This window comes from Microtus oregoni, unplaced genomic scaffold (genome assembly GCF_018167655.1).
Source record: "Microtus oregoni isolate MIOR12 unplaced genomic scaffold, Mior012 000138F_ref0000102, whole genome shotgun sequence".
In the NCBI taxonomy this organism is placed as follows: Eukaryota; Metazoa; Chordata; class Mammalia; order Rodentia; family Cricetidae; genus Microtus; species Microtus oregoni.
This window is the reverse complement of record NW_024544788.1, coordinates 573,723-717,901: the sequence shown is the minus strand read 5'-3', so window position 1 is coordinate 717,901 and position 144,179 is coordinate 573,723. Positions and strand designations below refer to the sequence as shown.

At 45.2% G+C, this 144,179-nt stretch overlaps 1 protein-coding gene across 1 annotated transcript; it reads left to right on the top strand.

Moving 5' to 3' along the window:
- Positions 1-79,189: 79,189 nt before the first annotated feature.
- Positions 79,190-141,198, top strand: LOC121444719 (septin-6). The gene is made up of 8 exons (XM_041646622.1): positions 79,190-79,385; positions 99,282-99,468; positions 104,002-104,163; positions 122,382-122,478; positions 126,677-126,845; positions 129,704-129,836; positions 132,528-132,718; positions 141,071-141,198. The coding sequence occupies exons 1-8, from the start codon at positions 79,219-79,221 to the stop codon at positions 141,093-141,095; spliced, it is 1,131 nt and encodes a 376-aa protein (XP_041502556.1). The 5' UTR covers positions 79,190-79,218; the 3' UTR covers positions 141,096-141,198.
- The last annotated feature ends 2,981 nt before the right edge of the window (positions 141,199-144,179 follow it).

Here is a 144,179-nt window from a genome sequence, read left to right as displayed (position 1 = left end):
TGATCTTGCCGCCTCAGCCACCCATGTGCTGAGATTAGAAGCTTGCCCCACTGATTCTAGCTAATTTAGACACATTTGCTCAGGAACACTGGTCCTAGGGGAAAGGAAAAGGTATGTGCGTCCTAGGATGTAAGTGAAATTTAGCAGCTGACTTTATAGATGAAGAGAAACCTATTAGAGCCCAATGGGCAAGAGGAAGGATATGCAGAATCTGATAAGTAAATCTGTCAGACTCCTTGAGTGCTTTTTCCAAGAGGGAATGGGGAACATTTTAGAGAATGTAGGTGTAGTTTCCTTCCAAAGATTTATGCTGATATCAAAATATTTGGAGGCAGGGAGGGACAGGGTCTCACTAATGTTGTCCTGTCTGACCTGGAACTCGCAGAGATCCATCTGTCTCTGCTTCCCAAGTGCTGGAACTAAAAGCACGCACCATGAAGCCTGTATATAATGTCATATGATTCTTAGTGAGGTAGAAATTTGTTTTCCCCACTACGTGGGTGTGAGTGTGTGCTGGTTTGAATGAAAATGCCTTCCATAGGCTCACATGTGTGACTACTTGTTCCCCAGTTGGTGAAACTGCTTAGGAAGGATTAAGAGGCACGGCCTTGTTGGAGGAGGCATTTCATCAGGGGCAGGAGTTGAGGTTTTCATGCCCCCCCCACCTCCTGTGTGTATATCAAGATGTACACTCAGAGCTGTTCCTGCTGCCACAACTTTGCGTCACTGCACGGACTCTAAGCCACGGAAACCCTAAGCCCCAATTAAGCTCCCCCTTTGGTTTTTTGAGCTAGGATTTCTCTGTGTAACAACAGCTCTGGCTGTCCTGGAACTCACTCTGTAGACCAGGCTGGTCTCAAACTCACAGAGATCCGCCTGCCTCTGCCTCCCGAGTGCTGGGATTAAAGGCGTGCGCCACCACAGTCCGGCTAAACCCTTTCTTGTATAAGTTGTCTTGGTTACAGTGTTTCATCACAGCAATGGAAAAGCAACTGACACAGAGTGTGTGGTCAAGAATGGATGTTTGAGTGGTGTGGTGGTGGTGGTGGTGGTGGTGTGTGTGTGTGTGCATGTGTGTGTGTGCATATGTGTGTGTGCATGTGTGTGTGTGCATATGTGTGTGTGCATGTGTGTGTGTGCATATGTGTGTGTGTGTGCATATGTGTGCGTGCATGTGTGTGTGTGCATATGTGTGTGTGCATATGTGTGTGTGCATATGTGTGTGTGCATATGTGTGTGCATGTGTGTGTGCATATGTGTGCGTGCATGTGTGTGTGTGCATATGTGTGTGTGCATATGCGTGTGTGCATATGTGTGTATGCATATGTGTGTGTGCATATGTGTGTGTGCATATGTGTGTGCATATGTGTGTGTTCATGTGTGTGCATGTGTGTTCATGTGTGTGTGCATATGTGTGCGTTCATGTGTGTGTTCATATGTGTGTGCATATGTGTGTGCGCATATGTGTGTGTGCATATGTGTGTGCGTATGTGTGTGTGCATATGTGTGTGCATGTGTGTGTGCATATGTGTGTGTGCATGTGTGTGTGCATATGTGTGTGTGTATGTGTGTGTGCATATGTGTGTGTGCATATGTGTGTGTGCATATGTGTGTGCATATGTGTGTGTGTGCATATGTGTGTGCATATGTGTGTGTGTGCATATGTGTGTGTGCATATGTGTGTGTGCATATGTGTGTGTGCATATGTGTGTGCATATGTGTGTGTGCATATGTGTGTGTGTGCACTGTCAAGTGTGCTCTCTGGTTGTCATTTTCCTTCTTGAGGTTTTTTTTTAACACTAGGAGACATCATTAAAATTTATTTTTTTTGTTTTATTTTTGTGCATATGTGATTCGTGTGTGTGTGTGTGTGTACATGTGCTATAGTACACGTGGGAGCAAGCACCTTTGCCCCCTGAGCCTTCTGGTCAACCTAGGATAACATTTTCAATTTTTTTCCTCTAGGCTATGAACAAGCCATACTTAGTACTTCCCAGTACTTTGAGATTATTTCCCTCCATTCCTTCACTGGAAAAGAAGAGTTCCAGTCTTTTTGTGAGCTGGGGCTGTTCACAATAGAAGGTGGTAGAATCAAGTTGAAGCGTACTTGAATCACGTGCCTACAACTGCTCAAAATGACCTGGCAGTGGACAGGGAGCAGAAAGAAACCTTTCGGCCTCAGTGGAAGCAAGAAACCTGCCTTACCACTAGGGTTCGAACAGCCCAACTGGAGTCCAAGAATCCAGCTTCGGGTCTGAAGTGTGAGAAGGAAAAATATCCCATATTTCATCAATTCTGGGACAAAACCCAATGCTTTCTCCAGGAAAACTCTGGAAGTATTACCATGTGCCGACACACGGGGGCGCTCTAGCGAACGAATGAGTGAGAAGAAAACCTGAAAGGCAGGGTTCAAGCCCAGGAAGAGGCTTTGCAGGTGATGGGAATTCAGGCATTCAGGCTTGCTGTACGCTGCGGGAGAGGGGCGCTGCTCACCCTTGGCTTTTAGGTAGTTTCAAGGAAGGAGGTACTGGTGCCAGGACTTCTGGCAAGACATAGATGTCACCCTGAAGAGGAGGGGACCCATCTGGAGAGACTGGGGAGGGTAGTGAGTGGCACAGTGGTTTATCACTTTGTTCAAGAGCCAAGAGTTAAATCATTGGTAGAACACTTGCCTAGCATGTGCAAGGCCTTGGGTTCCATCCCCATCACTGAAAGAAAAAAAAATCTGTAATATTTAAGACTTGGAATAGTGCTGTTTTATGATTATTTTTGGTCATTCTTTCTTTTGTCTTTCTCTGTGTGTGTAGGACTGAAGGTTGAACTTGGGTCCTCACAAGGCAAGTGTGTTCTACTACTGAGCTTCATTCTCAGCTCTCTCTCCTCCATTTTAGACAAAGAATCGTTGTGTTATTTGGGTTGGTCTTCAACTCCTCAACTCAAGTGATTCTCCCACATCATGCCCCACCCTTACATATAGGCTCAAGATCCTGGTACTTATAAAATTATTCATTATATGTGCAGATGCATTTTGCCTGCATGTATGCATATGTAGCGCACGCATTCAGGGCTAACAGTGTCCAGAACGCACCAGGTGCCCGGGAACTGAAGTTGCAGGTAGATGTGAGCCACGCAAAGTGGCTGCCAAGAACTGAACTCTGGTTCCCTGCAAAAGCAGCGAGTGCTCTTAATCGCCAGACTATCTATCCTGTCCATGTCCTGGCTCTTTTTTTACTTTTAATTATCTCTTTCCCCTAGGCAACAAGCCAATGAGGTTGGTATAGAAATAGCGTTTATGTCCAGTTTATGCATATAATTGAGGGAGGTTAATTGACCTGCCCAAAGTTACCTGGCTCAAAAGCCGTAGAGCATTCTGGGTGTGGTGATGTGTGCCTGTGAGCCTAACATTGAGGAAGCAGAGGATAAGACGTCCAGGGGGATCCTTGGTTTCAAAAGCTCAGTCCCGGCCCAGTCTTTTTCTCTCTCCTCTGAAGGATCAGGCTGTATCTCTCAGCTGCTAGTTGATACCTGCGTGTTGCCGCGCTCCTCATCGTGATGAGGTTATACGCATGCATCATTATATTTGAAAAAGTCTTAATTTTCTACAATGAACAATATTGACAAATTCTACAACACATCACACATTTCGGTTTTCAACGTCTTTGTTTCTTGGGGGTGGAGGTTCCTATCAGAACAAACCTTCAGCTGTATAAAAAATTCTGTATTTTGAGGTTCAGGATTTTTGTGGTTTTTTTGCTTGTTTTTTCGAGACAGGATTTCTCTGTGTATCTTTGGCTCTCCTGAAACTCACTCTGTAGACCAGGCTGACCTCGAACTCACAACTATCTTCCTGCCTCCACCCCCCAATGTGTGTGCCACTGCCGCCCAGCAAGTTTTATTACAAGTTTTATTTGTGTGTTTGTGGTGGGGGCACATGTACCACAATGTGTGTGTGTGTGTGTGTGTGTGTGTGTGTGTTTGTGCACACGTGCGCCCATGTGGAGGTGGGGGTGGTCAAGGGAGCAGAGGGCAACTTTCAGAAGTCAGTTTTCTCTTTCTGCTATGTGGGTCCGTGGGATCAAACTTGAGTTGTCAAGCTTAGTGTCAAGCACCCTTAAGCCTGGGTCATCTGGCCAGGCCTGGTTTTTCCGTCTCTGTGTATCTTTGGTTTTTTTAATCTTTGTTTTTTTTTTCATTGATTTTTGAATGCTGCTAGTCAGAAAAACATTCCCTGTTCAGTGTTTCTATGTTTTAAAAAATAATTTTTGATAACATAACTTCTTATTTTCTCCTCAGTAACCCAGAAAAGGAGCGTGTTGAAGATTTCATTTTTATAGATTCTAACAAATACAAAGCTGGAATTTTAGAGATATTTTTCTTAACTGCAGATAACACTTCCTGTGCTATGTCTTTTAGTGTAATACTGATTGTTCAAGTTGTCATCCATGATTCTAGATGCCTCCCAGTCGTGTTTTCTGACAAAGGCATGCATTTCAGTTTGTCACTACAGTGTTTCTTGGACATTATTTTGACTATTTTAACAATGATACACACAATATATGTATCCCCAAAGGGCTAGATGAATGATGTTTGTCTTTTTGTTACTAAGCTAGAATCCTCAGGACTCAGTAGGGGCTGCTAAGTAGTAGAGCACATACCTCCAGCGTTACTTACCAGACCTGAGTTCCATCTCTAGCTCTAGAGGAATAAAGAAGCTTCTAAACAAGCATATTTATTGGGAAAAAAAATCATATTTTTTTCTGTTTTTTTTTTTTTTTTGAGGCAGGGTCTGATGTAAACCAGGCAGGTTTCCAACTCATATATAGCTGAAGATGGCCTTAAATTGTTTTTGTAAATATTGTTTGGCAGCACTGACGATGCTATTATTCTATTTCTCTGCTTCATCTACATCTGCTGATAGAAGTTTCTGTCCTGCCTGGTCTCACAGCCATTCAGTCCCAAAGAAAGGCACAGAGGCTTATATTTAAAAAAAAATTGTTTATTATGTATATAGTGTTCTGGCTGCATGTATGCATGCCTGCTATCCAGAAGAGGGCACCAGATCTCAGTACAGATGGTTGTCTGCCACCATGTGGTTGCTGGGAATTGAACTCAGGACCTTTGGAAGAGCAGACAATGCTCTTAACCGCTGAGCCATCTCTTTAGCCCCCTACACAGACTTATATTAACTATAAACTGGTTGGCCTATTAACTCAGGATTATTATTAACTATCTCTTACAACTTAAATTAACCCATAATTGTTGTCAATGTTTAACCACGTGGCTTGGTACCTTTTCCCAGTGCAGCATTCTTATCTTGTTTCCTCAGTGTCTGGGTGGTGACTACATCTCTGTCTTTCTTTGCCCAGGATCCTCCTCATCTTGTTGCCCTACCTATACTTCCTGCCTGGCTTCTTGCCAATCAGCATTTTATTAAACCAATACGAGTGACAAATCTTTACGGTGCACAAAACATTATCCCACATCATTTCCCCTCCTTGTCTTTTCAAAATAAGACCCTGAATCTAATCTCCTTTAACTTTTTTCCTGACCACTGTCCATAACATCTTGTAACCAACACACTAAACAAAGACAAACATCCATAATCCATTTTTTTTTGGAATGTGGGCAAAGTTTTCTAGGCTACTTCCTGCTAATTGGGGGTTCTGGTAATGTTATGGGAACCCAAAGAAAATTTAGGACTATGGTCAAATTCTGACTAGAGTATTCTGTGAGGCTGGATCATCTTAGCCAGCAGTCTTAAAGCTGTTCTGGATGTAGAACTCAGAGGAACCTGCAACAGAGGTGCTCTAAAACATTGCATCATCTGAGCCATCCTCTCCTATTAGAGATTTTTCAGGGGGTCTTCCTCAGTGAAACCTGATTTTTCTTAACTTATAATGAATCCACAGCTTCTCATTTCCTGTGGAACAAAAGCAAGACCTCTTCTCCAAAGTAACATATCTTTTGACTTAAATTTTGAAGTCAAGTCATTTTCAAAATATATGGGTTGGGTTAATCCAGCAGCATTTATAAACAACTGTCTTTTAGCATCTGTTGCTCCTTCCTCAGCCATCAAACAAGTCAAAGACAACACAACAGCATACAGTATCCAAACTCTGTTTATTTTACATCTTTACATAAACTTTTTAACTCTACTTCTTTCATTTTTATTTTTAATTTTTTGTTTTTTGAGACAGGGATTTTTGCTTTCCTTGTCTGTTCTGGATCTCACTCTGTAGACCAGGATGGCCTTAAATTCACAGAAATCTGCCTGCTCTGCCTCCCAAGGGCTGGGCCTAAAGGCATGTGTTACCACACCTGACTATATTTCTTTTTTAACGGACTTTCTATACCTTTTCCTCTCCCAAGCCTATGTATATTTTTAAATACACTCTACACCATTTAGATGTTTTTGTTTTTTATTCCCTCTGAATCTGTCTTTACTGTATATCTCTATCTTTTTCTGATCACATGAGTCTTTAGTCTGCTAAGTGACATGACTAGGATTAAAGCTGTGGCTTTGGCAGCTGAATCCGCCCCACTTGTTGGCTTCCTGAGAATCCAGATTCATGTCAGAGATACATTCTTTTTATTGAGCTCTACATTTTTCCCATGCCTCTCCCCTTCCTCTTTAGCCCTCCCTCAAGGTCCCAATGCTCCCAATTTACTCAGGAGATCTTGTCTTTTTCTATTTCCCATTTACTTCTCTGGGATTGTGCTTTGTAGGCTGGTTTTCTTTGCTTTGTGTTTAAAAACCACCTATGAGTGAGTACATATGATAATTGTCTTTCTGTGTCTGGGTTACTGCACTCAAAATATGTTTTCTAGCTCCATCCATTTTCCTGCAAAATTAAAGATGTCGTTATTTTTCTCTGCTGTGTAGTACTCCATTGTGTAAATGTACCACATTTTCCTTATCCATGGCTCACATAGGCTCACAAAATATTTGAGTGCTTACTTCCTAGTTGATGAAGGATTAGGAGGTGTGGCCTTGTTGAAGTAGGTGTGTCACTGGGGGGTGGGCTTTGAAGTTTCAAAACCCTAGGCCAGGCCCAGTGTCCTCTCTTCCTGCTGCCTGTTGATTCAGACATAGGACTCTCAGCTTCTTCAGCACCATGTCTGCCAGTATGCTGCCATGTCCTACCATTATGATAATGGAGTGATCCTCTGAAACTGTAAGCTAGCCCCAATTGTTGCTTTCCTTTATGAATTGCCTTGGTCATGGTGTCTCTTCACAGCAATAGAACAATGACTAAGACAGACAGTATTTGATGTAGATCATCATGAAGTAGTATGCAGATGTTGAAAGATTCTAATTCAAGATAGTTTTTCTTTTTCTTTTATAATGTGAAACAGTATTCTGAAGTTTTTCAAAAGCTATTAGAGAGCTGAAGGAGTCTTGTATCTTTATTTCTATCTGTTTCTGTTTAAAAAAAAACAGCATTACTCTGTTTCATAGGTGTTCTGCATCTGAGGTGTAGTGAAAGCATTGCCAGTTAACAGATGCGATATTTTAGTACCTTACACATGGGGTATGCATGCATGTGTATGTGTCTATATTAATGTATTGTACACGTATGTGGAAGTGCCCATGGAGGTCAGAAGAGGCTGTTGAATCCCTGGAGCTGGAGTTACAGGTGGTTGTGAGCCACCCAACATAGGTGCTGGGAACCGAACTCAGGTCCTCTGGAATAACAGCAAGTGCTCCTAACTGTTAAACTATCTCTCCAGCCCTTTTATATTTTTGTTACCGAATGCATTTAATAAATGCCTCAATAAATCCTTTCTTGTCTACTCCATTCTGGAGACTATGGGTTTATTACATCAAGCCATTTTTCAGATAATATGGATGGACATGGTGGCACATGCCTGTAATCTCAACACTTGGGAGTTTGAACCAGTCTGGGCTACATAGTAAGTTTCAGCCTTGCCTGGGGTATCCAGCCATACTCTGCCTCATGCAATAAAACAAGAACAGATAAGGTAACTGGGTGCTGACAGATGAGAAAACTTAATACATAAGTCATGAATGGACTTATACAAGGCGGTGATGCCAACACTTCTGTCTGGCCTCAGTGCTTCTGCTCCTTCGACGACACTACACATTTCTGGTTGATTCAGTCACATGTTTCTGGTTTCTGAAGCTAGAATGGAGGAAGATTTCTTAACTGTATTGACTCATTGGGAAGTGCCTTTCCCTCTGGGTAGAGTATTGCAGAGCAGGGATTAGGATTAGAGCAAGGACTGGGGCAATGCCCTCGCTGTGTGCGTGACACTGTGCTAAGCATTCAGTCCCCTCATGTGTCCAGGAGACATCTATTAGTGGAGCCTCTGGGAAGTGGCTTACCCACAGGCCCCACATGGAATGTCTCCTAAGGCACACATGGAGCTGCCTGTCATCCCTCTGCCGCAGAAGCAGTAGCGTTAGGATTAGTCAGTTCTACACCAGGTGCTGTGCTGTCTTCCTTGTGTCTCTCACACTGAATTCCCAGAGCAGCGTTATAGGGACAGCGCTGTAGTGTTGGAGAGATGATGACTCAGCTGTGAAGAGCATGTACTGCTCTCGCAGGCAACCTGCGTTCGGTTCCCACCCAGCACCTAGACTGGGTAGCTCACAGCTACCTGTAACTCCAGCTCTAGGAGACACAACAGCTTTTTCTGGATGCTAAAGATGCTCATGTGCACACACACATACACATGCACACACACACACACTCACAGACTTCTTGTATATTGTCCCCATTTTATAGATGCAGAACTGAGGTTTTGAGAGGGTAACTTGTCCTAGGCCACTGATAACAAGGGGCAGGTTGTCTACTAACAGATCTGGTAGCCTTCAATCATTGCTCAAGATGGAGAAGAGCAGAATTGCCTTTTTTAGGGACATGGACTCCAGACACATATGGAACGGGACAGACTGGGAGTTGGTGTTTGATTAACGAGCTAAGAGGGCACTGGGTTTGGTGGGATGGCTCAGGCGGTAAAAGCAGAGCCTGAGGACCTGAGTTCAACACTTGGGACACACATGGTGGAAGGAGAGAACCAAATCCCACAAGTTGTCTTGTGACTTCACACACACACACACACACACACACACACACACACACACACACACACTGTGGCACTGCCCCCATACAAATGTAAGTTTTAAAAGAAACTAGATGGCTCAGTGGTTAAGAGCACTGCCTGCTCTTCCAAAGGTCCTGAGTTCAATTCCCGGCAACCACATGGTGGCTCACAACCATCTGTAATGAGGTCTGGTGCCCTCTTCTGGCCTGCAGGGATACACACAGATAGAATACTGTATACATAATAAATAAATAAATTTTAAAAAAAAGACTCCCAACAATAGCCTTGGGCCCCTACATGTGTGTCACATATGTGAATGGCACACCCACACATATGCATGTACCTACACATGGGAACACACATACACATACAATGAGTGTGTGTGCATGTGTGCACACATATACACACGCACATGGTTATGCACAAAAGAAAAAAAAAGAAACTAGAATTCTGGGTATTATATGACATACACAATTTCAAAAAGAAAGGAGAGTAACTGGTTTTCAAACTTAGGATGTAAAAAATAGACATAACACTTTGAGTTCTAGCTCCCTACAGGAAATAACATGCTTGCAATGAAAAAAGTCTACTCACAGAAGCCCTGACTCCAGGTGCCAAGCCTAAGACTTATCTGTCAACTCCCAACTGGAGCATGAAGCCAAACCTGCCTTGAGGATTTCCTGGCTTTTGTTTGGTTCTTTTGGGGACTTGTGATGCTCTTCGGATGTGCTAACACTTGTGCCATCCAAGCATCACCAATTTCTTTCAAGGATTTTTAAAATCTTGCTGTTTCTGAGATAGAGTCTCTCTCCAGTCACGGCTGGCCTGACATTCACTACATAGTCTAGGCTAGGCCAGACTCAAACTCTTGGCAATCCTCCTGCCTCAGCTGAGATCACAGGTGTGAGCTGCTACACAGGGCTTGTGGCTTTTAAAAATTATTTGCTAAAGGTATCTGTTGCTGACAGTGGAACTTTAGGAGATGAAGCAAAAACTCTGTCTTCTACTACTCAAGTAGAGAAGCATTGGCATCGGCAAATCCCAGCTGCTCTCAGTGGCCCTGGCCTGTCACTCAGAACAAGAGCAGTTAGTGCCAAGTAAGGGAAGTAGCAAGCTGCCTGAGAGTGTCCCCCAAAGAGTTTGTGAGTAATTTGTTCTCCCATGGGTTGAACCTGAAATGGGTTTGTGAAAGGCAGGGAGATCTGGCCTTGAGAGATTTCTAAGAACAGAGTTCTTGGCTTTTACTGACCAAAGATTGAAGTCTGTGTTTCGAGAGGTCCTTCTGTAGCACCCCAGCCGGCTACCATCAACAAGGGGCACCAGGGTGCTGCCTTCCAAATCAGTCATGCCCCCCAGTGTCAGCTGGGCATTACCATCTCTCTGGATATGGCTAGACACAATGCCGCTGTTGGCCACACGACGGGACAGACAATACACTTCTAGGAGGTGGAATTTAAGGTTTAGTGAGCTAAGGGTCTGAGCAGGTGCCCAGACTGCCAATGTCTCCCTTTTACTTTCTGCCATGCACATACTGGCACTCCAGCCCTGCCCCGCCCCGTCCCCCTGCAGCTTGGCTTGACCACTCTTACCCTAACTCCGTTTCTCCTCATAGTGCCCCAGAGTCTGAACGCTCGGCCTCACATGTTATCGCTTCCCATCTCAAGTGGGTCTCAAATGACGTCTGTCTCAATCCTACATCTAGTGTTACAAAGGGAGTACGGGGGGAAAGGCAAGGGTTGGGCAACCAGAACTGGAGCGGATAGGGGAGTGGGACTTACAGATGGGGTGGGAGCTGCCAGTCCAGTCTGAAAGCGTGGCCAGTCCACAGTAAGAACGGAGTGAGACAGTGCGGGAGGCTGGCTTGTTGGAGCTGCTCATCTCCCTCTGGGCTAGAGCCTGGGCCAGGACGGAGTCTTCAATGAAGAGTTGCTTGATTAGCAAAAGCAGCTTCAGAGTGGAACGCAGAGGGGAGGGCGTCTTCCTTCTTAGCCTGGTAGTCCAATTTTTTTAAGACCTGCCTCCACTGTACTGATAAAAGTTAACACCCGGGTTGCCAAGATGGCTCAGTGGGTAAAGGTGCTTGCTGCCAAGTTTGATGACCTCAGTTTAATCCCTAGGACAACATAGTGAAAGGAGAGAACCAACTGGCACAAGCTGGCCTCAGATGGTCACATGTGTGCCACGGCAAGCAGGAGTGCACCCATGGACTTGTGTAAGCACAAAATAAAGAAATGTAACAAAAAAAATTTTAAAAAGCTTGCACCTGGCTGGGCAGTGGTGGTGCTGTCTGTGATCCCAGCACTAGGGAGGCAGAGGCAGGCGGATCTCTGTGAGTTCGGGGTTCCAACCTGTCACCCCTCCAACTTTACCAGCTGTTTCCATTATCACCTCCATTTCCCAGGGAAGGAAACTGAGTTACAGAGTAGTTAAGCCCGAGACAATATAGATGCAGAGGAACTGGATAGGGAGAGTGTTCTGGTCACTTATATCTTTCTTGGCAGCAAAGGCCACTGTGGATCCAGGCCTTGGGTTTCTGGACACTTCCCTGGGAGACCGCAGCTACCTCATGTAGAAGCCAGCTGAGCTGAGGCTGCCAGCAGGTGCCTTGGTGTTTGCGGGGGTTTTTGTTTGTTTGTTCCTTTGTCGTTGTTTATTTGTTTTTAAACAAAGCATTTCTGTGTAGCTCTGACTGTTCGGGAATTCACTAAGTAGACCAGGTTGGTCTCTTACTCACACAGATCCCCCTGTCTCTGCCCCCTGAGTGTGACAGCACACCCGGCATGGTGGCATTTGTTGATGGCAGTTGGCATGTGTATGGGTTGATTTCACCTAAACCAGTCTGACTTCAGATGGGAGGAATTCGCTGAAATCTCCACTTGAAGTGTGGCTGGTAGTGTTTTGTTATCATCTAGAGATAAAAAAAATTAGGGCCTGTGTCTGTACTGGCACTGAGTCTGTTATTGATATCTATCTTTTGTGATCTTAGAGAGCTGTATCAGGGGATGGAGAGATGGCTCGGTGCTAAAGAGCACTTCCTGTTCTTCCAGAGAACCCGGGTTCAATTCCCAGCACCCACATCAGGTGCCTCAAACCTCCTATAACTCCAGCTCCAGCGCTGTGCCCTCTTCTAGCCTTTAGAGGCACAGAGGCACACACTACACAAAATAAAAACAATAATCAAAAAGTTGGAATGATGGTTCAGTGGTTAAGAGCATGCAGTTCAATCACTCATGTCAGGCAGTTCACAATCACCAGTGGGAACAGAAACCCTCTTCTGGACCCCTCAGGCACCCACACATATGTGCACACACCCGCACTCACACAAATTCATAAAATAAAAAAAAGATACATCTTTTTTCAACAGAGAAGAAACGTGAGAAAACAAATCCAGTCTGCCTGGCCTTGCTGGGCTAGCGAGCAGTCAGGGTCAACAGCCTGCTGGGCGCTCTAAGACCCAGAAGCCTGCAGTTGTTCCCCACCTGGTGTGAGGTGGTTCCAGCTCTTTTGCAAGTTCAGTTTCTCCCTGAGGAATCGTGCCCAGCTCAGACACCCATTTTGGTTGCCAGCTGGCATCATGCAGACTTCTGTTCCTATGGCCCCCTGGCAGCCAGTTTGGCAAGAGCGGTCTGGGAAGACTAGTCACTTGATTTGTTTTCTGTCTTCTGGAAATACGTGCAGATGCAGTACCTTGACATGGTTTCACTCACCCAGACCCAGGCGGAGGACACACTCCTTCCAGGGCAGACAGTGCCTGCACGTCTGACCCAGCAAGCTGGGCAGGTTTCACAACACCTGTCCACACTTTACAGAGCCTAATTAAATGCTAGTGTTGCCTCCTGTATCTCCTTCTGAGCTCATGGAACACTCATTTCCCAGGGCTCCTGGGAGATCTTTTGCAAAGGAACAAAACAGATGCAAACATACGTGCAAATTATTCATATGCATGGGTGAAAAATGAGTAAAGCCTGCTGATGGGTGAGACTTTGATACTCAAGCTGCAGGAATGACAGGGGGTGGGGGGCCTCTGGGTGGAGGCTCAGGAGACCTGTACTCTGTTAGAGTCAAGGACTGGAGTTCATCTGTAGGAGGGACCAGGAAGGGAAGGGCCTTGATAAGAAGGGACAGAAGACATTGAACATGTTTATCTGAAGGAGAAGATGCATTACCAACATGACAGCAGCCTTTTTGAAACAGAGCTGCTAGCCTGTGGGAGAGACGGCCAGAGTGGTAGGTGGGAGCAGAGTGTGTGTGTGTGGGGGGGGGGGGCAGCCTGCAAAAAGCATGAGCTTTGGACTCAGGGGTCTGGCTGAATTCATGGCTCTGCAACTTATTAGGCCTCCTCTCTTCACTCAGTCACTTGGGCTCTCCTAGCCTCAGTTTCCCCATTGGTGTGGTGGGTAGGATGATACTTTCTTTGCTGAACTGTTGTGAAAGAGTACTTGGAATCTGAAAAGAGGTTAGCGATTGGTATTGTTGGATCCTAGATTCCAAACACCGAGGAGGAGTCGCCCCCAGCGACCATCTCTTACCACCACGGCTGATGTAAAAGCATGAGGATTTTATTAATTCTGTCATGACAGGGTCTTCCAGCAGTCGGGAGGCTGGAAGACCCTGAATGTCTGGTACAGGCTATTTTTAAAGGGAAAAACCACAGAAGGAATGGTGTGGGAGTGTCATATATCAATCTGTTGATTTCATTGGTTAAGTAATAAAGAAACTGCTTGGCTGGCCCTCATAGGTTAAAACATAGGTGAGAGGAGTAAACAGAACAGAATGCTGGGAGGAAGAGGAAGGGAGCTCAGACTCGACAGCTCTCCTCTCGGGGGCAGACGCCTCAGAGAGACACCATGCTCCCTGCTCCCAGGAAGATGCACGCGATGAAGCTCCGACCCAGGATGGACATAGGCTAGAATCTTCCTGGTAAGCGCACCTAGCGGTGCTATGCTGATGATTAGAAATGGGCTAGTCCAGGTGCGAGAGTTAGCCTAGAAGAGGCTAGATAGAAATGGGCCAAGCAGTGTTTAAATGAATACAGTTTGTGTGTTGTTATTTCGGGCATAAGCTAGCAGGCGGCCGGGGTGCTGGGGACGCAGCCCCGCTGCTCGTATTACTATAAAGGAAGGGGTGTCTGGGGTTGTTCTTTATGATTGGCTTATTCAAAAGGGTTATTACCAATAATTGGCTGGAGAGTGGTTGCCAGATCAGATGAGGTAAAGGAAAACATCTGAGGGTCACTTTGCCCCTTTCCCAGGGTCTGAGTCAGAACATCAGTCAGTGAGTCAACACCTAAGGGTTATCTTGCCCCTATTCAATAACTGAGTTCTATTTGGAGAACATTCACAAGGACTCAGGGAGATGACGGAAAGTTCCCAACATTTCAGTACGTGTGTGGGCAATTGTTAGGTCCTTGGTTCCCAGGGGGGAAAGGGGGAGCATTACTGCTGAGACTGAGAGGGCTCAGAATTGTGAGAAATGGCTTCAGAATTGTCTTAAAGTTTTATATTATTATTTAAGTCTCAGAGTACAGAGCGTGGTCCAGTGGGCAAAAGTAATGAAGAGGCAGATTTCGGTCAGTGCCATTAAGAAGAGCTACCTAATCTGGTAGGGGTCATGTCAATCAGTTTCTCAACTCTGTGACCTGTCATGGGAAACTGAAAGGAGAAAGGATGTACTTGGGCTTTTTGTTCCAGATGCTATCAGTAGTCGGGGACTGGGTGTTTCCAGGTTCTTGGAGTCCTGGTTTGCTTTCTATTGCTTTGATAAAACATAGACCAAAAACACTTGGAGAGGAAAGGGTTGATTGATTCTTTTTTTTTTTAACTTATCAGATGATAGCCCTCTGGAAGAGTAGCAAGCGCTCTCTTTTTGTAAAAAAAAAAAAATCTTTATTCATTTATTATGTATACAGTGTTCTGCCTGCATGTATGCTTGGACGTCAGAAGAGGGCAGCAGATATCATTATAGATGGTTGTGAGCCATCCTATGGTTGCTGTAGGACCACTGGGCTCTTTTTTTTTATTTATTATGTATACAATATTCTGTCTGTGTGTATGCCTGCAGGCTGGAAGAGGGCACCAGACCTCTTTACAGATGGTTGTGAGCCACCATGTGGTTGCCGGGAATTGAACTCAGGACCTTTGGAAGAGCAGGCAATGCTCTTAACCACTGAGCCATCTCTCCAGCCCGGTAGCAAGCACTCTTCACCATGTGACTATGTCTGTGAATGCCAGAAGAGGGTGCTGGAGCTGCTGGCTAGAGCTGCAGGAGATTATGTGGATGCTAGGAACCAAACTCTGGTCCTCCAAAAGAGCAGCAGATGCTCTTAGCTACTGAGCAACTGAGCTATCGTTGCAGTCCCCAAACTACAGCATGAGTTTTCTGAAGGAAGTGGCTGTCATAGAAACTGCAGGTTCATCTTGCTGCAGATGTTCCAGCAGCTGCTCGGCCAGTATTTTCTAGGAAGTTTCATGGAGGGATTCCTATATACAGAAGAATGCTGGGACATGGATCGAGGGTTTGTTTTGTTGCTATGACAAAATACCTGAGCAAAGCTACTTATGAAAGGGAGCCAGGCGGTGGTGGCACAGCCTTTGATCCCAGCACTCAGGAGGCAGAGGCAGAGGCAGAGGCAGAGTCAGATGGATCTCTCAGAGTTTGAGGCCAACCAGAGAAACCCTGTCTTAAGAAACCACTAAAAAAGAGTGAAAAGAAAGAGCTAAGTTAGCTCACAGTTTGATGGCACAGACCACTATGGCGGGGAAGGTGAGACAATAGGAGCTTGAGGCAGTTGTGCCCACAGTCAGGAAGCAGAAAGAGAGGAATGCTGGCTGGTGTTTGGGCCCCTTTTTCTTTTTCTTTAGTCCAGGAGGCAAGCCATAGGATGGTGTTGTACACAATAAGGATGGGTGTTCCCATCTCAATTAACCAAATATAGGACCTCCCTTGTAACATGCCCAGAGCTTTGGCTCCTAGGTGATTCGAGACTCTGTCACATGGACAATCACTATGAACCATCATAGAGTGTCACTTCTAAGAGCTCCTCCAGCTGCTAGGGTCGGAGAGTCTAAACCGTGTTTCAGTGAAGTTCAGTCACTATAATGAACCATTCATCCTCCACTTCTGGTTTTGATTGTATTGATTATGACCTACACAAAGACTTGCCCAATAGCCTACTTAAAAAAGAAGTGTTTGTGTGTGCATGTGTGTGTGTGTGTGTGTGTGTGTGTGTGTAAGCATAAGCCACATGTGTGTGAGTGCCCATGTCGGCCATAAGAGGGCATCAAAAACTTCTAGATCTGGAGTTACAGGAAGTTGGGAGCCTCTTGACATGGGTGCTGGGACCTGAACTCGGGCCCTCTGGAAGAGCAGCCCATGTTCCTAACTACTGAGCCATACCCCCAGCCCCAAAGTTGTTCCTTCATGGTTTGAGAATTTCATACATGCATAAGTGTTTTGATCAACTCTACCCCCCTAATCCTGCCCTCTAATTGATTCCACTCAATGTTTTCTTAAGGACATCTCTCCAATCGGCTCACTGTGACAATGCTGTAGTTTTGCCAGCTCTTAGCTTGCCCTCCTACCCATGCCCACCACTCTGCCCAGCTCATTGGCAGTAGTGCCTCTAACTAGCATCCTGATGCAGCTTCAAGCAGACAGCTGCTGCCCTTGGCCATGCCCCACCTGCCAACTTTGTCTACTCTGCCAGTCGCTGGACAGATGGTCCTAGTTCTTCTCAGGAGAGCCCTTGCCAGTGACTCCTGGCACCTCTGACTTAGAATTTTCTCCCAGTGGGGAGCAAGAATCGACTAAGCGAGATCTATCTCCCTCTTTCTAAGATCCCAATGACAGACTACAATTTTATCCCCCAGAAGTTCTCCCTAAGAACCAAAGGCTTTACTAAGCTCATTCATAGAACATGGGTGAGGGGTTATGGGCGAGCCAGTGGGCGAACCTAAAGTAGCCTCACTGAAGATCTGAACCCAGGAAGGATGATGACTTCCCCATGGCTGCTTAGGTGGAACTTCCTGTCCCTAGTCCTACCCAGCCTATACACTCTATCTCTTCTTGAGAACTCCCCAGGCCACGAGCATACAGCTGATTTGGAGGAATGGCAGGATATTCAGGTGAGGGGCCCATGACTCTCCCACTCCTCCCCCTCTGTGGGACCGTCAATGCCCATCAAGCCCAGCCGTGATGATCTTTTGTAAGCAGAGCTGGCCTTATGAAGATGCCGGCAGTTTGGCTCAGAGGATGGTACCGGGGTATAACAACCCAAAGATGGTGCCCATTGTTCTCTGGGGCAGAAGCAGGCAGCTTGTCCACCACAGTGCCCTGTGGAACCCCTCACGGAATACTTGGCTCCAAGTAAGGCCTCTCCATGAACATACCGCCTGCCAGCTGGCCAGCTCAGCAAGGACTATGGAGGAGCGCTGCCAAGGGCTGGCCCGAACCACCGGCCATGAAGCGCAATACCACCCCACAGGGGAGACACCGATTTCCACCCTTGGAAGTGGTCACCCCTCAGGAATTGCTTACTCCTTGCGGGTTAAAAAGCTGGCTAGAATGGGTGGCTGGGGGTGATCTTGTGTTTGGAGTCCAGGGTCTGGCATTCATCCATCAGTGGGACCTTAGGCAACGATTTCATCTTTCTGGGCCTCCATTTTCCTGTCTGAAAAATGGACATGAAAAATGATACCGTCCGTGCTTCACAGACTTCTAGGGAGGAGTAGTTTCGATCCCGGCGAACAGTGACGAGGACTGTCGCCACTTCTTGGAGTTGGGGGTGGGTGGCAGTGTTTCAACTGAGTCCTAAACCACAGACTTCCTTTTGTGGGAGCAGATAGCGTTCACGATTGATTCTTCTCTGAAGTGTTCAAGTTCACACCAAGAAGTGTCCCTCCTGTTCCAGCACCCGCCCCCCCCCCCTTCTACCCACAGAACACTGCTGTTCTTCCTTCCCTCCTCTCTCTGCTGGGAATCAAAGCCAGGCCCGCCCTCAGGCTTAGCAAGTGCACTGCCACTGAGATATATATCCGGAGCCCTATTCTCCTCCATAAAAGCCGTGTCTCCATTAGGCATGCGTACTCAGGCGCGGCCGATGGACGGCGGTCCGGAGTTTAAAGTCAGCCTCAACTACGTCAGGGCCTTTGTACCAGAAGTTTCCTTTCCATGACAGTCTCCATTCTCTTGTGAGGTTTGCTTTCTCAATTTGTTTTGTCCTGATCAAATGCTGCCAGGTCAGGAGGACCCTGTAGAAAATAGCCTTGTCTACTGCCCCTCCAGTCCCATGAATGGTGTTGTTTGTATTCACAGATGTCCTCCCCACATCCTAACACGGCACATAACATATCCATGTGACAAGAAAGAAAGAAAGAATTGAGGCTATTTTTTTTCCTGGAAAAAAAAATAATTATAACACGAAAGATAATTTTTTGTTTTGTTTCTAATGAATGGGAACCTGGAGGTAGGTGCATAGTTTAGCCACAAGGGGGCAGCAAAGCTCTCGTTAGAAAGCTAGGAAGCCTTGGGTTGAAAGCTAGTGAGGGCATCTTAACCATTGCAGCAAATGGAGAACAACCACACATGCCAGGGCCAGCGTATGAAATGGAGTATTTTAAATCTTAGCTCAACTATTTACTATATGATTTTGGTTCAGTCATGACCTATTTGATCCTTAATTTCTTCATTCATAAATTAGGACAGTGTACCTGCTTCCTTAGCACCTTCCTTTGTTTGGCTGTCTTGACAAGGAAACGGAATGATTAAAATAATAGGAGATGGTGGCAGGATGGTTCAGTGGTTAACGGCACTTGCTGCCAAGCCTGACGACATCAGTTCAAGTCCCATGATGCTCATGATGGAAGGGAGAGAATGACTCCTGGAAATTATCCTCTGACCTCCATGTTTGCACTATGGTGCGCTGTGTGTGTGTGTGTGGGGGGGCATGAGCGCATTCACACACACACACACACACAATCCATCCATCAAAGTGTAATAAAAATAAAATGATAGGTAAAATTCTGATTCGTAACTGTTATTGAATACTTGTTATACACCAGAGACCTTGAGTCACTAAAGTGATCAAGTGAAGAATGACTAAAGGTTAAATGAGAGGCGGGATGACAGGTGAGAAAGTAGATGACATACCCAAGGCCACGTGGTTTTGGGCAATAACAGTAGCCAATACCGGCAAACGCTTATCACACACCAGGCACTCTTTGCTGTAAGTACTGTGCACGGCATTTCTCACTTCTTCCAATGATCCCACATTGTAGGCTTTCTTATTCTACCCATTTCACGGAGCAAAAAAAAACCATCGGACAACAACCTGGTTGAATGAGAGCTGAGGCAGGGATGGGGATATACTAAGTGATAGAACACATGCAAGAAAAGAAGGAAGAGGAGGAGGAGGAGGAGGAGGAGGAGGAGGAGGAGGAAAACGAAGAGAGGGAAGTAGAAAAAGGGCAAGGAAAACAAAAGCTGAAGCAGAGGCAGATGTAATTGTGCGCACCTGTAACCCCACCACTCAGGAAGCAGAGGCAGGAGGATATGGAATTCAAATACAAGACTGAGCTCCAAGAGTGAATCAAAAACAAGCAGAACAAGAAAAGCTCTGATGGTCCAGTACATATAAGTGCCATTCCATCTAGCAGAGATGAGATTTAAATCAAGATCCAGCTGACTGGGTGGTGGTGGTGGCACGCACCTTTAATCCCAGCACTTGAGAGGCAGGTGGATCTCTGTGAGTTCAAGACCAGCCTGGTCTATAGAGCGAGTTCCAGGACAAGCAGAGCTACACAGAGAAGCCCTGTCTTGAAAATAATAAGCAAATAAAATTCTATGTATCAATGGTATGCCATATAATTGTACTAACTTCCTCATATTTTATTAACATATATTAATTATATATACTAATGAATTTTATTATGATTTTTTTTTATTTTTTTCAGACAGTGTTTCTCTGTATAGCCCTGGATGTCCAGGAGCTCACTAGGAAGTCCAGGCTATCCTCAAATTCACAGAGGTCTGCCTGCCTCTACCTTCCAAGTGCTGGGATTAAAGGTGTGTGCCACCACTGCCCAGCTCATTATGACAGCTTGAAACACATGTACTTAAGTATTTTGACAACAGTAACCCCCAGATTATCTTCTCTTGATCCTTTCCCTTTCCAACCAGTCCCCTTTCTTCCTGTCTTGTGTGCGATGTAGTGAGTTTAATTACAGTTGCTTACCTGAGCATGCGGGAGGGGCTATTTACCAGAGTCACTTACTAACAGTGACACCACTGAGGAAGCCCCCTCCCCCAGCCACTCTTAATTGTCCTTAGATCCTCATGGAAAAGGTGTGACCTCGTGATTCTCTCTCCCCGTGGGATGTGTTGAAATATACATACACTGCATAATTTTAAAGATTTTTTGCATTTGTTTATTTGCGTACGTGTGTCTGTGTGTGTGCAGGCATGTAGGCCAGAGGCAAACCTTCAGAAGTTAGCTCTTTCTTTTTATTATTAATTTGTTTGTTTTTCCAGATAGGGTTTCTCTGTGTGACAGCTCTGACTGTCCTGGAACTCGCGCTGTAGACCAGGTTGGCCTCGAACTCACAGAGATCCGCCTGCCTCTGCCTCCCAAGTGCTGGGATTAAAGGTGTGTGCCGCCACCACCTGGCTATTTCTTCCTTTCTACCACGGGGGTTCCAGGAATAAAATCCCGTTTGTCAGGTTGGCAGTAAGACCCCCTTACATTCTGAACCATTTTGCCCTCCCAACATAGTGCAATTTTGTTTTGTTTTGTTCTTTTTGAGGCAAGTTCTTATGACTTAGCCCTGGCTGGCCTAGCTCTCGCTATGTCTTAAGCTCACGACTGTTAGGATTAGGGAATATGTTGCCATATCTTGAATATGAATTTTTGGGGGGATATCCTTTTTGCTATCTCTGATAGCTCAGGACCTAAGCACTAAAATAAACTGAGAGCCACATCTATAAATAATGTGAGCTCAACGTTGTGTTTTGTGCTAAAATTTTGCTTTATAGGTTTTGTGTGTTGTGTATGAGTGTTTTGCTTGCATGCAAGTATTTATGTCACATTTATGCCTGGTACCCTCAGATGTCAGAAGAGGGGGGTCAGATCATCCAGAACTGGAATTATGGATGGTTGTGAGCTACCTTGTGGGTGCTCGGAACCAACCCAGGTCCTCTGCGAGAGCAACAGGTGCTCTTAGGCGCCGAGGCATCTCTTCAGCCCTTATCTTGTGTTTTTGAGGCAGGATTTCACCAGGTAGCTACCCTCCCAAGTGCTGGGATTATAGGTATGCGATGCCATACCCAGTCTGTGTAATGTTTAAATCAGGTTAGACAAATTCATCTCACATGTTTGTCACTTCTCTATGGTGACACTATTCACTGTTCTTCCTAACTTCTCCAGGGGTACCACATGCTGTTGTTGCTGACAGTCACCCTACTGTGGAATAGCCCGTCAGAATGTCCTCTTCTTCTCTGTGACCTTTTCGCTTTTGAGACCGTTTCATAGCTCAGGCTGGCCTGGAACTCATTCTGTAGCTCAGGCTGCTCTCTAATTTTCCATCCCATCTGCCTGCTTCTTCAGTGCAGCCCTCCCAGTGCTGGAATTGACGCAGGCCACCAAGCCAGCCAGTTCACTTGTTACGGATCATCCATTGATGTACCCCTTTTTCCCCACTCTAGTCGATGCCATTGCCACCTGCTTTTTGAGACAGGACATCCCTTTGTAGGGATTACAGGCCTGAAGCACCATACCTGACTCACTGGTCAGTTTTCTCCCATCTGCCTCTCCCTACTCTCCCTGGCTTCCGGTAACCACCCGTCTCCTCTCAGCTTCTCTGAGATCAGCTGGTCCATATTCGGTATGGGATGGGTGAGATGATCCACCGCTGAATGATCTCCAGCTCTATTCTTGATGTCGTGATTGGCAGGCTTTCCTTCTTATGGGTGAATAGTATTCCGCTGTACATTTTCCTTATCAGCTCATCGGCTGACGCACACGGGCGCTTTCTGTCTCTCCACTCCTGCGGCCAGTGCTGAGATGGACGTGCAAGTGTAGCTGTCTCTCAGGCATACTGATTTGAATTTCCTCTTCGTATATCCCCACCCAGGAGATTGCAGAACCATCTGGGAGTTCTACTTTTATTTGTTGGTTTTTTTGGGGAACCCCCGTACTGTTTTCCATAAAGGCTATACTAATTTACATTCCCAGCAGTGTGTGACTTTCCTCCTGCTCTGCTTCCTGACCTTGGTTACAGTTGTGACTTCATGTATCTGCATGACCTTAATCATAACTGACTTCTGCTAATCTGCAAGCTCTCTGAGGCCAAGATTATGCCAGTGTTTCCCACAGCTCCTTCCCCCAGTTCCTAGTGCGGTGCTGGCTATCCATCACCTTTTCATTGACTACTTGTGAGACAAGAGATTTCGAAAGGACAAAGGGATATTGTTTTCCTTATTTTATGTGTGTGGGTAGTTTGACTATGTGTAGGTCTGTGTACCACATGAATGCCTTAGTGCCCATGGAGGTTAGAAGGTTTCAAGCCACCATGTTAGTTCTGGGAATCAAGCCTGAGTTCTCTGAAAAAGCAGTAAGTGGTCTTACCCCTGAGTCACCTTTCCAGCTCCAGACACCATTTTCTTTTGCCTGAACTTCTACCGTTGTCTATGGCACCTCACCTAATATCCAGGAAACTGGCTATTCTGGCCCACTTCTGCCAGGAGGAGGAATGGCTTGAGAGAGGGGCCAAGGAGAAGCGCTAGTTAGATATGTTACCACTTCCAGTTCTGTCTGTATTAGAAAACTGGAAACAGCCATATAGGGTGTTGTGGGTCTTTATTCTCAGCACTTGGAAAGCTAAGACAGGAGGAGCTTGACTTTGGGACTAGTCTGAGATACATGGCCAGTTGCGAGCCAAGCTAGAGGATATAGCGAGATTTTGTTTCTAAAAGCAAGATGTGTGTGTGTGTGTGTGTGTGAGAGAGAGAGAGAGAGAGAGAGAGAGAGAGAGAGAGAGAGAGAAGAGGGAAAAGAAGGGGGGAGAAGCTGGGGGGAAAAGTGGGTGAAGGAGAGTGACCCACACTTTAGCCATGTCACGAAATAGGAACAATTTGGAGCTGGGAGACTCTTAGATATCACTGAAATCATACCTCAAGTCCCCAGTTCTCCTTTCTAGGAGTTGGGGATACAATGATAATCAGGATTGCCATGACCTCAGCCCTTGAATAGGGTGGAACAGATAAGCAGACAACATGATAAGTCTTTGGAGATGTACAAGCATAGTGTACTCTGGAGTCCAGAAGAGGGGGTAATCTAGCCAGGAGGCGAGGGTGTCCTCAAACCTCATTTCTTTTGTTTGTCTTTTGAAGCCTGGTTTAGTTACTTTTCTACTGCTGTGAAGAGACACCCTGAACAAGGCAACTCATAAGATAAAGCATTTACCGGCCTGGGGGGGGTTGCTTGCAGTTTCAGAGGGTGAGTTCATGACCAACATGATGGGGAGCATGGCAGCAGGCACGCAGGCATGGTGCTGGAGCAGGGGCTGACGGCTTACATATTATCTTCAAGTTGGAGGAGGTAGAGGGGGCTGGGGCGGGCATGGATTTTTGAAACCTCAAAGCCTGCTCCCCAGTGACACACCTCCTGCAACAAAGTCACACACCTCCTTATCCTTCCCAACACAGTTCCACCGACTAGGGACGGAGCATCCAACTATACAAGCCTGTGGAGGCCGTTCTCATTCACACCACCACAAGGGCTCCATCCCGCTACATAGCAAGATTGTCCTCATATACTAGATAGTCTAGACTGCTCTTGAATTCTCAATCCTCCTGCTTTAGCCTCCTGAACAGCTGGAATAGTAGGACTGATGTACTATGTCCCCTGAATGCAATTGAGCCCAACCAGGTCATGGATGGGATTGGGGGGAGGGGAAGGGGAGAAGGAGGTGGAACGGGACTGTGGAAGGTGTGTTTTTGAAGGAATTTGAATTAGGCAGTCTGACAGGAAATCACATGAGTGTGGAGCCCCCAAGGGTGGCTCTGCTTTGATGGGCAAGGCTGGCCTCATCGGGAGAGGAGGTTGCAGGGCCGAGGCATGGGCCTGTCACTCGGGGGCCCGCACACTATAAAAAAGGCCGTGGAGAGGGCTTAGTGCGGGTCTGTTCAAGGCAAGGGGTGAATTCATGGTTTGGAAAAGGCGCTGCTCCAGATGCGCACAGAGGGTGCACATTAGTCAGGCACTGTGAGTGGAGACAGTTCAGAGGGTAGGTGCTTCTGGGAGAGCAGTTGCATATCTGAGAGCTGTTTACCCTAGCAACAGGTCATTGTCAGAGATACCCAATAAAGGATATATTTATTTAGCGGGTGAGTACTGGGTTTCTCTAAAACTCCCATAGTACATAGATAACTCAGTAACAGTGAAGAAAATGGAGGCCTCACGTTTCCAAGGAGCACCTCCTCACATTCATCTGTCACAGAGAAGCCCCACAAAAGGAAGTTTCTAGAAGGCAGATGTATAAATGATCAAAGATGCCAACAAAGCATCACAAATCTGGAAGAGGTGAGGATAGATTTCAGAGCGAGCATGGATGTGCCATAGCCTTTCTTTTGGACTTTTAGCTTCCAGAACTGTAAGACAATAAACTCCTATTCTTTTCCATTCCCGTATTTCAGGGGGTCTGTATTATTACCGCTACCGCAGCCCCAGCAAATGCATGTAGGGACTGCTTCCCAGGGAATGGCGAGGGTGACTCCAGAAGAGGCAGATGCCCCAAACAGGGACCACTGTGCTCAGCAAGCCCCCTTCGCTGTCAGTCACTCTCCTTTCGGAATGAACCCATAATGCTTAGTGACACAGTATCCTCCGCAAGTGGCCCTTAAGGGGACTCGATAGAAGAAAGCTATTTCCAGAAATGTCACAGCCACTTGAAATCTCCTGCCAAGTGTTTATTTAGTACCTCCAGCTCCTTGATCCTGCACTAGGCTCGGGAGTTTAAGACAAGGGAGTGTGGGCACCAGGGCGGTGGCTCCGCAGTTGAGAGCACTTGCTGTGTAAAGCCAATGACTTCAGTTCAGTCCCCAGAACCCACAGCAGGAGAGTAGCGATGTCTGAACCTCATCCTTTGCCCCCACACTCACACTATGGCACACGTGTGTCCGTACTAGCACAGACCATTAAATGCATGCACACACAGAGTAATAACACATATACATTTTTAAAGGCCAAAAGAAACCTGCAATCCCAGAACTCAGGAAGCAGATGCAAAAGGATCTCTGTGAGTTCAGGGCCAGCTTGGTCTACATAGTGAGTTTCATTGGCAGGCAGAGCTACGTAGTGAAATATTGTCTCTCTATCTCCAGTTCCCAAGTGTATACTTATCAAATAATCGTCAACAATGATTTATTGTCTGTTTATTGCATAAATACACTATATTAGGGGGCTGGGGAGGTGGCTCAGGGGGTAAAGTGCTGCCTCAGAGGCATGAGGGCCTGAGTTTGGATCCCAGAATGGAGAAAAGTTAGACATTGGTGGTGGGTGTCCGTAACAGGGCACGGCTCAGGGGAACAGACAAGTTGTTAGCCAGTCAGTCTGGCAAGCAAACAAACAAACAAACAAAAACAAAGAAGAGTTCCATGTTCAGTGTGAAACCCCAGTTAAATTAAGGCAGAGCTGGGTGATGGTGGTGCACACCTTTAATTCCGGCTCTGGGGAGGCCAGCCTGGTCTACAGAGTAAGATCTAGGACAGCCAGAGCTACACAGAGAAATATTGTCTCCAAAAAAAAAAAGACACTATGTTAAGGGAAATGAAAACCTGGCTTTGGAGGGACACTGTGTCCAAGAGCAGAAACAAGTACTTGTCGTTAGAGCTGTTGTTGAGTCATACAGAACTCCGTGTCGTGGACCAGGGAGATGGCTCAGCTGGGAAAGCAGCTGCTGTGTAAGCATGAGGACCTCAGTTCAAATCCCCAGGACCCATGTGAAAGGGAAGCTGTGGCGTCGGGCACCTGGCACCCCAGTGCAGGAAGCAGTGACAGTGGAGCCCCAGAGCTCGCTAGCCAGCCAGTCTAGTGTCAACTCCTGCTTCCCTGACAGAGCATCTCCTACAAAAGTAAGGTGGAGGACAAAAGAAGAAAACATTCAGCGTCAGCATCTGCTTTCCATACACATCTGTGCGGGTACATGCGAGAGAACATGGCAACATACTCAAGACTTGCACAGGTATGCACACTAAACACACAAAAACATCCAAGAAAATCTGGTTTTCTTTTCTCTTTTCTTCATTTTTCTTTCCTGAGGCGGGGTTTTATTATATAGGACAACTGGCCTTGGGCTTGCTATGTAGTTCAAGCTGGCCATTTGTTTACTTGCTGTGCATACATAAGCTCAGATGCTAATACACGCCACAGCATGTATGCGAAGGTCAGAGGACAATTTACAGGATTTGCTTCTGTCCTTTTACCAAGTGGCTTCCAAGGCCGTGCCTGTTTTTTTTTTAAATATATATTTATTTATTTTATATGAATGGGTGTTTTATCTGCAAGCGTGTGTGTATACGTCATGGACGCCCACAGAGGCCAGAAGAGGGCATTGGGTCCCCCTGGAACTGGACTAACATATAGTTTGGGTTTTTTGTTTGTTTTCATTTTGTTTTTATTTATGCTTTGTTTTGTTTACAAAGAACTGAACACCAAAGACAAGGCTGATCTAGAACTCGTAGGTGGTCTTTATGTCTCATCTCCTGAACGTTTGAGATTTCAAGCATGTACCACCACGCCGAGAAAAGTTTGAACATCAGTAGAAGCTGTTTGAGGTCTCCATGGGCTGCGTACCCTTCTCCTGTGCATTCATTTGATTCTTGTTGTAGTTCATTATTATTTTTATGTGCATGAGTGTTTTGCTTACATGTACATATGTGTACCACATGTGTGCCTGGTGTTTACAGAGGCCAAAAGAGGGCATCAGATACCTTGGAAACGGAGTTACAGAGGGTTGCGAGCTGCTATGTGGGTGCTGGGAACTGAGCCCTGGTCCTCTGCCAGAGCAGCCAGTGCTCTTAACTGCTGAGCCATCTCTCCAGCCCCCTGGTTGTTTATTATTGCACCCGGACTATATACATGGCCTTGTGTTAGATTCAGTGAGTATATGGAGAATTTAAATATGGTTTGCTTTTATGGGCCTTCATTTGCTTTTTATAGGAGGCTGAGGCAGGAGAATCACAAGTTCAAAGTGTGTCTCCTCTATCCCCATGCCTGTCTCTACCACGGGAATTGGCCATGGAGAGGCAGGAGAGGGAAGACTCGGGTTTTACATGAGCCAAGTGATCAGCGAGAGCCTGCAAATTAAGTCTCGGGGACATCCAGGGCAGATGCTGGACAAGAGGTCCGGAAACCAGACCACAAATGGCCGTGCAGCTTCACTGTGGAGCCAAAGGTTTGTAGTTAGTTAGCTAGAGATGATGATGGCTGAGTGAAATCAAATTGCATTCAAGCAAGTAGAGTCCAGAGTAATGCATCAAACACACTGGGCGTGGCTTCCCAGGGCAATAGATGTTGGGTTGTCTTAAATGCTATGATTGAGCTGGGGGTGTAGCTCAGTGGTAGAGCACTTGCATCGCATGCTGGAAACCCCGGGTTGCACAAACAGCCCCACAGTGATAACAAGAGTGATGATAATGAAGGAAATAAAAGAAAGGCTGAATTATTCAAGACAGGTAGCTTGTCGGTCCAGTAGGGATGATGTATCAGTTTCTCTTTCCAAGTCTTCAGTCTCTGGAGCCATCCAGCTAGGCTCTCTGCTCTGCTTCTGTGGTCACTAAGCAACCTCCTGATGAACTGTGGTCCCCTGCATGGATCTCCCTCTCAGAAATACTAGGCTGAGTTCTTCTTCTCTCTTGACCTTTATTTCTCTACGTGTTTTCCTCACAGTGAAATGTATTTGATCATCCCCTTATTACAACATTAATATATGCTGCTTATAGAGGAAACAGATATGTAAATAATCCTTCAACACAGAACAGCTACTATCAAGAGTTTCATGCGAGTCCAGGTCCTCTTCATGCGGCTATGCCCCTACAACACATATGTATATCTGCCTTTTGTGGTCAGTACTTATTTTTCTGTTGTATTAGGTAATTTATTTAGTTATATAAATTATATGAGTTAATTTTCATTTGTTTTTGGTGGGCACTGAACCTCATTTACTTATTTTTCTTAAAGTATTGCTATGTGGCTCAGGTTGTCATGAGTAGCTCATGATGGCCTAAAACTCATGCTAATCTTCCTGCCTCAGCCTCCTGGGTGCTGGGATTGTAGGTGTGGGTCACTGGGCCATGCTTTGTGTTCTTTCTCATCATTTGGATATTAAGGGCTGATGAGATGGCTCAGTGGGTAACGACACTTACTGACAAGCCTGAGGCCCTGAGTTCGATCCCCAGAACTCTCAGGTAGAAGGAGAACACTAACTTCCCTAAGTTGTCTTCTGAGCTCTACCTATTCTCTGACAAATAGAGCCCCAACTCCACACACATTATGAATGCAGACACCTTAGGGTTCTTTCATCATCTTTGGTAGCTATTTCTTCTCATAATTTTTCCTCAATGTATTATGATAACCATGATTCCAAATGATTTATTTATTTCTAGTTATTGTTTTATTGCTACTGATCTTGTGTGAGCATGAGTGTGGACACACATATTGTTAGGGGGAGCATACCTTGGGTGTCAATTCTCACCAAAGGAACACTGCAATTGCAGACACATGCTACCATGGCCAGATTTCTGGGGTTTCTGGGGATTCAAAATCAGGTCCTCATGCTGTCGAGGTAAGTACTGTGTTCACTGAACCATCGCTCCAGCCCTGCATGCCCATTTTTAATGGCCACACAGTATTGTGTTCCGTGAACACTCTGTGACTTATTTAAGTAGGGCCTTATTGTGGAACAGTAAGATTGTTACTGGTGTTTTCCTCTTGCAAATAGCGTCTCAGCCAGCTTCCGTCCAAGTGTACATAAGTGCTCATTCACTTGGGCTAAATTCGCCTGGGCAGAATAGTGAGCGCAAGCCGTGTGAGCATTTGAAGGACCAATTGGCCTCCATGCAGAAGCCGTCAATCTGCACCCACCACCTGGAGGAGGAGAGTTCTCATTCGCTGCCGTCCTTGCCCAGGGTGGATATTTTCCGTCTTTTTAGTCTTTGCCAATCCGTGGGTACAATGATTGGTTCTTGTTGCTTTAATTAGCATTTAAAATTGTTCCCGAGGTTTTCTCATTTATTTAACAAATATCATTCAGAGCATGTTGTGTGTCAAACACTGTGTTAGGCATCACTGATACAATGGGGAAGACAAAGGGCCACAGATGTTGATCTTACACAGGTTTTTAATCTAATGAAAGAGACAGACAGTAGCGAAATGATCCCATAAACAAAGGTCAGACCAAACACACACACACACACACACACACACACGCACACATGCACGCACGCACGCACGCACACACACAAATGCGCATATGTATGTGCGCACGCGCGCGTGCACACACACGGCATGAAGGACAAACACTAACTGCTCTCTGAGCATAAAATAGGGGGACTTAGGCTTTGTGGGAAGGCTTCCCTGAGGAAGTGGTAATCAAGTTGGTAAGTAAAGGCAGAATAGGCATTATCAGGCAAAGCAAGTTAGGAAACATTTTTGCATGAGCAACATGCAAAGGCCCAGAGGTTGGAGGGAACATGGTGTGCTCAGCTCAGTGAGTTGGGGGTGAGTTCAGAGATATGTGCAGGGCCAGGACTTCTAAACCTTAGGGCTAGTCAGCCATGCTAAGAATTTCTGTGTTTATGCTAAATGTAAAAGAAAATCAGGAGTAATATCGCGATCAGACTTGGTATGAAATTCTTGCTATGGCTGTAGCATGCAGGGCAGGGAGGGGAGAGACTACATAAGGGGATGAGGCAGAAGGAGTATTCAAGAGGGAGGGGGTGAGCCTGAGCGATAAGGCTTGAACTGGTGTGGTAGTCTTACAAACACGGAAACCTGTTTACAGGCACAGATTCTAGCAGTATTAGGACAGATAAAATGGAAGCGGGAACTGTGTTAAAAAGTCTTCCCTAAGGAGCTAATGGTAGTTAATGGTTGCTGGAGAAGGGGAAATGGCTTTCTTCAGTGGTATAGACATTGGTAGGTTACCCATGCTCCAGGAAATAACTCTTACACACGCTTCTGCAAGCAGCCCCAATTAACCTCAGGGAGGAGCTGGGTACGGTGGCACACACCTTGAATTTCAGCCCCAGTGAAACAGAGGCAGGAGGATCTCTGTGAGTTCGAGGACAGCCAGGGTATTACAGTAAGATGCTCTTTCCAGATAGAGAGACAATAATAAGCCAAATTCAGACAGTTAACAAACCAAACAGACATGAAGGTATGAGGTGGAGTTGAGAAGAAGCTCAGTTGGAGGGACATGAAAAAGTGATAGGGTGAAATTGACACACACACATTCACATGCACACACATTTTTTCAAAGAATAAAAATACATTAGGAGCCAGGCGGTGGTGGTGCACGCCTTTAATCCCAGCACTTGGGAGGCAGAGGCAGGCAGATCTCTGGGAGTTTGAGACCAGCCTGGCCTACAAGAGTTAGTTCCAGGACAGGCTCCAAAACCACAGAGAAACCTTGTCTCGAAAAACCAAAAAAAAATACATTGGGGACCCGTAAGATGACTCAGTAGGTAAATGTGTTTGCTGTGCAAGCCTGGTGCCCTGAGTTCAATCCCCAAAACCCATGTAGAAGGAAAAGGGAGGAACTGATCCCATGAAGTTATCTTGACCTCCACATTCCCAGCCCCACCACCATCATCAATTCAATTTAATAAAAAGTTAGAAAATTAAACCATTATTTTTGGATTTTAAAAAGCTTATTTATATGCCTGCCTGTGAGTCTGTACACCATGTGTGCAGTGCCCCAGAGGTCAGAAAAGGGTGATGGATTCCCTGGATCCAGAGTTATAGATGGTCATGAACCCCCAACATAAGTACTGGGCATCAAACCTGGGTCCTCTGGAAAAGTAGTACTCTTAACCACTGAGTCATCTCTCCAACCCTAAATGAAATTTTTTTTCCTAGATGAAATTTTAAAAAAAGTAAATGTAAAACAAAACCCCATTAATTTTCAGTTGGCTGTGGTAGCATGTACCTGTATTCCCAATATTTGGGAGGTTGAAGATGGAAGAGCATAAGTTCAAGACCAGACTGGGTTAATGTAGTAAGGCAGTCTCTCACCATAATCCCTACCCAACCCCCCACTGCCCCAAACCCCAAACATTAATTGCCAGCAAGTCTTGACCTATCTCTAGTCTGATTCTCTCTCGCTAGCTAACAAACCCTGTCCCAGGCAGTCTGCCTTCTGCTTAGACGGTGCCCTGTCCACTCCTGGGACCTCCAGTCTGCCCTCCACGGGACTTTTATAAAATAGCAATTTGACTAAGCTATAATTCACATACCACACAACCAATACAGCTCAGGGCTGGAGAAATGACTCAGCAGATAAGGAGGACAAACTGCTCTTGTGTGGACCCAGGTTCAACTTCTGGCACCCCACGTGATGACTCACAACCTTCTGTAACTCCGGTTCCAGGGCATCTGAAGCCCTCCCTGTTCTGGCCTCTGTGAGCAATAGGCACATACGTGACGCACAGACATACACACAAGCAAAACACTCATGCACATGAAATAAAATCCAACTAAAAATGCACACGCAGCTCAGTGGCGTTTAGTATTTAACAAGGTGTGTATGGCTTTCGCGGTGCGTATTTTTAGAACATTTTCATCACTCCCAGAAACCCCATACCCATCAGTAGTCACTCCCCGTTCCCTTCCTGCCATCCAGCTCTTGGCTGTAATTACCAATTACTACTACTAATTTGTAATTAGTGGTTACTAATCCACTGTCTATCTCTGTAGAATTCTCTATTCTAGGCATTTCACAAAATTAGAATCATACGGTATGTGGGTTCCTATTTGTTTCTTTTTCGGTTTCTTCATTTAGAATGTGTTCAAGGTTCACCAGAGTTGGAGTGTATATTAGAACTCCATTCATGGTTTGTTGAGGAACATACTGTAATGTATGGACATTCTACATTTTATTGAAGCTATCCATCCATCGATGGAATATGTTATTTCCATCTTGGCTATCATGATCAGGGGGCTGGAGAGATGGCTCAGTGGTTAAAAGCATTGCCTGCTCTTCCAAAGGTCCTGAGTTCAATTCCCAGCAACCACATGGTGGCTCACAACCATCTGTAAAGAGGTTTGGTGCCCTCTTCTGGCCTTCAGGCATACAGACAGAATATTGTATACATAAAAAATAAATATCATGATCAATGCTGCTGCCACAAGCATTCAAGTATAAATTTTTGGATGAAAATATGGTATTGTGAATAGTGTCTATTTGTTGGCTATACCAATGGGTTATACTTTCATACATGAATATCTTGTACTTTGCTCATGCAGTCCCTCACTATCTTTTCCAGTCCCAACATTTTCTGCTGGTCACTGTCTTCTTCTCAAGTAGTCATTCTATGTTCATGTGGTGTGTGTGTGTGTGTGTGTGTGTGTGTGTGTGTGTGTAGATTCTGCATATGATAAAAAACAGCCTTAGTCTGGCTTATTTTTTTGAGACAGAGTTTATCTGTGTAGCCTTGACTGTCCTGGAACTCGCTCTGTAGACCAGGCTGGCCTCGAACTCACAGCGATCCGCCTGTCTCTGCCTCCCGAGTGCTGGGATTAAAGGCGTGTGCCACCACGGCCCAGTAGTCTGGTTTATTTACACTTTTCCTGAAAATGACAATTGTATTATTTATGTCCCAGTAAAACAACATTGGGTGTATAACACATAACCTATTTTCTTTCTTTATATCCTCTGTTGATGAGCATCTAGAATAATCTCATATCTTGGCTAATGCGAATGGTTCTATGATAAAATGAGTGAGCATATTGTCTATGTAGTGTGCTTACAATCTTTGTGGTATGGCTTAGCTCTTTTTCTGTTGCTGTGCTAAAATACTCTGGCACAAGACAAAAACTTAAGGAAGGGATGGTTCATTTTCGCTCACAGTTCACAGTGCAGTCCAGCATTGTCGGGAAGTCAAGACAGCAGGAACTTTGAAGTGCTGGTCGTATTTTACCCACAGTCGGGAAGAAAAGAGCAATGAACGCTTGTGGTCACCTCATTTTCTCCTTTTCATACAGCCCAAAACCCAGTCCAGGCAATAGTGCCACCCACAATAGGCACGTTAACTTCACCTAAGTTCAGTTAACCTAATCAAGACAGTCTCTTAGAGGCATTCCCAGAGCCTCATCTCCCAGATTATTTTAGATCTCATTGAGTTGAAAATTGAGATTAACCATCACAATGTATATGACTAGGCAGCCATAGCTCCTTCTCATGGTAGAATTTTTAGAGTTTTGAGGAACCTTCATTCTGATTTCCATAGTGGTTCCACTAATTTACCTAACGGTGAAGATTAACTATTATAGAAATATATCTAAGTGTAGAAATTATGTGATTTGATGATGGTGTTAAAGTTTGAATAACTGACAAACGGTTTTCCTGGCATGAGCATTTCAATGTCTCCTAATTCTTGGCAACACTTGTTATTGTGTCTTTTTTATTATAAACATCCAATTAGATGTGAAGTGACATTCCATTGTGTTTTTAAAAGTAGCATTTGTGTGGGGTGTGTGTGTGTGTGCACGCGCACACACCATGGCCTGGCATGCATGTAGAAATCAGAGGATAAGTTTTGGGAGTCAGTTGTCTTCCTCCATCTTATGAGTCCTAGGGATCAGGTTGAGGCCAAGGTTTAGTGACAAGTGCCTTTACTGACTAACTACTTGCTGGCTCTCACCGTGGTTTTGATTTGCATTTCCTGTCATGATGTGGTTCATAGACATCACAACAGTCCGTAAACATTCGTCTTTATAGCCACAGATAGATGTAGCCTTTACCCCTTATCAAGGAAACTTATCTTTGCAACAGATGAAGACCACTACAAAAAAATCACAACCAATAACAATGAAGAGTGGTGGAGCCCAGTCCCAATGGATACATTCACAAGACACTCCCACACTAAACACTCAGGGAACAATTGTAGAAGAAGGGACCAAACAGACCATACGAGCCGGAGGATCAGGGTGTTTGTTGTGAGAGTGTCCTGTAGTAACTGCACCCATAAAGTCTCATCAACATGACCGCCTAAACGTGAGCTTAGTTTAGCTCAAGGCTGACACCAAAGAAAATGCCAAGCTGGATGGGAAAGAGCCCACAAGGCCCCAGCCCTCCACATCCAAGCACGAGAGGTGGTCTTGCCTAGGGAAGAATACAGCAGTTGATTGTCCAGTGCCAAACAGTCAGCCATGAAATCAAACATACAATTAATATTATACAGACTAAGCAGGTTATATTTATTAATATAGATATATATGAATATATGCATATGTATATAACACATATATGCATATAATAACAATGAAATAAGAGACCATGACTTTGAAGAAGAGTGGGGAGGGTTATATGAGAGGGTTTAGAGGGAAGAAAGGGAAGGGATAGGCATATAACTATAATGCCAAACATTAAAAAAACATTAAAAGTATGTGTAGGACTGACAAAGATATGAAAATCAGGTTACTTTTACTCAGGCATAGCAGCAATCACGTTTAATGTAAATAAAGACATATTGTCAGAGCAAATAAGAAGACATGCCCCCAACAGCTCTGTAAAATATCATTTTTGTGAGGGTCATGCTTTATACTGCCATGAGTGATACGAAAGAGAATGGAGGGAAACGATGGCCACAGGAAAGCTGGCATGACTGGGTGAGAAATGCCAAGACAAAGAATAACAATAGTAGAGGCAAAGGCACATAGTTAATAAACCATTTTAAATATGTCTGCCTGATAAAAGAGTTTCAAAGTTCATGAGGCAAAATTTGACAGGGCTAAATGGAAAAATGTCCTGTTAGGCTTTGTTTCAGTTTTCAGTACTATGGATACAATCAAGACCTTGGCACACATAGGCAGCTCTCCTACAATGGAGACACCACCTTGTTTTGTTTAGTTTAGTTTTTGTTTTTTTGAAACAGAGTTTCTCTGTGTAGCCTGGACTGTTAGGGAACTCGCTCTGTAGACCAGGCTGGCCTTGAACTCACAGAGAGCTACCTACCTCTGCCTGCCAGCTGCTAGGATTAAAGGTGTGGGCCACCAAGGCCGGGCTAGTTTACTCTTTTGTTATATTTCTTTTATGCGTGCCATTTCTTGAGCCTGCGCCACAGTTCATGTATGGAGGGCAGAGGACAACTTGTGGGAGTCACTTCTCCCCTTCCACTGTCTGGATTGAGGTCAGGTTTAAGACTTCTATGTTTTGCCTGCATGTATGTCCATGTAAGGGTGTCAGATCTTAGAGTTACAGACAATTGTGAGCTGCCATTTGGGTGCTGGGAATTGAACCTGGATCCTCGGGAAGAGCAGTCGGTGCTCCTAATCACTGAGCCATCTCTCCGGCCCCAAAATTGATTGTTTAAGTATTGAATAAATCAGCCTTGCCTTCCTGGAGTATATATCACTTGGTTATATTTTTTTCTATATATTTACAAGTTGATGTGCTAATATTTTGTTAAATACTATCTATGCTTTTAGTGTCATATCAAAGAACCTGTCACCTAATACATGGTCACAAAGATCTACATTTTTAAAAAGATTTTATTTGGCCGGGCAGTGGTGGTGCACGCCTTTAATCCCAGCACTCAGGAGGCAGAGGCAGGCGGATCTCTGTGAGTTCGAGGCCAGCCTGGTCTACAAGAGCTAGTTCCAGGACAGGAACCAAAAAAAGCTACGGAGAAACCCTGTCTCGAAAACTCCAAAAAAAAAATAGATTTTATTTGTTTATTACATATACAGTTTTCTGCCTCCATGTATGCCTGCAGGCCAGAAGAGGGCGCCAGATTACAGATGGTTGTGAGCCATCATGTGGGTACTGGGAATTGAACTCAGGACCTTTGGAAGAACAGTCAATGCTCTTAGCCTCTGAGCCATCTTTCCAGCCCCACAAAGATGTCCATTTAAGAGTTTCATATCATTAGTACTTATGGTTTTTGATTCGTGCATGTGTATGGCATGCACATAGGTAGGTGTGTGAGTGTGTGCCCCTGTGCCTTAAATGCAAACTTAAGAGAGGGATATCAGATGTGTTCTTTACCATTCTACCTAATTCCTTTAAGACAGAGTCTCTCCTCTGAGTTGGAGGCTAGTTCCAGGACAGCCAAAGCTACACAGAGAAACCCTGTCTTGATACTGCCCGCCCCCACACACCAACTTTTTAAATCTAGGGTCTGGAGAGACGACTCAGCAGTTAAGACTAGTGGTTGCTCATGCAGAGAATCTGGGTTTGATTCCCAGCACCCGAATAGTAGCTTACACCTGTCTGTAACTCCAGTTCCAGGGGATCTGACATCCTCTTCTGACCTCCCTGGGCACTAGTCCTTCATGTGGTGTGTATACATACATGTAAGCAAAACACTCACACACAGAAAGTAAAATAAGCATAAAATTTAAAAATATTTTATCTTTTTGTGTATAAAACACACCACTGTTTGCCTGTGCATATGTGACCTCAGCCAACAGAGGCCAAAAGAGGGCATTTGATGCTGTCAAACTGGAGTTACAGATGGTTGTGAGCCACCTTGTAGATGCTGGGATTCAAACCCAGGGGTTCTGCAAGAGCAGCAAGTACTCTTAACTGTTGAGACATCTCTCCAGACTTCTTTGTTTTGGAGATGGGATCTCACTGTGTGGCCCACGATGGACTCAAACTCACAGCTATCTGAGTCTGTCTCAGTCTTATGAGTACTGTGAATACAAGCACATAACACCATGCGAAGTTTGCTTTTTCGTATATGGGATGTAGTAGGAGTCCAGCAAGTCTTTTGTGAAGGCGTAAGTTGCAAACAATGCCACACCAGTTTGGAATTATGATTAATAGGGTGATATTTATTTAAAGGGGAAAAAACTTACAGATAACCGCCCCAGACAACAGCCCTCTGCGCAATCAGGAAGGAGTCTAGTCGCCGGAAACGGAGCAGGAAGCGAAAAGGGGCGAGAAGGGAAGTAGCTTCCTTATAAAAGAGCCCCATCTGCTGTGTGAGGACATAGTACCAAGGTGCCAGCTATGAATCAGAGAGAATCTACCAGCACCTTGACTGTGGCTTCCCCAGCCTCTTGAACCAAGAAGAATAAATTTCTGTTGTTTATAAGCTGCCTGGTGTGTGATATTTTGTCAATAGCAACCTGAATGTACAAGACAACACTCTTGCTGAAAATCAATCGACTATAAACCACAGGGTTTATTTCTGTACTCAAATCTATTCAATTGATCTTTATGTCTATTCTTAAGCTAAGACCTTTCTGTCTTTTTCCCATTGTGTGTCTGCATTGTGTGCATGGGGAGGGGCACGGTTTGCATGTGTGCATGTGAGGGCCCAAGGTTGATGGCAGGAATTATCTGTGATGCTTACTCACCAAGGCAGAATCTCTCAGTCAAACCCAGAGCTCACACATATGGCTAGTTTTGCTAGCCAGCTTGCTCTGGGGATCCTCTCCCTGGGCTATCTTCCTAGTCTCTCACTGTCTTGATTAATGTAACTTTGTGATGAATCTCTCTCTCTCCCTCCCTCCCTCCCTCCCTTCCCTTTCCATGGTGTGTGTGTGTGTGTGTGTGTGTGTGTGTGTGTGTGTGTTTAGGACATCTCTGTGTAGTCAAAACTGCTATAGTAGCCTAAGCTGGCCTCAAACGTATAATCTTCTTGCCTTTGATCTGTTGAATGTTTCTCCTCTTGGACTTTTTGTTTGTTTGTTTGTTGTTTGTTTGAGATGGAGTCTAGCTGTCTAGCCCTGGTTGGCCTGCTCCTACCTAACCCAGGTTGGCCTTTCTTATCTCAACAGTGCTGGGGGACAGATCTGCACAACCACACTTGGCTACCATTTTCATTTCCTTTTCATATTTTGCACTTCTGGGAATCAGATCCAGGGTCCCACACATGCTCAGCAAGTGCTCCTCCACTATTCTGGACCTTAAATCCCCCTTTCCAAACTATTTTGACCATTCTGCATCCTTTAAATTTCCATATAAATTTTAAGATCAGTTCTCCAATTTCCAGAATTACAGATAGTTTTGATTTTGATATAGATTGTTTTAAATCTACAGGTTGATCCGGGAATGATTGCCTTTTAAACAACTTTAAACCTTAGTACAAAAATCATTAACGATAAATTTAACAAAAGAAATGCAAGCGGTTGGGGAGAGGGCGCAGCTGGGGAAGTGTGTGCCACACAAGCAGAAGGTCTTGAATTCTGATCCCCAGCACCCACATAAGCTGGGATGGTTGTGGTTCTGTACATTTATAAGCCCTGCATTCAGGGAAGTGAATGACAGGGAGGAACAGAGACAGGCAGATCCCTGGAACTCATTCAACAACCAGCCTAGCCAAATCAATGACCCTCAGGTCCCATGAGAGACCCTGTTGCAAATGTAAGAAAGGTGAGGAGCGATTGAAGGAAGGCACCCAGCATTGACCTCAGGCCTCCATACTCTTCCATACCTGCATGGACACACATGCACAGCACACACACACACACACACACACACACACACACACACACACACACACCCCAAAATCAATGCAAGATTGATACACTGAAAAACAAGGCCTAGGATGTCATTCTGTTGGCAGAGTGCTTGCTTAGCATGAAGGAGGCCCCCTCTATTTGATTCCTGAGCACAGAATACAGCTGGGGAATGGTGGTCTAAGCTTGTAATTCCAGCTAGGAGGAGACAAAGGCAGAAAGAGCAGAAATCCAAGGTTATCCTTGACTACAAAGTCAGTTTGAGGCCAGCCTGGACTACTTGAAACCTGCCTCAAAAATAAAGCGAAATCAAACAAAAGCAACTCATAGAACATTACCTAATGGATGAACTCTGATTGGTGATTACTGACTGCCAAATTCACTTGGTATCCATCGCTTTCGATTCCCGTCTCTTCTAGAGTTAATGTCTAGTATTTGGTCCTTTCTAGGATTTCTTTTCATTTGATCAGAGTTGTTAAGCAGTTCACGTTCAGTCGTTCATACATGGTTGTTTAGCATATTTCCCTATAATCCTTTTCACTTCCGTCCAAATTTTCTCTTTTCCTTTTTTCTCTCCGGTTCTTTCACTTTTGCTCTGTAATCTTTGTACTCTTTCCTGTGCTGTTGTGGGTTTTCAAAAATTATTATTATTTTCTATTTTTAAAAAAATATTTATTTTTTACGTATATGCGTGTTCTGCCCGGGTGCGTACATGTACATCCCATGTGTCCATGGTCCCTGAGATCAGAACAGTGTTGAATCATGGAGAACTGCTATTGCAGGTGGTTGTGGGACACCATGCAGCTGGTGGGCACTGGACTCGGGCCCTCTGTAAGAGCAGCGGAATCGTCTCTTCGACCTCCCCTTATTTTACTCTTGATGGTGTGTATCCGAGTGGGCTGCTGGAGGGTATGGACACTTGAGCCTCGTGCCCATGGCAGAGACCAGAAAAAGGCTGTTAGATCCCCTGGCACTCGACTTGCACGTGCTTGTGAGGCACCTGTCATGGATCCTTACCAAGAGCAGTGTGTGCTCTTAACTGCAGAACCATCTCTCCAGCCTCCACTGTGGGTTTTGTTTGACCTTGCTCTGGTAGTTCCCTGCAGTGGGAGGCTAGGCTATAGATCTGAGTGCTTTCTTTCCCTTCTTAATGTAGGTGTTTGTAGCTACGCATTGCCCTCTGTGTACCGCTCTGGCTTTACCCCTTAGCTAGCAGTGTAGTATGCTACCATTTCCATTCACCATATAAGGACTCTTCCTCATCTGCCTTCTCCTCTCATCTTTGGCCCACTGCTGCTAATAAAACTATGCTGCTGACCTCTTTCTTGGTTCTAGACTCCTGGCTTCTGGTTTCTTCTTACAAGGGCATTAGACCTCTTCAGGACGGCCCCACCCTCACGAGCTGATTACCTCCCAAACATCCCAGCTCCAAATATTGTCGCATTAAAGACTGGGGTTCAGCATATTAATGTATATTGGTAACTCACTAATTTACTTAATAGATAATAGACATAGGGCTGGGGATGTAGGTCAGTTGGTAAAGTTCTTGCCTAGGCTCTGTGAAGCTCTGTGTTGGATCCCCAGCACCACATACACTGGGCACAGTAGTACACACCTGTAATGGCAGCATCTGGGAGAGGGAAGCAGGTGGATGATAAGTTCAAAGTCATCTTTGGCTGCGTTGAAAGTTTGAGGCCAGCCTGGGCTGCTTGAAAGCCTGTCTTAAAATACAAAGAAAAAATAATAATTGATTTATTATAAGATAATGTTCTTCTGCGCATCCTACAGATTTGGAGGTATTTAATATTCCTATGACCCTATATTATAGATTATCTTCTTATCCTTATTATAATGATGTAAGAAAACAAACTATGGAACAAAGAGGTTTAGTATATTGCTTAAGGCCACGTAGCTAGCAAGAAGCTCTGTGAGGCTTAAACATAAGGGGTCTGGCTTCAGATTCCATTTTTTTTTTTATACCAAGCCACATGGATGAATAAGTTTGAACAGCTTGAAGAGAAACCATTAAAAATTTTAAAATGTTCATTTGCTATTTGTGGGGTATGTGCCTCAAACGGCGAACAAGATTTAAACAATGTATTTAAGCCCAGAGAAACTGGGTGAGTCCAGCTGTTGTAGCTTCATACCATGAACTTTGCAAATCCGATTTCCCATCCAGTGTGAGAGAGGAAGCAGCGGAGGGTGTGAGTTTTCTCTACCCTCAGGCCTTAGCCACTACCAGCTTCTGGGTGGTTTGGAAGAGACTGATACCAGATCTGAAAATGTCCTGAGCTACCGCTACTAACCGAGGACTTTAGGGAATGAATCTTCAAATTCAACTTGGTAGAGCTCAGCGATTCCTAAGACTGTGTTTTCTCATGGAGGAGACAATGCATCCGAACACACTGAACCGGAAACAACGGGAGGCGAAGCAAGGCTCTGCTGATTTGGTCAAGGAAATGCAGACTCCACTTGGTCATGTGGATTAGGCAGATGGCGACTGGAAGCGTCTCATCTCCTATTGCAGAGCTGACTTGAGCCCAGGAGACGCATAGATTCTGAAGACTGCTATGGCCTATTTGGTGGGGAATAAGTCAGGATGGCATGAGGACTCCCTTCCCTGGGTACAGGAGTAGAGGGAAGGATGCAAAAGAGGGTTTAGAGCACAGGGTCCTGAGAGCTCAGACCTGGAAGGAGGTCTCTCTCATCTTAGGCTAGATGCATAGAGTCAGGAACTCAGAAGCCCAAAATGACCAGGGTCAAAACAACAGGGACAGAGCCAGCCTCCAGATGCCCCATACCTAGCAGAGGTCTGGGATGTGTGACTGTTCTGTCTTTTGTGTGGCAGCCATGGTAGGGTGCAGAGGCGCAGCTGACTATGATGAGAGGCAGGTGAAGGCTCATAGACTTTTGTTTTGAGACAGGGTTTCTCTGTGTGTCCCTGGAACTGTCCTGGAACTCGCTCTGTAGACCAGGCTGACCTCGAAATCACAGAGATCTGCCTGCCTCTGCCTATGGAGTTCTGGAATTAAAGACATGAGCCACCACTACCCAGTCTCAGACATTTTAAAAGTATTTATTTTTATTTTTTTATGTATGTGAATGTTTTCCTTTTACACACACACACATACACACACATACATATACATACACACATGTGTGTGAATGTTTTCCTTTTACACACACATATATATACCATGTACACGCAGTATCTGAGGAGGTCAGAGAAGGACATATATCCCTGGACATAGAGTTATATAGACAGTTGTGAGTCACCCAGTGTGGGTGCTGGGAACCGAACCTGGGTCCTCTGGAAGAGCAGCATGTGCTCTTAACTGCTGTGTCATCTCCTCAGCCCAGGTATTTATAGAAATGTAATATAACTGCCTATCGTGGTAGAAGTCATAGTCCACACAAGCAATTTTGTTCGTTGTTTTTGTTTGCTGGGAGGTTTTGTGTTGCTGGGGATCTAGACAAAACTCTAGCACTGAGCTATATCCCTAGCCTTTGGCTTTTGGAGACTAGTTCCTGCTATATACAGCCCAGGCTAACTTAGAACTTACTATCAAGTTCTGGGATTCCAGGCATGGATTAATTCACATGTTTTGATACATATAAACAATTGTTTAACAAATGAACAAAATACAAGTTTTAAAGGCATTTTTTAAAGATTTATTTATTTATTATGTATACAGTGTTCTGTCTGTCTGCTTGCTGGCCAGAAGAGGGCACCAGATCTCATTACAGATGGCTGAGAGCCACCATGTGGTTGCTGGGAATTGAACTCAGGACCTCTGGAAGAGCAGTCAGTGCTCTTAACCTCTGAGCCATCTCTCCAGCCCTTAAAGGCATTTTTATGATCGCATTAGGACTATAGAAATTTTATGTATTTCTTTCCTGACTAAATTATCAAAAGCTGTGTCAGAATTTTACATATAAAGTCAGGCATGGTACATACCACCATCTCTGCACTTGGAAGGTACAGGTAAGGAGGATCAGAGTTCAAGTCCAGCCTCAGCTACACAGCAAGTTGAAGGCCAGCCTGAGCTACCTGAGACCCTGTCTAACTCTCCCTTACCCCCACTGAAGAATTTTACAGATGAATGTGGTCTAAGCTTCTCAAGATGAATGGCCAACTGCTAAGCAAAGTGGGGGTCCTCCTAACATCCCTGAATGATATCATCCTTCCATTCCCTTACTTTCTTCTCCCATTTCTTCCCCTTTCTTCCCTTCCCCTTCCTTTCTGGTTTTATTGAGACAGGATCTTGCTATATAGCCCTAGCTGGCTTGTAACTTACTATGTAGAGCAACATGGCTTCATGCTAGTGGCCATCCTCCTGTGTCTGCCTCCTAAGTGCTGGGTTTATAAGCATATAACACCAAGATCAACTCTGAGATTAAAAGTAAACTTTTATGAATTGGTGGAGGCGGCAGGGTGATGGGGCCCAAACCTAAGCCTTGGGCATCTAGGGTAAGTATTGCTAGCCCTTCTTGTGGAATAATCTTTTTGTACACTCTGAAGATGTGTCACTCTGGTTGGCTTAATCAAGAACTGAATAGCCAATAACTAGATAGGATTTCCCAACAGAGATGATGCTGGGAAGAAGAAGGCAGAGATGCCAAGAGACAGAGCAAACAGGATAGGCAGTGTGGAGATGAAGTAATAAGGCCATGAGTCAGAAAGTAAATGAATAGAAATGGGCTAAATTAGGTTATAAGAACTAGTTAGAAACAAGCCTAAGATAAGGCCCAGCTTGCATAATTGGTATGTCTCTGTGTCCTCATTGGGGAGCCAACGGTCCTGATGAAAATGTCTGACTATAAGCCCCCTTTCTTTGTTTTCCTTTTAAAATGTTATTTAATGTGGATATGTGTTTTGCCTGTGTGTAGATCTCTGGCAACACATGTGTGGAATGGCCACAGAGGCCAGAAGAGGGAGTTAGATCCTCTGGAACTGCAGTTACAAATAGTTGTGCGTGCCGACATGGGTCCTCTGCAACAGAAGCAAGTGCGCTTAACTGCGAAGCCATCTCTCTAGCAACCCCTGCTTTTTAAAAAAGTAGTCTTAGCTTCCTTAGACCTCATTATGTAGACCAAGCTGTCCTTGAATGCATAGCTCTGCCTGCCTCTGCCTTCTGAGTGCTGGAATTAGAAGTGAGTGCCACCAAGCTCCTATCACAAATCTCTAAATGGAACCAGAATAAATAGCTCCTACTGGCCTAGTTCATTTTTTTAAACACCAGTGTTCTATTCTTATTATTGGGTCGATCAATACTGATCAATGACCAACAATGAGTCTGGAAATGTGCCCTTTTGAGTTCATACAGTTGATTAAACGCTTGGGGAATGCTTTTGCTTTATTGCTCTTACAATGCACTTTCATTGACAATTTATTCCATATGTATTTACCTGTATTTTTTATTAGGTGATCTGCAAAGGCAAAAATATGAGTAGTCTGTCTAAACAAACTCTCCTAGAATTCCAGGTATCTTGTTTGGATTTGTGATCAGACCCATGGCAATTAATTATTTTTTTTCTTTTAAAAATATATTTGCATTAGTTCTTTGGGAATTTTGCACAGTGTATTTTGATACTACTTACCCCTCTTCCCCCATATCCACTCCACATTGCCTCCCAGCCAACTTTACTCCATGACAGTTTAATTAAATCCCTAATGTCTGACCCGGGATTTGGGAACTAACATTTTTATTGTTATCACTGCCGAAAGCTGCTGCATTTTCTTTGGAAACCGGAAGTGTCCTGTTTTGAATGTTGAGAAGCTTGGCCCCTAATGTCACCTGAATGGACAGTCACAGGACCTTCCCTTGAGGTGAGCTAGGAAGCCATCTGTAGTGAAGACCATATCAAGCTCAGAAAACATCCTTGGCTCTTTGCCAACTTGTCACAAAGTGAGCACGTCAAGTCCCTAAGTTTCACAATAAGGATTGTATTCTCAGGGAACTTGCATGGTGGCAGATGAACCTCCATGTCAAACAGTGACACAAAGGCCGCCTGAGGATCCCTTCATGGAGCTGGGCCCTTGCATACTGCGTGCAAACATGGAGGGTGTTTGTCTCGTCTGTGGTGCTCACAAGCTAGAGCTTACGGTCTGGACAGGAGAAAATCACATCAGTAAAGCCTTATTCAGTGGCTTGAGTCTGACTTAAGATCTCCATTCCCAAAGGCCCGGGGCACGGTCTCTTTATTGCTCTGGACTGTAACAGCTAGACTGTCTTTCTGTCCCCTTTCCTGCCCAGACTGTAAGCTCCATAATTTGAGTAAGATGCGCGGCACACAGAAGGTGATCTGTAAGCCCTTATGAAATAAATGAGTATACATCAATCAATTCCACTCACCGTCTCCCCCTTTGAATCCTGACTATGTCTCTGTCTTCTTCCCTCAGCTAGAGATTGACCTTACAGATGGCTTAAAATGGAACGACTTCCTTAGGAGCAGGCTTCACCAATTAGCTGCAAGTCAATATGCCCCCAGATGATGTGACCCTACTTTACAAAGTTATTTAATGTTGGGCAGTCAGGTTACAAAAGAAAATGCCGTCAAACTCAATGGTTACAATTTCACCTTAATTGTTTCCAACAAGAACACAGCATGACTGGTTCCTCTGAGGTCCTTTCTGACCAGGAGGTGACACAACCTTGGGGTCCAGCTTGCTTTTCTGTTGCCATGATAAACACCACAACTAAAAGAAACTTAGGGCAGGAAAGGGTTGGCTTCGGTTCACACTTCCAGGTCACACAATCCATCACTGATGGAAGTCAGGACAGGAACTCTAAGAAGGAACTGAGACAGGAACCATGAGCACTGCCATCCACTGGCTCACTCCCTGACCAGTTTTCTCATGCAGCTCAGCCAAGGGGTACTGCCCATAGGGGGTTTGGACCTCCTACATCAGTTAGCCATCACATGACAGTACAGCACAGCCAACTCTTCAGCTAAGATTCCTTTTTCCCAGGTGACTCTAGATCAGGCCACGCTGACCATAAAAACAAACCAGGACACCAGCCACCAGTTTACCCAAGGTGCTTAAACTGTATTTGCTAGGGTTCGTGAAATATCTGAGGGAAAGGTAGATTGAACTTTGGAAAGAAGGAAGAGGGCTAGTTAGAAGTGTTTTCTGCACCACCGTGATATTTGTAGTCCTTAGCTGGGGGACCAGGGATGCAGGGCGCTTGCTTTAGTGCTTGCCCAGTTTACACAAAGACCTGAGTTCAATCCGGCACAGGATATTTTGATACACGCTTGTGTGGTCCCAGTGCTTAGAAGATACAGGCAGGAAAATTCAGTGTGCACAATCATCTTCAGCTACATAGGGAGTTCAGAGCCAGCTGGGGAAACCCGAGATTCTGAGGTGAGGGTAGGGGGCTGAAATGTTTTAGGATGTAATAATGTAAAAGTAAAAGGATGAGGTTAAGGGTATTAGCTGGCTAGCATGATACTTCATAGAATGCTATCCTGGTGGGTTTTGCTAAGACTCATAGCCAGTTCTTCACCTTTGCAATTTAAACCACTCAGTCTCAGAAGGTTTGCTTATGCTAGGCAAGTACATACTAATCAAAGCAGCATACCAACTTAATAATTTACAAAAAAAATGCGCAACACCAGGGGCAAAATGAGAAAAAAAAACAGTGACAGATTTGGGCATATAAATATTTCGACTTCTTTACACAGAATTAACTATCAATAAAATTACTGGCAAAGGATGACTATCCATAGGGAAAAGCTTCATAGGAGCTAACAAGAGAAAGGACATGTGTTTCCATGTAAAAGTAGTGCAAGGCACATACAGGGAATTCACGAAAACAAGAACTACAGCTGGCCAGTAACTGAACATCTCAGTCCTCCCGCTGCTTGCCAAACTCGGGATGTCATATTGATAACTGGAAATCAGTCGTGGTGAGAGTATTTACACCATGGAAACCAGCAAGTGACGTGGAGCAGCCCTGTCGTTTGTTGCTTGGAGAGCTAGCTATTAAATATTTACTGGCTCAACGCTGTGTGCAGTCAATCACTGCCGATCACCTGGACCTTTCCCAAGTACACTGACGCGGGCCCATATCTTCTGTCTCCTCGGCGTCTTTAGAGAAACTCTGACCCCTACCTACATACTTCTGTTTTCCTTCACAGTCAATTGTACGTGCTGAATCCCGTCCGTCATGTCTTAGTCATTCTTCAACACATGTAAGTGGTTTGGAGGCCACCAGTCCTCCAGACCTTGTCTCTGCAATAGCTGTTGCTGAACTGGAAGAGCTCCAAGAAGCGGGCATTTTATTTTATGGCTATGTTTTATCTTCCTTGACTGCCTTCCCATCCACCCCTGTGTGTGAGTGAGTGTGTGTGTGTATTTCTTGGAGTGAAACCCAAGGAGTCTCTCATGCTCGGCAAGCACTGAGCCACAATTCAAACCTGCCAGGTTTTTCACCATATTCACTTCTGTTGATTATTCCTTTCTTCTTGACATTCCCTCATCCTTGAGTGCCAATGACACAGAACCTTGGCTGGCCCTCCAGTTTCTGTCTTTTCAGATTCTTCCATGTCCACTTCTATTTCCCTTCCTTCCTGGTGGCACGGGAGACAGACCCCAAAGCCTCACACCTGCAATGCAGCGCTGTACCAGCTCAGCTCTAGCTTCTGCCCCTGTTCCACTTGGAAGTAATGGTATTTTCTGGAATTTAGTCTGCAGTCTTCCCTACTCTCCCCCTAGGTAATTTCCCTCATTCATGCTGGGTTCAATACCATGTATACACCAATGCTTTGCATATTTCTACCCCCTGGGAACTGTAGCTTCCTACTCGCTCCAGCGGAACAGGAGTCCCTAGGTTGGCATCTGTCTTCCTTACTCTCCGAATCACCAAACCTGGGCCAATTTTACTTCCTAAGTGTTTTCCAAATGCGTTCTCCATGCCGACCACGCTGTACAGGCCTCCATGATCACTCAGCTAGACTGCCGCAGTAGCCTTCAAACCCACCTTCCTGCTTGTAGTCCTCTTCTCTTTAGCCCTCCCCACCTGGAAGCCAAGGTTGTTCAAAACATGGCTGCTGTCACATCATGCTCCAGATGTAGGTCCTCCTCACCCTAGTAGGCTTCCTGTTGCTTTCAGAGAGGTTTTTTTTTTGGGGGGGGGTTCAGTTGTAGGAATTGGACCCAAGATCTCAGGAGCACATGGCAAGAACTTTCTCACCATTGAGTATAGCCTCAGCTCCCTCCAGCCTTCCAGGATGGAAACAATGCAATGGCTTCCAGCCCTGTATGGCCTTGTTCCGCGCTACAGCCGCTCAAGGCCCTGTGAACACCAGCAACTCTACCTTTCAGTCCCAGCCCAACTCCAATTCTTTGTTTTCTTTTTTTTCTTCCCTCCCTCCCTCCCTCTCTTTCTTTTTTCCTTTCTGGTTGGTGGTAGTTCAAGACAGGGTTTCTCTTTGTAGCCCTGGCTGTCCTGCAACTCACTCTGTAGACCAGCCTGTGCTTGAACTCACAGAGATACGCCTACCTCTGCCTCCCAAGTGCTGGCTTCTTTCTGTTTTCTTGAGCACAGACTTCACACATACATTGCTTTTACCTGGACTGTCCTCACCGCTCTTCTCTCAGACTCCTATGGAATTTTCAGATCTCAGCTCAGACAGCACTTCTTTCATGGAGCCTTATACGCAGATAACTAAACTGCTGGCCAAGTTCTGTCAGTACCTAACCCCTTCCTCCAGCATTCTCTACTCCCAAGAGATGCAAAATAGCTCCTTTTTTGCTTGTTTGTTCATGCTTTTGTCCCTTTATTTACTTATGTGAAATTTTTATTTATTTACTTGGGGGAAGTGGGCATGAGCATGCCACGGTGCCTATGTGGACGTCAAAGGACAACTGGCAGGAATCTGATCTCTCCTTAGCCATGTGGGTTCTGGGGATTGACGTTGTAGTCCGTGATCAGTTGATCCTATTGTTTTAAGGCCCGTGCAAGATACAGAAAAATTGCTCACCTAATAGAGAGCCGGGGGGTGGGGGGTGGGAAACGAGTAAAAGGTGATACCTCAATCCTACAATCCCCTTAGAGAGAATGCCTCTAGAACATAATGATTTCTAAAGAGGCTCTGATTCTTGAATTTTCCACCACTTCTCAATGGAACCCAGTTGGGAACCAAGTCTTTAACAATGGAACCCAGTTGGGAACCCAAGTCTTTGGCCTTTGGGGGCAGGCAAGATTTAACTATAATAATGGGGTGCTATGATGTTTTGATACATGTATACATTGTTTAAATTCAGGTAAACATTATATATATAAATTTATACATATATAAAATATAAAACATGTATATATATCAACTATCATTCAATTATGGTGAGAAAATCCAAAACAATTTTTTTATCTTTGTGAAATTATAGTACATTATTATTATTATTATTATTTATAATAACTCTGCTATATAATGACACACCATAACTTTTGGGGAGCAGTGTTGGAGATTGAACCCACAGCCTATGTTCATGTTAGGCAAAAGCTCTACTACTGAAGTGTACTCCTAGATCTAGAATTTTTTTTCTTTCTAGAATTTTGTACCTTTTCTTTATTTTTTTAAGACAAGATCTCATGTAGCTAAAGTTGGCATCCGACTTGCTGTCTAATTGAGGATGATCTTGAACTCCTGATTTTCCTGCCTCCACTCCCAAGTGCGGGGATTCCAGGTATGTACCCCATGCCTGGCTTTAGAACATCTTACTTCTATCTAACTGTAACTTAGTACCCAGGTTATTGGCCTTTCCCCATCCCTGCTCCCACTTCTAATGCACATGAAGTATCACCCATTAAGAAACAAGGATAGTCAGGCTGTGGTGGCACACGCCTTTAATCCCAGCACTCAAGAGGCAGAGGCAGGCGGATCTCTATGACTTTGAGGCCAATCTGGTCTACAAGAACTAGTTCCAGGACACGGTTCAAAGCTACAGAGAAGGGGCTGGAGAGATGGCTCAGCGGTTAGGAGCACTGTCTATTCTTTCAGAAGACCCAAGTTCAATTCCCAGCACCCACATGACAGCTAACAACTGTCTGTAACTCCAGTTTCTGGGGATCTGATATCTTCACACCAATCCACATAAAATAAAGTTAAATAAGTTATTAAAAAAACAAAGTTACAGAGAAACCCTGTCTCAAAAAAAAAAGAAAGAAGGAAGGAAAGAAGGAAGGAAAGAAAGAAAGATGGGTAGGCTAGGCAAGGTGGTTCATGCCCATAACTCCAGCACTCAAGTAGAGACAGGAGGGTCAGAATGTCATGGTCAGGATGGAGAGATGGCTCAACAGTAAAGAGCACTCGCTGCTCCTCAGAGGGCCTGAGTTCAGTTTCCAGTATTCACTTTTACAGCCTGTAACTCCAGTTCCAGGGGATCCAACACTCTTCTGGCCTCTGAGGACATCTGTACCCATGTGGCATACCCTCACACAGTTACATACACATACATAAAAATAAAGATTTAAAAAATTCAATGTTATAATTATATTACATTCTTAAAATGTTCATGGTCGTAGGTGCTTCGCATTCATGATCTCATCTAATCCTAATCCCTTCCTCAAGGCCCCACCTCTAAACACTGTGCTGGGATTGCATTTACGCCTACCTTCTCAATACCTCCCAAACGGGACAGCATTTCAGCGGAAGGTTTTGGATGACACCAACCACAGCAAATAGCATCCTGAGACCTGTCACTCTACTCAGGAGCACTAAGTGCTTCCATCACTCTCTGCTCCAAATTCCTTCTCCCTAGCTGAAGGCAGAGTGACCTTTTCAAATTGCAAATGGGTTCCTGTCACTTCCGCGCTCTGAGCACGTGAACAACTCCTCACCATCTAAGGGACCATGTCTCTAACAGACTCCGGTGACACAGCATTGGGATACCATGGTGTCTTTTCCAGAACTGTTGGGGACTTCTGTGAGCGGGAAATAGGCCTACATCATGTGTGTGTGCAGTATGAAATCATAGCCACAAGCCCAGATGCCCATCAAAAGATAAACTGTTGAATTAAGCATGATCGGTGGTGGAATTGCCTCTTTAATATTCATTAGCTACTCATTCGTTCATTTTGTTGCTTGCTGACTGATGAGCAGGAACATCTGTCAAAGATTTAGGACAAAGATTTACAGTTTAAAAAATTAAAAAAAAGAGAGAAAATGCTACCCATTAACTTTTTTTTTTCATTTGCTCAATGAGCATCCCATTTGTGCTAGCCACAATTTTGGACACTGACTGGGCGGTGTCCTTAGACAGTGCAGCCTGAGCAAAAAGCCCAAGCAATTTGCTGCCACTAACCCAGCTCTTCCAGACCTGGTCCCATCTCATCTTGCAGTCTCTGTAGTCAGTGGCTCCTTGTCCCACCCTTTCTGCCTGAGATCTGCAGTTTCTTAAATGCGCTCTTCCTCTTTTTATCTATTTATTTATTTTCTTTGCAGCACTGAGAATAAAGCCCAGGGCCTCCTGCGTGCCAACACCGAGCTATACCCACTATCTGGACTCCTTCCTTCTGTTCTTTTTATATTAGCGCATGTGCAGATACGCTTGTGCTACAGCACACCTGTGGAGGTCAGAGGGCAACTCTCAGGAATCTGTTCTCTCTTAGGAGTTCATGGAATTCAGGAATCAAACTTGGGTCATTAGTGCCTCTACCTGTGAGGCCATCGATCTGACTTCCTTATTTATAGTATCCTTCTTGAAAAGGGATGTGTGTGTGTGTGTGTGTGTGTGTGTGTGTGTGTGTGTGTGTGGTAGTCTCTTCATGCTGTGGTGTGTGTGTGTGTAGAGATCAGAGGACAAAATTCTGCACTTGGTTCCCTCCTTCTACTATGTGGATCCTAGGATTGGACTCAGAATTCAAGGAGCCTTCCTTTATCTGCCAAGCCATCTTTGCAAGCCCTCTTATTCTTATGATCTGGGATAGGGTGCGCTGTAACACAGGCTGGCCTTGAACTCAGTATGTAGCTGAGGGTGATCTTGAACTTCTGATCCTCCTGCCTCCACCTTCCAAGTGTTGGGACTTACAAGCACAAGCCACCATACCTGTTTTTTTGCAGTGCTGGGGACTAGAACCCAGGGCTTTGTGTTTGCTGTGCAAGCGCTCTACCAGCTGACCTACATTCTAAGTCCCAGACTGCATTCCTTCTGACTTACCAGACAGCTCGGAGGCTGACGGACAAAGGTCACATATTGAGAGCCAGTGATCTAAAGTAAAACCAGGAGTAGCAGGCGAAAATGCACAAAGGAATCCTTAGTTCATCCTGACTCAGCCTCTTAACTTCTACCCCCCCCCCCAATCTCTCTTTCTTTCTTTCATTCAAAAGAGACAGAATCTTAGGCTGGCCTCAAACACATATTCACCTATCTCTGTCTCCTGAGTGCTGGAATTAAAGGTGTGTGCCACCATTCCTAACTTCTTTGTTTTTGCTTTTACAAATAGGCTCTCTCTGTGTAACCCTGGCTGTCCTAGAACTTACTATGTAGACCAGGCGGGCCTTGAACTCATAAGAGACCTGACTGCCTCTGCCTCCTGATTGCTGGGATCGAAGGCATGCACCACCACTGCTTGGCTTCCAGCTTTTAACTGATTTTCTAATGCAATTGGTGCTGTCTTGATCACTTTGTTTTTGCTTCCTTCTCCAACTTCCTGATCTTAGATCATTCTGAATGCTTTTCTACTTACCTGAGACCAATTCCGCTGGCTTTCATTTTCTCCTCTCATAAAGCCTCAGTTTCGGGATAATGGCGTTTCCTGAGCTTTTGGCTGCATGGCACGGTTATGCGCTCCCCCCACCCCCACATCTTATCCGGTATTAGCACCCCACCTCATCCGTCACAGTGATCTCTGTAAAGCTTGACTGTAAATGTTGGCTCCAATTAGGAGCCATTCCTACCTAACAGGCGAGCCATTTCCCCTCTCAGGCAGAAGACTGTGGCTTCACAGACATTAACAGTCACCTGCTGACCCTAAGGAAGTTGTGGCTTGCTCCAGCTTCCTTCAGGAAAGTAGAAATGTGAGAATAACTCATTTACACGTCTCTGTTAATTTCTTCACTCAGCAACCATTGACTAAGCACCTGCCAGAAACTGTCCTGTGCAGGGCCTTGGTAGCCAGGGTGCCACAAAGATGCCCCATTAGATATGCACATATGTTCGTGGTAGTGCTTACGAGTCCAGAAATTCCTCTTCATAAAGTCTCCCCCTCTTCCTCTTTCTCCTCCTCCTCCTTCTTCTTTTAAAAAATTAAGACAGAAACTCACTTAGGCCAAGCTAGCCTTGAGCTTAACTTGTAGTTAGAATAGCCTTGCTTCTGCTAGACTAACCAGCTAGAATAACCTTGCTTCCACTTCTGGAGTGCGGAGAGCACAGGCAGGCTAGGATTATAGCACAGTTGAGATGCACGCTGCTGGGATCCAGATCCAAGGCTTCCTGTATTCCAGGCAAGTGGTCTACCAATCAATTGAGTGGCCGTTCTCCTCCCCTAACCTCTGTATTTTAGTCTTATCCCCTGAAGTTCTTTTTCCTATCATGAAAGAAGGAGAAGAGGAATAAAATTACTAACTGAGGCCCTCTGCTATCTCCTTTCAGCCTTTCTGCCTGTCCTGTGCCTTATAAGGTGACCAGCACCGAGGACTGGGAGGCCTGGGAGGCACAGGCCTGGGCAGTTCCCAAAGCTCTGGAATACTGAGTGTTCTTTGTAGAGATGGACAGCAGGTAAGTAAGTAAGGAACAAAGGCATTGCAGGAGACTTGAATTACACACTATCCCAGGCTGGGAGGTTCAGGACTGTAGAGAGACCTCGCTAGGGCTCTGATAGCCTCTGGGGACAGGAAGCTAAGTGTGACACAGGCTTAGCTCACCAAGGTATCTGTGCTGAAGTGTCCCCAGTGCTGGGAGCTAGATGGTATGTGGGGTGTGTGTTGGGGTAGAGGCCGGTAGGACTCCTGGGGAGCCCCACAATCCCATTTTGGCCTCCTGCTCAACCATCCTGGCAGCAGCTCTTATGGAACCCAGTAGGAGCAGGGAGGGGAGGGGCAGAAGACTTGGTCACCAAGGGGAGCCCCGCCCCCTTCACAGAGGTGGCCGAGGCTGGGGTTGCAGAGAGAACTGGAACTGGGCCAGCCCTAGGGGAAGGCAGTGCCGCCAAAAACAGTGCTTGGCCTGGGCCTTTGTCGTGTGTGCCACAACACTCCAGCCTTTCTTAGGGACGACTCAAGTACTGCCTACTGGAAGCCTAGCCTGGAAGTAGCCAAGATCTCTGATTCCCCACCCCCATCGGGTTGAGGCCCAAGCCTTAAAGCAGTTCCTCAATTTTAGCCTTGGTTTTATGTGTTTGTGCTATAACCAGTCCAGGGCCTAACCGTTCCCCAAGTGTTCCTGAGGGTCTCAGGAACTACAGCTGTTCCTCTTCCTTGTTCCTGTCACCCACCCTGTGGGTCTCTGATTGTGCCAGGCCCTTCTCTTTGGTCCACTCTCTTGAGTCACCTCCCGGCTGAATACTTGGTTCTTCATGGCTGCCCCTCCTGCCACCTTCTCTGTATGCCACTCTCCTCTGCTCTGGAATCACTGAATGGAATAGCACATTAGGCACTGGGGACATGTTTCATAGAGCCCTTGTTGTCAAGGTGTGTAAGTGACATAAAGAGTTCCCCAGAGGACCTGAGAAGAATTCACTGCCAGGCTGAATGAAGGACCAGGGAGTTCTTTTGTGGTTACATTGGTTCCCTGCCTCCTTTCTCCCCATATTTTCTAGGCTTGGCCTTTGTGTGAGATCCCTCTCCTAGGTTCGTTCTCTCTCTCTCTCTCTCTCTCTCTCTCTCTCTCTCTCTCTCTTGCTGACTTCAAGAGAGAGAGAGACCTAAGATCCTATGATTTTGAGGAATAGGGTGTCCCTCTTGGGCCTCTGACAAACCATATCATGCCAAGTTCATCAATCACAGGGAGCCATCAAATAGGCGATCCCAAGACAGAGAGGTCTGGGGAGGTGGGAAAACGCGCTAGCAATCACAGCTGGCTCTAAGGAAAAGGGGAGCAGCCAGGCATAGTTCTAGATTCTGGAAGTTATGTGCTCTGTGCCAGGTAGGTCATGTGGTCCTGGGCTGAATCAGGATTGAGGAGCAATTGGAGCTGGACAGAACACCCCTCCTGTAACTCCATCTGGCTCAACAGAGCTAGAGACCTCCAGTTCCCACCCTGAGACTCCCTTCTGGCTCCCTACCCTAGAAGGTTGAATGCTCTGCCTCCCTGTTTACCCTGCTCACACTGAGGGCAGGGACCAGAGGGGAACCAGTGAGGTCAGTTCTTATTAGGTACAGTAGTGGGGAGCCAGGCTCCACGGAAATTACAGCCTCCTGCGACCATGGCTTGGGAACCTCAGGACAGGAAAGATGTCCTCTACAAGCAATAGGTCAGTTGTGGGGCTGCAGTGCGGCTCCCCCATTAAAGCTCCATTTCTGAGCTTGAATGTGGTGGCGCTGCAGGTGCTGCAGGTGCTGCAACCCTTGCCCTGCTGCACCCCCCCCCCCCGCGCCCCAACCTTCCCGGGCCAAGAAGATAACTTGGTTAGTTAGGATGGACTACAGTGAAGCATTGAGACTCCAGAGGCCAGTGCCCCCAGCCAAGTACCTGGGGTTCTCAGTGGGGAGCATGAAAGGTTATGGGGGCTGGGAAAAGAGAGCGGGGGAAGGGCCGGGACTCCCTTCCAGCCTCGAGTCTGGGGGCTCAGGGATATAAGGGAGAACAGGGGTGTGTGTGTGTGTGTGTGTGTGTGTGTGTGTGTGTGACAATTCAGCAGAGGTCGGGACGTACCACGGAGCCCAGTAGCGGCAGGGAGGGGGGGCGGAGGACGTGGTCACCGAGGGGAGCCCCCGCCCCCTTCACGGAGGCCGAAGCTGGGGTTGCAGAGAGAACTGGAACTGGGCTCGCCCTAGGGGAAGGTAGCGCGGCCAATCCGTCCCCTCCCCACACCCTACTCCGAGGGGGTGGGCGATAGAGAAGAGGTTGGGGTTGAAGCAGCGGTGAGGGGGCCCCTCCCTGGCACCTCCCCCCACCAGACTTGGTCGCGCCCGAAGTGTAACACTTTCTCTTTGTCGGAGGAGCTCCTCTGTTTCCTGTGCAGCAGCTCCCGTAGCGGAGGCACCGGTAGCAGCCCTGGCGGACGAAGGAGCGATGGCAGCGGCCGATATAGCTCGCCAGGTGGTGAGTGCAGGGCTTGAGTACCAGCCCCCAGCCTGGGAGGTGAGGTGGGGGGCTTGGGACGGCTGAGCAGACTTGGCCACAGCCACCACCATTACCACGAGGAGGGCAGCAGGGTAGCATCCAGAACCAGAGGCAAGGCGGGACTTTTGCCCTGGGGTCAGCTGCTTAGTCCCCTCTGTCCCCAGCACGTCCTGGAGACCTGTGGTGGCAGGAGGGTGGGGGGCAACTGGCAAAGCCTACTGGCGGGCAGCTGAACTTGCATAGCGGGAGAGAGCTGCAGTGAGCGCCTCCACCTCCCTTGAGGCAGCTGTGGCCCCGCTGCTGGGGCGTTGCCGAATGAATGACTGCATGAGTACCGAGCCCTCGGGTCCCTGTCCCCTTAGTTTGGCGGCACCCCTGAGCACAGATGCCTGCTGGGACTCCAGCTTGCTCAGAAAGCGGGTTGCGGAGCTGGGGGTAGCCTGGGACCAAAGGTTGAGTGTGGTGAGGGGCGGGGAGATGAATGACTGGAGTAGGGTTTCTCCATATGCATTACATATGTGACTGCCTCTGTGTGTGTATCAGTGTGTGCTCATATATGTGCATGGGCGCCCTTCCGCCTTCCCCGTGGCAGGGTTATGTGACCCTGAAGGAGTCGGCCCGTTTCTCTGTGCTCACCTATGGTGTGTGTTCCTGCGTCCAAATGCCTCTGTGTCCACTTGTGCTGAGTCCCCTCAGGGTCCAATTTGTGCGTCTGTGGAAGTGGGGGGTGCACTTCACCCGGCCCGTAGGTGGCTGGCTGTATATTTTGGCACGTTTCCGAGTGGTTTTCTGATGGTCGGTCTTGGGTTCAGTGTGCTCAAACCTGTTGGAGCTGACATCTTTCTGGAGAGACTGAGGAAAATAGCGTGAGACCTGCAGAAGTAGTGTTCCCTCTCTTTTGGTGGCACCAACTCTGGGTAAAAAAAAATCATTTTAAAAACTAAAGTTTTCCAGCCTGGGATGTGCAGAGAAGTCATACCCAAGAACCCGAGGCTCCATGTTTGTTTGTTTTTAGATCAGAAGTTTGGTTACAAAGGAAGATGTTTCCATTTGTGGGAACAGTCTAGTTTTTCTATTCCACCAGCACCATAAGCTGAAGCAGAATGGGGTCGAAGTAGGGCAAGCATAGCCCACTACCCCGAATACAACCGGATGAAAAATGATAACCTTGTAACCTCACATTTCCTTAGAGACCTGGCTGTGCAATGCGACGCCAGTAGAAACGCGGGAGAAGGAAGCAGCCTCTAGGTATTTGGTATAATTGCAATTGATTTGTTTTCTAAACCCGAATCCAGACTCGGATAGCATTTTCTCTCCAGATAAAGAAATTTCCTGTCTGGCTTTGGAAGGTCAGGGTCATTTATTTGAGACCTTCTCTAGCCCTTGTACGCCCCGCCCCTGCCCAGAGCTGGCTATTCGTGCAGTCATGATGTGAAGGGCAGAGGCAGAGAAGAGACTATTCTCGATGGTGCTGGGATTGGAGAGATTGTAATATTGTAATATTTTGAGGACAACCAGGGCAATTTTCTTATCTGCATTTTAAAGATGCCGTAGGTTTTGAGGAGATGGATCCGTTTCCCCATTACACTTGCTCTATCCTTAGTGACCCCCCCCCCAATGACACTAGTGATTTTCCTTCTTGTCATAATGAATTTGCATCGACCTGCCCTCCCCACTTGCCCTTTCCTGGATTAGGATTGCAAGGCCTGTGCTGGCAAGGGGAACATTTCAGAAGGCTGCTTTACCTTTGTTTTGCAAATGGGGGTGCAGTAAGGGGTGGTTTAGGGTCTCTTGATTTGCTTTGGGAGGTTCCAGTTTTCTCTGGCTGGCCTTACCACATTGTATACGGAAAAACATAATTGCATGGAGAATTCGGAAGAGGCCCAAGCACTTGAGACTTTGTTATCATGATAAATGGGTTTTGGGGAAGACTGACGTCACTCTCCATGCCTCCCTCCCCCAAGCCAGTGAAGCTCTTATTTATGTGTCATTTCTCTCTGCTTTCCTCTGAGTCTGCAAGAGGTTGTAATTCACCAGGGGAGGCTGGAATTAACTCAGGAGACTTTGAGTGGCTGGTTGCTTTTGGTTTCTTCAGAGGAATATGAGTCTAGGACTGGGGCAGAGACGACTAGAGAGCCAGGCTACCTGTGGCAAGCTTAGATGTTCTTAGTAGACTCGGAGGCATGATGCCATGGGAGTAGCGTCTTGGTGTGTATGTCTGGGTGTCTTCACAGAGTCACTGGAGGGTCACTGTGGCCGACTATCATTAGGAAAATGGCATAGGAGTTATTGTGTAGGGCTTACATTTGGGTGTGCGTGCGTCTTAGAAGTTCCTAACTTAGGTGCCTCCCATCTGAATGAACACCACAAAGGATTCTGGGTGACAACACTATTTCTCCACCATTGCTATGAATACCTGTTTGACTGATGTGCACAACACTATGGCCAGCCCTTATCAACCGTATCAGAAAAGTAACAGCTATCGTTCATGACTTTCCAACTTCCAGCCTAGTTGGAGATGCAAACTGTGGATACTGATAGAATTCAAGAAGTAGTAGAAGAGCCTTGGGGTGCTTCCACCTGTGAGGGGACTTGGACTGCCATTGTTTTGTGTTTCGAGAGGCTGCATGACTGACTCATCCAGGGTGACCTAGGAAGGCACAGCGTGGTCACCGAAAGCTCTGTCTATTAGCTTTCATTCAGTATTGCATTTTCCGTTCAGACTGTCAGGACTGTGCTTTCCAAAGTAGAGCGCGCTTGAGTCCGACTTGAACAAATCCCATCCACAATGTGGACAGCGCTGCCTTTTCCAGTTATAGTCCATTAAGCCCTTGCCTCTGATGAAAGCTTGTAAGGACTACAAGAGTTGTCTTTGCCAGGATTGGCCTGGAGGAGCTGTCCTCAAGTTACCACCCGCCATTGAGGAGAAGCCTGCTTCTGCGTTCCAGCCTTACAATCGGAGTAACAGTTATCCACAACTGTTATCCAAAATCAAAAATTGTTTTGAAACAGACTTTCACCTGTCAACCGAAGTTAGTCTGGAACTTCTGCCTGGGGTGCTTTGGATAACAGTTACCTTGTGGTTTTCCTCTTGACGCTCTTCCTTAATCCCTAAAAGTAATAATTGTACTCCAGAAAAAGAAAACCAAACCCCATAGGCTATAGTGCTGACTTAAGTTTATATGGCTCCAAACAGTGAAAAATTATTGATTCCAAGTCAAGGGAATAGGGGATAATTTATTATACAGTTTCCCGACTGTTTAGTGTCTCTAAGATTTGTCAGAAACATTAGAGGAGCTGGGCCTGGGTGTGGTGGCGCACACCTTTAATCCAGCACTCGAGAGACAGAGGCAGGTGCATCTCTGTGAGTCTGAGGCTAGCCTGATCTACAGAGCGAGTTCCAAGACAGCTAGAGCTACATAGTGAGACCCTGTGTGTAAAAAAATATGAAAGGAGTGTACAGTGACAGCTGAAAGATCTCGTCCTTTAATGGAGTTCCCAGTCCAATGGTGAAAGCAGACACATATCTTTATGTAGGGTTGAGAGGGCTCAGTGGGGAAAAAAATGAAACAAAAACCATTTACCATGGAAGCCTGACCTGTCGGGTGATTTCTAGACTCAACACAACCCTCTGACCTCCGCACACATGCCGTGGCCTGCGAATCCCCACCCGTATCCTGCATACACACACACTTACACAATAATAAAGTGTTGTTTTTTTTGTTTTTTTTGTTTTTTTTTTTTTATTTTCGAGACAGGGTTTCTCAGTAGCTTTTGGTTCCTGTCCTTGAACTAGCTCTTCTAGACCAGGCTGGCCTTGAACTCATAGAGATCCACCTGCTTCTTCCTCCCGAGTGCTGGGATTAAAGGCGTGTGCCACTATCGCCCGGCAATAATCAAGTTTTTTAAATCCCTATTTAATTATCATTATCCTAAGTGCTAAAGAGGAGAGCCAGTGCCTGCCATGAAAAGTCATTATAGGGGACCTAATTCAGCTATGGATGAAAGCTGGAAGCGAGAGGAGAGACTTCCTGAGGGGTTCTGGATAGGAAAAGGGTAGGTGTGAAGGTGGGTGAGATCACACTTCTGCCACTTGCTTGGGAACAGTTCCTTTGTCAACTCACCCACTGCTGTTTTCATTCATTCTTCAACATTTACTGACCAGGCACTGATTCTGCCAGGTCCTGTGCCAAGTGCTGGGGATGTAGTGGTGACCAAGGCACGGAGGACCTCTGCCCCTTCTCAGAGCTGCCAGATGAGGCAGGAATGAGCCCAGTTTCCTCTTGATATTTTAAATGCAGGAAATGTGTTGGTGGTGTATTTATTACAAAACTTCATTATCGTAGACTAATAGGTTTGTAGAATGCAATGAGAATTTGATCTGCAGTTAGATGCATAGCATTTCCTTTGTGGAGTGTCTGATATAAATATGCTATTAATTGCTGGCTTCGTTACTAATATGGTCCTACACCTTGTGTTCTGTAAGGGAACAACCCAATTGCTTTAACTTGGACAAAACTAATTAGGAAAGTTTGTCTGTTGGGGGGAAAAGCACTATTATAAAATTAAATGGCCCTGGTTTGCAGACTTGCTGAGATTTCCAGATTGTCAAAGCTATGCCTTAATATTAACAGGAACAATAGAGAAAGCCCTTATTTGTTTGTGCATTGAAACTGCACATGAGACCCATGGAAAGAAGAAAAGGGGATGGGGAAGGGAGGGAGGAGGAAAGGGGAGGACAAAAAGAAGAAAGCCTTGCCTAGATGTAACATGCTTAGCTCTCTGGAAATGCTTCCATCTGTTTGATTTTCTTCCCCCAACAAATTCCTGATCTCTTCATGTTATACCTGCAGCAAGCAAGAGACTTAATCCAAAGTGTAATTGCTGATCAGTGGATAAACAATGAACCACCCACCAGATTACACAGACTCCCTCTTTAAAGGTACTAGCCTTTCCAAGGTGTTTCTAAGAAATAAAAATTCTGCCACGTCCTCATTTCCCCCTCTTCTCCTTGCATCCGCCAACATCCCCAAAGCGGTCAGAGAAAAGCAGACTTAAGTGATGTGGAGACTCTCTGATGTTAAAAAGATTCTCAGTTTAAATCCAAGATAGCACAGTCACGGGTTGTGTGGGTTTTCTTTCTTTTTTTTTCTCTCTCTCTTTCCATATTGCATTAAATAAAAATCTTGGAGCCACCAGCCATGTAATGATGGATTATTTTAAGTAACAACTGGAGGGGGTGCAGAATAAATTAGAAACACAGACCCCTTCCTCCTCGGTTTGGCAGGAGGCTGCTTCTGCTGAGGGGATTTGAAACCGTGGGTTTCTGGGCTGCCTGCATAGAGGAAGGAGGCCACATGCTCAGGAGAGTGAGAACTAACGTTCTCCTTGCCTCTCCTCCAGCTTCGCCTCTCCTCCAGCGTCTCCCCACTAGGGACAGCCATCACCATCTGCTGGATTATGCAGCTGGCCCTGGAGTTGGGTCATTCCTATGACCAGGGAAAGATTTCCAGGCTGTCTCAGGGACAAGCCTCAGGGTTCCGGTTATCCCTGCCAGGATCCTCTGAAAGCCCTAACGAGGACCCTGGGGTAACAAGAGCAGAGCTCTCCTCTCAGCCCTGATGAGGTGCAAGGTGGTGTTCAGTTTCCTCTCACAGAAGAGGCCCCCAGCTCTGAACACTGGCGCAGAAGCAAGAGCTGCCTTTTTTTTTCAGATCCCCATTAAACGAGACCAGATGGAGGCAGAGGCAAGTTCAGGCTCCCCAGAGGGTAGTTGGGCATTCACCCAGAGGCCTATGGGTAAACCTTTCCTTTCCAAAAAAAAAAAATCCCCAAAACCCAGATTGGAGGTAACAATGACCAGAACACCTAGAAAACTGGTCAAACTGCCTGACTTGAAGGAAATATGTGTGGCTTTTGTGGGAACGTTGACCCACCCAGAGCAGGGGTCACCCCTGGCCTGAAGTGGAGATATTTTACCTAGACAATGGCTTGTTGAGTTAGGTAGACTCATTAGCTCTGGGGCTCTTGAGTAGAGCTGGGCAGCTGGCCAAGCCTAGGATCAGGTTGGAGTCAGAAGAGAGAGAAGGAAAGGGGAGAGAAAAGTGGGGGGGGAGAGAAGAGAGGCGAGAGCTGGAGCCCAGACCTCCAGAGCATTGGTTGCCTTGGTTGCCTTCTGCTGGCCAGAGCTATTGCAGTGAGCCCACAAGCTTCCAGTTCATTTTCCTTATCCTTTTTCACTCCTACCTGCATTAAGCCAGGAGCCTCATGGCCTGGAATTTTAGCAGCAGGAAGAAATACATCTGGTATTTAAGTCAGCTTTTCCAGCTGAGAGAAGCAGTCTGCCTGGATCCTAGCATCATTCTCTGCCTCTAAATCACTGAATGACTCGGGGGACGAGTCCCTTCCCCCACTCTCCATTTCTCCCTTTGCAGAAAGAGGCCTTGGGTTAGGTGATCTTTAAGGGAGTTTCCAGTCCTCAAGCTGTGCTGTCCTTATGTCTCCTTGCTCTCCAGGCTCGATTCTGTCAGGTCCTTGTCTGCTGCTGCTTCTGAATGAGGTGGCAGAGCTGAGCTCCACCCCTTCCCTCCTTCAGCCTTGAGCTGAGTGAGGAAAGAGTTTTGGAGAAGGAACCTATGCTTTTATCTCAGCAGGGTTTCTGCAAGTGAAGTAGAAACACCCATTTGAACATTGCCTGTCTGCAGAGGTATATATAGCTGTTGACTTTTGATAAAAGACACATGACAACCCAATGTTTGTCCGTGGACTCCCACTTCAAATGCACTAGGGAAGCTGGCTAGTTAATGGAGTCCTGCTATGAATCCTTTTATAGAACGAGAAGCCACTTTGGGATTTATCTTTGGTATTAAAATCAGTTTCATCCATCTGCTTTCCCAACGAGGCGCTTTCATCCTTGGATAGTAAAGATGGCCTCCTTTGCGTTTCCCCGAGGTCCCCTAAACTGCTTCCCCAATGAAGCTTTGGCAAGCCTTGTTCCTCCGTAGAATGCTCCCTAACTTTCTCTTCCAGCCCAGGACATTATAGCAAAAGGCTTTTCTTAGTCCTGCTCCATCAGCCCATGAACACTTCTGGCATCTGATGTCTTGGCTACCCTCGTTTTCATTTTTTTCTTGTTAAAATTTTGGCCCTTATTGGCCTTCTGTGGCTCTCAAGGCGGATGGTATAGTACTTTCCATTCCTTTGTCAACACTGAAGGCTACAAATGGGGTTTCATCAGGACTTCTGCCATGCTTCGGGACTTAGGATTTGTCTTCTGGCTTACACGACTCTGTAATTATGCTGTACTGTTTAATAGTAAGTTATGTATTGTATGTAGTAATAAGATAATAAGAATTTATTGTATTGCTGGTAAAAACAAATGTCTTATATATAATAAAATTGCCCAGATGCTAAAGGCTTTCCTTAACCAAACTTGCTGATTATCTCTGTGTGTGAAGCACTTTCTGGTTGAAGTTTAACATTTTTCTGAAATATCTGAGGCCACTTTCCTGCGTAGGAAGGTATCATCATAGAGCCTTTTTTCAAATCAAAACATTTTTTCCAGATTATAAAACTAAAGTATGCCTATTCTAGAAAAAAAAAGACAACAGAAAAGCTACCACCAAAGTAACCTGTTAACACTGCTCACTGGGATGCTCCCATGTATGTAAGTGTTTTGTTTTGCTTTATATAACAGTTTTGGGCAAATATTTTCTCATGCTATTAAGCACTCTTAGGACATATTTTCATTAGTTTCTTAATATTCCATCATATGTCATTGGATAAGTGAATTGGCTTTGAAAGTCTAGGGGACCGGCACTTTCGCAGTGCCAGAATGATGGCCGCATTTGAGCGCAGAAGACCAGAGGAGAAAGTTAAGGGAAAGCCAAGTCACAGGTCATGAGTCCCAGGCGTTTCCTCCTCATCCTTGAGGATGACACGCGCTAACTTAGCTACCTTGGGTTTGAACAGAGACAGGAAATTCTCGATTGACACAGGTGGGCCCACTTAACTTGCTTTCTCTGCCCTGGATGTTGGAGAGGCAGTGGGCAGTGGAGGACAGCTGTCCTCCTATTGGGTGTTCCTGGGACTCATTACTTCCCCCCTCCAAAAAAAAAAAAACGGCAACAGGAGAAAGATACACAGCTGGAAGCGCCATAACTCATTGTTCTTAATAGGTACTGTATGAATATGCAATCAAAAACTGAAATTGGTGTGTCCTTGAGAGAAGGTGGAAGAGAACAAGAGCAGCGTTTCTGCCTCTGCTACACAATGCGGTATAACGTATTTGAAAACCACAGGTGACTGCAGATGAGGAGCAAACAGGAAATGGAATTGGGAGGAGGGAAGTGGGGGCTCTCAGTTCTCAGGAGCACCTTTTCATTTTGCCTTCCTTTAGCGCCTCACAGACTAACCTAATTACCCTACTCTGAAGGTGAATGAGGAAGGGCTTTCCTTTCCTTATGAAAAATATCCATAAATGATTGCAGGTAACATGTGAGTTTGTCTGTTTAGAAAAGAATCAAACACTACCAAAGCTGACTACACCTCTGATTAGGCCCTTGGTTTCTACTTCCTGTCCCTGAGGTAACTACTGGTATCTTTTGGTTTGGTGTCTTTTCATGCATCTGTCTAGGTCTCGTCATACACATACATACACAGACCTTTTGTACGTACAGGGACTCATTATGCATAGCGTCCCACAACTATTGTTTTCTGTCTTATTCTATGTCTTGCAGGTATTCACATTAGTACGTATGGACCTGCTGCATTCTGGCTAGAGATTGGTCCAGACTATGCATGTTGATAATTTCTTTTTCAGTTGTCCAGCATTTAAGGAGTTTCTAGTTTTTCATTCCCGTAAACAATGCTTTAATGTATTTCCTCATACAGGAATCTTTGTACAACTGTGTGTAATTCCACTGAACAGAGGTGGTTGTGGGCCTGTGATAGGTTGATGATTTTAGTGATTCGCGGTCATGAACACGGTGCTACCTGCTAGTCAGGATAGCAAGGTAAGGGCCAGGTTTCTACTTCCATCTCCTCTTCCGCACACTGTAGTCAAGTGAACATTCAATTAACTGCAATCAGAGTAATTAGGATCTCAATTAATTATACCACCTTAAGGAGAAGGACTAAAGAGATAAGGCACCGGCGGTGCTGTAAGAGAGAGGGGAAGACACTTTGGGGGCTTGTCTTGGGGTCAGTGAACAATTAGCCCAGTGTTCTGTCTGGAATTTGCATCCACGTATTTTTCTCTGAACAGAGATGATCTTGATTTAAGATCAAAGCAAGACAGGTACCCTCCAGACAGAATTTCCTAAATCAAAAACTGTACAGATGTTTTTGGATGCTTTCTTAACCACAGAGATTGAGACAAAAATCTAACTCCTTCAACCTAGTAAATAGCAAGAAAAACACACCAAACATCCCATGTCCAAAGACTCCAGGTTCTCTAGTTTATTTAGGTAGAGTGGGCACTGGGTAAAAGACACAAAAGAAATAAACACCCCAAGTCACCGGTGACATCACTAAATGCAAATCTGTCGTTCCTTCTCTGTAATTCTTAGTGTTTTATTTTTGCCTCAGATGACAGGAAGCGGGTTATCTTTTACTTTTCTGAATATTTACCCTTCTTGGTAAAATCCCCTTTACCTTCCCATGTTCTGTGGGTGTTTCCAATATTCACTCTTTAGCTTTCCCCTCCCTCTACTGCCTCTCAGACAGCACATCCAATTTGACATCTGTCACTCCTAAAGTTTCTCTCAGCCTTAAATACCTTTAGTTTAGATGATTTACATACACAATGCACACACACAGTTGAAAGCCTTTAACATGTTCACTGTCATCAATAAAGTGCAGATTAAAGAATGTGATACCATTTTCCAAGGAATCAGTCCCCAGTAGATAAAGGCCCGTGATGCTTCATGGGTACGCAAACATAGACACAGTAGTGGTAGAAACACACATTAGTACTGTCCTCTGCTAAGTGATCCACCAGTGTTTAAAATGTCTGAGCCTTTGGAGCTAGCAAGATGGCTGGGCGGGGGGGGGGGTTAAAGGTACCGCTACCAAGCCTGAAAACTTGAGTTTTCCCCCAAAGACCCACATAGAAGGATACAGCCAACTCTTGCTGATTGTTTCTTGACCTCCATACAGGTACTGTGGCATGCGTGCTGTCACAAACAAACAAAGAGATGTAAAAAAAATATGAATCCTTTGCTCCAGCAGGCTTCAATTTTAGGAAATAGAGACATTTTCAACCCTACAAAAAAAACTGTTTATTTTGTTTTGTTGTTCTTTATGTAGAAAATCTAGAGATAACACTAAATGTCCAGCAGTAGAAGTTATATTAGGGATAGGTGGCAGACTCCTTCATGCATATGCTACATGGCCAATAAAAATAGTGGTTTGGAGCCCAGAGAGATGGCTCCGTGGTTAAAAGCTCATATCCATACCACTCTTGCAGAGGATCTGCATTTGATCCCCAACACCCACATCAGATGGGTCACACTTGCCTGTAACCCTGGCTTCAAGGGATTCAACTCCTTCTTGTCTCTGCGGGCATAAACAGACACACACATGTGCACATCTTTCAAGATAAAATGGATCTTTACAAAGATGCTGTTCTGGGCTGGAGAGATGGCTCAGAGGTCGAGAGCATTGCCTGCTCTTCCAAAGGTCCTGAGTTCAATTCCCAGCAACCACATGGTGGCTCACAGCCATCTGTAATGAGGTCTGGTGCCCTCTTTTGGCCAGCAGGCATACATGCAGACAAAATATTGTATACATAATAAATAAATAAATATTTAAAAAAAACAAAGATGCTGTTCTAATGGAATTAGTGATTTATAAGTATAGTTAATTCCTCAAGAAAACATCTACAATGCGTGTCAGGGCAGTAAGTCAGATTGTGCAAAAGAACAGGTAACGGTAACCCCGCTTTGCTAAATAAAGGTGTACCGACTGGCAGGAAGTACATGCACATATTGCTCATATTGGGAGAATGAGAATATGATAGATGATTTTTATTTTCTTCCTGTTAATTTCTATGTTTTCTGGTAATTTCTACTAATGTAAGCATTTGGGAAGTAGAGGCAGAGAGATCAACAGTGTAAGTAAAACTTCTTTGCAATATATTGAGTTTGAGACAAGCGTGGGCTACTTGAGATCCTGCCCACAAGTGAAAATTTACCAAACACCTATCACATGCCCACCATTATCTTCCACAGCAATGTAAAGAGCCCCAGACAGGGAAAGGAAGAACATAACCTTTACTTTACAAGCAATGAGCTTAGGGAATTTGCGGTGTTTTGAGCAGGGGATGCCATGATCCATGTAATATTTAATTTTTTCTTAGATTTATTCTACGAGATCAGAGTTTTGCCTGCAGATTTGTATATTCCCCATGTGTGTGCCTGGTGCCCTCAGGGGTCAGAAACTGGAGTTAGGAACCATGATGAGTGTAGCGAACCAAGCCTCTACAGGACCAGCAAGTGCTCCTAACCACTGGGCCATCTCGCCAGCTCCGCGTGCAGAAATTGTTGTAAAGTTCATTCTGTCTGCAGCCTGACTGATGGAAAGAACAAGAAAGTAGGGGAAGGATATGTCTCCAATGGGATCGAACTGGCAGGCTGACGTCCACACACCTTGAGAAAGAAAAAGTGCTGGTTAAAGTCAACTGAACTGAGACTCAAAAGGGGCAGGAACTGGGGTTGGGAGTATAGCTTAGTTGTAGAATCTGGGCATGAGAGTTGTCTGCCACCGTGCCTCATTTTTGTGGCGCTAGGAGTTAAACCTAGGGTTTGTGTGTGCTAGGCTACCAACAGAACTACATCCTGGGCCCCATGTTTGACAATTCTTTCACGGTGAAGTGAAATTTAAAGGTAAGGTGCTATGCCCCCCCCCCCCCCCCGCTATCTTTAGATTGAGAATTCCTTGGACTTCAGAGCACTTGAAGTCTCACAATGCTGAATTTGGAGACAGAGAGAGATGATAAAATATGGCTCAGGAAACCTCAACTCTGAGTCTGTCCCAATTTTGAAGCCTGCTACGTAGGAGGCTCCCTGGGGAGAGCATATTGGCTCTTAAGGCTCTTTGCCTGAGCACCAGCGGAGGTAAACTTCCAGCCTACTCTGCTTTAAAAGCAGAAAGGAAAAATGAGAACTAGGAAAAGGGAAGTGGAAAGGGGCGAAGTGGGTGTGGAGCAACGTGTCGCGCATCCCTCGTGAAGCTCCTGTCTCTAGGTGAGGAGCAAGGAATGCATCAGCCGGACTCAACGACAGCATATGGCGGTCTGTCGAGTGCGCTCGGCTGGAAGTTTGTGTGGAGGAAAGTGAGAGGCGAATGAACATGCCAGATGGTAGTCACCATCACAAGCTCTCGGTGGATCTAATGGCAGGGATGGGAGCAGGGAGACCCCCAACTAGGTGAAGGGACTGTCTGACTACATTCATGGCCGAGTGGCTCCTCCACCATCGCATCCCATCCATTCTGGTTGCACCAAGTCAAGAGCAGCGGGTCCAGTTAGTGTAAGGGCTGCCTGCTGGCACAGCCTAAGATGCTGGTACAGGCCTCCTGGCACAAACCAAGGCCTTTTGGGTTGCTCTTGGCATTGTGCTGGTTACGGAAAGTTTGGTGCTGCCTCACCCCACAGAATCTCTGCCTATTTCCATAGCCCATCATTCTTGTGAAGCTCGTCTGCCTCCAGCTTCCATTCCCCACCCTTCTCCTGACACCCCACCCTTGGCTGTGACCATTAGCAGTTGGCATATTTCTTGACTACACGCAGGTCCTTTTTGTCCTTCCCCTTGGTTCCTTGGAAGTCTGCCTGAGTTTGAGACTCTCCTTGTTTATAAAACCATTTAACTATAAGAAGCCTTGGCCCTCTGCTTTCCAGGGCTGGGAGTGGCTTGGCTGACCCCTGTGGAGTCAAGGGAACCAGAGGAAGCCCGGAGACAGCTCCCTTCAAGCTAGAGGGAGCTACAGCATTTTACTGGATGATGGGCCAGTGTGGGGCCCAAGGATAACCTTATAGTGATGCGATAAGAGCAGCTACTGTTTGGATGCCTTCCACGTGCCAGGCAGTGTGATTGCTGTGTGCCTAAGGAGGATTGGCCTGTACAGTCTCACATTAACTACTAATTCCTGGCTTTGTAAGGGACAGACTGAGGGTTAAGCAGCTTGTTAAAGGTTGAACTGCAGAAGTTGGCCTCTGACTCAGAGTTGCCTGATTCAAAAGTCTGTACTTTAAGAATTAGTTTTACATTGTGTGTGTGTGTGTGTGTGTGTGTGTGTGTGTGTGTGTGTGTGTGCTGGTATCACACGAGTGGGGAGGTCAGAAGATAACCTACGGGAACTGATTCTCTCCTTCCGCCATGTGAGTTCCAGGTGTCAAACTGACGTCATTAGTCTTGGTAGCAAGCACATTTACCCACTGAGCCACCTTGCCTGCCCAAATCTGTGCTCTTAACCTCGCTGCTACCACCTTGGTAGGTCTCCAAAGGGTCCGAGAAAGAAGATTCACTGATATCCAAGGGCTTTGGAATATCTATGGAATGTGTGCACACATATTAAGTTTCTTATAGGCATTGATGAACAGGTTTTCTCCTCTCATCACCTCTAAAATACATCATATGATGGACGTGCAAGAAAACCGAGTCTCAGCGAGGCTCCCTGGCCTCTAGATGATTAAGTTGAGCTTTCATCCAAGTTTGGCACATCCACTGCCAGCCTGGGCAAGCTACCCACATCCTTTGTTCCGTCTAGAAGTACAGTGGTATTTATCCCTTAACCTACTGGATACCTGGACTCAAACATCCATGATTTCCAAGCTGATGTGCCATGTTGCTTTGAAGTGTGTGTGTGTGTGTGTGTGTGTGTGTGTGTGTGTGTTGGGGGTGTGGTTGAGGGAAGAGATGACACATTGGGCCTTTGTGCTTGTTACTTCCTGACACAGGACAGAGTGTGTGTGGATGGAGTGTAGAGACCCAAATGGCTTTTAAGCACACTGTCATCTTCTCTCCTCCCTCTCTTTCCAAATTAGGGTGAAGGTTGCCGAACTGTCCCCTTGGCTGGACATGTGGGGTTTGACAGCTTGCCTGACCAGCTGGTGAATAAGTCAGTCAGCCAGGGCTTCCGCTTCAACATCCTGTGTGTGGGTGAGTATTTCCATGGCAGGAAACTCTATTACAGGATATAGGTCCTTAATGGCTCGATGTAGCTTTGCAGGTAATTAGGTTAAATAATGTGTCATTCTCGTCTAGTAGCAGACTCGCCCCTCCTCCTCCTCTTATCCCTTTGTTTAGTTTTGTAAGCGGCCAGCTGCAATTACTTTTTTCCCCCTCTGCCCAGACGAGAATCGGAGGCCATACCTTGGGGGAAAAAACAGAGCTTTGTGAGACTCAGTGGAAAATTTTGTTAAGGGGGGCTGGCTGGCTCCGTTGCTGCTGTCAGGTCCTTTTTGACGGCAGAAGATGAGAACCAGGACAGAACTAGGAGGGAGGTGATGGCTGAGGAAAAAGATGCCCGCCTTCCAGTGGCGGGTAGTCGGCCGGGTCTCTGCAGGTTGTGTGGGCTTGGTACAATTGGAACGCCAGTGTAGGAATCACACAGATGTGAACAAAGATCTTTTATTCCCCTACCTGTATCTCTGCCTGCTGGCCTTTATTTTGTTATGGTTTAAGACAGAGTCTCATTATGTGGCCTAGGCTGGCATGGACCTCAACAAGTCTCCCAAGCTAGCCCTTAATTCTCAGTCCTCCTACCTTAGCTTCCCGAGTGTCAGGATCACGGTCACACACCAGCATACCTGTATGGGAAGGCATTGTTTTAGCCCACTTGATATGCCCATCACAGCACAGCAGAGTCATAATATTTGTGAAGTGAACGAATGCATTGAGCCCACAGGAAGCATTTGCTAGACTTTTCAACAGGTTCTCACGTTAGTTCTTCTGGCCCCCAGGCTGCTCAATGAAGCCTAAGAAGCCTCACACTCAGGGAGAGGAGAATTGAGGGGGGCAAGGGACTTAGCTGAGGCAACATGGAAGAACTGGAAGGGCCATAAAGCAGAGCTATAGGCCTGGCTGACCTCTTGTTCCTCCCACTGCCTGTAAGCACTGTCAGCAACAGCCCCCGAGACCACGAAAGTGCTTTGGAAACCATTGAGTACCATCAAACAAACATGAGGGACAATAGTACCTTTTCATTCTTTAAGAATGTGTTTTGCAACCTTAAAAATCCCCAATTTACAAACACAGTGGTAACATGTAATTTTCACCCCACAGTGAAAGAGAAGTATACCTGCATATTTTCACCGACCTCCTTCTGAACCATAATGGTCACATAAATACCATAATAAAGCCCATTTTCACACTGGCTGGAACACTTGCAGGCTTCTGATAATTTCCTTCTCTTATTTTTGTATAGAGCATCTAGGGAACTCGTTCACATCATCGATTCAAACTACCACTGAATTATATGCTTTACTGTTTAATGCACTGAAAATTTCTTTTTTCTTCTGGATGTGGTGGTATAGATCTATAACCCCAGCACTTAGGAGGCCAAAGGAAGAGGATTGTGAATTTGAGTCTAAGATTGGCTGCATGATGAGACCTTGTCTTGAATAAACAAACAAATAAATAAAGATCTTCAAAAAATTTTTCTTTTTATTTTTCGAGACAAGGTTTCTCTGTGTAGCTTTGTAGCCTGTCCTGGAACTAGCTCTTGTAGACCAGGCTGGCCTTGAACTCACAGAGATCCACCTGCCTCTGCGTCCCGAGTGCTGGATTAAAGGTGTGCGCCACCACCACCCAACAAAATTTTTTTGAAGTCATTCATTTTCTTGTTTTTTTTTTCTCCTCTATTTCCAGTACTCTTTACCAGGTCACTCCCTGTAGGGAATTCACTGTACTTGTAAGGACAAACAGAGCAATAAGGTCACTTCTAAATATGGGTGACAGGCAGTCAGCGAGGCTCACTCTAGCAAAAGTGACTCATTCCCATGTATCAGCTTTGGAGCCTATGAGACAAAAATATGTGCTTTGTCGAATTACACATCAGAGGCCTTAGAGTCTACACAGAGGTTGCCAAGTCTAACTCGCAGTCATGTTTAGGTGTTAATTAGGACAGGGATAGAAAATAAATGTGAGACAGGGTATCAACCTCAAGAACAAATGTCATCACGTCTAATATTGGCACTACCAAATTTCTGTTTAGCTAACAAGATCAATCTTTGGCTAATGGCCAACTTATTTCACACAATATTTGATGACTGAAATATCCCAGTGCACACACATACCATATTCCCTTGGCATTCCTCCCAGAATGCCTTATGACCTGTGCTGAAATGGAGATGAAAGCAAAATGACAAACCCACCATAAGCAACCTTTCAAACTAGAGCAATAGACTGGACTGACAAAGCCCTGTGACTCAGAATGACACTCGGATGACAAAGTGTAGGGAAATGTCTCATAGGAATCTTAAGAGTCCTCGGGGCCCGCAGGCTGAGGCAGCCACAATCAAGACGAAGTGAGTGGGCTAGTCAACTCACATTCCCACCAGGGTATTTCTTGCTGTCTGCAGTGCTTCTGCATACATGCACCTGACAGCATGAAGCTGCTGAAGGGGCTGGGGCACGCTCTCTCAAAAGGGAAGGGAGGGAAGAAACAAAGTCCCTTTCATCCCCAAGGAGTCAGAGATCTTTTCATTCTCTCTGCTTCTCAAGCTCGAGGAAATGACTGCCCTCCTGTAATGCCCATAGATAGGCCCATTAGATAAACCAGTCCCTATACTGGGTCAAAAGACGCCTACAGTGTGTGCATCCCATTCTCTTGCTGTATTCATAACCTTGCCATGGCTCAGGGAACCCTCAACTTGTATCAAGGTCACAAGTGACTCTGAGACTGCCATCTCAGCCCAGCTATAGTACTGTGAACTGTCACGGACTTGGCCCAGAGTCCACGGTGAGGTTACTGAAGGTGATCATTACTCCTGCAGGAATTTTAGAGACTGTGTTCTTATGGCTAGTACATCTATGTGACTGTCACATTTACCTTCTTGGTGACTGTTTGAAAATGCTTCTGTTTGGTTCCAGAAATTGTTTACCTGAAGTATTTTTAGCATCAAATTATGGCAGCGCTAGCCTTGAGAGCTACTCTGAGAGCTAGGGCAGGCTTTTTTTTTTTAACATTATTGTCTATCTTGATGCTGTCCTGCTGATCTTATGCCCACACCCAGCAGAGTGTTGTACATTTATGTGGGCCTAAGTGCATGTGTGTTTGTTGAAATTGAGAGAGGAGGGAAAGAGAATTTTTATGAATCCAGAACCTAAATTAGAGTGCAATAAATTGACTGTGCCAATAATTTCCATCCATGATTATTATGACTTTTAGCTAAGCATAAAGATGTGAGCATATATGACCTCAGTCTCATAGATTCTCTAAGGTTGACAGTAGTTACCAAGCAAGGTATCATTCCCTCATCCTCACCCCATCAAAAATCATATCCCAACCCCTTAGCTTTGGAGATTTTGAGTACCCTGTGACTGTAAACATCCTTATAGGAGGCCTCAAAAGAAAAACCTGAGGCCAGGTTGTGGGTTGTGGTGGCACACTCCTTTAATCCCAGCACTTGGGAGGCAGAGGTAGGTGGATCTCTGTGAGTTCAAGGCCAGCCTGGTCTACAAGAGTGTAGAAGGAGCTGCAGGCCACTTCCTGCTGCCTGGCTCCCAGCCACCAGCTAGCTTTACCCAAAATAATTACACGGAAACTGTATTCATTTAAACACTGCTTGGCCCATTAGTTTCAGCCTCTTATTGGCTAATTTTCACATCTTACTTTAACCCATATTTAGTAATCTATGTAGCACCATAAGATGGTGGCTTACCAGGAAAGATCTTAACCTGTTTCTGTCTCAGAGAGGAGAGGCATGGCGACTGCCTCACTTCCCTTCTTCCCAGCATTCTGTTCTGTCTATTCCACCCACCTATGTTCAGGCCAAGTTTCTTTATTAATTAACCAATGAAAGCAACACATAGAAAGAAGACCCACCTACATCACAAGAGCTAGTTCCAGGATAGCTAGGGCTGTTACACAGAGAAACCCTGTCTTGAAACAAACAAACAAAAACAACGAGAGAGAGAGAGAGAGAGAGAGAGAGAGAGAGAGAGAGAGAGAAACCTGTGCAGGTAATACCAATGTTCTGGGACCTGGTGCTTTGTACTGCAGGGAAAGAGCCCCAAAGAGCCTTTACCCCTCTAAATGTGCTGGCAATGCTAATGGCCATGAAGAACACGGCTCATAATGATAATATTTACTTTGAAGCTGCTCAGGATTCCAGGCTCAACTGGGCTCTGTTGAACTTGGAAAACACACTCAGGACAAGCAGAATTGAGGCTTTACTGCAAGAGGTATGCAAAGGGTAGCTAGTAGTCTATGAAGGTCAGGCTAATGTTCCATTCCTCTATCTCTGGGAAAGGCAGGTGTTAGCCTTAAGCTGCCATAGTGGTCGGTCACTGGCTAACACAGCACCACGGGAGAAAACAGTCCCATGGTTTGTGGCATCCACCGATTTGCATAGTGTCGTTATTTCCACCGTAGCTAGTTTTAAGCTATGGATGTCACAGAACACGAGTTGGGGAAGAGGCACAGGAAGCTGCATGTGCTAGCTGAAACGCACCACAGTCTGTCAGGTCCCAGCAAGCACAGGAAAGAGAAAGGACAAGGTCGCATAGCCAGGCATGACCTTGTCCCTCTTCACAGACTCCCATGGCCAACTCTAGTTCCTGGAGTGTTTCCTTTTGGACACCTCCCTGTCGAACTCAGCGGCATTTTCTCTTGGCTTGTTCCACCATTTACAGCTGAGAGAGACCTCTCTCCAAGCAAACGTGGACTGTGGCCATCTTGTTCTTTGCTGTGATTTCAGCCACTGTAATTGTATCTGGCTGTGATCAGACAGAGGCTTTGTAAATACTTGTTGAGCGACTAAATGAACCAATAGGTCATGCTTGTGGCTTCACTAGAGTGTCTTGGTTCAAAGCATTGGCTACTTGCCTGCCTCGATGAAAATACTGGCTCTGCTGTGGATTAGTTTGTGACCTTGGACAGTCATTTCCTCTACAGTATATAAAGGAGGAAACCTGGGTCCAGAGAGGAGGAGGAGGAACTTGCAAATTCATGAAGCTAGTGGATGACTTGGTTAACCTGACTATAAATTAAGGGTGAATTGTGTCTAGGGGCTCACTGGGTTACACCTTTTTTTAGGGTTAGACCTTTTTTTTTTTTTGAGACAGAGTCTCATTTTGTAGCCTAGGCTGGCCTGGAACTCACAGACATCTGCCTGCCTCTGCTTCTTGGTGTCACCGTGCACAGCCAGGGGTAGAGCTCTTGTTTAACCTGGTGGACTTGAGTCCCTGGACTCCATTTCCAGCACTAAAATGAAAAAAAAAAACAACTATAGTGTCTACCTTATAAACTTGCTGTAAGGAATAAATACAACCTATGGAGGTTGAGGGTAGGCCTCAGTAGTTGAGCACTTGCCTCAAATGTGTGAGGCCCTTTGTTCCATCCGCAGCACTACATAAAAGAAAAGAAACTGTATATTTATTCATGGCCATCTTGGCAGAGAGCACATAAATGTGCTATAAGCAAATGCTATTGGTGGATGCCTAGAAGTTCCAGCACTCGGGAGGCTGAAGTAGAGCTCATCTCAAAACTAAGCCAAACCACCCTTCCCAGGCAAAAAGACCCGCTGTTGTTCTTCCAACCTTCCCCTTTTACAGGAAAAAAGACTAGAACCCAGACTGGGGACAGGGCTGAGATTTTGTCACATGGCAACATAGTGGTAGCATATGAAAGATTTATCTCTCTTACTTCCTTTCTCTTTCTTTCTTTCTTTCTTTCTCTTTCTTTCTTTCGAGACAGGGTTTCTCTGTGTAGCCCTGGTTGTCCTGGAACTCGCTTTGTAGACCAGGCTGGCCTCGAACTCAGAGATTTTCCTGCGTCTGCCACCAGAGTGCTGGGATTAAAGGTGTACGTCACCACCACCTAGCAAATTTAAATTGTTTTAAAAAAGACATTTACTTATTTTACATGTATGAATGTTTGCTTACATGTACATTTGAGTACTACGTGCATGTCTGGTGTCTGAAGAGACCAGAAGACAGTTTTGGTCCCCCTGGAACTGGAGTTACAGCCAGCTGTGAGCTGCCATGTGCATGTTGGAAACTAAACCCAAGTCTTCTGCAAATGCAGCTAGTGCTTAATCACTGGGCCGTCTCTCCAGCCCCTGTTATTTTAAAAAATTGTTGTTTCCAGTACAATGTCAACAATAAGCCAAGTGAGAGGAAGAACAAGAGTTCAAAGAGTTAAGAAACCCTGCTCTCCATTGTGACATGCTCTGGGAGGGCTGGGGAGAAGGGGAGGGAAATTGAGCCCTTGGGACTCGTTGAGTTTCCTGCTGGAAGCCAGTTGCCAAGTTCCTACCTTCTTGCTGAAGCATGATGGAATCCGCTGACCTGATCCCAGTTAGACCACGTGTCATTTCCCCAGACACATTTCCTAGTGAGCCCAAGGCGACAGTATTCTAGTCTCAGGCTGAGTCTGAGTCAGCCACCGAGAGAGGACGTCCCTCCAGCTCCAGGTCCCCCTTGATGGCAACTGAGAGCAGAAGAAGCATCCAAGAGTCTCCGGAGGAGCTGGTTGCATTTTCTGCCTTCTTCTAATGCCTACATTTATTGCAATTCCCTAGACATGGGAGTTCTTCCTTCTGTCCCAGACCTTCATTATTTAACATCTAGTTGCCACAGCCCTTTCTGTTGCTGGCAGGCGTCTGGGTGGTCAGTTTCCTTGCCGGTCCTCCCTGCTGCTGGGCCTAGGCCGCCCAGCTCCCATTTCTCCAGCTGTGCAAACAGGGTGTGTCCCGGGCTCCTGAGACCTTCCAAGCAGGGCTCTCTCCAGGCACTGTCAAGGATACAGAGGATTCTCTGGGAATTTCTAGGATGTGGAGGCAGTGTGCCCATTCAGGAGGGCTGGGGCGATTGGAGCCTGCCGCTGGCCAGGGGCAGCAGTTATGAGCTCAAGGGACAAAGAGGATGAAGTTGAGGCTGTACATGGGAAACCCATTAGACTTACAAAAAAAACTAGATGAAACGCACCTGAAACACATGGGTGTCCACAGGGAAGTTGAGTTGGAGCACGGCAGCCGTCCTTGCATTCCCACATCAGAGATTCTGGCCCTGATGGCCCGTGAGCTGTGCCACTTTGGTGGGGTAATGGGTGCTGTATTCTCCCGCATGCCTGAGTCTGTCACCTCCCATGACAACGACCTCACTGCACCAGACTTTCTTGGGACCTGATTACTTTCTTTAGGGAAGGACAAAAAGGGGCCTCTTCTTAAGAAAATTATTGTCCCTGATGGATATAGCAGACCCTGGCTGGAAACACAGTCTGTGTGAGGATTTCTGTATACCCTAGCCATTCACCTCACAGTTATGCCTGGCTAAGAAATAGGGCTGCAGACCTTGGGAAGCAGGCTAACTTGAAAGCTCTCATTATAGGTAAATTTTTTATAGGTCATTGTTTAGGATAAAAGGAGCTTGGAAGATTCATAGTTCCACACACTGAGCGGATAGGGAGAAAGGGAGCAGCTTTGATTCCCCATCATGCAGCTCTATGTGTGCAAGTGTGTACTGCTGATATCCGGGGACTTTTGCCAGGCTAGAAATTACCCAGAGTAAACCTAAGTTCAACCACAAGGATAAGTCAAAGGTCACACAGTCTCTCCTTCCTTGGGAAGAGATAGGAGAAGAGGAATGGAAGCTAGGAAAAAAAAGGTTGTGCGGTCTGAGGAGTTTCAAAGGATGATCCAAGGTCATTAACTTGTTTGTTTGTTTGAGATAGGGTCTAGCTAAGTAACCCTGGCTGTCTTTGAATTTACTCTGTGAGTCAGGCTGACCTTGAATTTAGATCCACCTATCTATGTCGTTCAAGTTTTGGGATTAAGGGCAAGTACCACCTTGCCAAGCCTGTTTCTAAAGACCAGGCTGGTCTCAAACCCAGTATGGAAGAGAGGTTGATTTGACCCTTCTTATCTGCCTCCGTTACCCGAGTGCTCCGATTACAGATCTGGGTGGCGGCACGTTGCTCAGTTCCTTCAATGCTAAGCCTTACTCTACTCGCTGAGCTACATCTCCAGCCTAGCTACTGACTTTTAGTCCTAATATTTCCGATTCACTTGGGTAGGATGAGGAGACAAATACAATCTGAAGCCATAGAGATGGTTCGAAGTAGTTTTAGTGCCTAGCCCAGCTGTGGCTTCATGTCAGATTCCCGCCGAAGTCCACGACACTAGCTTCTCTCCAATGTGTGATTGTGATGCCTGATTCTCCAAAGACTCCTTGGTTCTAGGCCGTGGTTTGGCATCCTCTAGTGTCCCAGGAATAACTTCCCCAAACCTTTACTAGTCCACCATAACCCTTCCCCTATTCATCGCCCAAGTGTGAAATTCTAGTGGCCGGATTTCATTAGTGTCACACAGCTGACATGTTAGCTAAGCAAACAAATGTTTGTTTGAAATGTAAGAAGAACTTGTGGCTTAAGTTCATTCCTCGGTAGATAAAAGATGGTCTCACTGAAAGGTCATGTAGGCTGGGAGAAGCCAAGGTTAGAGACAGTCTCCCCACTTAGGAAACAGAACTGTGACATCTGTGGAATTGAACACTGTTTAGGCCTGGCAGAACCTGAAGCAGGGCATGAGAGGAGGGGGTATTTATTTAACAACTGTTATTTCTTTACATGTTCTACTTCAAAAATACAGAAAAACTAAAGAAAAATGAAACCTATACGTAAGCGCACTACTCAGAGATAAGCATTAATAAAAGTATATTATATTTCTTTACAGGCTATTTTTAGAGATAATTATACCCCTCTATCTGTATATATAGCATTTCTTTCTCTGCCTCTAAAAGCAATGTATGCTCAAGGTAAAGCTTCAAATAACAGAAAAAAATATGAAGGCTAATGTGGAAATTTCTCTAGGATTGTGAGCTATCTGCAGCTGGCCTGTCTGTGCTTTCCTTTGTCTTATAACTGATGCTCTATATCCTATGTACTTCTACATGGTTTTCATGTAGTGCTGTAGTATGTATATACACTTCTTCCTTCATACATGCATGTGGCTACATAGTCACTGTGCGATATCTTCTGCTTTTCAGGGGAGATAGGCTTGGGCAAGTCCACCCTCATGGATACCCTGTTCAACACCAAGTTTGAGGGGGAGCCGGCCACCCACACACAGCCAGGTGTTCAGCTCCAATCCAATACCTATGACCTCCAGGAGAGCAACGTGGGGCTGAAGCTCACGATTGTGAGCACCGTGGGCTTTGGGGACCAGATCAACAAAGAGGACAGGTAAGGAAAGCAGTGGGGTGGGAAGGTGAACGGAGGAAAGGGGCTTACCATGGGAGTCTTGGAGAGAACACAGACTCTGGGGCCCATCCTGTCTCACTAGAATGACGTGGGCAGGCAGCTTATAAACAGGGCATCATTGGAGGGGCCCTGTCTATAACAACTGTGCCCCTCCATATACTTTGCCAAAAGAGGGGTGTCTTTCTAATACAAGGGTGTGGAGCCTTGAGTCTGTTCAGCCCTGTGCCAGGCCCTCCGGTACTTTAATAATCTAAAAGGAATGGCTTAATCTCTGCTCGCAAGGCATTCATGGGAAAGACCTGTCTTAAGCAAATAATTTCCACCAAGAGGAGTATGTCCTGTGAAGGACAGAGTACAGAGAAGTAAAGGACAGGCTGCAGTGAGACCACAAGGACAGGAACAGTCAGTTCTATGCCCAGAAGCCAGAGAGGCTTTCTCAGAAGCCTCAGGATGTCAGTGACGTCAGCAGGTGGGGGGGATTGGGAAGAGGGACCAAGGAAGTCTAAGCAAAGAGGAAGGAGGAGAGCCAGGAGAAGTTGTAGGGGCTTCAGGATGCATGTGAGGGGTGAAGGAGGCTGAGATGAGGATATGATAAAGCCTAGGGCAGGGGAGGAAAAGCTGGTAGGGCCCTCACACAGAAAGGCCCACTCAACAGTCTTTTTTTTTTCTTTCTTCGAGACAGGGTTTTTCCGTAGCTTTTTTGGTTCCTGTCCTGGAACTAGCTCTTGTAGACCAGGCTCACAGAGATCCACCTGCCTCTTCCTCCCGAGTGCTGGGATTAAAGGCGTGCACCACCACTGCCCGGCTCCAGTCTTTTTTTTTTTAATGTTTGTAAGCCAGGAAGTGGTGGTGCACACCTTTAATCCCAGTACTCAGAGAGCAGAGGCAGGTGGATCTCTGTGAGTTAGAGGCCAGCCTGGTCTACAGAGAGAGTTCTAGGACAGTTAAGACTGTTACATAGAGAAACCCTGTCTCGAAAAATCAAAAAAAACTCTTTGTCTGTGCAAGCGCAGGTGTGTGTATCATAGTATATGTCCCATGGTGCATGTGTGGAGGTCAGAGGTCAACCTCTTAGTTGTTAATTATCACCTTTAGTCTTGTTTGGGAGGGTGGGTTTTTTCTGTTGTTGCTATTCTATGCATATGACAGACTGACTGGCTAGAAAGTGAATTCTATCTCGGCCTCCTATCCCAGGTAAAACCATTTGGATTACAGATGTGTGTCACTTTCTCCAGCTTTTCCTGGGTTCTGGTGATCTAAACTCAGATGTTTTTGTGGCATGTGCTTTATTCACCGAGCCTTCTTCCCAGCCCTTTATTTTTAAGATTTATTCTACTTTTAAGCATGTGTACATGTATGTTCATGTGTATGCATGGGTGGGGTATGTGCCTGTGAGTGCAGGTGCCTGTGGAGGTCACAAGAGGGCACCAGATTCCCGGGAGCGGGAGCTGCAGGCATTTGCCAGCTGCCTGATGTGGGTGTTGAGAAGCAAACTTGGGTTCTTTGGAAAAGGAGTACAAACTCTTTTTTTTTTAATATTTTTATTTATTATGTATACAGTGTTCTGTCTTCATATATGCCTACTCGCCAGAGAGGGCACCAGATCTCATTACAGATGGTTGTGAGCCACCGTGTGGTTGCTGGGAATTGAACTCAGGACCTCAGGAAGAGCAGCCAGTGCCCCCAACCTCTGAGCCATCTCTCCAGCCCCCCGAGTACAAACTCTTGACTGCTGAGCCCTTTCTCCAGCCCTTGGGTTTGGCTTTTTGGGGGGGGCGGGGAGAAATTGTTGATTTATTTGTTTTTGGAGTTAGTTCTCACTATGTATCTTTGGCTGGCTTTGAACTCTCAGAAATTCACCTGCCTTTGTCTCCTGACTACTAGGACTAAAAGTTCACTACTACACCCAGCTTGCATTTGTATTTTGTTTTGTTTTGTTTTTTGAGATAGGGGTTTCTCAGCATAACAGTCCTGGTTGTTCTCAATCTCACTCTGTCAACCAGGCTAGCCTCAAACTCACAGAGATCCACCTGCCTCTGCATCCCTGACACTGGGATTAAAGGCGTGTGCCATTGCTGCCTGTCTTTGGTTTCATTGTTGTTGTTTTGTTTTACTTGGGATTTTGTTCATTTTGTTTTGTTTGAGACAAGATGTATCCCTCTCTGGAACTTGCTCTGTAGCCCAGGCTGTCCTCATCTGCAGTAGCTTCTCAGCTAGGGGAGGGCCTCAGGAGCCCCGTTACCTGCTGGGCTGGAATGTTGTTCCTCGGGTCTTGTGGAGATCACTGCAGCTGTTTTGGACTTATGAGTCCAATAGCGCTCTTGTGTACAGAAAACAGCATTTTACAGCATCCCTCCATCCTCCAGTTTTTACATTCTTCCATGTCTTCTTTGATGTTCCCTGTGCCATTGTTGAGGGTTGATGCAACTGTCCTATTTAGGGCTGAGCGCTCGGTCACTTCTTAGCAGTCTGAGTTCTGGGCCCCTGTGCTAACGGCTGCCCACTGCAGAAAGAGCCTCCCTGAGCAACGACGAGAGCAGCACAGGTCTATGGCTAGAAACATCAATATTTGGAAGGAGGTTTGATAAGATGTTCCTTCAGTAAAACAGCAGCAGCAGGTTCCCCCTCTGACCTATTGTTACTATCCCAACCATAGGCTTCTGACCAAGTGTACAGTAACAGACATGGATTCCATCTTGTGGATCAGCCTCAGATCCAATCAGAAAGTAGTTAGTTGCCCCGTAGCAGTTACACATCTTGGCTGGCAGATCAGTGGATAAGATCTCTGGTGTCCTTGGTTCCCTAGTGGCCTGGGTAGCACCTCCCAGCGCTATGGAAGTTGGCCAGTAGACATTTTCAGGTCACTTCCACATTGATTTCTCTGTGTCCAGTAAAATAATGTGATCTCTTTAGCAAGAAGGTCTTAATATTAAGTTGTGGTGAGCAACCAGGAACATTGGTGATAACCTATGAGGCCTGCAAAAGCAGTGACTCAGAGAGAGGTGTGCTGTGCTGGGCACTGGAGTTTTTGTCTCCTAGGAGCAGCGTTGTCCACCCGTGTAACCTACCTCTGTTCAAGCTCTTTTTAAAAAATATTCATTTTGTGTGTATGTGCGAACACAGTCCAGGGAGCACGCATGTGTGCACCTGCACAACATGTATGTGCGTATGAGTACTGGTGCCTGCAGAGACCAGAAGAGGGCATCGGATCCTGTGGAATTGGACTCACGGGTGGGTGTGAACCATTCAGACCGGGTGCTGGGAACTGAACTTGGGTCCTCTGCGAGAGCAGTGAGTGTTCTTAACTGTTGAGCCATGTCTCCAGCCGAAACTTTTTCAAAAACTGTATTTTAATTTATTTTTGCTTTATGCACATGAATGTTTTGTCTGCTTGTACATATGTGCACCATGTTCATGTAATGTCTTTGAAGCCAGAAGAGGGTGTGGGAGCCCCTGAAACTGGAATTACAGGCGGTTGTGAACTGCCACTTGGATGGTGGAACCAAACCCAGGTCCTCTGCAGGAGCAATAAGTGTTCTTAACCCCTGAGCCATCTCTCCAGCCCAAAATTTTATTTGAAATTAGCTGGCAAAGTAGTAATTTTCCATAAGGCTTTTTCATATGTTCTTAGTTTGCTTTCCCTTTCGTTCTCCTTCATTTCCTCTATCTTTCCCCCATTTCCCTGCCCAAACTGTTGACCTCCAGTGCACATGTAGTTTTTCAAGAACTGAAACCAATTCTGTTTTTTTACATGAAATTCTAAAAGGAAGACACCTCTCTTTTGAAATAATTGCATTTACTTATTAAGTAGTTGGTTTTTTTAAAAATTATTTATTTATTTATTATGTATAGTGTTCTATCTGTCTGTATGTTTGCTGGCCAGAAGAGGGCACCAGATCTCATTACAGATGGCTGTGGGCCACCATGTGGTTGCTGGGAATTGAACTCAGGACCTCTGGAAGAGCAGTCAGTGTTCTTAACCTCTGAGCCATCTCTCCAGCCCCTAGTAGTTGTTTTTTTTTAATTGTTTTTATTGAGCTATACATTTTTGTCTGCTCCCCTCCCTTCCTCCTCTCTCTTCTCCTACCCTCTCCTATGACCCCCATGCTCCCAATTTACTCATTAATGAATTGTTTATTGTGTGTGCATGGACATGCACACATACTCCATACTGGTGCCACGGCATATGTGTGGAGATTGGAGGACTACTTTGGTGAGTCACTTCTGTCCTTCCACCATGTGAGACCCTGAGCTTAAACTCATGTCATCGAGCCCTGTAGCAAGTGCCTTGCTCTGTGGCATCGTCTCACTGGCCCCAGTCACTCTTTGATTTTTCTTTTTATAGGATTGCTTATTTCACTAATCTTGCTTGGTTAAGCATCACTTAGAGCCTACTCCTTGTCAGTTGAGTAGTTGGGCCACAATCTGAGTGTTACACTTGGCTGCGTATTCTCTTTAGGAAGTCTTCAATAAAATTTCTCACAGTCCTTTCAGTTGAAGGCATTCTGCATGTGGACAGTGTCTTGATCAAGAGGGTTGGGAATACTGAACAGATACTGCCTCGTAGGCACTAATCTACTTCATTTGATTTCTAGAATATCCCTTGTAGTGTCTCATGATTTTAAATTGATAGCTGGGCATGGTGGCACATGCCGGTAATCATAGCACTCGGTAGACTGAGGCAGGGTGATTGAGAGTTCAGTGCCAGTCTGCATAGCATATTGAAAATTTGTCTTTAAAAAACTAACTGAATTAATAAAATATATGATAGATAAATTTTTAAAATTCAAATAGTGCAAGCACAAATAGGAAATGATAAAGCTTCTCCGGGATTAGGGTAGGGAGCAGTAATGAAGTAAGCTAAAATCCCCTGTAATAAAAAGCAGTTTGTTTTTGTTCTTGAAGTGCTGGGGATTGAACCTAGGACTTTGGCATGCTAGACAACCACTCTAATTCTGAGCTATATCCCCAGCCATATTTAAATTTTCTTTTATTTATTTATTTATTTTTAAATTTTTATTTATTTATTATGTATACAACATTCTGCTTCCTTGTATGCCCACATGCCAGAGGAGGGCACCAGATCTCATTACAGATGGTTGTGAGCCACCATGTGGTTGCTGGGAATTGAACTCAGGACCTTTGGAAGAGCAGTCAGTGCTCTTACCCTCTGAGCCATCTCTCCAGCCCTATTTAAATTTTCTTATTTGAGTCTAGGTTAGCTTTGAACTCTATCCGTAGCACAGGCAGGCTTTGACTTTGTGATTCCCCCTTCCTTATAATCCTCTCCTAGCCTCTCTAACAGTGGGACTGTAGACCACTGCCATCGGGTCCTATAAAAATAGTGTTTTCTACATGTTATCAGGGGCATTTTAGCACAGATCTGTAAGTACAACTGCATTGAAAAGGACTTCAGAACGCCCTGCACTTTCTGTGGCATATATTTAAATAAGGACAAAACAACCCAACATGGTGGGAGTCATGTTTGGTGTTCTACCCTTGTAGTTACAGTAGAACTAACTGTAAGCCCAGCCCTCAGGAGGCTGAAGCAGAAAGATCAAGAGTTTGAGGCTGTCTTGGGCTACACAGTGAAACCCTGTCTCAAAAATACTAAAATGGGGCTGGAGAGATGGCTCAGAGGTTAAGAGTACTGGTTGCTCTTCCAGAGTTCCTGAGTTCAATTCCCAGCAACCATATGGTGGCTCACAACCATCCATAATGAGATCTGGTGCACTCTTCTGGCCTGCAAGCAAACATCCAGACATAATAAATAAATAAATAAATAAATAAATAAATAAATAAATCTTTAAAAAATACTAAAATGGAGACTGTAGATATTCTCCAGTTGGTAGAGTAATTGCTTAGCATGCACAAAATCCTGGGTCTGATACTCAGCACTGCCTCCAAGCGCAATAGCACAGACCTGTAATTGTGGCACCAGGAAGGTAGAAGCAGGAGAATCTGAAGTTCAATCCCATCCTCACTGCACAGGGAATCTGAGGCCAGCCTAAGGCACTCGAGACACTGTCAACAAAGAGGCACGCATGCGTAGGATCCCAGCACGTGCAACATGGAGGCAGGAAGATCAGGAATTCAGCGCCAGTTTCAGCTTCAGAGTGAGTTTGAGCCCAGCTTGGTTGCATTATGGGAGACTGTCTAAGATTAAACACACACACATACATACGTACACACACACACAAGTGTATGCATGCACGCACATATACAACAACAACAAGTTTGCTGGGTATGGTGGCATGTGTCTTTAATTCCACCACTTAGGAGGCAGAGACAGATAGATCTCTGTGAGTTCTAGGCCAGCCTAGCCTATTTAATGAGTTCAAGGCCAGCTAAGAGTACATAGTGAGCCTTTGTCTCAAAATAAACAAACACCCCCCCAAAAAAAACAACCAACCAGCACATAAAAACTCCAACTACTACTAATAGATGAAAGAATAAAGGAATAATGAGTGCTGGAGAAAAGGGAACCCAAGGGTGAGATATTTCAAGATAGGCTAGAGAAAAGAGTGTCTAGGAATTTAAGCTTTGGTCTCAGACAGGCCTCGGTTCAGCTCCCATATTGCCATTTGCTAGACCAGGGACCTTTGGCAAAATAGTTCAATTGTCTATGCATCAGTTTTTAAGTCACCTGTAAAATAAGTATGACCTAATCATCTTTACGCTATTAGGCTGCGGTATAACATACTTGACATGGATGACCAAAAGAATGCTGAAACCTTGCCTGGCACAGAATGGCTAATAAATACCTAATAAGTAAAAGGCATTATTATGATCATGATTTTTACTGGTAAGATTCAAAGGAGAGTAGCATTATGTAGCATTTAGGAGGGAATATAAATGAAGTCCAAGAAAAGGAAAAAAACATTTTAAAAGTCCATTGGGTTTGGCAGCTTGAACATTGTATTTAGGACTGATCATTCCCGGGAGATTGTAAGTAGAAATTAGGTTGCCATTCTGTCTGTTTATTTGTTTGTTTTTGTCTTTTGGTTTTCTGAGACTGGGTTCCTCTGTGTAGCTTTGGAGCCTGACCTGGAACTAGTTCTGTAGACCAGGCTGGTCTCGAACTCACAGAGATTCTCCTGCCTCTGTCTTTCAAGTGCTGGGATTAAAGGACGTGTGCTATCACTGCCTGGTTTAGGTTGCCACTATTACTTGTGAATGGGACATAGAGACATCAGAACAGGGCAAAGGCAATAGAACAGGAAAGTGAGTACAAGGTCAGATGCATGTGTGCATGGAACTGTCCCATCTCTAAGTCAGCAGGGCCAGAATGGTCTGTTGAAGAAGTGGCGCTGGGAAAATGGGCCATCCATCTAGAAAAACATAAAACGAGACCCTCCCACACAAACACCGCCACAAATATAGATTCTTCTTGGACCAAAAACAAACTCTAAAAATATAAAGAGAAAATGTCGGAGAATATTTTTATAACTTTGGGAATACAGAAAGCTTTTTTTTTTTTTTGGTTTTTTGAGACAGGATTTCTCTGTGGCTTTGGAGCCTGTCCTGGAACTAGCTCTGTAGAGCAGGCTGGTCTCGAACTCACAGAGATCCGCCTGCCTCTGCCTCCCGAGTGCTGGGATTAAAGGTGTGCGCCACCATCGCCCGGCTACAGAAAGCTTTTTGAGTTGTGAAATAAAGTCTAAAAATCACAGAAGGAAAGATTTGTTAGGTCCAAGTTAACTAGAGGAAAAGTAGTTTGGGACTGGAGCGATGACTTGATGGTTAAGACCACATGATGCTCTTTCCAAAGACCTAAGTTTGATTCTTGACACCCATATCAGGTGACTCGTAACCACCTGTAACTCCAGCTCCAAGGGATCTTATGCCTCTGTGGCAGACACCCGCACTCACATGTACATACCCAAACACATGCATGTAAATAAAAATGATAAAATAAAACATTTTTTTCAAAAAGTATTTTACTTTTCTTTTTTTCTCTGGTTTGTCAAGACAGGGTTTCTCTGTGTAATGGTTCTAGCTGTCCTGATACTTGCTTTGTAGACTAGGCTGGCCTCGAACTCATAGAGATCCGCCTGTCTCTGCCTCCCAAGTGCTGGGATTAAAGGCATGTGCCACCACGGCCTGGCGTATTTTACTTTTCAAACTATAAAATACCATAAAGCAAAAGTGAAAACAAGCTACAGATGGAACAAAAATATTTGTAACCTATGTAATAGGAAAGGATTTTGACATAAGAAGAGCTTCTACAGTTCCATGAGTGATGAACAGATAATTGACCGTGAAGGGAAATGAGTGGAACAATCCCCATTCTGAAATGATGCTCATTCAGCTTCCTTAGCAATTAGGGAAATGCAAAATAAAACAATGACTTTTTCACTCTCAGATTTGCAAAAATAAAAGATGATATAGTAGCCAGTACCACCAGGGAATTTCATTCATGTGGGTGTGTAAATTGATTCAGATTTTTTTTTTTTGGGAGGGCAAATTTGGCAGCATCCATTAAATTTCTGAATTTGAATAATTCATGACCCAGCCATTCCACTTTCCTTTGTGTTGCCCAGAAAACACAAGCGCATGCTTATAGGAAGCAATAGTGTTCACCGCAGCATTGGTTATTATATTTAAAACCTTTAACCTACCTATATGTCCATCAATAAAGCAGCTACATTAACTGTGATTCGACTATACCATGGGATTGTATTTGCAGTTTATATTCACATGGATACAGCATCAGGTCATGCTGTTACAAAATGAGAAGTTGTATCATGGTGTCATGTGTGGAAATTCCCCCCCCATACACACAGCAGATAATCTTCTATCTGCATATAAATATATAGGAAAGCTCTGAAAAGATATTCAGCAGACAGAAAACAGTGATTATCAGTGAGGCAGGAAGAATGCATACATAGATTGTTTTTGTAATTGAAAGGATGCTGTTTTAAAAGAGGAAATAGATAAAGTAGGAATAAACCGTGGGTTTAAAAAGCTGGTGAAAAGAGATAAGACAGTGTGTGAAAAGAGATAAGAAGGACAGGGGCAGTAACTGAGGATAGAGAGATGATGAAGGCTTAAACAGGAACTGCTACATGTCTATAGTGTGCCAGAAACAATGTGAGAGGCTTGTGACACTGTTGGGGACGGCGGACCCTCAGACCCTGAATTTTCTGTGACCCCTTGCCTGACAGAGTAAACAACTTGTTTTCCTGTGCTTGCAGCTGCTCCGAGCACCAGTCCCTCATGAGTTCCTGATGGGTCTTGGTTTTTCTGGTGGGCTTGCAACTGAAAAATTCCAAGAGCTAGGACATGGCCATTAGTCAAGGAGAGCACTATATAAGCTGCCCTGGAACACAATAAAATGGACATTCTTGATTCAAGGATGACCCGTGTCTCTCTCCTCTCTCTCTCTCTCTCTCTCTCTCTCTCTCTCTCTCTCTCTCTCTCTCTGTGTGTGTGTGTGTGTGTGTGTGTGTGTGCTTTTCAAACTCCAGCCCCTAACCTGACTCGCAAACTGTCCTGTGGTATACAGACAGGCCAGTACAAGAAACATTACATTGATTAATTGATTGATGGTGCATATGAGGGTAATGTTGTGTCACAGGACTTTTCCTGGGGCGATACAGTACACACATCTACTCATCCCAGCTAAGAAGCCCATGATAGACCAAGGTATGGACACCATCAAAGTCCAACTTGGTGAACCAGTAAGTTTTATTGGTTTTACTTACAGGGGTGTGGGTGAGCGGTTACTTACAGGAGCAGAAATGACGCAAAGACAGCTGCATCACCAAAGCCCACCCTAGCATGGGTGACAGACAGCTAACAAAAGCTGGGAAACCTAAAGCATACTGCACAGTGTTCAGGCAACTCAACAGGTTAAAGAGTGTTCTTTCCCAAGCTTGGCTGGTTTCTGCTTCTTCCAGGCAGCTGATGTGGTCTGAGAGTCTTCTTTGCAGCTTGGGCTTGTTTAAGAGTCCTCTTTGTAGGTTAGCTAGACTGAGATGGCCTCTCAGCAGTCTTTGTTGTTTATTCTTCGAAGGGAGAAGCCTAGTGAATCCGCTCAGTTTCAGGGACTTCCTGAAGCTACTTTGAGTTGTTTACCTTCTGGATGAAGGGGCTTCTCCACAATATGGGATGTTTCGGTTTCTAAGGAAATGGCTACACGACAGCAGCTGTGCTAGTGAGCGGGTACCAGGGTATATGCCTGAATGGTAGAGAACAGCCTGTGGGAGTTGGTTTTCTCCTACCATGGGGGTCCAGAGCATCAAAGTCAGGTGGTCAGGCTCAGCAGCAACTGCCTCTACCCTCTGAACCATCCTACCAGCCTATTACTAAAATATAAAGCACAGTCTTTACTGAGCTTTCAGCTTAGTGGAGGGGATGGATATGTATGCAGATTATGCAAAGTGGGGCTAAGTACACTGATATAGATATAAGGGATTCAGGGTGTGGAAACAGGGAGGAACGGCAATTGACCAAACCTTGTTTTGAGAGATGGGTAAACGGGTGGTCAGGAAAGGCTAGGCTAAGTCCTGAAGCCATTGCAAGCGAGTGTGAGTTAGCCACCCTGAAGGTAGTTGATGCTCAGCCTGCGATGAATAAATGCATGAGATATACATTGGTAGAGAAAATAGTGTGTCTGTGGTGGTTTGAAAGAAAATGGCCCCAAAGGGGTGGTTGTAGCACTTTCAGTTCCAGTACCATGCCTGCCTGCCACCATGCTCCCTTTCCTGATAATGGATTGAACCTCTGAGACCATAAGCAAGCCTCCTCAATTAAATGTTTTTCTTATCAGAGCTGCCAAGGTCCTGGTGTCTCTTCACAGCAATAGTAACCCTAACTAAGACAGTATCCATAAGTTTTCATCATTTGATACCAAAAGCATCCATTTGATGTATTGACTAGGAGACTGACGTGGGGTAGAAATAGTCTACAGTGAGTTGAAGAGTGAATTAGGATTTTAAAGAAGCAGATTATTTTTTTCAGGAAACTTCTTTTTGAATCTGGGTATGATAGTGCATGCCAGTAACCCCAGCACTTGCCGGACAGAGGTAAGTGGATCAAAAGTTTAAGGTCATTGGGGCTAGAGAGCTGGGTCAGCAGTTAAGAGGACATATGACTTGTCTTTTCTTTTCCAGAAAACAGAGCTAAATTCCCAGCACAAATGTCGGGTAGCTCATAGCTACCTATAACCATAGCTCCAGGAGATTTGATACCTCTCCCTTCCCCAGACATCCACTGTCATGTGCATGTCTCACCCCCACAGATACATGTGGTTTAAAAAAAATGAATCTGGGGATTGGAGAGATGCCCCAGCAGTTAAGAGCACTGACTACTCTCCCAGAGGACCTAGATTCAATTCCTAGCACCCACACAGCATCCATAACCACCTGAAACTCCAGTACTAGGGGGTCTTGATGCTCCCTTCGAGCTTCTGATGGCACTGTATCCACATGGTGCATAGACGCGCATGCAGGTTAAACACCCAGAGACATTTAACTCTAAATATTTCTCATTTTTCATACTATCCATTCTTGTCATTTTCTTTCCTTTCCCTCAAGTCTTCCCACATCCTACCTACCTCCCTACTCACCCAACTTCATGTTCTTTCTCTCGGGAGAGAAAAAAAAAACAAGAACACAAAATAAATAACAACAAAAACAACAACAAAAAACTCAAATCAAAAGGAAAAAACATCAAATCATAACAAAAAAGCAGACAGAAAGCATGCCCCCTTCTTTGGGCTGGAATTTTGTCTGGCTTGAATTTCTGCTGGTTTCGAGTATGCTGTCACCGTCTCTGTGGGTTCGTGTGTGTATCAGGCCTGTTGTGTCTGAAATACGCTGCTGCCTTGGAGGCGTCCACCACCTTTAGCCTTTCCAGTCTTTCCCTCTCTTCTACATACACCACTGAGCCTAGAGGGAAAGGCTTTGCTCAAGACATCCCACTTAAAGCTAAGTGCCTCGGGGCCTCTCGCTGTTTATGTTGTCTAGTTGTGGCTCTCAGTCTTAATAACCGTCTATTATAAAATTCTAGGTCATTCTTTGCTACGTAGTAGGTTTGAGGACAGCTTGGGCTGCAGGCTGCACGAGATCCTTTATTTAAAAAAAAAGCCTGTAAAGAAAAGAAAACACAGCCTCTCCATAAATATTTCTTGAGTACCCATGCTAGGCAGAGATTTCAAACTTGGCTGCTTAGGGGAGAGAAGGCACAGGAACATGGCTGGGGTGGTTCAGAGTTGAGGAGGATTGGACTGGGTTAAAAAACAAGTTCCCTTTTGAAATGAGGGAAGACTTAAATATGTTCATAAGTTGAGGGGAAAGAGTCAGTAGGAAGAGAGGAGATGGAGCAAGGATTCCAAAGAGTTTGAAAGGGTTGGAACCATGTGCACGGGATAACAAGCCTTGAATAGATGAGAAATACTTCATCCTCAGATTAGAAAGAAATGGAATGGTGGATCCATCTTTAAAGAATGGGTGATGGATTTGTATGAGCTTTGTGGCCCCAAGTTGGTTGGTAAAATAAGCTCTCAGATTATCATGAGAATGAAAAAGTCAGAAATCATATTGGAGCTTGAGAAATCAAATGAAGGTCTGGAATGGTCAATGAGTACAGTGGAAAAGGAGCCAATCAAGACCAAGTAAAAGTGTAGTTGTAGGGGCGGCGGGGCTGCATCCCCAGCACCCCAGCCGCCTGCTCGGCTAGCTTATGCCCGAAATAACAACACACAAACTGTATTCATTTAAACACTGCTTGGCCCATTCTCTTCTAGGCTAATTCTCACATATTAATTTAGCCCATTTCTAATCATCTGTGTGTAGCACCCCAAGGTGCGCTTACCGGGGAGATTCTGGCCTATGTCCATCCTGGGTCAGAGCTTCATCCGGGGAGCAGGGCATGGCGTCTCTCTCAGGCGTCTGCTCCAGAGAGGAGAGCTGTCGAGACTCCGAGCTCACTTCCTCTTCCTCCCAGCGTTCTGTTCTGTTTACTCCTCCCACCTATCCTCTAACCAATAAAATGGGCCAGGGCAGTTCCTTTATTAGCCAATGACCTTCCTTCATCATAAAAGGGCTATTATGTTACCCTGAAGGTTCCGATGAGGTTAGAGGTCATTGTAGGGAGCAGAAGAGACCCTAAGTGAGCAAAGTCCTGAGTGAATGAGTATTTTGACACAGGCATGGCCATGTCAAGAATATCCCAAGACCTTGAATCCGTGGGACAATTGGCAAAACTGTCATCCCTGTGATCTAGGCTCACAAGATACGGCAAAACCCTTTTTGTGACTCTGTGTCTATGATTGATCTATGTGTGCAAAGACTTGCAGCCGCAGCCTCCTGCTCCCAGATGTTTACAGCCCGAGACTGTTCACCTACAGAGGGGCCAGGTGGTGGGGCTACAGGGAGCAGAGCCCAGCCTGATCCCAGCTTCACTGTACGTGTGTCTGTGTGCCTGTCCTTTCTTCATTCCCTCGTTACCCCTAGCCAGAGTTCCGGGACCCAGGCCACATAGAACTTGGCAGACCATGAATTTATAAAAAACATCAAGACCCATAGTTTTGTATTTTCTTTCAGCCAACTTTGACAGCGATGGAGTCATCAGCCTCTGCCATTTATTCAGTTGGATAATTCTACTAAGGCCAGCAGGGTGGGGCTGAACAGAGATGCGGCCTTTGATAAGAATGCTTCCTAATGGATACATCCTTGCACATCTGTAGACCCAGCTGCTAGAAAGGCTGAGGCAGGAGAATTGCTTAAGTCCAAGAGTTCAAGACCAACTTGGCCAACATAGCAAGAGCCTGTCTCAAAAGCAAAAACATGGTTCAATTGACTAGCCGTGTGATTCAGCTTTGGCGGAGGAGCTGGGACTGGGAAGATGGAGAGAGGTTGATATCCTGTGAAATAAGGAAAGGGCCCAAATTCCTAAGCATTAGCACTCTGAGGAGATCATTCATGCAAAGGAGGATTAAAGCCATGGGATGGCTAGATGGACACCAGGTTCTGGCCAGAGAGTTGGGTGTTACAGAGAGGATTTCTTGGGCAGGGAGCAGAGGGAACCAAAGGGATGAAGTGAGGGCAGTCACACAGCGTATGGGGACCAAACATTGTTAGCATTGTTAGCAGGCACATTGTAGTCACCTAGGGTGGGGAGAAAGGGTGGGCCAAAGGCAGACGGGCTAGGTCTCCAGGGAAGAGAGGCTATACATTGGCATCGAGGAGGAGCTGGCTAGAGGGATTGTCTGGGAGAGCTATGCGCTTGCCCCCTTTATCTCCCCTCAAGGTGCGTGGTTGTGGGGAGGAGCATACCCTGGAGATGGCTGGTGGGTGGTGGTGTCTCCGAGGGAGACGAACAGGTAGATGAAAGCTGCCAGCACATCTCAGACTTTAATGTATACCCAAACCACTGAGGTTCTTGACAAAACTCAGTGAGACGAATTAAGATGAATGGTTCAATGGCATTTAATACACTCACAAGCACCACTGCTGTCTGTTGTTCAACCTTCACCTCTATGTAGTTCCCACGCATTTGCTTCACCCACAAAGGAAACTTCACCCAACAGCTCTGCCTTCCTTTCCCACTTCAGCTTCCGGTAACCACTATCTCTTCTGTCTCTATGAACTTCACTATTCAGGGTGGTGCCTCATTCATACAAATGCAATTCTATGCAATTTGTCCATGCATGAGTGCCTGTCTCCCACCCCTTCCCCCCTTTTTAACGTTGGGGATTGGACCCAGGGCCTAGCATGTGTTCGGCAGGTTCTATGAGAATTTCTTTATAGCTAAAGATCTTTTTATTGTATGGATAGTCCATATTTTCTTGATCCAGCCATCAGCTGATGGACATGTAAGCTGTTTCTGCTGCACAGCTGGGGTTGATGGCTTCTAGTTCATTCACTAAATTTTAGCTCCCTGCATTTCTTCCTGCTGCTTAAACTTGTCAGGTTGGTCTAGGCCTCAGCATCCTTATTGCGTTCCTGTTGCTTGGCCTGCCCTTCTCCTGGATCTTACTGGGGCTTACTGGTGGACTCATCCTTACAACTCAGATATTGAACCCTCAGAGAAGCGTCCCTGGTCATGATATCAAAAGTCTCTGAACTTCCAATACTTTCTATTCAATATTCTATCTCCATAGTACATCTCAGTACCAGAAATGAAGAAGTATTTGGACAATGGGCACCCTGTAGTACTGGGCTGTGGTCTCTGGCCTCATTCACAAAATAACTTTTGAATGCCTAAAATGTACCAGTTGTATTAAAAGTACAGTTGCCAAAATATTTTAAGCTATGATTTAGTAACCCATACACTTATCTGTCAAGCCCTTAAATAATAGTATCTAGTTGTAGGCGTTATAATTACCAGAATATAGAAGCTCTGATGGATGTAGATGCTATTTTGACAGATGTGCACCCACTGGACTGGGAAATGAAAATATGGCTGATTTCTACTGGACAGAAAAATCACAGGTGCTGCAAGCAGTGCTATAGGTGATTACCTTGGTTTATAACTGAAGAAACTGCCAAAGTTCAGTTTGAGGTGTATTTTGTTTCTGTCCAAGTTTGGGAATTCTCTAAATTCTATCAAGAGGCTCCTTGGAGGTCTGTGAACTCCATGTTTAGAATTGTATGGGTAGGGCTGGAGACATGGTTCAGCAGTTCAGAGCATTGTTTGCTCTTGCAGAGGGCCCAAGTTCAATTCCCAGCATCCACATGGGCCCTTACAGCTATCTGTAGCTTCAGTCCCAGGAAATCTATCACCCTCTCTAGTCTCCCTGGAATCAAGACATGCACGTGGCGCATAGAAATATAGGCAGACAAAACACTGATGCGCGTTAGAAAAGAATAAGTCCGTGCATGGTCTGCAAAAGTCTTGAACTTGTTGCCTTAAAAGGGAAAAGGTTAATTGTAGTGATGAGGGAGGAAAGTGCTGGAAGAAAGCTGTCTTCTCTAGCCCTCCATGGAACTGGGGTGTGGGTCATAGAGAAACGTCCTCTTGGGAGGGGCACAAGAAAAGCAGTGCTTTGAACTAAAAAAGAAACAGTCGTGCAGTTGCACACAGAAGTAAGGGTTTTCTTTGCCCCAGAGTGGAGTCCAGTAAGGATAGCCACACGTGGAGAAGAGATAACCACTGTGGGAAGATCAGCCATGGGGGCAAAGGTGAGAGAACTCAGAGCCGTAGGTGGAGTCCTCACTGTATGCCAGACAGTAGACCAGACACTGGCGAAACAAAGCTGGCTAGCACAAGGCTGAGTCACCCTTCTTTCAGAGCCCAGATTCTGGTGGCTGATTGGCTTGTCTGGCTGGTCTGATCTATGCACCTCTTCACAGCCTCTGGGAGCCAGGGGCAGTGGCAATAAGATGAACACAGTGCTTCGGAGATTCAAGGGGAAGGAAGCTGAGAAAAATAGGCTCTTCTGTCTCCCCCACCCCTTTGTGTGAAGCAAAAACTGAAATAAAAAGAAGTTATGTAAGAGAGGAAAGCAAAGCCATGCTCTGATCATGTAATTCAAAGCAGCTACCCATCTACCAATTAGCTACATCTGAGGGATGCGCCCTCTATTCTCACGATGAATTCTTCAGGAACCTTCTATGACTCTTGGCTGCCAAGAAATCATTTGTGCTTCAAAAACGGTCTTGACTGGGGGGGGGAATCAAGGGAAGAGAGAAAGAACAATATTTTTAGATTTTTTTTCCTTTGGGGTGCCAGAGATACCCTGCACCTGGGTCTCTTCCTGAAGGCAGTTCTCCGGATGCAGGATTCTGTGATTCTTTTTTTAAATGCTGTTTTTCTCCCCTTTCCTAGGGGGCTCTTTCACAAAGGCTCGGGTTAGGACCTGTTGCAGGTGGGAGGTGTTGGCTGGTCTCATACCTTCCTTTGATCATGTCCTCTTGTGGCAGTGGGATCTGAAAACTAACCTGCCCTGGGCTGAGGTAAAGAAACGCTTCTTCCCTGAAGGGAGGCAGCATCTCCAGGGGAGAGGCACCCTGCAAGCTGAGGAGAGGAGGAGAGAGGTAGGGCTGAAACTGAGCTGACCTAGTTAGAGCAGGAAGACAGAGATGCGGTCAAGGGTGAGGCTGAGCAAGTGGGCTGGCTCACTGCTTAAAGATGCTTGCCACCAAGCTGATGTTCCTCCACCCCTGGATCTCTCGGGGTGAAAGGAGGAAACTGACTCACGCAAACTGTCCTCTGACTTCGACACTTAGGCCACACACCTACACACCTACACAATAAATAAGTGTATTTAAGAAAAAGAAAGAAAGGGGCTGGAGAGATGGCTCAGAGGTTAAGAGAACTGACTGATGTTCCAGAGGTCCTGAGTTCAATTCCCAGCATCCACATGATGACACACACCCATCTATAATGAGATCTGGTGCCCAGAACACTATATACATGATAAATAAATTTAAAAAAAAGAAAAAAGAAAGAAAGAATGTTGGAGCAATTGGAGTGGCTTCAGTGCAGATAGGGCTAGGAAGAAAGAAATTTCCGGAAAGGCCCAGGACAGGGAGGAGAACTGGGCTGATTATCTTTTCTGAAGTCTTGAAAACTTAGCATATATTAATGATATGTGCTAATGAGTTTCATTATGAGACTTTTGTGTGTGTACATAGTGCATTCTTTAGTATATTCGTTCACATTGCCCTCTTTTGTCCCCTCCCATTGATCTTCTTCCCCTTCCCAAGTAGCCCCTCTTCTGCTTTTATCTTTGTAAATAGAGGTATTTAATAAACACACTTTCATTTATTTGTGTGTGTGCATGTGTGCAAGTGTACTATCGTGTGTGTGTGTATGCATACCACAGTGCATGTATAAAGGTCAGAGGGCAACATCAAAAGCTAGTTTTCTCCTTCTATCATGTGGTCTCTGGGAATCAAACTCAGGTTCTCTAGCTTGATGGCAGGTACCCTTAACCACTGAGCCATCTCACCAACTCCCTGTTTTATGCCCTTGTGTTTATGAGAAAACCAGCAAGTTTAATTAGGGTTACTTATAGGAACATGAATAAGGGGTTAGTTACAGAAGTTACTGGCAACTCACCAGTGGCTACACTACTGAAGAAAATATCTCTCCCTCTAGCAACTGCTAACTGCCTATAGACCTTCAGTTTACTATTGTTTAGGAGGCTGTGCTGAATCAGGTGTGGTGGTACACATAATTTAATTCTAGTACTCAGGAAGCGGGGGTGGAAGGTTCATGGGTTTGAAGCCAGCCTGAATAACATGAGGCTATTGTCTTAGTTAGGGTTTTATTGCTGTGAAGAGACACCATGACAAGGACAGCTCTTATGAAGGAAAACATTTAATGGGCTGGCTTACAGTCTCAGAGGTTCAGGCCTTTATCATCATGGTGGAGCATGGTGGCATGCAGGCAGATGTGGTGCTGGAGAAGGAGCTGAGAGTCCTACATCTTGACTCACAAGCAACAGGGAGTGGTCTGACTCACTGTGTGTGGCCTGAGCATAATGAGACCTCATATCCCACCCCTACAGTGACACACTTCATCCAACAAGACCACATCTACTCCAACAAGGCCACACCTCCTAATAATGCCACTCCTTTTGGGGGCCATTTTCATTCAGAACACCTCTGCTATATAGCAAGATATTGTCTTAGAAAAGAGACAAATAGAGCTGTGCCCGGTGGAGCACACCTTTAATCCCGGCACTGGGGAGCAGAGGCAGACAGCTGTGCACTGTGGAGCACACCTTTAATCCCGGCACTGGGGAGCAGAGGCAGACAGATCTCTGTGAGTTCAAGGCCTGGAATACATAACAAGTTCCAGATCAGACAAGGCTATAATGAGACCCTATCTCAAAAACAAAGCAACAAATAAATAAATAAATGTCTTGTTGAGTCAGGAAGACTGCCAAGGGCAGTTTTGCATGGATTCTCAGTGAGCTGAGGTTCCTATGTAGATGATTGGGGGACGTACCTTTAACAAATTTTGTCTGGATGCTTAGATCAAAAGGTCTCGAAAAATCCAAAAAAAAACAAACAAAAAAAAGTGGAAAAAACAGGGGGCTGGAGAGATGGCTCAGTGGTTAAGAGCACTGCTTGCTCTTCCAAAGGTCCTGAGTTCAATTCCCAGCAACCACATGGTGGCTCACAACCATCTGTAATAAGATTTGGTGCCCTCTTCTGGCCTGCAGGCATATACACAGACAGAACATTGTATACATAATAAATAAATAAATCTTTAAAACAAAAAGAAGTGGAAAAAACATATGTGACTATCGAGGTTGTTAATTGGGATGCTTCCCACATTGCTGCAAGAATGAGCCAAGATCCCACAGCACTGTGACAGAATCCCCTAGTGTGGATCACAGAGAGGTCTTGTGTTCAGAGCTCCAAAGCCAAGGCAGGGTGTGGGGAGCTGCAGGAAGCATCTAATGGGCTTAGATCAAGGGTCCAACTACAGACCCCACCAGAAATTGCCTTGGGGCTGCTGGAAGATAGAGGCGTTCTCTTCCCAGGTCCTGTCCTTCAGGAAGACACCACGAATCTAAGAGAACATTGATTCCTGCAAAGCAGCAGCAAATATTCCAATACCATGTAGAGTTTTTTTTTTTTTTTACACTGCTGGGTCACAGAAGGGATTTTGGGCATAAGAAGAGAAGGCCCTTGGAAGGAGATAGGCATTAAACTGAGCTGTGAGGTGTGCAGAGGGAGGATGGGGATGTGGAGATTAATGGACATTCCACAGTGAAAAAATAAATTGGGTTCACATGTGGCCCAAGAAGACAACGAAAGTTGTCAGTATAAGACCCCACCAAGAAGACACAGAGAAGCCTAACTAGATGGGGGAGGTCCAATTACAGAGGACACATTGTGTTTCTAACTGGGATTGACTATGTCAAAAAAAAAAACCAAGCACTTGACACCATTTCTCTCCTCTCCTCTCTAGCTATAAGCCTATAGTGGAATTCATAGATGCTCAGTTTGAGGCCTACCTGCAGGAGGAGCTGAAGATCCGGAGAGTACTGCACACCTACCATGACTCCCGAATCCATGTCTGCTTGTACTTCATTGCCCCCACAGGACATTCGCTTAAGTCTCTGGACCTAGTAACCATGAACAAGCTGGATAGCAAGGTATGAGGCAGGAGCTGGGGCTGAGCAAGCTGGACTCTTACTGATCTGATATACAAGAGATGCTGGGTTCCAGAAGAGGTTTTGTGGCATCCTAATCCCACCCTCTGTTCCCTTCCCCCATAAGGATGGTGTTACATATCGTGCATTTGGGCTATATGCTTTGCCATCTGGATTCCTAGTATTAGGAATGGCTTTGTCCTGAGTGTCTTGACAATAAGAACGAATGCAAGCAAGATGGCTGTTCAAGTTTAAGGGTGCTGGTTTTGGCAATGGAATACAGTACTATTCTTTACTTTAAATTTTTTTAGATTTATTTTATTTGATATTTTCAAGTATTTTACTGCATTATGCATATCTGTACACCACTTGTATGCCTGGTGCTGAAGGAGCTCAGAAGAGGATGTTGGATTCCCTAGAACTGGAGTTAAGGATGGCTGCGAGCCACCAAGTGGGTGCTAGAAACCAAACTTAGGTCTTCTGCAAGACATCGGTTGCTATAAACTGCTATCTCTCCAGCCAAGGCCCTAGTTTTGATTCTCAGCACCATAAAAATAAAACAAATTGAACATCAGATTCTTTCAAAAGCCTAATTACTACAAGTTTCCTTCCCTAACATTTGGCATGTGCCAGGCACTATGTACATATATGTTATTTCATCTCTTCTTCTTTTCTATTTGTATATGTGTGTATGCATGTTTGCATGTATGTACACATGTGTGTATGTGCATATGGATGCTATGTGGAGACTGAAGGTTGATGTCAGAATCATCCTCTGTCATTGATCTTCTACCTTATTCACTGAGGCAGAATCTCTCAGCCAAACCAGAATTCAGATATATAGCTGGTCTTGCTAACTACCTTGCTTGATCTACCTTCTGAGGCTGAATTATGGGCACACTGAATGCTTGCAAGTTCAGGGGATCCAAGCTCTGCTCCTCATACTTGTGCAGCGAGAGCTTAGCCACTGAACCCTGTTTTGTTTTTTTTTCTTTTTTTTAAAGTATTTATTTATTTATTTGTTATATATACAATATTCTGTCTGTGTGTATGCCTGCAGGCCAGAAGAGGGCACCAGATCTCATTACAGATGGTTGTGAGCCACCATGTGGTTGCTGGGAATTGAACTCAGGATCTTTGGAAGAGCAGGCAATGCTCTTAACCTCTGAGCCATCTCTCCAGCCCCCTGAACCCTGTTTTTTGTTATTGTTGCTTGTTTGCTTTTGTTTTTAACAAAGGTGCTTTTATTGTATTTTGTTTAAATTTTTAGATTTTATTTATTTTTAATCAAAACTTTTTCAGCCGGGCGATGGTGGCGCACACCTTTAATCCCAGCACTCGGGAGGCAGAGGCAGGCGGATCTCTGTGAGTTCGAGACCAGCCTGGTCTACAGAGCTAGTTCCAGGACAGGCTCCAAAGCTACAGAGAAACCCTGTCTCGAAAAAAAAAAAAACAAAAAAAAACAAAAAAAAAAACAAAAAAAACTTTTTCATACAATGTATTCTGATCATGCTTTTCCCCTCCCACAACTCCTCCCAGATCCTCCCCACCTTTCCACCCACCCACCTCCATATCTTTTATCCCTTTCTCATTAAAAATCAAAAACAACAACCCCCAAAAAATACACAAAAAGAAACTTCATGAAAACAAAAACCAAATATATAAGTACAAGACCAGTAAGGCAAAAAAAATAAATAAATAAATAAAAAGGATGAAAGAAAGAAAAGAAAAAGAAAAAGAGAAAAGCCCAAATGAAGCAGTATGAGGCAAAAAGTCTACAAGACCACCATTGAGTTCACTGTGTGTGGTCCATCTACTGCTGGCCATGGGTATATCTTGAAGTTAATGTACCCAGTGAGACTCCATTGGGGAAAAAGTAATCTTTCCTTTCCAAGTAGGTATCATCTACTTCTTGGTTAGAGACAGAGCCTGTGTTTACTTCCTCTCTCTCAGCAATGGGATCCTGTCTGGCTTGAACCTGTGCTGCTACCATCTCTGAGTTAACATATTTAGCAGTTCCATTGTCTGGAAGACACTGTTTCCTTGGTGTCACCCATCACCTCTGGCTCTTCCGTTTTTCTACCCCATCTTCCACATAGATCCCTGAGCTCTGAGGGGGAGGATCCTATTTAGGACTGAGTGCCAAAGTCCCACTTTCTACACATTGTCCTGTTGTGGGTCTCTGTGTTAGTTCCTGTCTATTGCAAGAAGAAGCTTCTCTGATGATGGCTGAGCAAGGCACTGATCTCTGGGTATAGCAGAATGTTGTCAGGAGTTATTTTATTGCCATGCTCTTTTAGCACAACTGTACTTAGTAGTATTTAGTACTTAGTATTTAGTTTTCCCCTAGGCCCATGACCTATCCAGTCTCAGGTCTAGCAGTGTCAGGCATGAATTCTGTCTCATGGAGTGGGCCTTAAATCCAATTAGGCAGTGGTTGGTTACCTCCACAACAGTTGTGCCACTGTTGCACCAGCATATCACATAGGCAGGTGACATTGTAGTGTGCAGGGTTTGTAGCTGGCTGGGTGGTGGTTGCCTTTCTCCTTTGGTAGTGTGCAAAGTGCATTCCAATAGCATGAACACCAGTAATAGCAGTGAAGGCTCTAGTTAGGCACCAGCTCAACTTCTACATATTTGATGACGTATCTAAATGTTGTCTTCAGCAACAGGGACTGGGCCCTATTTTGCCCTTCTAATAATCTAGTAGTATATTTAAGTGCTGTTACTTACTACATATGAAGTCACTGAGGCTACATATGAAGTCACTGAGGCACAGAGAGGCAAGTACCTTGCTCAAGGTCAGACAACTTGTAATGGAGTTGAGCTTTGCCTTTAACTCCAACTGCAAGTTATTTTAGAATACAAAATTCTAATTTACATGTAGTCATTTGGTAGCATAGCCACTATAAGAACTGAATGTCAGCTATAATCAGAATAAGAGCAGTTTTTTCCATTTTTGCAGCAATGAGCTCACTACTTGTGAATAATAGGCTGTTCCTGAAATGTCTCCATGCCCAGCACGGCCCCGTATAGGGCGGCAGTGAGCCATGTGGCAGGCTGTTTGCTGGGTAGGCTGCATTAAGTAAGCAGTTTTTGGTTTATGTTTATTGTGGACTAATGAGGACTAGGCAAAAAAATAAATAAATAACAAGGAGGCTTGGATTTGCCTGCTGTTCCATCTTGGCAAAGATCTGGATCTCTTAACCCCAAAGACTTCAAGAGAGATAACTACAAGGTCCGGTCTTTGACTCGCATCCCAAGCTTTGTGAGATGTGTCTTCAGGGGTCTTCAAAAGCACAAAAGACACAGGACTTAATCAGTTCTAGAACCCCCACATGCTCCTTTCAGAGTCCAGGGCCTGAGCAACATTCATGCTGTCCCAGTGAGGTCTGCAAGCAGGAACAACTCCATTTTCTTCAGGAACCTGAGCTTAGTGTGCTCTGTCTCCTAAAGCCACGCGCATGGCAGATTTCTTTACCATTGGCAATAAAAGCTTTCCCTCTTTCTGGAGGGATTTCAAGGGTCAGGGTTCAGGTGAGTTGAACTTTTGGGGTGGCACTAGGCCTTTCTTGCTATCTGAAATTAGGCCTTCATACCTACTTTCTTTGCTCAGAAATAAATGCAAGCATTGTAACTTAAGGGGGTAGGGGATGGTAAAACAGGATCTAGTATAGTTTAAGCTACCTTCAAACACACCACATAGCTAAAGATGGCCTTGGACTGATCCTTCCACTTCCACCTCTCCAGTGCTGGGATTATAGGTGGAGCTGAAGATGGAGCTTAGGGCTCATGCTAAGCGAGCATCCCGCCAACTGAGCACATGCCCAGCCCAGTCTAACTTTTCTGCATAGGTCTCAGGTCAGATTCGTAATACTGGGTCTTTTGTGCCTACCTGGCTGCTGCAGGAGAGCCACATACATGTTCAACCTCATCAAGTTCTGCCCCTGCTTCCTTTTTCCTCCCACGTGGATCCATGGTATATCTGGCTGGGGAAAGCCTCAGTTGGACAGGTTGGGACAGCTTATCGTTACCAACAAATGGCTGCCTGTCACATTGTCAACCACAAATTCCCTGTCATCTTTCTTCTTTGAAACACTCGGGCAGTGACCTTGATTCCAAGACTTCACACAGCCCACCAACTTGGTTCTGAATTGATAGACAGTTCATAGTTACTACCAGCTTTGGGACTACGCTGAGTTTGATTTGAATTTCAGTTCTGCAACTTATTTGCCCTGTGGCCTTAGGCAAGTTATTTAACCTCTGTGCGGTTCAATTTCACTTTGGTAAAACACTGGCAGCAATGCCTTCTGGGAAAGTTGTTGGGATTAATTTTGCTACGCCATTCATAGGGTACTTAGCTTAGTGGCCAACACATAGTAAGTACTCGTCATTGTTATTTGCTATTTGGCTAAAGGTGGACAGTGCTAGACTATTCGCTGAGCTTGCTACCCCCTCTGGGCGCTGGTGGGAGCCCTAGGCTGTGGAGTTGTCGGTTGCTAGTTAAGGATCCCACTTTGTTCCTCCTTCTCCTAGGTGAATATCATCCCCATCATTGCCAAGTCAGACGCCATCTCTAAGAGTGAGCTGACAAAGTTCAAGATCAAAATCACCAGTGAACTTGTGAGCAATGGAGTCCAGATCTATCAGTTCCCCACGGATGACGAGTCCGTGACTGAGATCAACGGAACCATGAATGTGAGTGGGGGCACAGGGTTCAACCTTCCAGACGTGTGCTCTTATGAGCAGCCTTTGGCAAGTAGGGGTGAAGTACCTTCATCAGCCCTCTTAGTGCTGATCTTAACTCTTGAGTGCCTGAGACTCGGGTATTGGGGACAGAGGACCCAGAACCTAACTAGTTTCTATTTCTAGTGATGGCTGCTGTGACATCTCAGTGGCACAGAGATTAGTGACCAGGGGAAGGGCAAGGCTGACGTGAGGTTGCGTGTGGAGTGGGAATTCAGGCCTCTCTTGCTCCTCGTTTTTGGCTCCTGTGCGTGTTCATATGTGTATACAGGTGTTTATATTCATGTTTGTGGTGACCAGAGGTTGATGGGTGTCTCCCCTGATCACTCTCCACTGTATTTACTGTGCTAGGGTCTCTTGCTGAAATCGAAGCTCACCAATACCTCCTAGTCTAGCTGGCCAGCTTGCCCGGGGGTCCCGTTTTCCCCATCTCTGCCTTCTAAGTCCTAGGATTACAGGTAGCTGCTGTGCCCAGCCACCTTCTCTGTGAGTGCTGAGGGGCTGAACTCAAATTCTTGAGATTACCAGGCAGGTACTCTATCTACTGTGCCATCCCCCCAGCCCCCAAACTGCCTTCTTAGTACCCTTCAGTTCTAGGCCAGGCAACCTTCCAGACTGGACTGCAAGAAAGGGAAACTATGTTTGTCTGACCACAACAATGCCAGCACAGTAGGTACAGCAAAAGCCATAAAGGCCAAAAAAACCCAGCTTGGCCTCAGAGGCACAGGGATGGGCTGTTGGCCAAGAATTGAGCCCTATTGTCATGAACCGAACAATGAGAAATAGCCTCCAATTTTCTGGCAACCACAGTGATTTTTTTTTCTAGGATCTTAGGCTGGAACACAGAGATTTAAAAAAAAAGATTTTATTTATTTTTATTTTAGGTATGTGAGTGTTTTGTCTGCATGTATGCAAGAATACCATGTGTGTACAGTGTCCATGGAAGCCAGAAGAGGGCATTGGATCACCTGGGACTCAAGTTATAGATGGTTGGGAGAAGTCTTGTGGCTTCTCAGAACTAAATCCAGGTCCTCTGCAGGAGCGGCCAGGGCTCGCAAGCACTGAGCCATCTCTCCAAACCCTGTGATGTTATTTTGAAGCCCCAGGGTTATGATTTGCCTTATTAAGTGTGAATGAATTTACAAATAGAGTCCTCTTTTTCTCTCCTCCCCCACCTCCCCCACTAGAGGAATGAATAAGAGAGAAGGCCGAGAGTCAAACACTCCCGGGCTGATTTGCAATGTGTTGCTGCTGTTGCCGTGAAAGCTTCGCTGTTGTGATTTCTAGGAGACAGCTAGCGGCTTTCAGCAAGCCTCTGCTTCAGGAACAAATTTCTTTTTCGCTATTGAGAGGCATCGGTTTTTCCTAATGACATAATGTCAGGGGACAGCCAAACTCAGGAAAGCCTTGTAATAAAAGCCATTTTTAGCAAACTTTTCCTGCTGCTGGTGCCCTCTAAGTTGTCATTACAACATCAGCTGCCACCTCCTGTGAATTGGCCAACAAATCAGCATAGTCAGGCAGCAAGTCACCGTCTCGCCTGACGTCTTGGCCTTGAGCACAGCCCACCCTAGATAGGTTTCTGAGTAGAAGCCCTTCCTTCATCTGCCTTGAACAAGTCTGGCTCAAGTCTGTGGGCCGGGAGGTAGGTAGAGTTGTGTTCTTTGTGACCTAGTGTGGGTGTGGACAAAAAATAAAAAACAAACAAACAAACAAAATACTGCTGTCCTCTCCAGGAATCAGGGCATTTGGATGGAAATGAGGGTCTGTTATGATAAGAAAACTGGATAAGGTGCCCAGCCTGTAGCGAAACAGGAAGTGCTTTCTGGGTGTCGCTTGCACTGATGTCTGGAAGCATGTAGTCACCTCAGGGACCTCAGTTCTATAGATAGCTTCCAGGCTCATTCTCTGAGTCAGCAAGCATTGCTCAGCCTTATCGTTTGCTTTGCTACAAACAAAGAGGAATAAGTTTTCCGCAATGTGAAGGTGTCCCACCAAGCTCTGTCTCTACGTGATGGCAGTCTCCCTTTCTCTCTCTCAGCTCAGCTCTGGCCTCCTGCTGAGCCTAGAGCGGATTCAGCCTCAGAGTTTCCTTCTCCAGCACGCTGCTGTGGCAGCCCAGAGATTGCGGGCCCTATGTTATGTGTAACAGCCCAGAGTTTGCCCCTGCTTCGCTTTGAACAACTAAATTAAAAACTAGTTGTGGTAGCACATGCTTGTCATCCCAGCACTGAGGCAGGAGAATGACATGTTTTATTCTGGCCTAAGTTACATATAACCTGCCTCCAAAAGAAAAGAAAAGAAAAGAAAAGAAAAGAGAAAAGAAAGCTAAGTCTGATGGGTTCAGGGTCATCCCTCTACGTAGTGTCACTCAAAATTCACTCCCTTGCATGTCACCATGCTTTCGAATGGGAAGGGAAAAGAAAGGGTACCCTCCAGCCAGGATGCCTGGACTTGGGCATGTCTGCGAGAGGGGCCTGTATGGGAAGCCTCTGGGTCCCAGATGACGAATTGGGAAGCAGGAGGGAGGAGTCACTGCTATAATAAACACAAAAGTTCTTTGCCCACTTGCCAACATTACAACTGTGTCAGAGTCTCCAGAGAAACCATGGTTTATGCACTGGTATCAACAGAGATGGGGAGGGCGTGCTTGGGCGCTATGAGGTCTGGGTGCTGGACTTTCCATTCTAGATATGGTTCCAGATCCCCAGTTCCTGCCCACTGCACAGCCTGTTGTCATGGGAAATAGAAGAGGCCGAAGTTGTTTTATTTTTTTTTTAACCTAGTTAGAGAAGACTGTGCAGCTGCCCTCTTAAACCCAAGTAAGAGATATTCATGGGTGCGCATGCCCAACCTCACCCTCAGCTTTTGGGTGACTCTGGAGAACTTTATTTCAGATTGTGGAAGCAGGAGATGGGGGAGTTGGGGGAGAGGGAGAGAGTCCATTGGATGCTATTTTCAACCCCTACTGGGATTCCTATCAAAGCTGTAGGCTTTATTTTATTTTTTTTAAAGATTTATTTATTAAGTATACAACATTCTGCCTCCATGTATGCCCACACATCAGAAAAGGGTGCCAGATCTCATTACAGATGGTTGTGAGCCACCATGTGGTCACTGGGAATTGAACTCAGGACCTCTGGAAGAGCAGTCAGTGCTCCCAACCACTGAGCCATCTCCCCAGCCCCCTGTAGGCTTTAAATCTCAGAATTGCCACACTGGGGGCTGGAGAGATGGCTCAGAGGTTAAGAGCATTGCCTGCTCTTCCAAAGGTCCTGAGTTCAATTCCCAGCAACCACATGGTGGCTCACAACCATCTGTAATGGGGTCTGGTGCCCTCTCTGGCCTGCAGGCATACACACAGAATATTGTATACATAATAAATAAATAAATAAATAAATATTAAAAAAAACAAAAAAGAATTGCCACACTGTTTAAGTTAATTCATCCTTTTGAGACCGGGTCTCACTAGGTAGCCCAGACTGTCCTTAAACTTGTGACCTTCTCGTCTCAGCTTCCTAATTGCTGGCACTATAGAACTGAGTCACCATGCCCAGCCTATTGTTTAGATGCAGTGCTGCTGCTCTGGTGTAATAACACACCTAGAGTCCCAGCACTTGGGAGGCAGGAACAGCTGGATCAGAAGTTTAAGGTTACCCTCCACCACACAGAGAGCTGAAAGATAGCCTGAACTACATGAGGCCCTGTGTAAGAAATACAACAAAAATGTAATGCTGTTCTTTTTTTTTAATTTTATTTTATTATTATTTTTATTTATTTATTTATTATGTATATAATATTCTGTCTGTGTGTATGTCTGCAGGCCAGAAGAGGACACCAGACCTCATTACAGATGGTTGTGAGCCACCATGTGGTTGCTGGGAATTGAACTCAGGACCTTTGGAAGAGCAGGCAATGCTCTTAACCTCTGAGCCATCTCTCCAGCCCCTATTCTTTTTTTTTTTAAGATTTATTCATTTATTATGTATACAGTGTTCTGTCTGCATGTATGCCTACAGGCCAGTAGAGGGCACCAGATCTCATTACAGATGGTTGTGAGCCACCATGTGGTTGCTGGGAATTGAACTCAGGACCTCTAGAAGAGCAGCCAGTGCTCTTAGCCTCTGAGCCATCTCTCCAGCCCCATAGTGCTCTTCTTAAGATAGCTCAAATTATAGCCAGAGATTAAAAAACAGGCCAAGTTACATGACTAAGATCAGTTAGTTGGCTGTTTTGTTAGGCATTGGGTTTGATTCCCACGAATTGTATTTGTACCACTAAGAGCACATGGTTGACAAATTGGACCATAGGGAGGCCCATAGGCCCTGGTGTGTCCTTTCCCTCCACCCCACAATGGTGTCTCTATTGTTCCCATGTACATCTGTTGGAATGACCAACGTACTTGAGTGAATTAGGGGACAGTCTTGTTTAGTCACCAGTGGGAGTCTGAAATGGGGGCGAGGAGAAAGAGCCTCATGACTGGTAGGCACAGTCCACCCTGGGAAGAAACCAAGGCTAGTTAGTATACTCCACCAGACAAGATCCTGATGGAATCTCACAACCTAAAAACAAAAACAAAAGCAGAAAGCATTCTTCTGGTCTTCAAAGCATAACTCGTGTCGTGACACTTGGATCATCAGATAACTTTCAAATAGGCCAGGGGAGGTTTAAGGTAGACATGAAACTGGAAAGTATTATGTTGTGTGATGTTTTACTCTTTTGCCTTTTTTTGGGGGGTGGCAACACTCAGATCCCAAATAAATCACACCTGGCGGCTTATTTTTAGTTAGAAATGCCTGGCCTTAGCTTGGCTTGTTTCTTTCCAGCTTTTCTGACTTAAATTATCCTGACTATCTTTTGCCTCTGGGCATTTATCTTTCTCTAGTTTTGCATACCCTTCTTTATTTCTTTCTCCATGGCTGTCTGGGTAGCTGACCCCAATGCCCTCCTCTCCTTGTTCTCTTCTCTTCTTCCTTGTTTCTCCTTCTATTAATTCCCTCTGCCTACCAGCCCTGCCAATCCTTGCTCCTGCCTTGCTATTGGCTGTTCAGCTCTTTCTTAGGACCAGCAGGTGTTTTAGACAGGCAAAGAATCACAGCTTCACAGAGTTAAACAAATTCATCAGAAACAAAAGTCACACACATTAAAGTAATATTCCTCAACAGTATTGCCCATGTGATAATATTTGAAGAAGGAGCCTTGCAAAGCCTTGGGAGGCAAATCTATAAACACAGCTACCCTGAAGGTTGCAGCAAGAGGTTCCCAAGTTTAAGACCTGCTTGGACTACAGAATGAGTTCAGGACAAGCCTGGGCAACTTAGTGAGACCGTGTCTCGACATAAAAATGAAAAAAGAAGGCTGGAGATATGTGCAATTCGGTGGCAGTGCGTGTACCTCACACTTGCAAAGCCTCTAGTTCAATTCCTAGAAATGATTTTTAAAGAGAAGAGAGGGGCTGGAGAGATGGCTCAGAGGTTAAGAGTGATACTACTCTTCCAGAGAACCTTAGGGCCAATGTGGTGCGACTCACAACCTCCTGTAACTCCAGCCCCAGGAGGTCCAACCCTTTCTTCCAGCCTATGTAGGCCCCTGCACTCATGTGTACATGCCCACATAGACATGCACATGCCCACATAGAGACATGCACATGCCCACATAGACATACACATGCCCACATAGACATGCACATGCCCACATACAGACATGCACATGCCCACATACAGACATGCACATGCCCACATAGATATGCACATGCCCACATAGACATGCACATGCCCACATAGACATGCACATGCCCACATACAGACATGCACATGCCCACATACAGACATGCACATGCCCACATAGACATGCACATGCCCACATACAGACATGCAGCTGCCCACATACAGACAGGCACATGCCCACATAGACATGCACATGCCCACATAGACATGCATATGCCCACATACAGACATGCACATGCCCACATAGACATGCACATGCCCAAATACAGACATGCACATGCCCACATATGTAACGGCGTAAATGAATGCAGACAGAGTGTAAAAATATATATATATAGCTTTAATGTAGAAATAGACTTACAGAACCACCGTTCCCGCGGAGACCAGGAAAGCAGAAGTGAGAGCTCGGAGCTTGCTCGCCAAATTTATAGGCAGACATTAGCCCGAGGTGAACACGCCCCTTAAGGGGCGGGACTTATCCCTACATCTCCCCTTTTTGTCTAAATAAGACAGAACTAAACCAAATACAACTACATACAATAACAACAAATAATAAATACAATAAACAATATTGAGAACAAAAGCTTTGCTAAACATTCTATCTCAAGAAGTCCAAATAATGTAAAGAGTAACTACAATTATATAATCTTCAACTCAGTCAAAAATCTGAGAAGGGAATAAACACTACTCAACAAACGAGATATATCCAAAATGTGCAACAATTGACAGAGACAACTGACTACCTGGGCAATCACCCAAAGTCTCGTTTGCAACGTTGAGTCAACCAATTTTGGCTAAGGCCTAACATAACTGACATACCATTATTAAAGGCAAGGAACTTTTCAAAACTATCTTACCCTGTCTTGGCAGGATATGACAGTCCTGTTTTATCCATTGATGCACACTCTGCGTCTGTGTCAGTGGTTGAGGTATGGGCATTTCTTTGCCCAAAGGCCAGTTCTGCCAAATAGAAAGGCTCCAGATGGAGTGTTTTTGGTGCTCAACATTCTCTCGGGAATAGAGTGGTGTTGCCAGGAGCAATTGTGTCTCACTATCACGAAACTCTGAGTTAGATTAAAGGCCATTTTCTACAGCTCTTTGAAGAGGTTGAAGATTATCTATCTATACTGAGTATAATCTCTATATATCTAAAGAACCTGATTAGTCTAATTATAAATGACAAACTTAGATGACAATTAGTCTACATAATTCTCAATATCTATCTAACTTAAAGACTAAGACAATAAACGACTGTGAAACAAATGAGGACAATGACCTCCAAATATAAACAATGTACAAATATACATTGCAGTAGGTAAATATATATCAATACACAAATATTATATAAGTATCTTAATCAGAGGTAGAAATGTACACTGCAATATGGTAAATATATACAATATATATATATATATATATATCAATACAATATATGTCAATACATAAAAATGTTTTAAACAGAGGTAGAAACATGCATGCGTACAATAGTCAATATAATTTAACTTTGTATCAATATACAAGAATCTATACCAATATATTTGTCTATTATCCCATCATCCCTCTTTTTTTTTTTCAAAATGATCCCTGAGTTTATAAAATTCCTCCCCCAACCCTCAATCATATACTAATTATAATCAACCCCTAAATGATGTCCCTAAACCCAAGGGCAAACTTTACTGGGAGAGGGGACGTCGTTCTCTAGAATTACTTCCAGCTGTCATAGGGGCGACGTTCTTTCTGGGGGATCCTGTGAAAGTAAAATGATGGTTAAATTTCAAGATCAATGTCTTTTAAAATTGCAAATAGTCTCTGAGTATTTTCGTGCAGGTCTGGCCAAAATGTTGTATAAGATGTGCACCATTTCAGCTAACCAAGTTGGAACTGTCTTGTGCAGCTGGTACCCAAAGCAGGTCTTGTAGTAGCGCTATCAGTATCATGACGTCATATCAACCAGGTGGAGTTGTTGTTATGGGGCCCCATCTTCTTCCTGGAAACTTCAAATGTCACTTCAGGAAAAACTCATTGTTCATTATGAAAAACTTAAACATTAATCATATAGACATATATAGACATATATATATATATATATATTCAATGAAAGACATGATAGATATATTCAATGAAAAGTATGATAGATATGAAGAAAAGCAAAGATGTTTTCTAAACTCATATTTCTTTCTGTCCCATATCATGGCTCTTGACATGAGACAGAAACTCCAGAAACTCTGGGTTTTTCTCTTACTAATAGGCTTGGAATTGGAGAGGGACTGAGCCAGAGTCCAACTTCAAAACCAGCTTTATAAATTTAGAAATATGGTTTAATATTACTTACACAACCCATTCAGTTGTCTTGATATTTCCTATTGGGCAGGTATTTTTCCATCTGTCAGTATCCAAACATCCAGGGTCCCTTGAATTTCTCAAAGATGAGTGTTTTCCTGTGGAGATAAGAACAGAACCCTGCCCCCATTCTATATGTTTTTCTTACCACCTGTATGAATATCATCATTGTGGATGAGTTGTCATTTCTCCTTTCCAAGAGGTTTCTCCTCTTCAAATCGAAACTTTATTAATTTTGATGGTATCCACAATTTTTCTTCTCCTGTGGAAACAAGAGCAAAACCCCTTCCCCAACGTAGCACATCTCCTGGCTTCCACTGAGAGGTCAGCACATCTTTGAAATAAATCGGTTGATTTAGTTCAGCAGACTTTTCCATTATCCAATGTCTTTCTGCTGCTGTCGTTCCTTTCTCATTAGCGTTAAGAAAATTCAAGGTTAATAAAGCATTATGTAATCTATTTCTGGGGGTATTTTCAGTCCCTTTCTGTTTGTTCAGCATATCCTTTATAGTACGATTTGATCTTTCTATAACTGCCTGACCTGTAGGATTATTTGGTATACCTGTAATGTGTTTTATATTATAATAATCAAAAAAGCGTTTCATTTTCTTAGATACATATGCTGGACCATTATCTGTCTTTATTTGCGCAGGTATACCCATGATGGCCATAACTTCCAATAAATGTGTGATTACTGAATCAGCCTTTTCTGAGCTCAGGGCAGTAGCCCATTGAAAACCTGAATATGTGTCTATGGTGTGGTGTACATATTTTAATTTGCCAAATTCTGCAAAGTGGAACACATCCATCTGCCAGATTTCATTCCTTTGGGTGCCCTTTGGATTAGCCCCTGCAGGCAGTGGCGTTTGGTTATAGAAAGAGCAAGTAGGGCATTTCTTTACAATCTCCTTAGCTTGTTGCCATGTAATTGAAAACTCTTTCTTCAAACCTTTGCTATTAACATGATGTTTTTTATGAAATTCAGAGGCTTGTAGCACACTACCAATCAATAATTGATCAATTTCTGCATTACCTTGTGCTAGAGGACCTGGCAGACCCGTATGGGATCGGATGTGTGTTATGTACATAGGGCAAAGCCTGTTCCTGATCAAATCTTGAACCTGGAGGAACAATGAGGTTAGTTCAGTATCATCAGGTATAAATTCAGCAGTTTCAATATGTAAAATAACTCTTTCTGCATATTGTGAATCTGTAACTATATTAATAGGTTCTTTAAAATCCCTTAGCACCATAAAAATGGCATATAATTCCGCCTTCTGGACAGAAGTATATGGACTTTGTTCCACCTTATCCAAGTCTTCTGATTTGTAACCTGCCTTCCCTGATTTATTGGCATCAGTATAGAATGTACGGGCTCCAGTTATTGGAGCATCACGGACGATTCGAGGAAGAATCCAAGAAGTTCTCTTTATGAAGTTAAGCCGCTTGTTTTTTGGATAGTTGTTATTAATGTCTCCCAAAAAATTAGCACAAGCTCTTTGCCATGGTTCATTATCTTCCCATAATTTCTTTAGTTCATCAGCAGTGAAAGGCACTATAATTTCTGCTGGGTCTATGCCTGCTAGTTGACGAAGTCTCAGCTTGCCTTTTATAATTAACTCAGAGACTTTTTCCACATAAGTTTTCAGTTTCTTACTTGGTTTATGTGGTAAAAAGATCCATTCCAAAATAATATCATCTCTCTGCATTAAAATTCCTGTAGGAGAAATTTTTGATGGTAGTATGACGAGAATACAATCGAGCTCTGGATTCACCCTGTCCACATGTGCCTGTTGTAATGTTTCCTCAATCATTGTCAGTTCCTTTTCTGCTTCAGCTGTTAATTCTCTGGGACTGTTTAAATCCTTATCACCATCCAAGGTTTTGTTCAAATGAATTATTAGATCAGGTGTTATTCCAATAGCTGGTCGTAGACTGGAAATGTCTCCTAACAGTCTTTGAAAGTCATTAAGAGTCCGTAGGCGATCTCTCCTAATTTGTGCTTTTTGTGTCTTAATTTTTTGCAAACCTATTTTATAACCTAAATAATTAACAGAATCTCCCTTCTGAATCTTTTCAGGAGCTATTTGCAATCCCCATTTAGGTAAAAGTATCTTTATTTCTTCAAACAGTCTGTTCAAGGTATCCATGTTTGAATCGGATAACAAGATGTCGTCCATGTAATGGTATACTATAGATTTGGGAAATTTCTTGCGTATTATTTGCAATGGTTGGTTCACAAAATATTGGCACAGGGAGGGGCTATTTAACATACCCTGGGGGAGAACGGTCCAGTGGTACCTCCTCGAAGGTTGAGAATTGTTGTAAGTAGGCACTGTGAAGGCAAATTTTTCTCTATCTTCTTTTTGCAAAGGTATAGTGAAAAAACAATCCTTTAAATCAATAACTATGAGAGGCCATCCTTTTGGTAATAAAGAGGGCAAAGGAATTCCAGATTGCAGAGGGCCCATAGGTTGAATAACCTTGTTGATGGCCCTGAGATCTGTCACCATTCTCCATTTACCTGATTTTTTCTTAACCACAAATACAGGAGAATTCCAAGGGCTGGTAGACTCTTCTATATGTCCAGCATCTAATTGTTCTTGTACCAGCTGTTCTAAAGCCTGTAACTTTTCCTCAGCTAAAGGCCATTGCTTTGTCCATATTGGTTTCTCAGTCAACCATTTTAGAGGCAAGGCTGTTGGTATCTCTGAAGGGACATCAATTGCTTGTTCTTGTACAGCCCGAATGGCCGGTTTTCTCCGTTTGTAATATCTTTTAATATTATTCTCAGAAATATAGGCTCTAGATTTAGCAGGAATGTTAATTTCCGTATTCCATTGTTGTAATAGGTCACGACCCCATAAATTCATTGCGATATTGGCTACATATGGCTTTAATTTTCCTATTTGTCCCTCTGGCCCTATACATTCAACCCATCTCTTGCTCTGCCTTACTCGAGATAGGGTTCCAATTCCCAGGAGCTGAACATTTACATTCTGAAGAGGCCAATACGGATGCCAAGATTCTGGGGTAATGATACTTACATCAGCACCTGTGTCCAGCAGGCCAGTAATAAAAATGCCATTTACACACACTCTCAGTTTAGGTCTTTGATCACTTATAGAAGTTTGCCAAAACACACGTAACTTATCTTTCTGATCATTATTGCTTGTAACAGTAGGCATGGGGCTTCCTAATTGTCCTGATGAGGCACGTTCTCTGCAGAAACTGGATATGACTGAACCATGTTTGCCATGGGGGCCTGTGAGGCCCCCCCTCTCACGTTTCCCGGCTGTATCAGGTTGCCTTGTCTATCTCTTGTAGACCTGCATTCATTCGTCCAATGTCTGCCCTTTCCACATCTTCTACATAAACCTGAAGGCTGAGTCCTCCTATTTCTGTTATTTCTAGAAGATGCATTATTATTATTATTTCTGAAAGATGCATTATTATTATTATTATTATTATTATTATTATTATTATTATTTCTGAAAATCCGTTGTCTACAATTCCTTTTAATATGACCCATTTTTCCACAATTAAAACATTTGGTATTCTGGTGTCTCCTTTTACCATTGGAAATTGCTTCTTCTACCCATGCTTCAGTGCCATAATCAAATGTATCAACATTGAGTGTATGCAAGACCCATTCTTCCAACGGCGCTGATCTGAGCTTTAAAGGACCCAAAATCCTTTTGCATTCCACATTTGCATTTTCATAAGCCAAAGACTCAATCATTATACGTCTTGCTTCTGGGTCAGATATTCCTATTTGTACAGCCTTAGTTAATCTTTGTAAAAAGTCACTAAAGGGTTCTCTCTGACCCTGTTTAACTCTGACAAATGATTCCATTCTCTGTCCTGGGTCTTGTACCCTGTCCCAAGCCCTTAAGGCTGCTGTAGTACACATGGAGAGTGTGTTTTCATCCAAATTAGCTTGTTCCTGAGGATCGGAAAAGGGCCCTTCACCTAGAATTTGATCTAGGGAAATGTCAATTCCCTTCGCTTTTTCCTGCTGTTCTAAGAGTCTAGCCTCTTGCCTGAATAAGCATTTCCATTTCAATTGCGGTCCACTCTCGAGTACCGCAGAGCTCAGCTGGAGCCAGTCTGAGGGGGTTGCTCTGCTTGTCGTGGCCCAAGATCTTAGCATCTCTTTAACAAAAGAGGCTTGCATCCCAAAAGTCATGACAGCCTGTTTTATTTCCTTGAGATCATTCATACGCACAGGCTCCCATCCTCCTTGATGACCCTAGGGTTTTTGGAACCAATCACCTTCTCTGTTGTTATTACTGGAAAGGCAGGTAGAGCTGTAGGTAGAGCTTTGTGGAAATTGTCCCGGAGAGACTTACCCACAGATGTAGTTAAAATTTTCCTTTCTACCCTTTGCTCTTCCTCATCAGAATTTAGAAATTCCTCAATCTTTTCAATTCTATTCACCATTGCCTTCTGCAATGTCTGAATCTCCTGTCCAGAATTATGTTCCAAAGCCTTTATTGAGGATTCTAAAGTATGAAGTTTGTCCGTTAGAGATAACATCTCATCTTTGGACATAATTTTTATGGCATAAACCGTGCCTTCTTGTATTGACAATCTTTCCGTCAATCTGTCATAAGCTTTAAACAAAATCCGATTGTCACATTCAGCAGTTTTGATTCTCTCAGTTAATGTTTCATTTCCTACAGAAAGGGACTGAATCTTATGGTCCAGATCAGCTGTTCCCTCTTCCATAGTAATGAATTTCTCCTTAACATCAGCCTGAAGAACTTCAACCTGATTCTTGAGAAGATTGTTATCAGCCTGGAGAACTTCAAACTGATTCTCGAAAAGATTGTTATCAGTCTGGAGAACTTCAACCTGATTCTTGAGAAGATTGTTATCAGCCTGGAGAACTTCAAACTGATTCTTGAGAAGATTGTTGTCATTCTCAATTGTTTTTAAGCGTTCAATCTCTGCCTTAAGAATCCTGGATTCGTCTCGTAAAGACTTTATCATATTTCTATTATCAAACCATTTGGTGCCAATGAAAACTACGAATCCCAGAAGGATCCATATATGTGGGGTGATAGACACCTCTTGTAAAATCTCCCACATGGTACAATTAAAAAAATCATTAAATTCTTGAACAGTAATGTGTTCAGACATTTTATTTATAAAAGAAAATTTTTTTACCTGCAATGATCGGTTCCTGCCAGTGGTGGTCTCTGTGTTTTTTGAGCCTGTCCTAGAACTAGCTCTTGTAGACCAGGCTGGCCTTGAACTCACAGAGATCCGCCTGTCTCTGCCTCCCAAGTGCTGGGATTGAAGGCGTGCACTACCAAGGCCTGGCAGGCCTCAAACTCACAGAGATCTGCCTGCCTCTGCTTCCCAAGTGCTGGGATTAAAGGCGTGCTCTACCACTGCCTGGCCGGCCTTAAACTTGTGATCCTCCTGCCTCTGCCTCCTTCAGCAAATCCTACCGGCGTGGGCCACCACAACCGGCCAAGTCACTTTGTAACAGACCAAATCTGACGCTGTGGCAGCTTTTGTTGCAAAACCGCAAGTACTTGAGCTTCTGCTAATTCAGGCAGTGGGGTTCCGCTGCAAAACTTAGCAAGGCAGGCAGAATGGGCCTGTGTCGCCGAGTGTGTCTCGGACTCGGCACTGGGGCCGGAGTCACGAACTGAAAAACAGCACCGGGAAGGGTGCTGTGTTAGCTAGCGGGCTACCCGCTTGAGTCGGGGGCAAAATAGCCCGACGTTGGACGCCAAAATGTAACGGCGTAAATGAATGCAGACAGAGTGTAAAAATATATATATATAGCTTTAATGTAGAAATAGACTTACAGAACCACCGTTCCCGCGGAGACCAGGAAAGCAGAAGTGAGAGCTCGGAGCTTGCTCGCCAAATTTATAGGCAGACATTAGCCCGAGGCGAACACGCCCCTTAAGGGGCGGGACTTATCCCTACACACATAGACATGCACATGCCCACATACAGACATGCACAGCCCACATAGACATGCACATGCCCACATAGACATGCACATGCCCACATACAGACATGCACATGCCCACATACAGACATGCACATGCCCACATACAGACATGCACATGCCCACATAGACATGCACATGCCCACATAGACATGCACATGCCCACATACAGACTTGCACCTGCCCACATACAGACCTGCACATGCCCACATACAGACATGCACATGCCCACATACAGACATGCACATGCCCACATACAGAGATGCACATGCCCACATAGACATGCACATGCCCACATACAGAGATGCACATGCCCACATAGACATGCACATGCCCACATACAGACATGCACATGCCCACATACAGACATGCACATGCCCACATACAGACATGCACATGCCCACATAGACAGGCACATGCCCACATAGACATGCACATGCTCACATACAGACATGCACATGCCCACATACAGACATGCACATGCCCACATACAGACATGCACATGCCCACATAGACAGGCACATGCCCACATAGACATGCACATGCCCACATACAGACATGCACATGCCCACATAGACATGCACATGCCCACATACAGACATGCACATGCCCACATACAGACATGCACATGCCCACATAGACAGGCACATGCCCACATACAGACATGCACATGCCCACATACAGACATGCACATGCCCACATACAGACATGCACATGCCCACATAGACAGGCACATGCCCACATACACACATGCACATGCCCACATACAGACATGCACATGCCCACATACACACATGCACATGCCCACATAGACATGCACATGCCCACATAGACATGCACATGCCCACATACAGACATGCACACGCCCACATACAGACATGCACATGCCCACATACAGACATGCACATGCCCACATAGACATGCACATGCCCACATACAGACATGCACATGCCCACATAGACATGCACATGCCCACATAGACATGCACATGCCCACATACAGACATGCACATGCCCACATAGACATGCACATGCCCACATACACACATGCACATGCCCACATAGACATGCACATGCCCACATAGACATGCACATGCCCACATACAGACATGCACATGCCCACATAGACAGGCACATGCCCACATACAGACATGCACATGCCCACATAGACAGGCACATGCCCACATAGACATGCACATGCCCACATACAGACATGCACATGCCCACATACAGACATGCACATGCCCACATACAGACATGCACATGCCCACATACAGACATGCACATGCCCACATACAGACATGCACATGCCCACATACAGACATGCACATGCCCACATACAGACATGCACATGCCCACATACAGACATGCATATGCCCACATAGACATGCACATGCCCACATACAGACATGCACATGCCCACATAGACATGCACATGCCCACATAGACATGCACATGCCCACATAGACATGCACATGCCCACATACAGACATGCACATGCCCACATAGACATGCACATGCCCACATACACACATGCACATGCCCACATAGACATGCACATGCCCACATAGACATGCACATGCCCACATACAGACATGCACATGCCCACATACAGACATGCACATGCCCACATACAGACATGCACATGCCCACATTGACAGGCACATGCCCACATAGACATGCACATACCCACATACAGACATGCACATGCCCACATACAGACATGCACATGCCCACATAGACAGGCACATGCCCACATAGACATGCACATGCCCACATACAGACATGCACATGCCCACATAGACATGCACATGCCCACATACAGACATGCACATGCCCTCATACAGACATGCACATGCCCACATACAGACATGCACATGCCCACATACAGACATGCACATGCCCACATACAGACATGCACATGCCCTCATACAGACATGCACATGCCCACATAGACATGCACATGCCCACATAGACATGCACATGCCCACATACAGACATGCACATGCCCACATACAGACATGCACATGCCCACATACAGACATGCACATGCCCACATAGACATGCACATGAACAATTCAAAATCAACCTCTTTTCAGAAGAGTTTGGGCCTTTAGCAGTTAGTTGGGCCATAAGGTCTGCTCCCTCACTAATGAGATTAAGGGCCTTTATACGAGAGACTTATGTGTAGAATTTAGCTAGCTTTTCTACCTTCTGCAATGGGAAGATGTAACAAGAAGACCCTCATCAGACACCCAAAGGTGCTACTACTTTGAGCTTAGATGTCCAGCCTCTTGAACTACGGAAAGTCTGTTTATGTCTGTAGACATTACTTAGTCTCAGGTATTTTGTTGTAGCTGTACAAAGTGGACGAAGTAGTGACTCTAGGGCCAGCCTCCCAAGACACGCTATGTATTTTGATAGTGCTCTGCATCTGGGAGACCTTATATCTTGGTGTCTCTCATCATAGGTTTAGGCAGAGTCACAGACTTATTAGTCTGCTCATTGTGTGTCAGCAGGGACCTCATCCTGGAGCTATCAAAAGTCTCCTTCCCGGGGCCTCATGTATGAAGCATCACCTTGCAGCCTCCAGCAGGGACCTGAAAAACTAAGAGAAAGTCTGGCCTCCACTGAACAGGGATATCATGGGTAGCACCTTGTAGTGTGACTGAAATTTAAACCTCCCCTCTGTCTTGCTTGATTCCATTCTGGTTGTCATAGCCACATGTCTTTCCAGAGCATCATGGTCAGAGCTTGTTTCCAGTGACTCCTGGCCTGTCGTGTTTCGTTGACTTCCAGCAGATGCTCTTTAGCCAGGACACCCAATGTCAACCATCCTAGTTGGCCCAAGAAGGCTGGCATCCAAGGTGTGGTGGCATCACCACTTACCGGGAAGACCTAGCATGGGAGTTTAGGACATGCAGGACTCCTTTAAGCTCTCTGTCCTCGCTTTCTCTGATACTATCTAAGGTTTATATTTCTGGCCCTTGGAAATGATCTGTTTGCCTGTACTTTCCAGAACCATCTTTGATGCCAGTGACAAAGGAGTGTGCTGTGGGAGGTTTTATGTGGCCTTGGAATTGAGTTTGGTGGGGCCTGTGTGTTTAAGAATAGTCAGGGAGCTGGAGGAATCAAATGACAGCAGTTTGAGGAAGCGAGGAAGCAAGTGACCCTGTCATTCTGGCAGGGTCCCTTGATGATAAAAATAACAGGCCCAAGGGAAGACTGGCATTTCCTATGCTTTTATTTTCTTCTCGCGTTTTTTTTCCCTACTTGAACCTAGAGAAGTGCCTCCCACTTCACAGACAGCTCTCCTGCATCACTTAAAGCTGAGAGGCCAGGATGCAAGCAGATGATGATACAGCATGGTTTTTGTTCTCACCGCCTCCTTCAGTCTAGCCCTCTGCATTCACTGGTCCTCATCTCTCCTGCAAGCACCGATCTCTTGACCCTGCTTGAATTTTCCCTCTCATCTTCTTCCCTACTCTGACAGCCTCTATTCAAGGAGTATTTGTGAAGTACCTACTCTTAGCCCTTGGTCACATCCTGTCTAATAGGATTTTGAGACTGTAACTTAGGCTTTGTCAATGAGAGTCCAAGCTCCCAAGGTACAAGGAAGGGTCTTCTACTTTTTTTATGTCCCTCATAGTGCACCCTCAGAGCTTGTGGGTGAAGATTTCCTGATTTGCCCTCTAGGTTCATGGGATCAGTGTAAACACTTATCTAGGGTGGGCAAGAACAAAGACAGTCCAGCTCAGTGGTTTTAGACTGTGCTTTCAAACTCTGGAAAGACAATGATGCCAGATTCTGTACTCAGTCAGCCCCTGTGATGCTAATGAACCCACCCCCAGCGATGGTGACTGGTGAGCATAGCTTGCTAGGTCATATATCCACTTAAGTTCCTGTTCGTTCCCTGTGTTTTCAACCATGCCATTATTATCCGGAACAGAGTCAAGAACTAGGTCTCATCCCTGCCTGGCTATGAAGCTTAATAAATGCCTCTCAATGCTGCTGCAGTGAGTGGTGCCTCAGAGAGACGACCCAAAGTCCTGGAGACGAGCCACAGTTGTATTGTGGGGCATTCGCTGCCGTCCTGCTGGAGTTCTGAGTGCTTGTTTGCCTCTGTTCTAGGCCCACCTGCCGTTTGCTGTCGTTGGCAGCACAGAAGAAGTGAAGATAGGCAACAAGATGATGAGGGCGCGGCAGTATCCTTGGGGGACTGTGCAGGGTGAGTCTGTGCAGAGGGCCTGCACTTAGCGCCTTCTTTGTGTATATGCTGCTTCTGCCACGATATGCCGAGCTCCTAGCTTGTCTCAGCCTCCGCTACTCAGTGTGGGTCTCAAACAGCCACAGGGGTCACTAGCAGCAAGCTCTGGCCCTGTGCCCAGATTCTGTGATAGGAGCAGACTCCTTTTGTCTAATAGAGAAAGTACTCCCTTATACCCCACCCTGAAACAGCAAAAGACGAATGGACTTGGCACAACATAGAAAGGGCTATAGAAGTGAGTGTGTCGGCCGGGCGGTGGTGGCGCATGCCTTTAGTCCCAGCACTCGGGAGGCAGAGGCAGGTGGATCTCTGGGAGTTCGAGACCAGCCTGGTCTACAGAGCTAGTTCCAGGACAGGCTCCAAAACCACAGAGAAACCCTGTCTTGAAAAACCAAAAAAAAAAAAGAAGTGAGTGTGTCATTAGGAGAGGCACGAGAATGTTCATAGCAGTGTTATTTATAATGATAAATTATTACAAACAATGAGGTGTCCATCAAAATAGCCGGGGTAATTTGTAAAATGGTCATATAATGGGGTCTTAGACAGCAATGAAAGTTAATGAATTTCAGTTACATCTATGTGGATGGCTCTCAGAAACACAGTGCTAAACGAAATAAATCACACAATAATGCATATGGTAGGTTTCTATTTATATGAATTCCAAAAGTAGGCTAAAATAACATGATATATATTGTGATAAATTCATGCATGAGTGATGAATGATGAAAGCATTTTCATTAAACACACACAAAAACAATGAGAGCTGGAGCAATGGCTCAGAGGTAAAGAGTACCTGTTTACTCTTGCAGAGGACCTGACCTCTGTTCCCAACCCCCACGCCACGAGGCTCACCTTCCTCCTCTAACTCCAGCTCCAGGGGATCAGAACCTTCTTCTGACCTCTGCAGACACCCTACATACACACACACACACACACACACACATACATACACACACACACACGAATAAAATAAATAAATCTGAGAAAACGGGACCAGTGTGATGTCTTGTGGGGGCAAAGAAAAGGCACTTTCCTCCAAGCCTCATGGCCTGATCTCTGGAGCCCGCACGGTGGAAGGAGAGAGCTGATTTCTAAAGCTTGTCCTCTGACCTTCGCGCAAACACCAGCGCCCTCACAAGTGCACAGTGCACACCCACACCCCCTCACACTAAACAAATTAAAATAAAAAAATAAACAAATGACTGCTAAACCCTGTCAGGATAGTGCTTCAGTTTTATTGCCAGAGGAGGCAGGGAGTAGAGAGAGGTGCATGAGATCAAAAAGAGGTCAGCAGGGCTTCCAAGGTAATAGTAATATTCGCTTCAGTTGTGGGGATATTTACAAATTTTAAATTTCTTTAAATTGCACATACCTATTTCATGTACTCTTTTATAGATATGCTTATTTCATAATTTTAAAGAATTAGTCATATACTGTATACATGCATGACAATTCTTTTCGCAGCCTGTCTCACACATACGCTTCTCTTCAGGCGGTAACATGAACTCTAGGACTCTGCCAGGGGCAGAGGTTTGGGGGCCCTGAGTCTGTAGCTATAAACCAGGCCGTGACTGACAGTTTCTCTGTAAATTCTTCCCAATCCTTGAGCAAATGAAGGAGAGTGGGCACCCAAGAAGGGTGGCATCCATCTGTAAGTCCAGTCCTGGGAGGTGGGGGCAACTGAAAAGAGAGGATCGTGAGTTCAAAGGCAGCTTCGGGAGACCGTGTTTAAAAGAAGCAAAGATGAAAGTTGATAGTGAGTTGCCCACCTCTCATCCAAAGGCTGGTATGATTGAAGGCACAGCAATCCACCCACAGTAGCTGGAGTGCTTTCCTTCTGTGCTGCTGAGACTGGCACTCGGGGCCATGTCTAGCATGCATGCTAGGCGAATGCTCTGCCACTAAGCTACCTCCTCGGTTCTTCTTTGCTACAATGTCAGAGACGGAAGTCAGGCCTCATGCCTGCTAGATGAAAATGTTACTGTTGAGCTCCATCCCCTGTCTGGGTGTCCCATAGGTAGCAGAAGACTGGTTGGCAGAGCTACGCAAAGTTTTGCTCTTCTCCGCCATTTGCACTGGGGACGTGTCTTAGTCAGTGTTTTATTGCTGTGAAGAGACACTATGACCATGGCAACTCTTTGTGTTTGTTTTGTTTCTTGTTTGTTTTGACCATGGCAAACGTTTACAAAGGAAAGCATTTAATTGGGGCTGACTTCCAGGCTCAGAGGATTAGTCCATTATCATCATGGCAGGACATGGCAGGGTATAGGCAGACAGGGTGCTAGAGAAGGAGCTCAGAGTCCTACATCTTGACCCATGGGCAACAGGAAGTGAACTGAGATACATATATGAGACCTCAAAGTGACACACTTTCTCCAACAAGGCCACACCTACTCCAACAAGGTCACACCGCCTAATAGTGCTACTCCCTATGAGATTATGGGGGCCAATTCCATTCAAACCACCACCACAGGATGTTACACTAGGAACACCGGGAAAAGGCTTCTGGACCAAGAGCCACACCTTTGGAGTCTGTGGCCTGAAAGACTTGAGGTGGGACGAGACAAACCAGCAGACAGACTTCCAGTGACTTCCTTCCTCCAACTGGGACTATGCTGTTCTTATCCCAAACTGAGTTCTGTTGTTGTTTGTTTGATTTGAACTCCCTAGTTGACATTTTTTCTGGATGAGGAAGCAGTTGAACACTGCTTGGAAGCCTAAAAAAGACTTAGAATTATTCCTTTCTTATATACTTAAAAAAATAGTTTTGTGTAGCCCAGGTTGGCCTTGCAACACTGTGTCGTTGAAGCTGGCCTTGAACTCCTGACCCTCCAGCCTCTACCTCCTAAGTGCTGAAATCACAGGTGTGTACCACCAGGCCTGGATCTAGAATCATTCCTCCTGATTAGGGGTCACTGTCTTGAGCTGGAGAAGCAGATACATATAGCTTGCTCCCAAGGAATTATTTTATTGCTGCAGCTTTTTATATTAGTTTATGTTCTATGGCAATAGATATAGGTCAGTACTGAATGTAAGGGACCTTAAGCAGAAAGAGTACATGGACCACTCTGGACTTTGGACAAATACTTCTGATGACCATATCTGACCATCTCTAATAGTACAACGCAATGGATCGGAGCCCGGAGACATCCTATTAGAGTCCCGCTTGCAGCATGGCTCTGGCCAGAAGTTCACTCTGCTGTGATTTAGTCCACATCACTCACCTTGTTGTCTACTCCCCAAAATGCAGACCTTTGCCCACAAGGCAAAGAAGCGGTTATCTACTTTCCCCTTCAGATTGCAGTGGTCAGGCCATTATCCACCCTTGGTAAAACACCTCCTCAGGAGCTTCTACCACCCACATGAGCCACACCTGAGGTCTGCCCCTCCTTTTCCCTCTCACCTTTCCTACCCTAGTTCTTTGCCCTTGCTCTCTGGAAAGCCGTCTATGGTCTTTGCCTCGCCCCTACACTACCGGGATTTGAAACCTTACTCTGCAACTTGCTCACTATGTGCCCTTGCCTAGCCTTCGGAGGCCTTGTGAAGATCATGTTCTATTATCTGCCTGATAAATTCGACTCTTCCTTCCAGCGTCATCCAAGAGATTTTATCTTTTGGGAAGCCCTTGTTCTCCTGGAGTTCACAGGTCCCCCTCTTCTGGGCTTTTACTGCACTGCAGCCATGCCTCCACATTTGTAATCTTGGCATTGTGTTATATTGTTCTGTTTACATGCGCTTTCCCACTGAGCTGCAGGTTCCTAAAAGTGTGGCCCCCAGGCTTTGCTTCTGAATTATCTGGGCCAGAAAGAATACTGGAAACAGATTCCACTAATATTTATTGGGTGGATGGCTAGATGGAGGTGCATGCATCGTCATCTGCAAAGCAATGTAGAGAAGATATTTCTGCGCAAGTCTGCTTGGTAAATTTGTGCGGAGGCCTTAATGAAAGTTCTCAGATATTTGCACAGTAGTATTGCCCTTTCATAATGTTTCATTTCCATTTTCACAGAAAGTGGAATTAGGTTAAATGTGTAGGAGCCGTATAAAGAGGCTGTGAGGCGATGTCACCATTAGACACTTTACTTCTCACTGCATCCATTTCTTCTTCTGCTGGCCTTCCTTTCAATATACTTCCAATGCCCCAATCCCCGCTATGCAGTTGAAAATGAGGCCCACTGCGACTTTGTGAAGCTGCGGGAGATGCTGATTCGGGTCAACATGGAGGATCTGCGGGAGCAGACCCACACCCGGCACTATGAATTGTACCACCGCTGTAAACTGGAGGAGATGGGCTTCAAGGACACCGACCCTGACAGCAAACCATTCAGGTACCGCTCACGCCAGGCCAGGCCTGCCTGGCCCAGTTCAGAAAACATTGCCTAGACAATAATCTGCCTGGGGAGGAGAGGTGTAGGGGTTAGCTAGGGGCGCCCAAGGGAATTCCTGAGTCACCAGTGTTGCACATCTGCCAGAAAAGCAGGGAAGGGCAGGGGTCCAGAGAACACTTTGCTGACTACTCACTGCTTTGCCTCCCCCCCCCCGCTTCCATAGACCCTGAGCTGGGCTTTCGTTCTACTGGGTGGCAGTTAGGAACTGTCCTCTGTTCCCACTTTCTTCATCTGGTTCTCCTGTTGCTTAAGACAGGTTTCCAGTATGTGCTTCCCTAGCATGCACAAGCCCCAAGTTCATTGCTAGCACTAAGTAAAGAAATAGGAAAACACAGAATAGGACCACAGCCACTTTGCTTGTATTGGTGACCTGCCTGAGGCTCTTCTCCCACTGCCTAAGAATTTCAGTGTGAGTTTTGTTTGGACCCCTGAAGATGAATAACCCCTGGTGTTTTCCTCATCTCAGAACTAAAGTGCTTCTTAGTGCGCAGGTAGGAGCCCTAGACCAGTGGAAGCATCTGCTCTCTATACACAATGAGTCATCAGCCCTGCATTTTGAATTACCATATGTCGCCCTTTACCATGACTCCATCTCCTTTCAGGAAATGTCAGGCATCCGTGAGCAAGCTAGGGGGAATATCTGTGGGAGGAAAGGACACTCAAATGGCCTCTGGGATCCCAAAGAACCTGTTCGTGGCAGAAAGAGGGCCTAGGACACTGTACAAGCAGTCCGTTGGGGGAATGTCTGCTTTAGGAATGGCAGCCTCCCACCCCTCAGTGGAGAGGCAGGTCAGGGCCCCAGAGCTCCTGAGCAGGGAGGAAAGTGAGTTTGTCTCTGCTGGAAGGCCCTTGGTTTCTCTCCTTCACCTCCACAGTTTTCCTCTGCATCTGGAAGGTGTACTTCTACCTGTCCATTCAGTCCTGGCCTTCCCTCCTTTGCCCCATCCTCCAGTCTTCTGTTCCTGCATCTTCACCTTCCCCCTCTCCCGCTGCCCTTGTCCACCTTGCTGGTAAATCCTCCTGCCTCACAAGCCCTTTTTCACTTCTGCTCTTTCTTACTAGTTCCTCCCATCAAGAGCTTTGTCTCTGACAGGGAAGAAACATTTCTGTTTCCGCTGTTCCTCTTCCTCCTCTCTCACTTTCTTCCTCAACCCATTGCAATCTGCCTTCTGCCTCCAGCTCTCCACAAAAGGGCCTCTCTCTAAGGCCTACAGTTGTAGATCGGTGGCCAGTTTCATCGTGGCTTGATTTCTATCTTTGGTTTTAATGTGGAATGTTCATTTGGCTTTCTTGAAATACCCTCTGCCTTCAGCTCTTCCAGTGTTGGGCCCGGCCAGCTTCATCCCTCTCCCCCTGGGCCTCACTTTCAGGTTCATTTATTTCTTCAGCTTTCTCCCTTAAATGGTGCTGCCTCCTTGGGGTTCCTTCCATGGGCCTCAGCTCTTCCATACTCCTGTCTCTTTGTTCTGGCTCTTTCTATTCTCACAGGTCTAATTAGTACCCGGGAATCTGATGACTCCAAAGCTAACACTTTACCATTGAACTCCAAGCCCACAGATGCAGCTGCACCACAGACATTTGCCCTCAGACATGCTATGGATGCCTAACCTGAATCCCCAATAGTCTGCCATCCAGCCCACCTCCTTCTTCTTCCTCTTCCATGCTGTTCATGTCCTACTGTCTAGCTGGTGGCCCAGGCCAGAAACTAGAATCAGCTTCTTTTGGGGGTATATTCGGAAACTTTAATGTCGATCATAAGCACAAAGATTCAAAGAGAGATGCTCACCAAGACAATAAGATACACTTGAGAAAGCAGATATGAGTTACTCAGGGGACAGCTGTCTGGAATCAGCTTTGATTTCTTCCAAGGCCTGGAAATCTGCAGCCTTTGTTGCTCGTCCAAATCTCTCTCCATTCCCTGCCAGCCCTGACATGAAGATCCTGCCCTGTCATACTGAAATTGTTGCAGAGTTTTCTTCCCAGAATAGCCAAGTGGACTTTCCCATGTTCTGAGTGATGAAAATCACTCAGTGGATACATGTCCACTTCTTTCATGTCGCATCCAAAGCCTGTCCTCTTCTTCCAGACTCAGGAACCTCCCCTCCCAGTCCTCCGTGGTTCCTGTGATTCCCCCAGGCCTATCCAAGTATGCTGCTCTGTTCTTAGAACACAGTCCTTCTGGTCTTCACCCAGTTGACTCTGACTCTTTTAAAATAATACGTACAGACCAGGGCATGGTCTTGATCCAGGCATCTCCCGATAGATCCCAAGATCCTCTAGGGCAGGCACGGTGGCTCTAGGCGCTAGATGCTGAGCGAGTGACTAGCATCATGTCTATTCACACTGCTTGCTTACGTGGTAGCTGTAATCTCAGTAAGTATTTGAGGAAATGCTGAATCAATGTGGGTGGTTTCAGAGCCAGGGCCTGGCAGTGCAGTGCAGTGGGAGAGAGGCCATACATGAAGAAACAGGAGACCCAGCTTCTGGTGTCAGCTCTGCCTCTAAATAGCTGTACAATCTTCAGCGAGTCACTTCACCTCTGTGAGGGGGATGGGAGGAAGAGAAAGATTTCTAGAAGGTAGTATCCAGTTCATTGAATCTGCCCCCTTCAGTAGCTCTGTAATATTGCTGCTGTATGCCAAGCTGTCCCCTCCCCTCTGATGGTCCTCTCTTTACATTTCTCTGTCAGAATTAGAATTAGAGCAGAGAGGATGAGGGGGGCTCAGGATGGTTGGGGCCCGTTTTCTTGAGCAGGGCTTGCCCGGGAGGCAGTGGAATTGACTGGATCCCATCTACAGTTTACAGGAGACATATGAGGCAAAGAGAAATGAGTTCCTAGGGGAGCTCCAGAAAAAAGAAGAGGAGATGAGACAGATGTTTGTCCAGAGAGTCAAAGAGAAAGAAGCTGAGCTCAAAGAGGCGGAAAAAGAGGTAAGTGTGAGCCTGGAGAGCAGGCAGGTAGGAGGGGAGACTGAGTGTCATGCTGGAGACCTCGGCCTTCACAGGGCAGCTGGAGGGGAGAGGGATACGCAGCCTCTGGGCAGGACTGGCGTGCAGCCTGGGTGGAGAGAATCTTCTTGACCTTCATTCCCTAAGGCTGGGATATTTTCTCATTCTGTTAATTATGTAGAGGTGTTGCCAATCAGCATGGTAGCCAATAGCTGTAGGTGGATTTTTTTTTTTTTTGGAAATTTGAATTCATTCATTTGCTTAGGTTTCGAAGCCTATATGTAGCCCAGGCTGGCCTCAAATTTTAGAACCTCTTGCTTGCGTCCTAGGATTACAGGCATGAATTACAGTGCGCAAAATATTTTATTAATTGCATATATTTATGGAGTATGATGTACAATTTTCATGTTTATATAATAGAATTATTAAATCAAGCAAAGAGTCACTTCATTTCAATATGTTTATCTTTTTTGTTATTTTTCAAGACAGGATTTCTCTGTGTAACTGTCCTGGCTGTCCTGGAACTAGCTCTTTTTTTATTAATTTATTTATTTATTAAAGATTTCTGCCTCCTCCCCGCCACTGCCTCCCATTTCCCTCCCCCTCCCCCAATCAAGTCCCCCTCCCTCATCAGCCCAAAGAGCAGTGAGGGTTCCCTGCCCTGTGGGGAGTCCAAGGACCACCTACCTCCATCCAGGTCTAGTAAGGTGAGCATCCAAACAGCCTAGGCTCCCACATAGCCAGTACGTGCAGTAGGATCAAAAACCCATTGCCATTGTTCTTGAGTTCTCAGTAGTCCTCATTGTCCGCTATGTTCAGCGAGTCTGGTTTTATCCCATGTTTATTCAGACCCAGTCCAGCTGGCCTTGGCGAGTTCCCGATAGAACATCCCCATTGTCTCAGTGTGTGGGTGCACCCCTCGTGGTCCTGAGTTCCTTGCTCGTGCTCTCTCTCCTTTTGCTCCTGATTTGGACCTTGGGATTTTGGTCCGGTGCTCCAATGTGGGTCTCTGTCTCCTTTGTTGCCTGATTATATACACCAGACTGACCTTGAATTCCTGAGATCCCGCCTCTAACTCCAGAGTGCTGGGATTAAAGGCGCGTGCACTACCACTGCCAGCTGTTTGGGTTTTTTTTTTTTTTCTGTTGGAAACATTTAAGATCTAAGTCTGGTCACACAGGCTATAATCTAGCAAGAGCACAAGTTCAAGGCCTGCCTGGGCAATTTAGTAAATCGCTGTCTCTAAATAAGAAAAGCTGAAAGGGGGCTAGGGATAGAGTTCAGTGGTAGAGCTCTTGTACAGTAGCATGCTTTAGGCCCGAGGTTCAACATTCCCAGTACTGATAGGGGGTGCATTTGAACTATACTCTTGGCCATTTTGAAATATACAATAAAATTTACAGTTCAGCTCTTCTCGTTAGCCCATTGCAAATGTAAGTCCCAATGCAACTGCTGGCGTGGAGCTGCTCTAGCAGAACACCCAGTTCTCCTGGGCAGTGGGGCACGTTGAGTCAGGGTGTGGAGCCACAGCTGTTGTCAACAACTTTGAGCAAGCACAATAACTCAAACTCTCTGACCTTCAGACAAGGTGGAATAGGCCCACATTTTTGGAGTTATTTTGGAGCATTGGATCCTCTGGAACTGGAGTTACAGATGACTGAGCTGCCAAGTGAATGCCAGGGACCAAAACTGAGTCTTCTGGAAAAGCAGAAAGTGCTCTTAACTCCTGAGCCATCCCTCCAGCCCCTAATAAGTAATAAGCCCCTGATAGTAATTAGTTCTTTAAAAAGAATCAAACATATGCAGTTATTCTTTCAAGCAATGGCCTTGACTTGCAAGCATCTTCTACCCATTCCCATCTCAATGCCAGAATAATTGACCTCCGGTGCAGTTTTGGAATATCAGCCAGCACTTCCCTTCTCTTGGTCTTAGTTCCTAAACAATCTAAGAAGCCACGTTTGGCTGTACATGCCTGTAGCTCAGCCTTGGGGAGCAGAGACAGGTAGATCCTAAAGTACAGGCTTAGCCAGAAGGAGAACTTTACATATGGACGATCCCATTATAGAATCCTCCAAAGACTTGTTGACCTTGGGCAAATGCCTTCATTTCTGAGACTTTTGGTTTCCTCATAAAATAGACCCTACCGCAACTGTGTTGTAAGATAAGCATGCTGGCCTATATCTTTATCTCAGTACTCAAAAGGCAGAGACGACGGGAGGGTTGTGAGTTCAAGGTTAGCTTGAACTGTACAGCAAGATCCTGTCTCAAAAAGAAAAGGAATAGAGTGCTGTGTTAATGAAAATGTTTTAATATATTAGATTTAGTTATATTAGTTAGATTAGATTAGGCTTGTAACAAACTAAGTACATATTATTATCAACTACACCCAATAACTACAGTGGTTCTTTGAAATAAAATCTTTGTTTACACAGAATACATTGGTCCTTGACCATTTCAGGAGCAGAGATTCTGAGAACAATTATAGCAATCTACAATAATCCTTAGTGCCATCATGGCTGTTACTGGCAGGAATGTTTCCTCTTGTTCCAGAGTCCTACCGGGTTGCAGACACAGTGGTTCCCACCCACTCTGGTCTTGGCTGGGCTGGGGACTGTTCACTGCTGCAGGGGGATGGGGGAGACTCCCTCTAACTTCCCTGTGCCTCTCTGCCAGCTGCATGAGAAGTTTGACCGTCTGAAGAAACTGCACCAGGAAGAGAAGAAGAAGCTGGAGGATAAGAAGAAATCCCTGGATGATGAAGTGAATGCTTTCAAACAGAGAAAGACAGCAGCTGAGCTGCTCCAGTCTCAGGGTTCTCAGGCTGGGGGCTCGCAGACTCTGAAAAGGGATAAAGAGAAGAAGAAGTAAGTAGCAGGCTTGCTGGCGGGGCGCGTGTATGTATGTATGTGTGCGGCATCTTTCTTTTCCTGCCCAGCCCCTCCCCCCAACTCCATCCACCACCTTTCAGGACTTAGAGGCCAAGGGGGCTGGTGGGCAGGTGTGCACTGCAGGCTGCAGTTAGACTCATGTAGTTAGTTCACTGTCTTCATGGTGCCCGAGTCTGAGTTGCTGAGAGAAGGAGAGCACTCCCAGAAGTCTAGCTTTGCCCTTTGGCCCATCTGGGAAAGCTCTGCAAACTCAGGGCGGATAGTAAGGGAAGAGGGGCTAGGAAGTAGGGAACAAATTGTGAGAGATGTAGAGGGATAAAGAGAGGAACAAAAGGATGGACAGACCAGGATCTTTTAGTAGAAGCTCTATGCACTTCCCCAGATCCTAGACCAGCGGTTTGCAACCTGTGGGTCAAGACCCCTCTGGAGGTCAAGTCACCCATTCACAGGCGTGGCCCAAGACCATCGGAAAACAGATATTTACATTATGATTCATAACAGTAGCAAAATTACAGTTATGAAGTAACAACAAAAATGTTATGGTTGGGGTCAGCACAACAACAGGAACTGTTAAAGGGTCACAGCTGCTCTAGACTTTCAGTATCATGCAGCATACAGGTCTGCTTACTCCTCCCACATCTGAGGGGAGGGGCCTACAATCTTACTCTGCCTCTGTTCTAGCTGCACCCTGTGAAAGGTAAATGCTGCCACTGAAGGCTGCACCCTGTCTCCCATCCTCCATCCTTTTGCTATACCTCTTCCTGCTGGCTGCTTAGGTATGCCCAGCCCGGGGTACTAAGAACTTAGTGGGGGGGGAGGGGGGCTTCAGATGCCAGTGTCCTCTGCATAGGCCATTTTCAAGCTTGGGGAATGGTTCAGAAGCCATTGTTTCTCCAAGTGTTTGGTAGGTTAATAGTCCTGACCCTACCCCAGTCTCTGCTTGCAGAAATACCCCATTCCTCATTTCAGAGCCAGAGAGGAGGAAAGAGTTCTGGCAAGCAAACATGCAGAGGTTCCCTTGTGCTCTGTGCCTGTTTGTGCAGTGGGACTCGGGGGATTCCGGGATGAAGTATTTAACAACATCCTTACTAAAGGACCTTTAACATCCCAGAGATGCCCATGCTCATGACCTTTGATTTGGGGCCACTGATTTGAGTCAGCCATTGGATACTTTCCAGAAGGAAAGAAGTATCTTTTTGCCTCTGTGCCTGGCTTCTCACTTAGGATCACACCATGAATGTAGACTATTTTATATTTCACGGCACTGAGTTTTGTGATCCTGATTATCCAATTTGACTACCTATTATGTAATTTGAATATTTTCATCAACTTGGTCCAGAGATATTTTTTTTAAGAATAGAATCTTTTTCTTGGGGTGGGGGTGGGGTCTTGAGACAGGGTTTTTTTTTTTGTTTTTTTTTTTTTTTGTGTGTGTGTGTGTGTAGCCCTGGCTATCCTGGAACTAGTTCTGTAGACCACTCTGGCCTAGAACTCACAGAGATCCACCCACCATGCCTCCCCCACCCCCAGAACAGAATCTTATAGCTACATATCAAATTCACTAAGGTTCAACTAGGCAGATGGAAAACCTCTGTGGATGCATCATCTATTAACTTATCAGTCATGGCATATCAGTTATAATAACAGAAAATGATACACATTTTCCTTTTTAAAATTTATTTGGCACTGGGTGGTGGTGGCACACGCCTTTGATCCCGGTACTTGAGTTTGAGGTCAGCTGGGTCTATAGAGCAAATTTCAGGACAGCTAGGACTGTTACACAGAGAAGCCCCATCTCAAAAATCCAAAAGTAAAGAAACAAAGTAAACAATTTGTCATCACCTGATTTGTTTAGGATGCACTGGTGTTGTAGGTCAGTGGTTCTCAACCTTCCTAATGTTGCAGCGTTTAAATACAGTTCCTCATGTTGTGGTAACCCCTAACCATAACATTATTTTTGTTACTACTTCATGACCGTAATTTTGTGTTTTCTGATGGTCTTAGGTGACCCCTGTGAAAGGGTCATTTGACCCACAAGGGAGTTGGGAACTCACAGGTTGAGAACCACTGCTGTATCCAGTCCCTTCAAGATGCTCAGTGTAAGCTCTTCCCAGAGCAGACTTTTCCCCAAACTGACTTCCTCCCATCTCATGCAGAAGACTGGATGAGTCTTTCTCTCCCCACTCTCCAGAAATATCTGGGATTGGTGCCAGTGCCCCTTTCCAGTTCTGAGATGGGTGAAAACCTTGCTGGGATGTGGCACCTTACACTAGCATTCAGAGCTGGCACAATAGCCCATCCCCATCCATACTGTGAGTGGCCCTAGGTCTGGGCTCCTTCTGCATCTCTGTGAGCATCTTGGTGAACTTGGAGAGAGGCTGTGCCACTAAGTTTATGCTGCTCTGCTCCCATGGCGCTTTTGCTGGCGATGGTTTGGTGAAGGGTATAAATTGTTGTAGTAATTTTTTTTTTAGACAGACTGTGGGTGAATCTGATCAAGCCCCAGCTTTAGAATTTCCTCTGGATGCCCCTAAAGAGACTAAGAAAGAGTAGTAGTGTTTTAGGGGTGTCTACCAAGCCACACTTCCCTGTTCCCTTCCCCATTTCTCCTAATCCTTTGGCCTCTAACACTTCATTATTTGTATCAATTCTTAATATTGCATTTCTCCTCGTGCTCACTCCACCTTCATCAGCTCTTACTGTTTTACAGTTAACTCTGCTGTTTGCTGCATGCTGCATGAGACCCAGGGTCCTGGTAAGCTTTATTAACTCTAAATAGAACTGCCAGTGGCTTCTAGAACATACCTCCCCAAACCCCACACTTGTGATACATATAGTTAACCATGAAAGAAATAGCTTCATTCGACCTGCTACTTTCCTCCCAAGATTTCCCGTATAAAGTTGTAATCTGTCGTGGTTTTAAGTGGGCTTGTTACATCTGGAGTGCCTGCCTGCCTGCCTGCTTGATTAGATGTATGTGTGTGTGACGGCATTTGCACACTTCTGTTGCTGGAACAGTTGTGTAGCATAGGAGAGAGATCATCTGACCAGCATGTAAAGTTTCAGCTCAGACACTGTTTTCACACATAGCCATAATCATGACTTTCAAAATGAAGTTTGATGATGCAGGAATCTGCTGGGTTCACGGTCCCTTGCCTGCCATATCACAGTCAATACTGACTACCCCCCACACACACCCCAGATACAAGAATGTGCAAAGAGAAATTGCTTCTCTGTCACCCTCTAGTAACTGTTCCTTATCTGAGGGGTTCAAGTTCTCCAACTTCTTTTTATTGCATGCCCCACCCTCCAAAATATAACCAAAATGGAAGATAGTGAAGAGACCTCAGATACTATAGGGAAATCCTTACATTTAGTGCTGTAGAACAGGTGAGGTGGTTTGGCAGGCTTCATGGCAGCATTTACCTTTCCCAGAAAGCCGCTGAAGTCTCGCAGTTTGCGTTTAATCCCTAGAATCCATAGAAAGGTGTAAGAAGAGAAACAACTCCATAAAAGTTCTCCTCCAGTCACTCTACACCATGGCACTTGTGTCCATAAACGGTACTAAGAAATTAATTTAAAACTTTAATTCTGGGTCTGGAGAAATGGCTCAGGCGGTTAAGAACACTTTGCTGCTCTTCCAAATGAGCTGAGTTTGCCTCCCAATACCTGCACATTAGGCGGCCCACAATTGCCTGTAACTCTAGCTCCAAGGGATCTGACAACCTCTTCTGGCCTTTGTGGACACCTGCATGAGCACACACACTCACACACACCTCTCTCTCTGTCTCTCTCTCTCTCTCTCTCTCTCTCTCTCTCTCTCACACACACACACACACACACACACACCTCTCTCTCACACCTCTCTCTCTCTCACACACACACACACACACACCTCTCTCACACACACACCTCTCTCTCTCTCTCTCTCTCTCTCTCTCTCTCTCTCTCTCACACACACACACACACCTCTCTCTCTCTCACACACACACACACCTCTCTCTCTCACATACACACACACCTCTCTCTCACACCTCTCTCTCTCTCTCTCTCTCACACACACACACACACACATACACACATACACACACCTCTCTCTCTCACACACACCTCTCTCTCTCACATACACACACACATACACCTTTCTCACACACACACACATATACACACTAAATATAAATCTTCTTTTTTTTTTTGGACCCCGTCGGGGAATCGAACCCCGGTCTCCTATAAATCTTTTAAAAATTAATTCTGTAAGACTGTAAGAACAAGCTTCATGAAAACCTCTGCTAAAGAATTAGCAGGTAATTCTTTGTAAGAATCTCTAAGGGCTAGTGGTTGTGTCTACAGAAGTAGAACAGTCCATGCTATCACACAGATTTTAAAGAAAATGAAAGCAGTCATTATAGGATAAAAGAAAGCAGTGAATAAGCACCTTTTGTATACGCTACCAAAACCAGGAAGTGGGGTGAAATTGAACAGGAAGTGGGATGAAATTGAATAGAAATATTTTTAACAGCGAACTTAGATTTCTTTTTAACTCTGACACGGGAACTTTCAAATGTAGAGAGAAAAGAGGTGATAGTACAATTCAGCCCCATATTCCTGGAGCCTGGCCATCAAAGAATCATTGACATACAGCTAATCCTGCTTCCTCAATTACCCAGGCATGCTGAATTATTGTAAGGCAAAAGTTGTATCATTTTATGTGTAAAATACATAGTATGTATTTCTAGGAGATAATGATGCTTTAAAATAAACACAGCTATCATTATCACACCTATAAAATTAGCAATAATTTGCCAACATAAAACATCTAGTTGGTGGTGAAAGTACCCCAGTGGTCTCATAAATTGCCTTTCTTACTTTTGGTTTGTTTGGGTTGGGGACTAAAGTATTGAGATGTCCCCTGGCTCAGCCATGCGGTGGTTTATATGGAGAGCCTGCTGTTAGTCATCAAACCAACAGGTTGCAGTCATTGCACTACAAACCTCAGGCAGCTGGCAAAGAAACTCTCCTTTCAAGCAAATCCCAGCAAGGAAGTCCATCCAGGCTTCTGAAACAGAAAGCCCAGGGAACTGAGTCAAACAAATGCATCCTAGAAGAACAAAGCAATGATTTACAACCTGCTTTAAAAACAAGCCCTGGGGCCCCTGCTAGGGTGCCAGCATCAAATGGCAGCTTTCTATTTAGGGAGACTAAATTCCTAGAGTATTTGCTCACTACCATAGTTCAGGTGCCTTGTCAAGTGTCTGACGCATAGTAGGAGCTCAGTTCATATGGAGTTTCTTTGTTCTACCATTTTCTTTTTTAAAAATTTTTAAAGAATTGTTTATGTTTTATTTAACTTTATTTTATGTGCATTGGTGTGAAGGTCTCAGATCCCCAGGAACTGGATTTACAGACAGTTGTGAGCTGACATGTAGGTACTGGGAATTGAACCCCACTCCTCTGGAAGAGTAGTCAGTGCTCTTAACCACCAAGCCATCTCTCCAGCCCCTGTTCTACCATTTTCAATGAGAGCAGGAAAGATGTATTCTGGTGAATTCCATTTTGACTAATTCAGATTTCATTGCACACTGAGTGATTTTCACTCAGAGTTCCCTGGGTATGTCTTTGTTAGTAGCCATCCTTAAAATAGACCCTGGAAAACTATCATTAAAGTCACGCCTTAGAAGTGAGAGACGATAAACAGCTGGAGCAGCCGATTTCAACCCCAAGCTTCTGTGTAGTCGACTGCAAAAGCAGTTATAGATCATTTGAGCTGGGAGGGCCTTAGCTGCCTAGGATCTGCAAGCAGCAAAGGATGTGCCTCCTTCCCAAAACCTTCACTTGGGGGGTTGATCAGAAAAGCCACCTGGAAGGCAGGCTGAAGGAGGCTTCTCTACATGGGAGAGCAGGACATTCACTGTGAACAGTTGATTGCATATTCTCATATATGCATGTTTGTCTAATTCCACTCCCCGCAAATAGCACTGATTTAATGGGATGACTGTTGTGTCTGTTTTTCCAAAAATCCCCGAGAAAATCAACTTAAGGAAGGAAATTTGGTTCTGTTTATGATCACTTGGCCTCATTGGTGTGGCAAAGATCTCGGCAGAGCATCGTGGTAGAGGGGTGTACGGAAGCAGAGCTTCTCACTTCGTGCCAGCCAGGAAGCAGAGAAATGAGGCAGGGACAAGATACAGCATCACAGGACTTGTTCCGGTGACCTACTTCTTCCAACAGGGCCGCCTGTAATACTATGAATCTTTCAACAGGATTATTCTGTTAAATCAGAGCCCTCAGACTCTAGTTGCTTCCTCAAAACCCCTTAGCTGACAAGGAAGCCTTTAATACATGAGTCTTTGAAGCACACACCACATCTAAACTATAAAAGAAATCTCATTTTCAGGTCATAAACAAGAATTTTGAAACAAAGCAAAGAAATTCTCAGAGACCATTAAGACTCTCCCAGTAACAGGAGAGTCTTGGTTAGATATCTCTTATCATGGATATAATACTTTATGACTACAGGCATATCAGTCAGTCTCTTCATATGTGACACAGGGACCAATATGACTTAATATACTTATATCACAGAAATGAAATCCCAGCAGGAGATAGGTCAAAGTACGACATGAACACAAACCAGTGGGCTTCTGTAGCTCAGGTTTACAGGTCACTGGTTGGAACCCCACCCATCACACACTTGACAAACAGGTATTGGCTTAGGGTTGCAGTTAGCCAGCTAAACTTGCTACGAAGGATGCCAAAGTTGAAACCTCAGTTTTTTCTTGTCCTTTGGGACAAGAGGGCTGTGAGCCTGGTGCTGTGTCTGGTAGCCTAAGGTCACTAGAGACTTGGTATACATGGACAAGGTTATCTGGATGTGTGTATGTGGGATTGTATGTCAAGAACAGATTTTAAAAATTATTTGTGTGGGATTTGGTCTTTATTTTGCTTTTTTAATGTCACCACTGCTGCCATTAATATGAGAAAGCATGTTCCCAGAAGCCAGTGCATAAGACTTTTAAGACCATCTAACATAGCTATTCTACTTTAGCTATTAGTTATGACTTAATTTCTTTCTGGCTTTTTTTAAGGGATACATCCATCCATCCATTCATTAACCCCCCTTCTCTTTTCATTTTCAGTTTGGGCTTCCTGTAGACGCACCCTTTCCTGTGCAACAGAACTGGGCCTCCCTCTCTTATTTCCCCCTTACCATGTTTAGGGGGCATACAACCCATGCCCTCCCCTCTCTTCCTGCGAGTCAAATGATGATGCCTGGCCTCTGACCAAGAAGCCAGCAACGACATAGCTTGGAGTCACATTCCATACCTTAGTCCCTGTCCTAGCACCCCAACCGTATGTGCCCCTACTTCTCCATCCCTATCTTTGCCAGACTATCACATGTTCAGGAGTTGCTATTTGCTACTCTTCCTCATTTGAATTTGACCACTATTTGTTTCCTTGAGGTATTTCCATCTACCCTGGCTGGATAAGTACCAGTCAAGGCTCAGAGCTTTCCCCTTACACTCCTGCATCCTAGTCAATGGGATTGTCCTCCCATTCCTCTAATCTAAGGAACTATAACCTCTTCTCATAGGCTTCAAAAGAATTACCAGTGATACCTATTTCTTCTACCATCTTAGCCCAGCCCTTTCCCAATTCCATTCACTCAGAGTCACCTGTATTAAAAGTCAGCACACGTTTCTTTGCACCAAGCCCTTTCTATAAAACACAATTTTCTGGGCAAGACAGTGTATATTTCCCCTCTAATTCTGGACACCCCATAGATAAAGAAGGGAAAATAAACTAGCATATTATTACCAGCCTAGAGACTTGAATGATAGACTTATAGAATTCTCCTTGGGGATTTCAGCATGGCATTGGTCATTTCTTGCCATCCCAATGAGGTGGACTAGCAATAATAATAATCCCAGTTTGTAAACTGGTGAGTTGCTTCAAGAAGCTAGGCTTGGGGCTCGCCTGGATGAGTATGCTAGTCTACCTGATGATTGTAATGATGGGTTGAATCTGCATTTACACCCGTGCCACTTCAAAGAGGAGAGACCATTAGCTGGAGGAAAGAAGAGATGCTGTTGCTTGGCATTTACTTCGGTCTAAGGATTTGATATTTTAAAAATACCCTAGTCTTAAGTTTTATAATGGGTCCCATCTGATTCTGGCTTTTGGAAACCCTTTGAAGTACAGAGCCTTCCACTGTCAGGGCTATGAGGCACAGTATGGCTTTTGATGTTTGACTAGTGACAGAGCAACAGCTAGAGGCGACCTGGCAATGATCTGTGGCTAATATGGCGTCTCTCTGCCCTTCCTTTGCAGTAATCCATGGCTGTGTACTGAATAGTATGCCCTGCTACAGCTGGACTGGACTCCACTTAGCCTTTTAAGAGAAGGTTCTTATTTTAACTGACAACTTTTTTTAATGGTGCCAGACAGCTGGGCCCTCCACCCCTGCTCTGGTACTTAAAGCTTCTCTCTCGCTCTTTTTTTTTTTTTTTGAGTTCTGCAACTTGCTTCTGCCTCCCAGTCCGACTGGCGTGGACCATGACCTTCTTCTTTTTTCATATTTTAAAGGTGGTTGTATAATCACTACCTCTAAAACACGCAAGGTGATAATACATTTACAGGCTTTCGGAACTGTTGCAAAAGGGCAGAGCCATTCTCTACAATCACAGTTAACACCCGGAAGCCAAGACTAAGCCCAGAGCAGAACTAGTTGAAAGCGAACAAGTCAGTGTGCACACTTTCTCTGTTTTGTGGTCAAAGAGAGGCGATGTTGATATGTACTGGCCTGTGGCCAGAGGCAAGAACAGGGTGACAATGGAAAAGCATGAGCTAATTTCTTGGGAAAAACCAACTGGAAGTGGAGAAATTCAGGTAACCCTATGCCTAGATGTAAAACAGAACAAGGCACCACCACCAAAACAGAAAGCCCAAAGCAGAATCCCCAAATACCTTTGGTTACACAGTCAGTAGTCGGGGGAGTCAGGCTACTGAGTTAACTGAGTCTCCTTGAGAAAGACCTCTTATTTGTAGCCATGCAGTTCTGTGGGGTTTTTGTTTTTAAGACAGGTTCTTACTATGTAGCCCTGGCATCACAGCGTAGATTAGGCTGGCCCTCAAATTCACAGAGATCTGTCTGCCTGTATTTAAAGGCAAACACCAGCTACGTGCAGACCCAGCTGTTTTAGGCATCTTAATTCACCTTCCCGGAAATGAGGCCTCTCCTTTGCAATTGTATATAAATTCACTACTTGAGGCTTGAGGATTTCAAAATACTTTGCAAGTATTTGAGCTAGACCACTTTTCAAAAGCAAGGAGGAATTGTAATAAGGTGGGAACTTTTTGGCCAGCATGAATGATGTAACCCCTACGAGGATATTGACATGTAAAGAAATGAAGGCACTTATCTGAGGTTCCACTGCTATTTCTTGGCAAAGTCCAAGCAAAATTTTGTCTCTGGGTTCCCAATCCATTTCACCAAAGGGACCCAAGTATTTATGTATGTTCCTGAAGACATTTTTTTTTATGTTCAGAGAACTCAGTCATTGTTAGAGGAATAGGATAGGATGGATAGGGGCAGGTGGAGAGAAGGCTTCAGGCCAGCTACCATGATGCCTGATGGTCAGTTAGCTTTCCTATAAATCTGAACCAGGATCAGGCCAGTGTCCATTTCACCGGTACACTATGTGGCTTCTTGTAATCAGGGAACTTTGGTGGAAATAAAAAGCAATCAGACTCATTAAAGAAGTTGAGATGATGCTAAATTTCACTGAGAAGCTCTTCTCGCTGTAAATGGGAAGGTTTTTGTTTTTCTTCACTTGAACATCTTTTTTGTGTGTGAGACAGGGTTCCTCTGTGTAGCCCTGGCTATCCTGGAACTAGCTCTTGTACACCAGGCTGACCTTGAACTCACAGAGATCCGCCTGTCTCTGTGCTGGGATTAAAGACGTATGCCACCACTGTCCGGCATTGAACATCTTTTGAATCAGTACGGTTGTTACTATTCTTTAAAAATACTCAAAAATCTGTTTCCTTCTAGTGAAACAAAATCCATTAAATGTGATCTGTGCTCTTGTTTTTCTAGACTAGAATGGAATGGCTTCCCTGAAACACACACACACACACACACACACACACACACACACACCATTCATTTCTCTGAAGCCAACAAGTCTGGTTTCCCCACCTAGTTTGGGTCTTTTTTAAAAACTCACTTGGCATTCACATGTGGCTGTTAATATGTGCTTATTTTTTTAATTAAAGCAAGACTCATTAAACTGGTGTGTGGTGTTCTTCAAACCTTCTCAACAGATTTCTCCATGGTGATGGTCGCTCCGTGACCTGTTCCTGTCTTCTTGGCATTTAATCTACGCTACCTTCCACCGCCCGCTCCCCTTGCATGCCGCTTTATATGTCCTTTCTCTTCAGCTAATTTTGTGTTTTCTCTCTCTTTCTCTCTCCCTCTCCAGCTTTTTTTAACCTTCTCTTCAGCAGCTGTACTAAGTCTAAAGGAGAAGACTGCCATTATAGAAGAGTTAGTTAGGGCTCCATATTGTCTCAAGCAAGAAACCAACCAGTTCCCCTCCCCTGCAACTGTGCACATAACACCACACTCGAGTGTACATGTGTCCCTGTGTCCAGGCAAGAAGCTCTCTTCTGACTTACATGGTGTTTTACATGGAAGTGTCTTGTCCTAAACTCACAAGGCAGGAAAAGAATCATCAGAGCTGGAATTGGACCAAATGTAACCTCAGAGAGCCGACGACAGAACCACTCACCCAGGTGTTAAGTGATTGGGGCAGGAGAACTCAGCTGTGGGTGTGGAAGTGCTGTTCACAAGGTTTTGAGTTTTCTGTTTGTTTTTTAAAAACAACTCTCTGGTTCAATGGGTTGACAGTCTTTAGCCACTATCAGGCTGATTCTGAATATGGACGAGAAAGTTGAGTGACAGTTGCATCTTCAGCATTCGCAGACCTTCTGTAGCCCCCAGCGAGGGGGAGGCATGGAGCATTAACATTCCGCTGGAGAAAAACTGACTGACGAGGGTTTAAGCTTAGTGAGAACAAAGCTTCTCCACGCAAACTTCCACGGGGCTTTAGGGGCTTTGCAAGAGGTTTCTGCTCAACTTGGTATCTGGAAGGAGAGCTTTGATGTTGGTAAATCTGCCTTCAATTCATTGGCTTTGCTTAATATCCGAATACCACGTGAGTGTGCTCCTTCCCATGTAGCCATCCCACAAACACGAACACTCTGCTGTCCGTCTCTTGAGAGAGCCTCTTTGCATGTTTTCCAGAAGCTGTGTTTGTTTTCCTTTCTTCTCTGTGGTTCTTTTGGCTCAAAGGTGTGACCAGTCACTGCCCTTCTGGGGCTTTCATTTTCCACAAGATACATCCCAGAACCAGCACTGTTTAGCTCATTATCTTTC

Excerpts from the sequence above, each read along its gene's own strand:
- LOC121444719 (XM_041646622.1), top strand. The coding sequence starts at position 79,219 with ATGGATACCCTGTTCAACACCAAGTTTGAGGGGGAGCCGGCCACCCAC. Across the intron at positions 122,479-126,676 it reads TCCTTGGGGGACTGTGCAGG|TTGAAAATGAGGCCCACTGC; the intron begins GTGAGTCTGTGC and ends CCCGCTATGCAG. Across the intron at positions 126,846-129,703 it reads CCTGACAGCAAACCATTCAG|TTTACAGGAGACATATGAGG; the intron begins GTACCGCTCACG and ends TCCCATCTACAG.